Genomic DNA, 120,558 nt, shown 5'->3' with positions numbered 1-120,558 from the left:
TAGATCTCTAATCACTGTAATGCTTGCCTAGAAAACAAGCAATGTTGTTTTCAATCACAATTGAAAAGAAAAACAAGACTCACAACCATTCTTTAAAAGACTCATGAGATACAAAATATTTTTTTAAGTATGTGGATTGTTTTAAAAAATAAATGTATCTGGGCTGGGCGCAGTGGCTCATGCCTGTAATCCCAGCACTTTGGGAGGCCGTGGAGGGCAGATCACCTGAGGTCGGGAGTTTGTGACCAGCCTGGCCAACATGGTGAAACCCTGTCTCTATTAAACATACAAAAATTAGCCAGGTGAGGTGGCGGGCGCCTGTAATCCCAGCTACTCGGGAGGCTAAGGTGGGAGAATCACTTGAACCTGGGAGGCAGAGGTTGCAGTGAGCCGAGATCGTACCACTGCACTCTACTCCATCTCAGAATAAATAAATAAATAAATATGTCTGCTGCTAAGCCAGCATAGTACTCTAGCAACTTCTGACACTGCCTCTTACAAGGAAGTGACTTTGGGAGTGTCATTCAGCTTTCCTGTGCCCGAGATTGCCTCACCTGTCAAATGGGAACAATAAAGCACTTCAGAGAATTGTTGTAACAGTTATACATAAAACACTGTTATAACACTCTTATGCTAGGAATGTGTATCTATATATACATATATATATATAAATATATATATATATATATATTTTTTTTTTTTGAGACGGAGTCTCGCTCTGTCGCCCAGGCTAGAGTGCAGTGGCCGGATCTCAGCTCACTGCAAGCTCCGCCTCCTGGGTTTACACCATTCTCCTGCCTCAGCCTCCTGAGCAGCTGGGACTACAGGCGCCCGTGACCTCGCCCGGCTAGTTTTTTGTATTTTTTAGTAGAGATGGGGTTTCACTGTGGTAGCCAGGATGGTCTCGATCTCCTGACCTCGTGATCCGCCCGTCTCGGCCTCCCAAAGTGCTGGGATTACAGGCTTGAGCCACCACGCCCGGCCTACATATATATTTTTATAGCAAAACTCTCAGAAAAAGGGAAATTGATGGTTTGAAAACTATGGTCCACAAGAGTGGATTTCAGTTGCCATGGTACAACAGGCCTCCTGTTTTCACACAGGATCCTCTCACTCTGAATAGGATGATAAGTCATTGAAAAATGGCAAATGGCCACCAGGGATGTGACAATAGGAGTGATCTTATTATCTCAAGCCACAGTAGGATTCCTGGGCAATTGCTTTCTTCTTTATCATTATAGTTTCCTTTATTTCACCAGATGCATGTTAAAGTCCACAGATCTGATTCTCCAGCACCTGACTGTAGCCAACTCGTTGGTCATTCTCTCTAAAGGAGTCCCACAAGCAACGGCCACTTTGGGGCTGAAACATTTCCTCAGTGACATTGGGTGCAAATTTGTTTTGTTTTCACAGAGTGGGCGGGGTGTGTGCATGGGCACCACCTGCCTCCTGAGTATCTTCCAGGCCATCACGATCGGCCCCACAAAGTCCAGGTGGGCAGAGCTGAAACTACAAGCTCCCAGATACACTGGGGCCTTCACCCTCCTGTGCTGGGCACTGAACATGCTGGTAAATATCGTTTTTCTTAGGAGTATGACTGACAAGTGGAGTAACAAAAATAACACATGGAAAAGAGATTTGGGATATTGTTGTGCAGTAGGTAATAACAGAATTACAGGATTAGTACATATAATGTTGTCATGATCCTACGATGTTTTGTGTTTGGGCCTCACCACCTGGGCCAGCAGCTCCATGGTCTTTATTCTGCACAGGCACAGGCAGTGGGTTCAACACCTTCACAGGACTAACCTCCCCCCCAGGTCCTCCCCTGAGTTCAGAGTGACCCAAAGCATTCTTGTTCTAGTGAGCACTTTTGCATCATTCTGTACCCTCTCCTCTGCCTTCACACCATTATTGGCTAAGTACCCTAACCCCAGCTGGTAGCTGATGAACACGTCTGCACTGACCACTGCCTGTTTCCCCACAGTCAGCCCCTTTGTCCTCATGGGCAATGCCCAGGGCATTCAGGTTCAGCTCTGCCTGCTGTGGAAGGACTAGACAATCTCCTAAGCTAGTCGGATAGCTCTAGTTTATGTGGGCTGTCTTGATTGTTTCTATACTGTGCAGTCATTTACTCTCCCTGTGCCAAGGTTGAAGCACCACTGTGAGCAGTCACATGACAGAGAGTGTGATCTGGAAACAGAGCCTCTGCCTTCGTAGGATTGTCATGGGGTGAGAATGGCAGGTGTAGACTAAATGTTTTGAAAATGATTTTATTAATTTTTTTTTATGAGATTGTTTCACTCTTGTCACCCAGGCTGGAGTTCAGTGGTGCCATCTCAATTCACTGCAACCTCCACCTCCCAGGTTCAAGCGATTCTGCTACCTCAGCCTCCCAAGTAGCTGGGATTACAAGCACCTGCCGCCACGCCCGGCTAATTTTTTGTATTTTTAGTACAGATGGGGTTTCACCATGTTGGCCAGGCTGGTCACAAACTCCTGACCTCAGGTGATCCACCTGCCTCAGTTTCCCAAAGTGCTGATATAACTTTCATTTATTAAACATTTTAGTGAAGAAGTTTAGAGGTTAAAAACTATTTTCTCTTTTTTAAATGGGCCTCTAATAACTTGGAGACAATGGAAAGCTTATGTGAGTATGTAATGTAAAACCGATTAATTAAAAATATCCTGAAATTAACTGGACACAGAAATATAAGAAGAGTTTAATAAGATGGAAAAGACTGAGTAATTACTTATCAAGAAAGTGAAAAGGAAGAGCAGGAACACCACAGCAAGTGACCTGGAATGAAACATGAGGGAAAACAGTGTATCAGATACTGCGAGACATCAAAGACCAGTTTTGTCATTTTACCTTAAATCCTGAAAAGAAAGTTAATCATTTGAGATATGTGATTTTTTTGTGGGAAGAGAGTAGCATATTTTTCAAATATTTTCAGGTAAAAGTAAACAGAATGGCCTGGGTGGGGCAAAGTGAGCACAAGAATCTTTTTTTTTTTTTTTTTTTTGAGATGGAGTCTCACTTTGTTTCCCAGGCTGGAGTGCAATGGCGTGATCTCAGCTCACTACAACTTCTGCCTCCTGGGTTCAAGCGATTCTCCTGCCTCAGCCTCCCGACTAGCTGGGATTACAGGCGCCCACCACCAAACTCAGCTAATTTTCATATGTTTTAGTAAAGACAGGGTTTCACCATGTTGGCCAGGCGGGTCTCAAACTCCTGACCTCAGGTGATCCGCCTACCTCAGCCTCCCAAAAAGCTGAGATTACAGGCCTGAGTCACCGCGCCCAGTCAAGAATCTTATCAAGAAGTTTTAATTAGAATTTGATTCACAGTTAATAAATATGAGAATTGTGGCTGGGCATGGTGGCTCATGTCTGTAAGCCCAGTACTTTGGGAGGCCAAGATAGGTGGATCACCTGAGGTCAGGAGTTGGAGACCAGCCTGACCAACATGGTGAAACCCCGTCTGTACTAAAAATTACAAAAATTAGCCAGGTGTGGTGGTGCATGCCTGTAATCCCAGCTACTTGGGAGGCTGAGGTGGGAGGATCGGTTGAACCAGGAGTCAAGGGGCTGCAGTGAGCCGAGATTGTGCCATTGCACTCCAGCATGGGTGACAGAACGAGACTCGATCTCAAAAAAAAAAAAAAAAAAAAAAAAGAGGGAGAGTATCATAGAGAAAACCAACTGGTTTTTGGAACACTTTGAAGGTAGAATATTCTGTATGCTTATCTCTCAAGCGATAATCTCAATTAGCCTGCTCTAAAAAAGAAGTGGGATGAACCACACATTCTGAACTTTGGGAAGGAATCTATGGTGGAACCGTCCACCGTCCATGGAGGAACTGAAGACAAGGTATATGGGAAAAATGCCCATGGCTTCATTTTTTAGGGAAGATAATTGCTGGTTTGAAATAATAAGGAGGAACTTTTGACAGAATCATAAGATAAAATGTACAATTCTTTGACCACAGTGAAAAATTTCAACAGACCCTTTGTGATTATATTGGTGCTAACACAGATAACATTTATTGATGATTCAAAAATTTCAACAATACGACACACACGCTTGTCCTAATTGACATATGTTGAACCTGAGCTTTATATCACATTTTTCAGCACAACGAAACCATTGAAATATTTTGCTCTCAAAGAAAGTTTTTTTTTTTGTTTTATTTTTGTTTTTGAGACAGAGTCTCCCACTGTCGCCCAGGCTGGAGTGCAGTGGCACGATCTCTGCTCACAGCAAGCTCCACCTCCCGGATTAACACCATTCTCCTGCCTCAACCTCCTGAGTAGCTGAGTAACTACAGGCTCCCGCCACCATGCCCAGCTAATTTTTTTGTATTTTTAGTAGAGACAAAGTGTCATTGTAGCCAGGATGGTCTCGATCTCCTGACCTCGTGATCCACCCACCTCGGCCTCCCAAAGTGCTGGGATTACAGGTGTGAGCCACTGTGCCTGGCCTCAAAGAAAGTTTTAACAAACATAAAATATTTTAATCAAAGATATTAGCTTTGTTACCCATAATGCAATAATATTTTTAAATAATATATTAAAGAATTTTAAATTTTAAAGATTAAAACTAGGCAATATTCCTAATAAATATTATTTTTTGGACTGAAAGACAATATAACTCCTCCAAATCCAAGTTGTGCACTCTATTTGATTGAAGAGTTTTAGGCAAAATAAGATAACTGCAAATTCAGTTAATAGAATAGAGGATGCCGACAATATGTGTGCTAGATGTCAGTCTCTGGAACTTATATATAGAAGCATATATAAGGCTAAATGCCATAATGTGTAACAATAAATCATAAGGTAGATAATAAAATATGGAACAATTATTACATAGAATATAACAAAAATGAATAAAATTATGATAAAATACACAGACCTAGTGCAATGTTGAGGAAAAGATGAAGAGACTAACTTAAATATTAATAAACACAATTGAAACAATTGGTAGTTTTTAAACCCCTAGAGACTAATATAAACAACCTTATGGTAATAAATTAGAAAACAGAGAAAAATGATTTCTATATAATATATTCTCCATTCTATGGCTGCACTGATCACTGCCTATTTTCCCACAGTCAGCCCCTTTGTCCTCATGGGCCATTCCCAGGGCATCCAGGCTTAAGTCTGCCTGCTGTGAAAGGACTAGACAATCTCCTAAGCTAGTCAGATAGCTCTAGCTTATGTGGGCTGCCTTGACTGCTTCTATGCGGTGCAGTTATTTACTCTCCCCACGCCGAGGTTGAAGCACCACTGTGAGCAGTCACATGACAGAGAGCCTCTGCCCTCCTAGGAGGTGTCAACTCAACTCAACTGGGAATAATTAGAAACTAAAACAAAATTTTTTTTTTTTAATATTTGGAAGCATTCACCAAAAATGGTCATTGTTTTCAATGACACTTTTTCCCATATTTTTCAAGTTTAGGTATTCATCTTTCAAATTTATTTCATTAATCATGAAAAAAAAGAAAATCCATGGAAACATTGTGTGTGCTATTAAATCCACTATACCCAAACTTTTAAAATAGGCCAGGAAGAATTATGGATTTTGACATAAAATTACTAGCTAAGTATACAAAATGATGACAGATGGTTTATTTCAGAAATAGAGTATGCTAATAAGAAAATCAAATCTATCATCCAGTACATTGCAAATAAATGAGACAACTCCATTCACTGAGGAAATCATTTTATACCCTTGTAAATGTCTTTTATATGTAAATTAACTTATGACAAATATTCTGAGGACATTTCAATTATTAGTGATGACACATCAGGATAAAGAAAGAAATGATACAAGAGGGCAATGAGCACAGAAGACATTCTTAACACCAACTTCACCCCTGTTAGCATGGGTATAGTTTAGAAGACAGATAAGTGTGGGTGAAAACATGGGGAAACTAGAACCCCATGCAATGCTGGGGGGTGGTGAAATGAGGTAGCCATCTTGGAAAACATTCTGGAAGTTTCTCCCAAGGTTAACATAGGGCTATCATATGGCCCGGCAATTCCACTCCTGAAGATATACCCAACAGAAATGAAAACATATGCCCACACAAAGACTTCATATGCTTTTCATATGAGGGTTATTAATTATAGCCAAATAGTGGAAACCACCCAAATATCCATCAATGGAAGACTAGATACACAGCTGAGGCATATTCATACAATGGATATGTACTCAGCCGTACAAAGGAAAGAAACACTGATATGTGCCTCTACATATCAGTGACGGTTATTGAAAACAACACGATCAATGACAAAAATGCCCAGAACAGGCAAATCCACAGGAACAGAAAGTGGGTTAGTGGTTGCCAGGGCCTTAGGGAGTGAGGAGGAGCAAAGGAAGTGAGCGCTTAATGGGTGTGGGGTTCCTTTTGGGGGTGTCATACTGTTCTGGAACTATGTAGTGATGATTGTAAAAATCTTGTGAACACAACAAAAAGCACTGAGTTGTAAATTCTTTTTTTTTTTTTTGAGACGGAGTCTTGCTCTGTCGCCCAGGCTGGAGTACAGTGGCTCGATCTCAGCTCACTGTAAGCTCCACCTCCCGGGTTCACGACATTCTCCCACCTCAGCCTCCCAAGTAGCTGGGACTACAGGCGCCCGCCACCTCGCCCGGCTAATTTTTTGTATTTTTTTAGTAGATGGGGTTTCACCGTGTTAGCCAGAACGGTCTCGATCTCCTGACCTCGTGATCTGCCCGTCTCGGCCTCCCAAAGTGCTGGGATTACACTGAGTTGTAAATTCTAACATGATTAATATATTAAATGTTATATAAATTTTATCTTAATAAAAAGAATTAAATAAACTCCAAACCATTGCGTCAAAAGTGGAAATAGCTTTTCATCTATAAATGTGGCAAAAAACTCATCAACATGAAATTAACAGAATGGAAAATTGAAATGAGAAAAGTAGAGTCAACAAATTCCCATTGATGTTTTGCAGTCACTCAGGAGAGCCAAGAAAAGACACACCCAGGCTTTAGTTATGCATTTGATGCAATTTTCTGTCATAGAAATTTATCTAGTCCTAGTAGTTGAATCGATTGGGCATATTGATGTGACCTTAAAAATGCTTACAATATATCTTTTTTTAAAAATTAAGTCTGGCATTCATAAAGATGTTATAACACATGTTAAAATATTTTATTTAACTTATAAGAGATTAGCAGATACGATAACCAGTAGAAAAAAAGAATCCAACAAACAGCTAGAGGAATATTAACCAGGAGTATTTAAATGAGTATGTAAATGGGAAGAAAGCTCATTTCCTTACTATGTGAGAGGAGAGAAAATTGACCCTGGACTGGACAAGGCATTGTGCGTGTCTATCAGTGACCTATAACTTACAAAGGGTTGCAAAAATACTCACATAGAGTGCAGGCTAGAGTCAGATAACCTGGTGTGGTATCTTCTAAACAGGGTAAAGTTTTCCACTGAAGAACACATTTTTTTCTTTTTTCTTTTTTTTTTTTTTTTTTTTTTTTTGAGATAGAGTCTCACTCTGTCACCCAGGCTAGAGGGCAATGGTGCAATCTCAGCTCACTGCAACCTCTACCTGCTGGGCTCAAGCAATCCTCCCACCTCAGCCTCCCAAGTAACTGTGACCATAAGCGATGCCACCGCACCCAGCTAATTTTTTGTATTTTTGCTAGAGATGGGTTTTTGTCATGTTCCCCAGGCTGGTCTCAAACTCCTGAGCTCAAGTGATCCACCTGCCTCAGCCTCCCGAAGCGTTGGGATTACAGGCATGAGCCACCACCACCAGCCAGAGCGCATTTCTTTCTATAATAAATAGTCAAATGAAAAGTTAGGTTTGGTCACTAGGGCAACAAGGTCCTAACACGGGCACTTCTAGGCCAAGTGTACACCAATGGCATCCCAGTGAGGGGCTGGCCCACAGGAACACAGCAGTGGAACTGAGCACTGGCATCTTGAATGGCCCAGGCCAGGGGCAGGATCAAGCTGGGCCAATCGGAGCAAAGCTCCCTGTCTTCATCCTTTTTGTGTTGCTGTCACACAACCTAAGAATGGATAATCTATAAAGAAAAGAGGTTTATTTAGCTCAGGGTTCTGCAGGCTGTGAACTGTAAGAGGCATGGGGCTGGCATCTGCTCCGCTTCTAGAGAGGGCCTCATGCTGCCTCCACTCATGGTGGAGAGTGGGAGGGGAGTGGGTGTGTGCAAAGAGATCACATGGCAAGAGGGGAATCAAGAGAGAAACCAAGAGAGCCAGACTCTTTCTAACAACGTGCCCTTGCAGAAAATAATGAGAGTGAGAACTCACCCCCGGAAGAGGGCATTCTTTATAAGGGTCCACACCCATGACCTAAAATCCCCCACTAAGCTCCATCTCCCAACCCTGCCACATTGGCATCAAATTTCACATGAGATTTTTGATTTTTGTTTTTCTGACAGGGAGTCTCGCTCTGTCGCCCAGGCTGGAATGCAGTGGCGCGATCTTGGCTCACTGCAACCTCCACCTCGCGGGTTCAAGCGATTCTCCTGCCTCACCCTCCCAAGTAGCTGGGACTACAGGTGTGCAACACAACCCCGGGCTAATTTTTTATTTTTAGTAGAGACGGGGTTTTGCCATGTTGTCCAGGGTGGTGTCACACTCCTGACCTCAAGTGATCCCCCCACCTCAGTCTCCGAAAGTGCTGCGATTATAGGTGTGAGCCACTGCACCCAGCTCAACATGAATTTTGTTGGGGACAAATCACATCCAAGCTACACCATTCACTAAACCTCGTGTCTAGAAAAAGGAGACTTTTAGAGCTCCTATAGGCTTAGGAAGCTGCCTGGCACCCTCAGCAGGAGCAGAGCTGCCATTCCCCCGAACCCTGTGGACCCCTCCTGTGGGAGATCCACTGTGGCCAGTGGCTTGCCCCATGAGCACCTGATTTCCTCACTGCCACTGTTGAGGATCTGATGGCTGATACCCTGGTGGGTAATGAAGCCCACAACAGCCACAAAAGGTGCAACTATATTGTAAGATAATATAAAGTGTATATATAAAAATTATACATAATAGGCATTATAGAGTGTAGGCACATATATATATAAATATTCTGGCCAAAGACATGTATTCAAGTGGTTACTAGTTATTAAATATTCATGATCAGACTTATTTATAAATACATTTTATTACAAACACAATTACCCATCTCAGATGAAACACCTAATCTGTCTAATGATTACACACTTTACAGAGCTTCATAGAGTTATCAGTGGCTGAATAAATGCTTTTCGAGGTAAAATATATTCCACATAAAGTCTTATCCAAGAGATAGACTCAAAACCCTTGTCTTTTTTCTTTTTTTTTTCTTTTTTTTTTTTTTTTTTTTTTTGAGATGGAGTTTCAATCTTTCGCCCAGGCGGAAGTGAAGTGGTACAATCTCCGCTCACTGAAACCTCCAGCCCCCAGGTTCAAATGATTCTCCTGCCTCAGCCGCCCGAGTAACTGGGATTACAGGCACCCACCACCACATCTGGCTAATTTTTGTATTTTTAGTAGAGACAGGGTTTCACCACGTTGGCCAGGCTGGTCTCGAACTCCTGATCTCAGGTGATCCACCTGCCTCGGCCTCCCAAAGTGCTGGAATTACAGGTGTGAGCCACCATGCCCGGCCTGAACCCATGTAAGCCTTGCAAGCACTTTCATGGACTGCATTAAGATAAAAATGGGTGTCTCCCTCCTTCCCAGTGAAGTAAAAAAAAAAGTTAAAAATGGGTGTCCCATCAAATGCAACAATCTTAACCTCATTCTCATGAGTAGCAACATTTGAGGTTTTTCTCCTGTTCATCAAAAGCTCAAACGACACGCTCTGCTACCTGTGGCCTTTTCATAAAGAGCTGGCAAGTCACTTGGAGCCTGTAACCTGCTGTTAGCACAGGGCTTGGCACAGTGTGCCTTGAGTAAACAGTGCATCTGTCTGCTGTATACTCCAGATACTCACGTGTGCCTCCCAAAGATGCACCTGGGCTGGGTCCTCATGTAATTCCTGGATTATTGCGTCCCAGGCTACGAAACCACACCCTACTGAGCTTTGTAGAGCACCAATCAGAGCAGGAGGACGGAGCTGGGAGAGTGAAGTGCAATCCACGCTGGTTTCCTCTCTTCCCCACTGCCTGGTGACCCATACACTCCACCTCTTCCCACCATCAGTCAAGGCAGCAGGACCTGGCTTGGTTTTGCCTGCTTTGCAAAGACAACCTAAGAATGAGATAAATACTACTGGGATTGTGCTTAGAATTCATTGAATTTGTGCTTCTATAATACAAAAGCCTTCATTGTCACATAATGTTCATTAATACCCATACTTAGAGAACTTTCACTGGTCATATGTCACCCAAACAAATTTTGGATTTACTATAGAAAGCCATGAAGCACCCTAAGCATTAGCTCAGTAAGCACAGACCATGGTGATTCACACCTGTCTGAGTCAGGGGCTGACATAAGATTGCACCATCCCCTGTGCAGGGATGTGGGGGCACAAGGGGCCAGAAGGGGCTGGGGTGGGGAGAGGGTTTCAGTGGTGGGATTTTTCTCTAAGGGTTGTGCTGCCTTCTCCCCTGTGGGCATCCCAGCTTTTGGAGAGCACCCAGGATCTGGAACTTACTCCTTTCTGCCTGTTTGCCACCACTCTAGACCCTACAGTCCTCTGCATTTCCACCTACCCTGCACCTAGAGCTCCCCGCGCACCCCAGGGGACCACAAAGGATGGTTAACTGGGCACCTGTCTCCAAAGAGTTACTCTCCTCTCTCAAATACCCGTTCATACTTGGCTTAATCTTTCAAGATACATTTTATGACCTATAGCAGCAGTATATTCACTTTATTGTAAGTAGGAATTAGGAATATAAATGCAAAAAAAAAAAAGTCACATTTTCTCTTCCCATTCTACAGAATAGAATTTTTTTGCTCCATTACATAGGAGCTCGCACTTCCCTGCCTCCCTGTGAGATGCCATGCACCTGTTGCAGCTGCCAGCAGTTGTTGCCCCATGACCATTCCCCTGCTCTACCCCTTACCCCAACACACTCCCTCTTCCCTTCCCAAAGGAACCCAGTCTTGTGCAGGGGGTTGCCTTCCTCCACACAGCCACAGGCTCGGACACTTCCCTGTCCCTGCTGGTCTTGGGACAAGCAAGGCGCTTCTAGCGGATGGGACAGGAGGGGAGGCTGCTGAGAGGCTTCTGGGAAGCATTTCCTGTTGAAGGGGATTATGGCACACCCTTCGTGGGAGGAGAGGGGATGCCTGATGTCCAGCACCTGGGCCAGCAGCAGCTGCCTCCACTAGCTGACAGCAAGCTCGGGCTGGGTCTTGCCTCCTGCGGGACTTAGAGAAGCTCCCCTGTAGGCCAGCTGACTCCAGAGTTCCTTCCTTACAGCTCAAGACACCCAAGTTGATGTAACCCACAGTTTGAGAAACACTTCTAGAAAATTCACCTGGAGAGGCCCAGCTCAGCTTTCCCTGCTGAACTTTGGGATGACACAGCTGGGACCATCCACAGTGACTCACTGCAAGAAAAGGGTGGCAGGAGGAGGAATAATGACTGTCCCCACACAGCCTCATGAACATTTCATGGGCACCCCGGACACATGCTCATCTTACCAGCACTTAAATATTTATTTTAAAAATCCACATCACTTTGCTTTAAAAATGTTTATTTAGCGCCTGCAATGTACAAGGCACTGTGTTTGGCGCCATGAGGAATACAGAAACCAACAAGGCATGATTCTTGCCTTAGGAAGCTCACAGTCTAGCGTGGGAAATTAGAAATTGCACATGCACACAGGTAACTGTCACACCAGGCAGGAAGCACTAAATGCTGAGATTGATACCAACATTACAAGAACCCAGAGGAAGAAAACACTATTTGGGGATGAGAATGAGATTAGAGAAGGTCCCTTAGAAGTAGGGGGTTTAAACATGACAGATCAAATGTAGATAGGAAAAAATTCAGAGGAAAATGTAATCAGGGAAGGCTCTAATTGAAACCAGAAGCAGGAGGTACTTCTGTGATATGATGGAGGCAGAAGAAGCCCGCTGGGTTGGATTCAGAGGGGAGGGGAGGGGAGGGGCAGGAGGGAGTAGAGTGGGAGGGGAGGCTGGAAAGATGCATGGGGATCAAGACGGGAAGGTGAGTATGTGAGTATGTGTGCCAGGCAATGGCGTTTCCGTTTCAATGGAGGTTTCTCAAAGAGAGGTGATTTGGCTGGAGAAAGCTTAATCTGGTGGCAGTGGCTTTAAGAATGGGGGAACAAGGGAAGGAGGCCGGTTTGAAAATGATAACAAGGGTCTGGACTCGAGTGATGCGGCAGTGACCATGAGAACAGAGCAGTTGCAGGTGGAAGATGGAGACAGAACTGGGGAGATCCAGTGGAGGTGAGGCAGGCAGAAAGATGATGGCAGGTTTGTACCTAGAGACGCATGATCCATTCACAAAGCCAGGGAAACCTAAACAGGAAACACTCTGAATTTGAGGACAGGAGGGTAGGGCTGAGTCTGAGACATGGCTGGCCTCCAGGTGGAGGGCTCAAGCAGGCAGGTACAAGCTGGATGAGAATTCAGGGCAAAGGGCAGAGCTGGAAACAGACCAAAAGCTGCCATGCAGTGGCGAGGCTGGAAGCAGTGGCACAGGCCGAGGGCTGTCTTGCCGGAGAAGGGTGGGTACAGCACAACCCTGTGGCCACGTTTTCCTCACATAGGAAATTCCCACAGAACACTGAGAACGGTGACGATGCCTCCCATGAACAGTGCCGTGTGTCTCTGCGTCCCCGATTTCACACCTAAGAAACAATGTCTTCAGCTGTGTGATAACAAGTAGGAACACTGCCTCCATTATGGAGGGTCATCTCTCCAATGAGAGTTTTTAAATTTTTCATTATTATTTATTTTGAAGAGTTTTCTGTAATGAAACTGTTTCTTCTGAAGATTTCAGAAAAGCTTTCGATGTCTGTCACCTCACCATGTCTAAGAGGTGGAAGGGAACTGAAAGTCATCTTCCCGCTCATTTCACAAGTGAGGAAGCCAAGGCCCAGGCGGGCCAAGGGTCTTGCCCAGCATCTCACCCAGCAGGGATGGCTCAGCTGGACCCATGAGCAAGGACAGTGCCTGCCCTCCCCAAGTCACTCCCCTGGGCAGTGGCTGCCATCCAGATGCACAGAGAGATGGGGAGGAAGGAAGATGACAGACAGACAGACAGATACATAGGCAAGAGGGAATGGGAATAACACATAGATATTTTAACTTTTCAAGAGAGGAAAAGGAAAAAATGGCTTGTGATAGACATTTTTTGGACCCACCAAAGCCTTGCATATCTGAAAAGAAAATTACTTTGGCTTTCTGGAAACACTACACTGCATTTAATCAAAAAATAGACTAAATTATGACACATCACATCCAGTAAGCTTCATAGCAGCCGCAGTAGGAGTGACGGCATTTCATGTTGGTGTCCGCATAAGCGTGGAAAGGAAGTTTGCAGGGAAATAAGGTCAGCAAGAACCAGACCTCAGATTGTTTCACCCAACACAGAAGAAAAACACCCATGGCAATTCCCTTTTGGAAAGTTAAAGCTGATCTCCTTGGAATGAAGTTCCAAATACATCCATTTCCACAGAAGATGGAGGAAAAAAGACAATTACATTTCAAATCTGTAAGTCACAAATAGACAGGCAGAGTTCTGGCGAGCCGTGTCACAGTTAACCAGTTTGAGGACATCAGCGTCTTCCCCCAGAGTCTGTAAACACACAGCTAGTCAATTTCCTAATGAATGCTTCCCTTTAACGAAAGCCGCTTCAGTCCACCCTGCAGGCCTGCTAGAGTCTTCCAGCAGCACATCTCAGTGGCAACCATCAGATTTTCCAAAAAATCTTCTTTCTATAGAGGATGTAGGCAATGAGCACCCAGAGGGCAGTGGCAATGAGGTTCTGAGTCAGGTGCTCCTTGTGGGACTGGTTGTCTTTCAGCTTCCACTGAAAGGGGAAGTAGTTCTCAAACACCTCGTGGCCGACGTACACCAGAATAGAATTCATTCCTTAAGGAGAGAGACATACAGAAGATCATGTTTCTCACAGATGAGTCATATCTGACCGTCTATTTAATTCTTGAAACCAGTTCAATGAAAAAACAAAAAGTGTGCACTTCCATTGCTGGCTACTGCCAAAAATAAGTAATGCATATCTTAGGTATTTAAGTATAAACCATATAAAAAATTATTGAAAGGCCTGGTGCAGTGGCTCACGCCTATAATCCCAGCACTTTGGGAGGCCAAAGTGGGTAGATCGCTTAAGGCCAGGAGTTCGAGACCAGCCTGGCCAACATGGTGAAACCCCGTCTCTACTAAAAATACAAAATTGGCTGGGTGTGGTGGGGTGCGCCTGTAATCCCAGCTTCTTGGGAGGCTGAGGCACAAGAATCACTTGAACCTGGGAGGCGGAGGTTGCAGTGAGCCTAAATCACACCACTGCACTCCAGCCTGGGCAACAGAGCAAGACTCTGTCTCAAAAAAATAAAAAGGATATTAGAAAATATTCATTTTATAACAGCGTAATTCTTGAATACTAAATCTCAAAGGAAAGCTAAAATTGTTATAACTTATATTTTCTAGGCAGAAAATCTGCCTAGAAATGTAACTATTCCTCGAATCAAACAGCTGAAATGAGGCACTGAAATGATCTGGTGTGTTTCTAAGTCCTTGGGTGGAACTGCATCCAAATCATTCCATTTATCCCTTGATATCACCTCTTGGTATTTCTTCTAATGCACAATCTCTACGGTAGTGGATTTATATTAAGAAAGCAAGCATAGTCCCATTATTAAGAACCAGAAACTGGATAATGTGCCCCGAATCATTTCTGCTCCTCCACAATTTGGTATAGCCTGAAGAAACGGGTGGAGTCACAAACTGTCATACAAGGACTCCACAACCTACATGGGTGAAAATGGGGTGGACTGCTTCAGAGCAGGCCAGTGACACCTGGTGTGACCTGGGACAATGTGGCCCCTGCTGCTTCCTCCCTCAGCCTGGCTTTTGGACACCTGCCACTAGGGCAGTGGCTCAAGACCCCAGCACCGAGGATGCTCCAGCGGTCCCTGGGCCCGCCCCCCTGGTCACCACCCCAGCTATGTTTGGGGTTGGAGGTGACTTACCTGGATAAAAGAATGGGGTTCCTGTCCACAGCCCCTTCACATCCACAACCGGGTACAGGACCAACAGGATGAAGAAGGCAAAAGAACTGAGCGTGGTGACATACGAAAGGGACCTGGGAGGGGTGGAGGAGGCGTTTCAGTGCTTGTGCAGAACGAATCCAATTTCAACATGAACAATCATCCATAAAATCATGCTTTTTCCATACATACCAGAGGTTTTTGTTTACTGGAATAAAGCCTTCATTTTCAGAAACTTTCGTCAGAACAACAGAAATGAGCCCCTATAATGGGGAAGAGAAGGATGTTAACATTTTATATTATTATCTCAGAAAACATTTGCTTTCAACATCAATATATATTAGTTATTTAATCACGTAGAAAAGGCTGAAATTTTTCTCTTTTAACTGGAAACACATTTTTTAAATGTATGAACTAAAAAATATTCTCCCAAAATCTCATCACCATTCTACTGAGTTGAAGAGGGTAAGCTTACTGATTAAATGACAGTGACTCCAGAGAAGAGGCATGACTGCAGTCAGGATGAAATACACAGACAGTCAACCTTGCAACTCTCTTTCTGTAATCTGGAAGTTGATGTCTGCAACCTGGTCTGATTTGCCCAGTCTCTCTGATACACCACTCCACATAGAGCCCATGCTTCACATTTCTTCAGGCATTCCTGGCTGTCTGATGGCAAACACTGTCTTATTGATAAAGACATTTTCCTAAGAAAATAAATCTGTACATTTAGGTGGAAAGATTTGTTCCTCTCTGCTATTCAAGTGAAGAAAATGGTACCTGCTGCCATGTGGTGACAATGGCTATCTCAGTGTTGCTGAACATTTTATTCCTTTTAAATATACATGTGAAGGAAAGGAATTTCAGTGAGGAACGCTGCTTACTTACAAGAATACAACACCAAGCAGTGAATCGAATCAGGATGTCTTTGGTCTGAGCCTTGTAATACAATAGTATTTTTCCTGCCTGGAGGAGATAACACAGTGTGACCAAAAGAATCGCCAAAGGGATATTTTTATTTCATATTCATCCACTGTCTTAACTACGCGACAAAGAGATTCACTTGCTGGGCATGCTACTAGGTGCTGGAATTACAGGGAGGGGGGAAACATCACCCCTGCCTTTGACTAGTGGAGGCTGAAGGAGGACCAGAGATGAACACCCTCTCTGGGAAGGAGGAGACATCAGAGAGGAGGAGGCATCAGAGAGGAGCCACAGAGGTGAGGCCAGAGCACCAGAGGGTCCCGGTAGGAAGAGGCTCCTGGGCAGAATGGGGCAGCAGGCACAGAGCTCGGGGGAAGCGTGAGAGCCACACCACATCTCCAGTGCTGCAGGGAATGCAGAAGCCCAGGGTGTAGGGAAAGGAGGAGAAGAGGCGCCTGGGCAGGCTCCGTGGCTCTCACTTCCAGGCAGGGCCCAAGGAGAATTCTCCACAAAAGTGACAAGGGTCCCCTTAGACAGGCCTGTTCGGTGACCCAGTCTGAGCAGCACTAGGAAGAGGGACCGGAACAGGGTGGAACCAGAGGCAGGGTGGGGGAGGCAGGGAAACATTTAAAAACAGTGAAATATGGACTTTACATACAATCCTTCTGAAATTAGGAATTCATTTTTGAAAATATCAAAGGTTAAGAAGCTTTAAAAATAATTTATAGTAATAGCTAATATTAATCAATGTTTTTATGTGCCAGTTCTTGGAACTTTACATGAATTAACTTATTCAATCCTTGCAACACCTTTCTGAAGTAGGTGCTGTTGAAGCACAGAGTGGGTCAGCCACACGCCCAAGGTCACCCAGCTGGGAAGTGGCAGAGCTGGACACAAACCCAGGTAGTGTGGCTCCAGGTCTGCACTCCTAGCCCCCCCAGTGGACTGACCACTCCAGGGACACAGATCTACCTAGAAAGCATATGTAGGGATTACATGGATGTATGGAAAAGCACAATATCAACCAGAAAGTGCTACAGAGATAAAGGCAGTATTTCTAAATACAAAATTATTTCATCACCAAAATGTACAGCTGGCCCTTGGACAACACAGGTTTGAACTGTGTAGGTCTGCTTATACGTGGATTCTCTTCCACCTCTGCTACCCCTGAGACAGCAAGACTGACCCCTCCTCCTCCACCCCTCCTCCTCCTCCACCCCTCCTCTTCCTCCTCCTCCACCCCTCCTCTTCCTCCTCCTCCACTCCCTCCTCTTCCTCCTCCTCCACCCCCTCCTCTTCCTCCACCCCTCCTCCTCCTCTTCCTCCACTCCCTCCTCCTCCTCTTCCTACACCCCCTCATCCTCCTCCACACCCTCCTCCTCTTCCTCCTCCTCCACACCCTCCTCCTCTTCATCCACACCCTCCTCTTCCTCCTCTTCCTATACCCCCTTATCCTCCTCCTCCACACCCTCCTCCTCTTCCTCCTCATCCACACCCTCATCCTCCTCCTCCTCCTCCACTCCCTCCTCCTCCTTCTCTTCCTCCTTCTCCTACTTAACATGATGATGAAGATGCAGACCTTCATGATGATCCACTCCCACTTAGTGAATAGGACATAGATTTTCTCTTCCTTATGGCTTTAATAACATTTTCTTTTCTTGAGCTTACTTTATTATAAAAATATAGTACACAATATTTTTATAAAATATGTGTGAATCAACTGTTGATGTTATTGGTAAGGCTTTGGGTCAATAGCAGGCTATTAGTGTTTAAGTTTTGGGGGAGTCAAAAGTCCTCTGTGGATTTTCCACTGCATGGGGGGACAGTGTCCCCATGCCCCGAGGTGTTCCAGGGTCACCTGTGTAGGCTTCAGATCTGCACTACCCAACAGCCAAACCACTAGCCACAAGTGACCATCTAAATTTAAAATTACATCAAGTAAAATTTAAAATTCAGTTCTTCAGTCACACTCACCACATCTCAAATGCTCAACAGCAACCCTGGCTAGGGACTGCCCCACTAGATAGCAAGGAGAAGAAATATTTTTATCCCCACAGAAAGTTCTGCCGGCAATGCTTTCCAAAAGTCTTTTCCCCTCCCGGTTAGCTCCCCTCAAACAGTAGTTTCAAACACCAACAAGGAGAACTTTGGGGACTTGAAATCTAGACTGCTCAGAACTTTAACAAAAGGCAAGTGAGACAAACCAAGAATAATCTGTATTGACTTTGGTATAAATTCTCATGCTCTGAAGCCATGACAGTGTGCTGTGGTTTGAATGTCTGTCCCTCCAAATTTCCTATGTTGAAACCTAATCACCAAGGTGACAGTATGAGAAGGTGTGGCCTCGGGAGGTAACTGCAGCGTGAGGGCTCCACCCTCATGAATGGCCTAGAAAAGGGCTTGAGGCAGTAAGTCCCGTCTCCGCCCTTTTACCAGCAGGTGGGGACACCCTGTGAGGACATGGTATTTGTCCCCTCTGAACGACATGCCCCAATCAAGTTGCCACCTTGGGAGGAGAGACCAGACCCTCACCAGACAAATGAACCTGCAATGTTACTGTTCTTTATGAATTACCCAGTCTCGGGTATTTTGTTAGGTCAGGACACACAGACTAATACAAGGGTACATGAAAGAATTGTGACAAATGACACAGTGACTTCCCAATGTTACCAACACCCACATATTCTGCATACTCCATCAGGAAAACCCTTTTTTATTTTTTGAGACAGGGTCTCACTCTGTTGCCCTGGCAGGAGTGCAGTGGTGCAATCAAGGCTCGCTGCAGTCTCAACCTCCTGGGCTCAAGCCATACTCCTACCTCAGCTCCCAAGTAGCTGGGACTACAGGCGTGTGCCGTCATGCCTGGCTAATATTTTTAATTTTTTGTAGAGACAGGGTCTCACTACGTTGCCCAGGCTGGTCTCAAACTCCTGGACTCAAGTGATCCTCCTGCCTTGGCTTCCCAAAGTGTTGGAGTTATAGGCATGAGCCACTGCAGTTTGGCAAGAGAAACATTTTATCCAGAAACTGCCATGCTAAGATAAGTCACATAAATAAGATTTTTGGGGGGAATATAAGAATCATATCTAATTACTTGAATGTGCTGAATTTCAGTAACTTTTGTTTCTGCACAATCTGTCAAAGATAACAAAATATATTAGACCCATAGCACAGGACAGAATATGCTTCCAATTATTTTAATGAAATGGTTTTTAAATGAGTGAATAAAACATCATAAACTGTCAGAAAAAGTAACCTAATGAAATGAACAAATACCTGAACTCCTAAAAAGGCCATCACGATGGAGTTGATGGTGCCCAGGATGCCCTCAGGGTCATAGGCCACCTCGGTGTGGTAAAGCACCTTAACAAACAGAAGCAGAAGGCAGCACTCATTCACTGACCCAAAAACACACACAAATAGCTCCTAGACCAAATACAAACCTGAATACACTCCAGTACACCATGGTTTTCTGTTTTTACTGCAGAAATTCATTGCTAACTTATAGGTATAACAGGCACAATGCTTCTGGCTAAGAAAGTGTGCGGTGTGGACACTCAGCAGGGAACAGAGATGCCCAGGGACAAGCCATGGTCCAGCAGCCACCGTGATTGCAGCAGGGGCAGCAAACAGCACTGGCCCCAGGCCTTGTGACATGACGCCTCCCTGACCAGCTTCAAATGCAATGCACGTACCTTCCTAATTTCCAGATTTATTCTTTTTAGTCAACCCTACTGTAGCATCAACAGCTTCCTATCTTCTTTTAAGGCAAATAACATTTTTAAATATGTTTCTTTCTTATTATAAAATAAATGTTACTGCAGAAATTGTAGAAATCTGGAAATGAACAGTGTAATAGGTGCTGTCATGCACCCCCAGAGCCCTCCAACCCTTTCAGCACGGAAGCCTTCATTCCTCCAGCTGCTGGAAGTATTCATGACCACAGCTCTCAGCCAGGGGCCTCTTCTGGATCTGCCCTTGACTGAAGACAGCTGCCTCTCCAGGGATCAGCCTTTTGCAGGGGGCCTTCCGCACCATCCGGGGGTAGGAAGGGCCCAATCCCTTGCCTCAATTCAGAACAACTCTGCAGCTCCTCCCTGGTGCCCCTGGGTCCTTTGTTGGGGCTGCAGTGCAAGTCAACTTCTCCCTCTGCGCAGTCCTGCCTCCTTCATTCCCCTGCAAGGACTGCCTGATCAACTTCCTGCATGTGACCCTCTGTCTCAGGGTCTGCTGCCAGGAAATCTGACCTGAGACGTACAGAAAAGCACTGTGCTATGATCATTTACACAATGCATTCTCACTTTTTTTTTCCCTTAGAGAGACGGGGTCTCACTATTGCACAGGCTGGTCTCGGACTCCTGGGCTCAAGCAATCCTCTCTCCTCGGCCTCCCGAGTAGCTGGGAATGCAGGTGTGAGCCACTGTGCCCAGCTCCACATTCTCACTTTAAAATCCAAAATAATTGTACACACTGCCATACAGTGAACCCTAAAGTCATTAAGTTATCAGACTTTTCAAATAAACATCAGTTCTCAGTGCATTTTCTTAAATGGGCATGGTTTAAAGTTGGCTGGCTTGTTCTACTTTCCTTCACTTCTGAAAGCCTGAGCTCCCAGTTCTAAGCGAACTCACAGTAGAAGATGGGTGCTGGTAAAGGTGATCGTCTCCCAGCAACAGGCGGTCGATGTAGCCCGCAGCTCCTCCAGTGCAATTGGGATACTTGCCAAAATCTCCAATGCCCCCAGGACCAAGATAACCACTAGGAAGGCAAAACCATGTAAATGACAAGACCTCAGAAGGGCAAACAGAGGGATGAGAATGAAAAAAACCTCAGGCTGGGCATAGTGGCTCACGCCTGTAATCCCATCACTTTGGGAGGCCAAGGCGGGTGGATCACCTGAGGTTAGGAGTTCAAGATCAGCCTGGCCAACATGGTGAAACCCTGTCTCTACTAAAATACAAAAATTAGCCGGGCATGGTGGTGTGCACCTGCAATCCCAGCTACTTGGGAGGCTAATGCAGAATTGCTTGAAGCTGGGAGGTGGGGGTTGCAGTGAGCCGAGTTCATGCCACTGCGCTCCAGCCTGGGCAACAGAGCGAGACTCCATCTCCCAAAAAAAAAAAAAAACCCGACCATGGTGTATATTGGCTATGTATGCAGCCCAATTCAGAGAGCCCCAACATGCGCCAGCTAAAACGTCCCTCTGGCTCATGCACACTCACTAATAAACTGCTCCCACACTGTGAAGGTGGGAGGCCCGATTTCTATTCAAGCTGACCCTCACACCACCCACAGGGAAATCACTCCGGACACGTGCCAATCTCCTCTCCCCATGCAAAGCAGGCCTCAAAGGAGAAGGAAGAGGGAAAGAGAATTCCTCTGACTTGAGACTTGTGAAAGCCCAGAACCTCTGACTGGGCAGAACAGGACATGCACAAGGGATGACTCCCAGGGGTTCGCTTACGTAGGGCACCCAGGGACTGGCAGGAGGAATGTCAAGCCCAGCCACAGGCCTTCCAGTGCCAGGATGAGCAGCCACTGAGGCCAGCTGGATGTGATGTCTCGAAGAGAAAGGCAGCTCCTCTCCTGAGTGGGGGCAGAAAAATAAAACATGCATGTAGTAAATGCAAATAGAAGGGGACTAAGCATGTCTTTGGGAAATTCCCAGTGACTCTTTTCTTGGCCATTTTGGCAGTAATACAAAAACTTACTGATTATGCGTTACGTTCTCCAGATGTTCCCTCTCCATGAAATCTCACAGCAAAATACCCATTCAAAAGAAATCAGCAGGCAATTCTATTCCTACACCCAAGAGAACTGAAAACATGTTCACACAAAAACTTGTACACATACACACAGGAACATTGTTCACAACAGCAAAAAAGGGGAAACAAGTCAAATGTCCACCAACTGATAAATGGGTGAGCAAAATGTGGTGTATCCCTAAAGCAGAATCTAATTCAGCAATTTTGGAAAGAAGTGCTGACACATGCAACATGGATGAACCTCAAAAAACATGCAAAATGGAAGCAGTCAGACACAAAAGGCCACATGTTATATGACTTTGTGTATAGGGACTGTCTTAGAGCAGGTACATGTGTAGAGACAGAAAGTAGGTTGGGGTTGCCTGGGGCCGGGTGAGTTGTGACGTGGGGAGTGACTGGCGGTGAGTGCAGGGTTCTTCATGGGGTAAAGAAAACCTTCCAGAATTACAGACTGGTGACAGCTGCACAACTCTGAATAGAGCAAATATCATCATATTGTACACTTTCAACATGGGATTTTTATGGTACATGAATTATACATCAATATATCTGTGATTTAAAAATTAAAAATAAAATTTTTAAGAAAGAAAATGAAATTCAAACTTTTGGATCTGTGTGGTTGAAAGAAGAAAGGGTGCAGCCCACCTGTTCTTAGTGTCCCACTGAACCCCTCACCCTATGGTGATGTCCTGGGATGTGCCTCTGTGGACCCTCAGGTCCCACAGAAGGGCGGAAAATGGCAGCTTTGATATCCATGGCAGACCAAGCTCCGTGCCCACTCATGCATATCTCGCCTCTCCTTCACCTTAAGGACACAGCCAGAGGACACATTAATGACAAGGGCAGAGGGGGAAAGAGCAACAATGACTAAAACGCCCCGCAAAGTAGATAATGAACATTACAGGAAGCACCCAGAGAACATGGGATTCAGTGATGAACTTGCTAGTTACATATCCTGAAAGAAGCTAGAAGACAACACAGTTTTATTAACTGATTGTTGAATAGGACCCCAAATGGAAGATTTCAAACATTTCCATCAGAATTTTTGTCACTAATGGTGGGTGGGGGAAAGAAGTAACTGTCACCTGGGTAAACTCCACCTAGCAATTTATAGTAAGAGAGGAAGTAATCACAAATGAGATGGGACTCTGACACACTTCTGATAAAGAAGCAATGCAAATAGCCAAGCACACAATACCATCACTCTCCCATGCCCTACCTGGGGATCATCCTCAAAATTGAATTTTACAGCATTTGAATAGATACCAAAACGTTACATGAATTTTACATATATATATGTTATGCTACAATGAAATTGAAAAAATCACAGGAATGTCCCATGAGACTGAACCAGCAAACTGGATGCCAGTGGTATTACTTAATACCATCAACAATGGGGACAGGTGGCCAGGCACGGTGGCTCACGCCTGTAATCCCAGCACTTTGGGAGGCTGAGGCAGGCAGATCACGAGGTCAGGAGATCGAGACCATCCTGGCTAACACGGTGAAATCCCATCTCTACTAAAAAATACAAGAAATTAGCCAGGCGTGGTGGCGGGCGCATGTAGACCCAGCTACTCGGGAGGCTGAGGCAGGAGAATGGCGTGAATCTGGGAGGTGCTTGCAGTGAGCCGAGATTGTGCCACTGCTCTCCAGCCTAGGGGACAGAGTGAGATTCTGTCTCAAAAAAAAAAAAAAAAGAATGGGGCCAGGCATGGTGACTCACACCTGTAGTCCCAGCATTTTGGGAGGCTGAAGCAGGTAAATCGCTTGAGCCCAAGAGTTCAAGACTAGCCTGGGCAACACGTTGAAACGTCGTTTCTACAATAAATACAATCATTAGCTGGGCATGGTAGTGCATGCCTATAGTCCCAGCTACTCAGGAGGCTGAGGCAGGAGAATCGCTTGAGCCTGGGAGGTCGAGGCAACAGTGAGTTGAGATCATGCCCCTGCACTCCAGCCTGGGTGACAGAGTGAGACCCTGTTTCCAAGAAGTAAATAAAAAATAATGCATTTGAAACTAGCAGAAAGGACTGTGCATGTTCCTGACCCAAAGAAATGATAACTGAGGTGAAGAATTTGATCATTATACATTGTATGATACACAGGTATCAAAATATTACTCTGAGCCTCATAAATCTGTACAATTATTATGTATCAACTAAAAATAAGAGGAAAAAAGAATGCATGTGATTACTGTCTGCTGACAAATTTGTTAAGAGGCTAGATCTCATGTCATGTGTATTTTACAATTAAAAAATTGATATATTAAATAAAATAATGAAAGTGAAAATCAGAATGTATTTGATTAGCAGATGTACAGTATTGCACGCAGAAATTTTAGAAGTTCTAAAAACCATATCCCCCTTTGTTCTCCCTTTTTTAAAAAAAACACTGTTTTAGCTGGGCATGGTGGCTCACACCTGTAATCCCAGCAATTTGGGAGGCCGAGGCAGGAAGATCACCTGAGTCCAGGAGTTTGAAGCCAGTCTGGGCAACATGGTGAGACCTTGTCTCTACAAAAAAAAAGACTAAATTAGCCAGGCATGGTGGTGCGCTCCTGTAGTCCCAGCTAATTAGGAGACTGAGGAGGGAGGATCGCTTGAGCCTGGGATGCTGAGGCTTCAGTGAGCCAAGATCACACCACTGCACTCCAGGCTGGGCAACACAGCAAGACCCTGTATCAACAACAAGAACACAGTTTCTGGCCAGGCATGGTGGCTCACACCTGTAATCCTCGTGCTTTGGGTGGCCAAGGCAGGAGGATCACTTCAAGCCAGGAGTTAGAGACCAGTCTGGACAACATAGTGTGACCGTATCACTACACAATACATTTATTTAATTTTTAAAAAGTTTTTCTTAATTAAAACATGGTTTCTCACCGAGGCACAATGTTCAGGCACAGGTTTAGCAAAGAGGAGCTCCAACACAGCAACCACAAAGTATGTCACTCCCAAGCGCTGCAGCACACCAGGAATGCGCACCTTGTCCCAAGACACTGTGGAAGACACAAGTTAGGTCGAGTGTTAGCCAAGACTTCTTGTCTCATCCCAGAACAACATTATTTGTTTCCTAAAAGGGAAGACATACCTATATTGCATCTAAGTAAGTCTTTTTTAAGCTCTTGGACATGGAAATACATATGGTCAAGAGACATGGGCTCAGCCCAGCTTCCAAAAACAGGCCAATCTCTCTTAATACAGGGAGGGTCAGTCAGGGACATGGCTCAAACTCAAAACAGGAAGCTGCCCTGGTGGCAGACTAGGATAAGAACCAAAGCGTCTTACTCAGGTGTGGTGGTAAAGCCAGGCTTGCGCCTGACCCTGGTTCTTTCCTATTAGGAATTTGCAATCAACCTGCACGTCCGCCAGGACCTTGCAGGCCCAACACAAGCCACTCTCCTTGCCCTACCTGCTACCCAGCTGTATCACCACAAGAACGCCACTGACTAACACTCCCTGCCCTACCTGCTACCCGACCATATGACCAGAAGAACAGACCTGATAACAAACCCTAAAATGAATCCTACTGGACACAGTGGTTCCCTTTTTGGAGTTCCACCAAGTCCACATTCATATGAAACACCATCTGGAAGTGACCTCCACCTCTTGCCAGTGCCTATAAAAGTATGTATTGCCTGAGGGCTCCATTTGGCCATTGTCTAGACGCTTGTGTCCTCTTCTGCTAATGACAGTGCAAGGCCCTTGAGGACAGTGACTAGTGCCCTCCCGACTCTGATACTTGTTGAAAGCAGAGGGTTCACATGCCTTCCCTCAGCTCTGCTGTCCCTGCGCACCACTAAACTAATGACAAAGATATCACTCCTTCCAGAAACCCAGCTGCCATACAAGTGCCAGTGAAGGTGGATTCGTGAACTGCCGCACACTATTGAAAGCTGATGAAATCACATTAGCAGGGGGCAAAGTTGGAGACCAAGGCAGCCTGGTCTGGTCCCTGCTAGCCTCTCACTACACTCAGATGATCCAGAGAAAACCTTCAATCGCTCTTGGCCTCAGACTTTTCCTTTGTACAAGAGAAGAGTGTGAGTAGTCTCAGAGGCTCCTCCCAAGTCTAAAATTCAAAAATAATAATAATAACGCTCACAGTTAGACAACCATCGTATATACTTTCCTAATAATTACCCTATTTGCAGGCACCTGAGATGGAGGAATTGCATTTCTCTCAAATTACAACATATAGTTTCCATATTTCAACCTGAATATATATAACAGAGGGAAAAAGTACTTACATGGACCAAGGCAATAATTGGGATTCACAATGATAATTCCTATGCAGATTAACAGGAAACTCCTCCATGCAATCTTCCCCAGCAATCTGAATTTTGAACATCCCCGTTGCAGTACAGAAGTCATTGATAGAAAAATGGAAGATCCCATAATAAATACAAACCTAAAAAGAATCCAGTTATTAATAGGTGGCCATTTCCAATTTTTTTTGTCTATATATCAGTAACATTTTATAATATGCTACAAAAGAGAAGCAACCATAATTTGTTTAAAGTAGATAATTACTGAAATAATACTGAGCTAACAGTAGAGGAAGAGCTCAGAATATAGCCCCATGGGGCTGGAAGGTTTTTGACAGTGCACTTTCAAGTCCTGTCTTAGGAGAACATTTCTTTAATAGTAAATGGAATTTCCAAGGACAACCCTCCCATTTCGTTATCAAAAAGAAATGATGATTCGATGCCACAATAATGTCTCCAAGTAACTAGACATTCACTAGCACACCCTGAAAGCCCTTGAAAAACAAACAGACATTTCAATCATTTCTATACACACTTCTGCGCCTGAAAGAAAAATGAAAGCTTACTTTTTTCTCTCCATTTAGTCTGAGTCATACACATTTTTCCTTTCTTTTCTTTGACCAAACTAAATTATATTTTTAAAAAAAAAAAAGTTAGAATACTGATTTTTCTAATTGCTTGGCAACAGATCACAGAGATGAAAATTTGTTCTTGCTGCATTCCTTGGTGTCTCTGGGAAAAACTGAAAGCCTTTCCTCCAAGATCTGGAATATGACAAAGATGCCTGCTTTTCACCACTGTTATTCAACATGGCACTGGAAGTCCTAGCTAGAACAATCAGACAAAAGAAACAAAGGGCATCCAAGTTGGAAAGGAGGAAGTCAAAGTATCCTTGTTTGCAGATAACATGATCTTATATTTGGAAAAACCTAGATTCCACCAGAAAACTATTAGAACTGATCAACAAATTCAGTAAAGTTGCAGGATACAAAATCAACATATAAAACTCAGTAGTATTTCTATATGCCAACAGAAAACAACCTGAAAAAGAAATCAAGAAAGTAATTCCATTTCCAATAGCCACAAATAAAATAAAGTGCCTCAAAATTAACTTAACCAAAGAAGAGAAGGATTTCTACAATGAAAACTATAAACCACTGATGAAAGAAATTGAAGAGGGCACCAAAAAATGGAAAGAAATTCCATGTTCATAAATTAGAAAAATTAATATTGTTAAAATGTTCACACTACCTAAAGCAATCTACAGATTCAATGCGATCCCTATCAAAATATCAGTAACATTCTTCACTGAAATAGAAAAAAATAATGCTGAAATTTATATGGAACCACAAAAGACCCAGTGTAGTCAAAGTTATCCTGAGCAAGAAGAACAAAACTGGAGGAATCACATTACCTGACTTTAAATTATACCACAGAGCTATAGAAACAGAAACAGCATGGTAGTGGCATAAAATTAGACACATAGATAGTGGGACAGAACAGATAACTCAGAGCTAAATCCATATATCTAGTGAACTCATTTTCGACAAAAGTGCCAAGAATACACATTGGAGAAAGGACAGTCTCTTCAAAAAAATGATGCTGGAAAACTGGATATTCATATGCAGAAGAATGAACCTAGACCCCTATTGCTCAGCATATTAAAAAAAAAAATCATATCAAAATGGATTAAAGACTTAAACTTGAGACCTCAAACTATGAAACTAAGAGAAAACATTTGGGAAACACTCCAGGACACTGGACTAAGCAAAGACTTCTTGATTAACACTCCACACAAGCACAAGTAACCAAAGCAAAAATGGACAAATGGGATCGTATCAAGTAAAAAGCTTCCGCACAGAAAAGAAGACAATCAACAAAGTGAAGAGACAACCCATGGAATGGGAGAAAATATTTGCAAACAAGCGATTAACAGCCAGAACATATAAGGAGCTCAAACACCTCTACAGGAAAAAAAGTATAATAATCCAATTAAAAATGGATTAAAAGGCCGGGCTCGGTGGCTTACACTTGTAATCTTAGCACTTTGGGAGGCCAAGGTGGGCAGATTACCTGAGGTCAGGAGTTCAAGACCAGCCTGACCAACATGGTGAAACTTTGTCTCTATTAAAAGTACACAAAAAAAGCCAGGTGTGGTGGTGCGCACCTGTAATCCCAGCTACTCGGGAGGCTAGGGCAGGAGAATCTCTGGAACCCAGGAGGCGGAGGTTGCGATGAGCCAACATCACGCCACTGCACTCCTACCTGGGCTACAGAGCAAGACTTAGTCTCAAAAAAAAAAAAAAAAAAAAAGACAAAAGATCTGAACAGACATTTCTCAAAAGAAGACATACAAATGGCAAACAGGAATATGAAATGGTGCTCAACATCATTGATCATCAGAGAAATGCAAGTCAAAGTTACAATGAGATATCATCTTACCCCACTTAAAATGGCTTTTATCCAAAAGACAGCAATAACCAATGCTAGTGAGGATATGGGGAAAAGGGAACCCTTGTACACTGTTGGTGGGAATGTAAGTTAGTACAATCACCATGGACAATAGGTTAGAGGTTCCTCAAAAACTAAAAATAGAGGTACCGTATGATCCAGCAATCCCACTGCTGGGAATATATGGAAAAGAAACGAAATCAGTATACTGAAGAGATACTCCCATCGTTATTCCAGCACTATTCACAATAGCCAAGATCTGGAAGCAAACTAAGCATCCATCAACAGACACTTAGAAAAAAAATGTGGTGCATATACACAATGGAGTACTATTCAGCCATAAAAAAGAATGAGATCCTGTCATTTGCAACAGCATGTATGGAACTGGAGGACACTATGTTAAGTGAAATAAGCCATGTGAAGACAAACTTCACATGTTCCACTTATTTTTGGAGCTAAAAATTAAAAACACTGAACTCAGGGTGATAGACAGTAGAAGGATGGATACCAGAAGGGAAGGGTAGTGGGGAGGGAAGGAGGGGGGATGGTTAATGAGTACAAAAATACAGCTGGATGGAATGAATAAGATCAAGTATTTCATAGCACAACAGGGTGACTACAGTCAACAATAATTTACTGTACATTTTAAAATACCTAAAAAATTATAATTGGATTGTTTATAACACAAAATGGTAAATGCCTGAGGAGGTGGATACCCCATTTACCCTGATGTGATTATTATGTATTGTATGCCTGCATCAAAATATCTCATGTATACCATAGTATATACTTTGTATACCCACAAAAATTTAAAATTTGAAATAAAAAATAACAATAATAAGGCTGATACTACCTGCTAATGAGGGAGCAATGTCACTCAATACATCATAGCAAAGATACAAATTCCACATTGCATAGGCAACGTCCCTTCACAAGAGTAAGAAGCCATGAATGATCAGAGACAGAATTGAATTACTCAGCTGTTATTTTAAATTTTAGTTTATGACTATCATTGCCCACCTACAAATGTATTAGCATTCACTGAAATCAATATGCTGTAATTCTTTAGGAAATAGGATTTTATAATTATTTTCGGGATTAATGGAACTGAACTATATGTTCAGAATTTATAATTTCCTACAAGATTTCAGGATCTGGTATATCATATCTACACTAACAAAATATTCCCTACAAAATCACTTTTTTTTTTGAGATGAAGTCTCACTCTGTCACCCAGGCTGGAGTGCAGTGGTGCAATCTCTGCTCACCACAACCTCCGCCTCCTGGGTTCAAGCGATTCTCCTGCCTCAGCCTCCCGAGGAGCTGGGATTACAGGCGCGTGCCACTGCACCCAGCTAATTTTTTGTATTTTTAGTAGAGACAGAGTTTTACCATGTTGGCCAGGCTGGTCTTGAACTCCTGACCTCAGGTAATCCGCTCGCCTCGGCCTCCCAAAGTGCTAGGATTACAGGCGTGAGCCACTGCGCCTGGCCCAAAATCACTCTTTTATACACACATGTGTAGGCACTGTGTCAAGTATAAGAACTATCCAGTAACAGGACTTTTGGAAGGATTCCTAACCACATAACACATGCCCGCCTCAGAGAAAGGCTCCAGCATCATCTGTAAAACAGGAGATTGGAGTCAATCTGTGGAAGAGAAGAGGGCAGACTGCCAACTCACCACGGGAACACGAGGTCAGCCACCGTCAGCCCTGCAGAACAAGTACAAAGCATAAGCAAAAGGACTCTAGAATACAAATACCTCCTAAATCTAGTGTGGACTTCATTACACACTGGTATAGAAAACAAACTCAGGGCCAGGCGCGGTGGCTCATGCCTGTAATCCCAACACTTTGCGGGGCCAAGGCGGGCATATCACCTGAGGTCAGGAGTTCAAGACTAGCCTGGCCAACATGGTCAAACCCCATCTCTACTAAAAATACAAAAATTAGCCGAGCGTGGTGGCAGGTGCCTGTAATTCCAGCTACTTGGGAGGCTGAGACAGGAGAATCGCTTGAACATGGGAGGAAGAGGTTGCAATAAGCCAAGATCATGCCATTGCACTCCAGCCTGGGTGACAAGAGTAAAACTCCATCTCAAACAAAAAAGAAAAGAGAAAGAAAGAAAGTAAACTCATAGGTCAGGTGTGGTGTGGCTCACACCTGTAATCCCAGCACTTTGCGAGGCTGAGGTGGGAGGATCACTTGAGCCCAGGAGTCTGAGAGCAGCCTGGGCGACAGAAAGACACACCATCTCTACTAAAAATTGTTTTAAAAAACTAGCCACGTATGGTGGCACACAGCTGTAGTCCCAGCTACTCAGGAGGCTGAGGTGGTAGGATTGCTTGAGCCCAGGAGGTTGAGGCTGTGGTCAGCTGTTATCACACCACTGCAAACTAGCCTGGGCTACAAAGCAAGACTCTGCCTTAAAAAAAAGAAACTAAACTCACAAACTCTTCCTTGAGACTCTGCAACCAAGCACTGGGCCTGGCTAGGACACTTCCTATGAACATAACTAGAAGCATTAATCCATTCTTTTTTTTTTTTTTTTTTTTTTGAGACGGAGTCTTGCTCTGCGGCCCAGGCTGGAGTGCAGTGGTGCGATCTCAGCTCACTGCAAGCTCCGCCTCCTGGGTTCACGCCATTCTCCTGCCTCAGCCTCCTGAGTAGCTGGGACTACAGGCGCCTGCCACCGCACTGGGCTAATTTTTTTGTATTTTTAGTAGAGACGGGGTTTCACCGTGTTAGCCAGGATGGTCTCGATCTCCTGACCTTGTGATCCGCCCTCCTCGGCCTTCCAAAGTGCTGGGATTACAGGTGTGAGCCACTGCACCCAGCTGCACTAAACCATTCTTAAAGCAACTACCAAGCCAGACTTACAGCTATTATTCACCACCACTCAGACCAATCCTAGTTCAACACCATCTCAAAAAGGACCATAAGTCCTAGAAGACAGAGCCCCCAAGAGCATTGTGGCTGTAATAAAAGGCATATCTAGAATATGACCATGATCATTTACAACCAAATCCATAACATATTCTGCAGAGTCCCTCAGTCCCACAGCAGAAACTTCTAGAATCTGTTATTACAGTGAAGCTTTACAGATCCACAGCACACAAAAGGAAGAACAAAACTAAAGGGCTCACAGAATCATCATCTACAGGTCACCCTAGAGAGCAGGAGTTCAGTGGCTCAGAAGAGGCTGCTGGGGCTCATTTCTGGAGTTTCTGGGGAGAATGCTGAGTGATTCTCCTGCCCTGAAGCTCTGTGAAGGATGTATGTAAGCAACATTACTTTTAGGAAATATCTTACCATTCCAGCTTGCGTGTTTGAAGTACCAATATTTTCCTCCTCCATAATTGACAAAGACCATGAGTATGAGAGCAATCCTAGAAGAAGCCAACAAAGAGAAGCCTTTCAGGGTTTGCTATGTGAAAAGGAAGGGCTGAACTGAAGACACATTTATACTCACAAGGTGCAATCATGCAACAATGCAATTCTACTGAGCATTTTGTTACACAAGATGACACATCAAGGCCAAAAAGCGATTATTTTCTAATCATTGCAATTAGGACCATGCACTACAGTTCTTCATTGCCAACATTGCCAACATGATGTCTCAACCAGTTTATACTGCTGTCTTAAACTATGTAACCTGAAAACATAGCAAAATATTTCCAATAACTCAATTTTGAGCTAATTATTTAGATGTCTCAGGTTAAAGAACTCTAGTAGGAGGCACACAGCCAGCTGAGTCAGCGAGCTCAGAATTCCAATCTTGGATCCTTTTCTGTCATTAGCCATAAGACCCTGGGCAACGTTCTCATCAGTAAACTGAGTGTGCTCATCTGTAAAAGAAAGTGCCCTAACCACATGTTAATTTTAAGGAGAATGACTTATTTTACAGCAGCTAACCAGTGCCCAGCATATTTTAGACACTTAATAAATGTTAGTTCCTGTCTATCTGTGACCATCTTATCTCCAAAAGTAGCAATGGAAATCTGAAAGACAGAGTAATAGATCCCGGATGTGCTACTGTTTGAGGCTAACTGTGCAGAATGCTGAGGGTGCTGACCTTAGGTGTCAACAGGCTAATTTGGGAGACTCTGTAACCCAAGCGCCCGCAATCAAACCCTGGCTTTCCTATTTGATACCTGAGTGACCGTGGGCAAGTTGCTTCACTCGGCAGCACAATTTCTTTTCCTTTTAATGTGAATTGGGCATATTAAAAGTATATATCTCATAGGATTACTAAGATATTAAATAAATTAAGGCGACTTAGAACAGTGACTGGAACATTATGAGAACTCCAAAATTGTTAGCAAGTTTCATTATGATCATATTGTTCTTACTACCTGCTTCCAATCTACCTGCCAGGGCACTCAGGGCTCTGGTGCGACTGGGGCAAAGTTATAGGGTTGTCACTAGAGTTCAGAAGGCTTCAGTATGTAGAAATAAAAGAGCTGATACCTGTATATTTATTCTTAGCTATATAGTTTTTAAACTTTATTTTCAGATTTCAGTCCTGGCCTTTGTTCTTCTCCCAGGGCTATGGGTTTGCTAGCATGAGGGCCTGATACTCGAGTCGCTCTGCTAGCAGCACAGGATCAGCCCTCCCTCTGCCACATGCTGGTGTTTCCTCACTAGACTAGTGCATCTTCTGAGCCATCAAGCTACTGACTGGACATGGGGTACAGTCTGTAGCCCCAAGTAACAGCCACTTGCCCAAATAAAAATGCGCTTCACTCAGCAGACCGCATATCCAAGTGGACACTGGCTCTAGCCTCATCTACTACTCCTCTGTCAACACAGACACTGAGGATCATGATGGTCTTCCAGACTAGAGAGGCTACAGACTTTACTTTTACATCCAAGAAATCCTTCCTAGCCTAGAAAGTAAAAGATATGTAAAAGTCCTTAAAAGCTAAAAGTGTGTATAGGTGTAATTATGTAGTCCTGTGACTACCTGCACCCACTGTGCTATAGGGATGCCCACATACCCTCTGAAGGTGTCCACGCTGCGGAGGCGGGGCGGCGGGACAGACAGATGCCACACTGCTGGCTGGACATCACCATCTAGAGGGTCTGTCCTGCTGGGAGATCCCAGCTCCTTCAGAAAAAAAGAGAGAAAGATGACAATTCATAATGCTAAGGAGTAAATTTCGTCATTTTTTTATTTATTTTTTGTTTTGTTTTGTTTTGTTTTGTTTTTTTGAGACAGAGTCTCACTTTGTCGCCCAGCCTGGAGTGCAATGGCATGATCTTGGCTTACTGCAACCTCCACCTCCCGGGGTCAAGCGATTCTCCTGCCTCAGCCTCCTGCGTGGCTGGAATTACAGGCATGCACCACCACGTGCAGCTAATTTTTGTATTTTTAGTAGAGATGGGGTTTCATCATGTTGGTCAGGCTGGTCTCAAACTCCTGACCTCATGATCTGCCCACCTCAGCATCCCAAAGTGCTGGGATTACAGGCATGAGCCACCACAACCGGCATCATTTTTTTATTTCTTTAGGAAAGAATGTGATATAGTAGAAATCTAAAAATAGTGTAGAAAGCTAAAAAATAGTTTTTCTGCAGGCGCAGTGGCTCATACCTGTGATTTCAGCACTTTGGGAGGCAGAGGAGGGCAAATCCCTTGAGCCCAAGAGTTTGAGACCAGCCTGGGCAACATGGTGAAACCCTGTCTCTACAAAAAAATACAAAAATTAGCCAGGTGTGGTGGCACGCACCTGTAGTCCCAGCTACTTGGGAGGCTGAGGTGGGAAGAGCCCAGGAGGTTGAGGCTGCAGTGAGCTGAGACCGTGGCACTGCACTCCAGCCTGGGCAATAGAGTAAAATCTGGTCTCAAAAAATAAAAAAGTTTTCTAAACAATACTTGGATTTCCTTTTGTAAAGATCCCATCTAGAGGTCTGGTTTTCTACTTTATCAGCTTTTCCTGCCTTTTACTGAGTTTGCCAGTGGCCACGTTGATAAATGGTACCAAAAAAACTAGTCCATAAGTGCATCTAGCACAAGCACAGAAGCCAACATCTCCATATATGAGCCTGAATTTATTAACAAAAATTTAATGACATTTTTAAATCATCAGAGGAGGCCATTGATTCATAGATTTAATATTGTTGTCTCTTATTTCTTTGTTTTAACCTTGACACTCTCTACTTAACTAGATTGATTCAAAAATGCTGCCTGCAGAGTGAAAAATGTCTCTACCTTGGGTATCCAGATAGAGCAGAATGTTCCAGCGTCACTGAAGCAAGAGAAGGGATGGAGCCCTTCCCAGCAGCTGAAGAGAGGGCTGCTCTCTATTAGGAATACAGGACCTATAACCTGGCCTTCCTCAATGTAAATATAAAACTGGACAATAATGATTAAATAGGAAACTATAAATTCCAAGTTCAGAAAACCACCTGGGCAACACACTATGCATCTCATAACTCACAGAATTGATGAGGCGATCAGTTTCTCGAGAACTTATGGCTTTAGAAATCCAACTGTTAAAGTCATCCAAACTGAAAATAAATTAAAGGGTCAATTATTTTATTTTCATTGGCAGAATTTTTTAAATGATCAGATATTATATTGAAATAAAATTAAAGTTCATATTCTATATTACTAATTAAACATTCTAAACATTTTTTAACAATATAAAAATAGAAATCACAGTTTTCAGCAGCTCTACTTATAAATGCTCAACCCTGACAGCATAGTTTCCTCATCAATAAAACAGGAATGACGACAGAGCTTTCATTAAAGACTTGAGAAGGTAAATGAGGTAACTGTTTCCCATGGCTGGGATTCTCACTAATAATACTATTAAAATTAAAATAGCAAAAAGTTGGAAACAATCAAATTTACTCAAAACAAGGATGACTAAACACAGACTATGACAGCTGTGTGATAGGATGTGATAGAGCCATGAAAGTAAAAGAATGTGGGCTCTGCTCACACAAAGAAACATGAAGATGAAGATATAAACTATTAGGCCAGGCATGGTGGCTCATGCCTATAATCCCAGCATTTTGAGGGGCCGAGGTGGGTGGATCACTTGAGGTCAGGAGTTCGGGACCAGCCTGGCCAACATGGTGAAACCGTGTCTCTACTAAAAATACGAAAATTAGCCAGGCGTGGTGGTACACGCCTGGATTCCCAGCTACTCAGGAGGCTGAGGCAGGAGAATCGCTTGAATCCAGGAGGTGGAGGGAGGTTGAAGTGAGCCAAGATCACATCACTGGACTCCAGCCAGTGAGACTCTGTCTCAAAAAAAAAAAAAAAGATAAACTATTAAATACAAAAAGCAAAAACCTATTCAAATAGTTAATGTACTGGGTTCTTTTTTAATATGGTTGCTTTAATTCAAAAAGAAATCCAGGCCGGGCGCGGTGGCTCATGCCTATAATCCCAGCACTTTGGGAGGCCGAGATGGGCAGATCACGAGGTCAGGAGATGAAGACCATCCTGGCTAACAGGGTGAAACCCCATCTCTACTAAAAATACAAAAAAATTAGCCAGGCGTGGTGGCAGGCACATGTAGTCCCAGCTACTTGGGAGGCTGAGTTAGGAGAATGGCAGGAACCCGGGAGGCAGAGCGTGGAGTGAGCCAAGATGGCACCACTGCACTCCAGCCTGGGCGACACAGAGAGACTCTGTCTCCACAAAAAAAAAAAAAAAAAGAAAGAAATCCAGATGACATTAAATTTTTTCACATGACTAACAAAAGATAAATATATTAACTGGTTTTTCTTAAAAATGAGATTTCTACCTGCAAAAAAATCGTTTGAAAAGTATACCCTATCCTGGCATAAACAAATTATTCAGGGCATAGGATTTTTTCCCCTTTTATTTTTTGGTCATGAACAGTTCAGCATATACAGAAGCAGAGAAACCAGTATAGGCATAGCTCGAGACACTGCAGGCTTGGTCCCAGACCACCACAATAAGCCCAATATCACAATACAGTGATTCACACAAATTTTCTGTGACCCAGTGTACATAAAAGCTATATATTACACTATATTCTAGTCTATTAAGTGTGCAATACCATTATGCACAAAAAGACAGTTTACACACCTTAATTTAAAAATATATTTCTAATAAAAAGTTAATGATTATTTGAGCCTTCAGCAAGTCCTAATCTTTTTGCTGGTAGAGGATCTGGCCTCCATGTTGATGGCTGCTGAGTGGTCAGGGTGGTGGCTGCCAAAGGTTGAGGTGGCTGTGGCAATTTCCGCAATCAAGACAATACAGTTTGCCACATTAACTTTTCCTTTCACAGATTTCTCTGTAGCATGCAATGCTGTTTGATAGAATTTTACCCACAGTTAGACCTTCTTTCAAAATTAGAGTCAATTCTCTCAAACTCTGCCTCTGCTCTATCAACTACATTTACGTGATATTCTAAATCCTTTCTTGTTATCTCAACAATGTTCACAACATGGTTACCAGGAATAGATCCCATCTTGAGAAACCACTTCCTCTGCTCATCTGTAAGAAGCAACTCCTCATCTGTCAAGTATTGTCATAAGATTGCAGCAATTCAGTCACATCTTCAGGCTTCACTTCTAATTCTAGTTTTCTTTATTTCTACCACAGCTGCAGTTATTTCCTCCACTGAAGTCTTAAACCCCCGAGTCATCCATGAAGGCTGGAATCAACTTCCTCCAAACTCCTGCTAATGTTGATAATTTTACTTCCTCCCATGAATCACAAATTTCTTAATGGCATCTACAATGGTGAATCCTTTCCAGAAGGTTTTCAATGGACTTTGCCCAGATTCATTGGAGGAATCACTATCTATGGCAGCTATATAGCTTTATAAAACCTATTTTTTAAATAGTAAGACTTGAAAATCAAAATTACTCCTTGATCCATGGGCTGCAGAATGGATATTGTGTTAGCAGGCATGAAAACAACATTCATCTGCCTGTACATTTCCATTGGACTTGCTGCATTGTCAATGACCAATAATATTTTGAAAGAAATATTTTTTTCTGATAAGTAGGTCTCGACAGTGGGCTTAAAATAGTCAGTAAGCCATGCTGTAAACAGACGTGCTGTCATCCAGGCTTTGCTGTTCCATTTATTAAGCACAGGCAGAGGAGACTTAGCATAATTCTTGTGCCCTAGGATTTCCAGAAGGGGTAAATGAGCATTGGCTTCAACTTAAAGTCACCAGTTGCATTAGCTCCTAAACAAGAGAGTCAGCCTATCTTGTGAAGCTCTGAATTCTCCCTCCTGGCTTTTAAAAGTCCTAGATGGCATCCTCTTCCAATAGAAGGCTGTTTGATCTGCATTGAAACTGTGTTGTTAGTGTAGCCACTTTCATCAATGATCTCAGCTGGATCTTCTGGATAACTTCCTGCAGCTTCTCCATCAGCACTTGCTGCTTCACCTTGCATTTTTATGTTATGAAGACGGCTTCCTTCCTTAAACCTCCTGCACCAACCTCTGCTAGTTTACAACTTTTCTTCGGCAGATTCCTCACTTCTCTTAGTCTCCACAGAACTGAAAAGAGCGAGAGCCTTGCTCTCGATCAGGCTTTGGCTTAAGGGAATAGTTTGATCCTCTATCGAGACCACTCAAACTTTCTCCGTATCAGCAGTAAGGCTGTTTCATTTTCCTTTTTTTTCTATTTATTTATTTATTTGATACAGAGTCTAGCTCCTTTGCCCAGGCTAGAGTACAGTGGAGCAATCTCAGCTCACTGCAACCTCCAACTCCCAGGTTGAAGCGATTCTCTGGCCTCAGCCTCCAGAGAAGCTGGGACTACAGGCGCACACCATCATGCCCAGCTAACTTTTGTCTTTTTAGTAGAGATGGGATTTTGCCATGTTGGCCAGGCTGATCTCAAACTCCTGACTTCAAGCAATCGTCTGGTCTCAGCCTCCCAATATGCTGGGATTACAGGTCTGAGCCACTAAGCCCAGCCTGTTTCACTTTCTTATCATTTGTGTGTTCCCTGGAGTAGCACATTTAATTTTCTTCAATAACTCTCACAACTTGGCTAACTGTTTGGTACAAGAGGCCCAGCTTTCAGCCTGTCATGGCCCTCCATATGCCTTCCTCACTAAGCTTAATCATTTCTAGCTTTTGATTTAAAATAAGAGACACGCAACTCTTTCTTTTACTCAAACACTTAGAAGCCATTGTAGGGTAACTAATTCGCCTAATTTCAATACTGTTGTATCTGAAAGAATAGAGAAGCCCAAAGAAAGGGAGAGAAATGGGGGAACAGTCAGTGCGTGGAGCAGTCAGAATACACACAACACTTACCAATTAAGTTCACCATCTTATATAGGTGGGGTTGATGGCATCCCAAAACTATTACAGTAGGAACATCAAAGATCATTGATCACAGATTACCATAACAGATATAATATTAATGAAAAAGTTTGAAATATTATAATGATTACCAAAATGTAATGCAAAGACAAGAAGTGAGCACATGCTGTTGGAAAAATGGTGCCAACAGAGTTACTCAACGCAAGCCTGGGCAACACAGTGAGAACCTCATTTCTACTAAAAAGAAAAAAAAAAATTATAGTGGTGGTACATGCCTCTAGTCCCAGCTACTTGGGAGGCTGAGGTGGGAGGATTGCTTGCACCTGGGAGGTCAATAAGGTCAATAAGTGTTGAGTATGTTCTGACTGTTTCCCCATCTCCCTCCCTCTCTTTGGGCCTCTCTATTCGTTCAGATACAACAATATTGAAATTAGGCCAATTAATTACCCTACAATGGCTTCTAAGTGAGTAAAAGAAAGAGTTGCACGTCTCTCACTTTTTTATTTTTTGACATGGAGTCTCACTCTGTCACCCAGGCTGGAGCACAGTGGCGCAATCTCAGCTCACTGCAAACCTCCACTTCCTGGGTTCAAGCAATTCTCGTGCCTCAGCCTCCCGAGTACCTGGGATTACAGGCGTGCGCCACCACACCCAGCTAATTTTTCTATTTTTAGTAGAAATGGGATTTCACCGTGTTGGCCAGGCTGGTCTCGAACTCCTGAGCTCAAGCGATCCGACAGCCTTGGCCACTCAAAGTGCTGGGATTACAGGAATGAGAAACCATGCCCGGCTGCATGTCTCTCACTTTAAATCAAAAGGGCTGCAGTGTGGGAGGTCAAGGCTGCAGTGAGCTGTGATGGCACCACTGCCCTCCAACTTGGGAGACAGAATGAGACCATGTCTCAGAAAAAAAAAAAAGGAATTGCTGGATGCAGGGTTGCCACGAACCTTTAATTTGTAAAACATGCAACATCTGTGAAGTGCAATAAAGCAAAGCACAGTAACAAAGGGTTTGCCTGAATAATGGACCTCCATCATCCAGCTTCCACAAGTACCTACACATGGCCAGTCTTACTTCATCTGTCCTCTCACCCACTGTCCCTCATTCCTGCCTTAGATTGTTTTTCAGAAAATCCTAGACATCATATAATTTCAGGCATAAACACTTTAGTATGTATCTCTAATAGATATGGACTATTTTTATTTCTAAACATAACCACAATACCCTTATCACATTTTTAAATGTTAGCAGTAATTCCTTAATATCATCAGTTCAGTTTCCCTGTCTCATACATGTTTTTACAGTTCAGTGGTTCGATTCAGTATCCAAACATAATCCATACATCCAAGGCATACATTTGCAATTACTCTTTTTCCCTCACAACTCAACTCTCATTTCTAGTTTATTCAACATGGATAACATCACCATCACATGCAAAATGTTAAAACAGACACATCTAAAGAAGTGTGGCCAGGCATGGTGGCTCATTAACTATAATCCCAGCACTTCAGGAGGCCGAGACAGGTGGATCAGGAGGTCAGGAGTTCAAGACCAGCTTGGCCAAGATGCTGAAAACTCATCTCTACTAAAAATACAAACAAAAAGATTAGCTGGGCGTGGTGGCACACGCCTGTAATCCCAGCTATTCGGGAGGCTAAGGCAGAGAATTTCTTGAAACACAGAGGCAGAGGTTGCAGTGAGCAGAGATCGCGCCACTGCACTCCAGCCTGGGCAACAGTGAGACTCCATCTCAAAAAATAATAATAATAAAAAAATAAAGAAGGGTGAAAGGGAAAAGTTAACAGTTTTAAAAATAAAACAAAAAAACATAATTTTCTTGTTCATGCCTGTTGCCTAAGTGAAAAGGAGGGAGGCTCTTTATTCTCTTGACTTTTTCTGGTTGTTTTTTGGCTCACAGTCATCTGAACCTCCCTGGTTGTGTTGGAAAACCAGGGGGTGAGGAATAAGGGACTCCTGCTTTATCAAGAAGAGTATTCTGCCCGCAGGCTGGAAGGGCAGCATCATGTGCTGAGTAGTTTCAGTTCCACATGGGGCAAGGTGGAATTTCTTCCCTTTGAAAATGCTTGATCTCAGCTATCAATTACTTTTTTTTCTTGAGACTCCCCAGCTGGAGTGCAGTGGCGCAATCTCAGATCACTGCAACCTCCGCCTCCCAGGTTCGAGCAATTTTTGTACCTCAGCCTCCCGAGTAGCTGGGACTACAGGCACCCGTCACCACACTTAGCTACTTTTTATATTTTTAGTAGAGATGGGGTTTTATCATGTTGACCAGGCTGGTCTCAAACTCCTGGCCTCAAGTGATCCACCTTCCTTGGCCTCTCAAAAGTGCTAGGATTACAGGCATGAGCCACCGCTCCCGGCCTAGCTATCAATTACTTCAAAAAGTCATGTAACATGACCAGGTGTGGTGACTCATGCCTATAATCCCTGTACTCTGGGGGTCAGAGACAGATGTAACACTTGAGTCCAGGAGTTCAGGACCAGCCTGGGCAACATAGCAAGACCCCATCTCCACTAAAAATACAAAAAAAAAAAACAAAAACAAAAACCATTATCTGGGCATAGTGATGCATGCCTGTAGTCCCCATTACTTAGGAGGCTAAGGTGGGAGAAGCACCTGAGCCCAGGGAGTCGAGGCTGCAGTGAGCCATAATGGCACCACTGCACTCCAGCCTGGATGACAAGAGTGAGGCTGTCTCAAAAAAAAAAAAATCCATAATAGATCCATTCATGTGAAAAGCATCCTGATACACTGAAATAGCATTCGCATTTTATCAAAAGGTTGATGAGATAATACCTTAACTCAAAGAAATGAAACTCCACTGCTAGAATCTTCCTCTATCCCTAAAAAACAGTTAGGTTACACACTGGCTTCTGGGCAACAAGTGGTTCTTTTACCCTATACACAGTCGGGGTCCTCATACATAGAATTATACTATTTCTAAGATGTACAAAGCTACAGTATCACAGTACAGAAATTCCCCAAAGCTTCAGGGTTTCCCACGAGTCAACTTAGAGGTTAGGTTTTCATTCTTCTAATTCTAAAATCTTGTGGTTCTTCTTGACACCGTAACAAGATAAGCATGAGAAAATTCACTCATATTCTTTTTAAAACATGAAAAAAACTTTCCCTTGGAAGTTAACTAAAATCCATTTTACTTTCTTTTTCTAGTCTACTAATTCACTCTTACCAGAATCACTGTTCACCATGCGGAGCAGGACCAGTCCCTTCTCCATGTTGGCTAACAAACTAACCAAGGGACAGGGAGTCCATGCGAGGTCCAGAGGAACAGCCACCAGGCACACGTCTGTGCCACCAGATGCCTGGGCTGGCAGAGGTTGGGCAACTGGACTAGAAGGCGCCTCAGCGCCAGAGAAGGGGAGGGGAGTCCAGTGCAGCAACCTCCTCCTAAAATTGTCACGAGCCACTTCTGCTCGCTAAAAAGCCAGATGCTTTAGGAAATAATGATTTCTCAAGCATTTTCTTCCTCTTCACCCATGTGGGAGGACAGAAGGCAAAAATCCATAATCACCTTTATTATCACTTCCCTAAAGTCAGAGACTACGTCTTAGTCTACATGAGTCCCTGAAGCCTAGCACTGGTTGAACATAGGGGACACAGAAATGTTCATATCATCAAAGAATGATGGGCGCTTGAAGGTGACAGCTGCGCCTTCTGAATGTGTTATTTCTATGCTCTGCCTTTCCAGTGGCATCCTCCCCAAATATCTTACCTCAACAAGAGCCTCAGAAAGGATATCACAATGATGACAGCAAGACCAATAAGGAATGCAATGCTCACAGCTAGAAAAGAGAAGAAAACACATTAGCCCCCAAAAAGGTCATCATGAACATCAAAGACATCACATCATTATATTTAATCTATAAAGAAAAACCAATGAGGGAAGCCTATATTCTCATGCTGAATTTCCTATAAATAATTGAGAATGCTCACCGTGAAGGGAGTGATAACTGTCATTACAAAAAGTATCCAACATAAACAAAAGCACAAAGAATGGTACCATCAACCTATATATAATCCATCACCCAGATCCTAGAATTGTCAAGATATTGTCCCTGTTGCTTCATCTATAACTACCCACCCACCCCCTTGTCCTGCTTTTTCTGGCTAAAGTATTTCTTTAAGAATCCAAGATATCATGTTATTTCATCCCTACATACTTCAGAATGTGTCTCTAAAGCCCTTGTAAAGACAGCCTGACACTGTACGCCTTCTGACACAAGGCACTGAGAAGGACCCAGGCTCGCTTTTGCCGTATTCCACTAAAAAATGCAAAACCTCCACTTATTCATGAGAAAACACCAAACATCAAGCAAATCCAAATCAAGGACAATTGACAAAATAACCAGACATTACCCTTCAAACCATCAAGGTCATGAAAGACAAAGAAAGACTGAGGAACTGTCCTAGACTAGAGGAGACGAAGGAGATCTGAAAGCTAAATGCAGTGTGGGATCCTACATCAAATTCAGCACTGGAGAAGGATATTGAAAAGAACATTTAGAGAAATTAAAATAATCCCGATCAGTACTGTATCAATATTAAGTTCAATGTTAAGAACAATGTTAAGTTCCTGGTTTCGGTAATTGTATGTGGGATAATTATGCTGTGATTTTACAGTTCAGGGGAAGCTAGGTGAGGGATATTTGGGAACACTTTTTGCAACACTTCTACAAATCTAAAACTATTTCAAAACTAAAAATATCTTTGAAAGGGGCCTTTTGTTATATAACCACAATGTCATATGAAATTAACAATAACTTCCTGGCCAACACTGAAAGTGCACCTGCTGCAGTTGCCCCATAACTGGTGGATGTGCTTAGCTGGTAAAAATTCCTCTTCACCTTGTGGTTTCATCCACTCATATGGTATATGCCTGAATCACTTACTTCATTAGGGGTTGCAATATATCCTGCCCTTTTGCTGTATTTATTACCTGGAATTCTTCTCCACAGAATTTTCCCTCAACAGGGACTATTTTGTTACCCTGAACTACAGTTAAAAATGGGCAAAATAGGCCGGGCGCGGTGGCTCAAGCCTGTAATCCCAGCACTTTGGGAGGCCGAGACGGGCGGATCACGAGGTCAGGAGATCGAGACCATCCTGGCTAACACGGTGAAACCCCGTCTCTACTAAAAAAATACAAAAAACTAGCCGGGCGAGGTGGCGGGCGCCTGTAGTCCCAGCTACTCGGGAGGCTGAGGCAGGAGAATGGCGTAAACCCGGGAGGCGGAGCTTGCAGTGAGCTGAGATCCGGCCACTGCACTCCAGCCTGGGCGGCAGAGCGAGACTCCGTCTCAAAAAAAAAAAAAAAAAAAAAAAATGGGCAAAATAAATGCTTAAATCTCTCCTTTCAACTGAGTTTTAAATCACCCTAGTTAACATCAGATGCTCTGGTTACCTACAAAGACAAAGCATTGTTTTTGTTTTGTTTGGGAAGGCAGGCCTTGCTCATTTTAGTTTCATATGACCTCATGGTTTTTATACATTATTTTTCTTCAATTACATATATTACTCTTCTTAATGCTTAAATTGTCCTACATTGGCCCTTTCATATTGGTCCCTGCATTCTTTTGATATAACCTCACAGTCTTTAATAGCTTCCCTGTGAACAGTACTTGTTCATGCCACAGGGATTTGTCACTGCCTTTTGAAAGGCAGCACATACATTGTTACCTAATGGGGAGCGCCGAATGGCAGATTTTCTTCATCGGGGTTATTAGACAATGAACGGTCCCTCCTTAACCTAAGAGGACCTCTGGACTGTCAGCGGAAGACATACAGGAAACACTATACCCTTGCTCCTAAAACAAGGAGAGATATTTGATAGTCGATTACCCTATTTCTAGTTTCTTTCCACTGCATTAACTTTTTTGGCTTATTAATGCTTCATAATTAAACTAAAAACTATGAGAATATATTGATATATTATATAATTTTTTTTTGAGACAAGGTCTGGCTCTATCACCCAGGCTGGAGTGCAGTGGTACAATCTTCACTCATTGAAACCTCCACCTCCCAGGATCAAGTCATCCTCCCACCTCAGCCTCCCAAATAGCTGGAACTACAGGCATGCACCACCAGGCCCAGCTAATTTTTGTATTTTTTATAGAGATGGGGTTTCACCACGTCACCCAGGCTTGTCTCAAACTTGTGAGCTTGAGTGAGCTGCCTGCCTTGGCCCCCAAAGTGCTGGGATTACAAGCATGAGCCACCATGCCAGGCCAATAAATAATTTTTAATGTCACATAATTTTATTATTATATACAAATAATACAATAAACATATTATAAATATACCATATCTAAGTGGGATAAATAACCTATAATTTACATGGATTTTTTGCGGGGGAGAGATGCTCATCAATGATCTAAGATTTAGGTTTTCAATTACAGAAAGTGTCACGGACTGCTTTGCTTTACAAACAGTACTCAAAAACTGAAACCTCTGAAAATGCAAATGTGAAAATCAGCAGAGAACATATACGTACGAAGGTTACTATCAACTGGATCCTCATTCACAGCCAGGTCACAGGCAATTTCACTAACTCCATTATGGATATTCTTTACCAAGAGAGAATAGTTTCCAAATTCTCCAAATCTGTATTCCAGTCTACAAAGATTAGGTAAAATTAACACAAGTGGTTAAATTAGAAAATAAGAAGTTGGATTTTGCTAATGTCATGAAGGCAGAATAATACATGTTCCTGGGTAGAGACCAGAAAAGATAAAGAAAAATATTGTAAAGAGAAAAAAAGCTAAATCCAAAATAGAAAAAGAAAAAATTCAGACTTCACTTAGATCACAACAAAGTAGGCACAAACCTACAAACTTCTTTCTCTTCCAAGGTGTCGTTCAGCTGCAGGATAGCTCCGTGCTGGGTGCTGACAGAGGCGGCTGCAACGCTAGGCTTCCCGGCTTTTGGGCTCTGAGGAACGTTTACCAGCACCTGAAACAAGCACTGTAAATAAAAGCACAACAGGTCAACTGCCAGGGGTTTTTCAACATCTGTTGATTGTTGGAGGACACAAATATCCAACTGGAGATCCTGGCATGACTTTTCCTTCATACATGTAAAACAAACCTCTAAATTTCAATACTTTAAATTTATCTATTATTTTGTATTAAAACAATGACTGGGCTGGGTGCCGTGGCTCATGTCTGTAACCCCAGCACTTTGGGGAGGCCGAAGCAGGTGGATCAGGAGGTCAAGGAAATCAAGACCACCCTGGCCAACATAGTGAAACTCCGTCTCTACTAAAAAATACAAAAATTAGCTGGACGTGGTGGCACATGCCTGTAATCCCAGCTACTCGGGAGGCTGAGGCAGGAGAATTGCTTGAACCAGGGAGGTGGAGGTTGCAGTGAGCCGAGATCGTACTACTGCACTCCAGCGTGGCAACAGAGCAAGACTCTGTCTCAAAAAAAAAAAAAAATCACTGTGTCACTATGGAATTGTACAATCTTCACAGGTAAACTTCACAAATGAATAAGTAGAGCATACATTAAGTCTTGCATTCTGTTGTTTTATTTAATATTAAGTTTCCATGATTTTATCTAATTTGCATATTTGTAACTTAATATATGTATTATAGTCCATCAAATACTTTTGAGTATTTAGGCTGGCTTCAAAGCCTTTTAAATCTATTTATTGTTTTTGCTATATAAATTATGTGTTTTAAAAGACCTACATATCAGGTTCTTTTTACTTTTTTGTTTTGTTTTGTTTTTGTTTTGAGATGGGGTCTCACTCTGTCACCCAGGTTGGAGTGCAGTGGCATGATCTCAGCTCACTGCAACCTTCACCTCCCAGGCTCAAGCAATTCTCCCACCTCAGCCTCCCAAGAAGCTGGGACCACAGGCATGCATCACTACGCCCAGCTAATTTTTTGTACTTTTTGGTGGAGATGGGGGTTTTGCCATGTTGCCCAGGCTCATCTCAAACTCCTGAACTCAGGCAATGCACCTGCCTCAGCCTCCCAAAGTGCTGGGATTACAGGCATGAGCCACGACGCCTGGCCAAAGTTCTTATTCTTTTCAATTATTTCTCTAAGGTAAATTTCTAAGGGTAAGATTACTGGATAAAAAATAGTCATTTTAGGCCGGGTACAGTGGCTCACGCCTGTAATCCCAGCACTTTGGGAGGCCAATGCGGGTGGATCACAAGGTGAGGAGATCGAGACCACAGTGAAACCCCGTCTCTACTAAAAATACAAAAAAATTAGCCGGGCGTGGTGGCGGGTGCCTGTAGTCCCAGCTACTCAGGAGGCTGAGGCAGGAGAATGGCGCAATCCTGGGAGGCAGAGCTTGCAGTGAGCTAAGATTGCGCCACTGCACTCCAGCCTGGGCGACAGAGCGAGACTCCGTACTCCGTCTCAAAAAAAAAAAAAAAATTGTCATTTTAATAGGTTCCTTACAAATGACCAAATATTAGTTAAATAAATCTAATTAAAGCAATATATTTATTTCTCACCAGCATTACTAGGATTTTAGAATCATTTTTTGTTCAGTTACTATTTATATCACAGCATTAAGATTATATTTTAAAATGATCATAAATTAAATAATTCAATAATTTTGTTATTTTGTTTCCTATGGTGTGAACCAGTTTACATACTAAGTTCCCTTGACATAATCTTAGAAAATGTCCTCATATACTATAATATTAACTTTTAAACCTCTCAAATATTTCTCCATTCTAGTGCTTTCTGTCTCATCCTGCTATGTTTTCAATTATAAATTTTAAATTTTTAATATAGCCATACTAATCTGGCTTGTTATTTCTTCCATTGCTTCATTAATTCAAAAATGTATTCTGCTGACATAGAATAGCTGAATGGATTTAAAAAAAAAAAAAAAAAGACCCAACCATATGCTGCCTACAAGAGACTCCCTTCAATTGTAAGAACACACAGACTCAAAGAAAAGGGGTGGAAAAAGGTATTCTATGCAAACGGAAACAAAAAAAGGGCAAGAGTAGCTGTACTAATACGAAAGACATAGACTTTAAGCCAAAAACTGTAAAAAGAGAAAAAGGAGGCCATTAAATAAAAGGCCATATTATAAAATGATCGATACAGCAGGAAGATGTAACGGTTATAAATATATATGCACCCAACATTGGAACAACTAAATATATAAAGCAATTATTAATAGACCTAAAGGGAGCAGACAAGTCTAAACAAATTTTAAAAATCAAAATCATATCAATTATCTTTCTGACCACAATGGAATAAAACTAAAAATCAGTAAGAGGAGGAACTTTGGAAACTGTACAAATCCATGAAAATTAAACAACATATTCCTGAATAACCAAGGGGTCAACGAAAAAAATTTTTAAATTAGCTGGGCATGGTGGTGGGCACCTATAATCCCAGTTGCTCGGGAGGCTGAGGCAGGAGAATCACTTGAATCCAGGGAGTGGAGGTTGCAGTGAGTTGAGATGACGCCACCTTTCTCCAGCCTGGGTGAAAGAGCAAGACTCCGTCTCAGAAAAGAAAAAATTTAAAAAGAAATTTAAAATTTTCTTGAGAAAATGTAAAAAGAAATTTAAAACTAAAAATGTTGCTTCCATATGAAAATGGAAACACAACATTCCAAAACCTATGAAATACAGCAAAACCAGTTCTAAGTGGGAAGTTTATGGCAATAAATGCCTACATCAAAAAAGTAGATGGCCAGGCACAGTGGCTCACGCCTGTAACCCCAGCACTTTAGGAGGCCAAGGCTGGCAAATCACCTGAGGTCAGGAATTCGAGACCAGCCTGGCCAATGTGGTAAAACCTCATCTCTACTAAAAATACAAAAGTAGCCAGGCATGGCGGTGGGTGTCTGTGATCCCAGCTACTCAGGAGGCTGAGGCAGGAGAATCACTTGAACCCAGAAGGCGGAGGCTGCAGTAAGCAGTAAGCGGAGATTACGCCATTGCACTCCAGCCTGGGCAAAAAGAGCAAAACTCCATCTCCAAAAAAAAAAACAAAAGGGTACACATTGAGGAAAGCACAGTCTCTTCAATAAATGGTACTGGGAAACTGGATATTTACATGTAGAAGAAAGAAACTAGACCCCTATCTCTCATATCTTTCACAAACCAACTCAAAATGGATTAAAAGCTTAAATGTAAGACCTGCAACTATGAAACTACTATAAGTAAACATAGGGGAAACACTGCATGACATTGGTGCATAGGTAACAAAAGCAAATCTAGACAAATGGGATTAAAGTAAAAAAGCCTCTGCACAGTGAAAGAAGCAATCCACAGAATGAAGAAACAAGCTATAGAATGGGAGAAAATACTCACATACTACTCACCTGACAGAATATATAAGGAACTCAAATACCTCAATAGCAAAAAAAATCTCATTTTTTAAATGGACAATAAATCAAAGTAGGTATTTCTCAAAAGACATATATAACTATATATATATATATCAGGGGAAAAAAGGAAGATACAAAAATCCCAACAGGTACATGAAAAATGCACATCACTGATAATCAGGGAAATGTAAATCAAAACCACAATAAGATAGCACCTCAACTCAGTTATTTAGATTGGGTACAATCAAAAAGACAAAAAATAACACATGCTGGCAAGGATGTGGAGAAAGGGGTACTCTTACACACTGTTGCTGGGAATGTAAATTAGTACAGCCATTATGGGAAACAATATGAAGGTTCCTAAAAATTAAAATAAAACTACCACATCATCCAACAATCTCACTACTGGGTATAGATCCAAAAGAAAGAAAATCAGTTTGTCAAAGGGATACTTGTACTCCCATGTTTACTACAGCACTATTCATAATAGCTAAGAAATGGAATCAACCTAACTATCCATCAACTGATGAATGGACAAAGAAATGTGCTATATATTCACAGAGGAATACTATTCAGCTATAAAAAAGAATAAAATCCTCTCATTTGCAGCAACATGGATAAGCCTAATGGACATTATGTTAAGTGAAATAAGCCAGACACAGAAAGACAAATACCACATGATCTCATTCGCATGTAAAAGCTAAAAATGTGACCTCACAGAAGTAGAAAGTAAATAGAGGTTAGTAGGGAAGAGGAGATGGGGAGGTTAGTCAACAGGTGTAAAGTCACAGTTAGAATGGGATCAGTTCTGGTGACATATGGCACAGTAGGGTGACTACAGTTAACAATAATGTAATGTATATTACAAAATAGATGAAGAGATGATTTTGAACCATCTCACCACAAAGAAATGACAAGTGTTTTGGTGATGGAAATGTTAACTACCCTAACTTGATATTACCCAACATGTACATTGGCTGGGCATGGTGGCTCACACCTGTAATCCTAGCACTCTGGGAGGATTGTAATCCTAGCACTCTGGGAGACAGGGGGATCACTTGAGCTCAGCAGTTCGAGATACTGTACCCCATAAATATGTACAATTATTGTGTCAATTAAAAAAATAAAACTTTTTAAAAATCTATTCTGCCTTTTAAAATTTTTTTCAGTTTGTGCATTTATGTTTTAACTTGAATCCTCTTGGAGTACTTGATACATGGTATACAGTAATTTTAAATACCTTTCCCCATGGTCTTAGTTATAATACTCTAGGTTCTTACACGAATTAGATTCTGCTTCTCACACTTACATTGGTCTGTTAGTCTTCATTTCTCTTTTTTGGCTACATAAACAATTATGGCCTCACAATATATCTTACCTAATACAGCAAGTCTCCACATTGCCCAATCTCCTTTTGGGCCATTTTTTTTTTTCTTTTAAGCTAGTCAAGCATGGTTGTTGGGGGAGACAATGTCAAATCAGCTTAACAATAGCCCACAATACTTGGACCAATTTGGGCCATCTTTTGATCCTCTGACTCATTTACTTTTCCATATGAATTTTGAAATTATTTATATAGACTACATAACGGATTCTATTTACAAATTAACAACAATTGTGTTAAGTATATGAATTAACTTGGGAAACACTGTCATTTTTCCTGTTTAGTCTTGATATCAATGCTTATTGGCTATCTCTCCATTTAACCTGTATTTTTCTCATTAAAATGTATCATTTTCAGCCAGATCTGTGGTTCATGCCTGTAATTCTAGCACTTTGGGAGGCCAAGGCAGGAGAATCACTTGAGGCCAGGAGTTCCAAATCAGTTTGAGCAACACAGCAAGACCCTGTCTCCACAAAAGATTTTTAAATAAAAAATTAGCTAAGTGTCATGGTCCATGCCTATAGTCCTAGCTACTTGGGAGGCTGAAGCAGAAGGATTTCTTGAGCCCAGGAGTTTGAGAGTGCAGTGAGTCATGATCACACACCACTGCACTCCAACCTGGGCTACAGAGCAAGACTCTGCCTCAAAAACAAAAAAATCATTTCTCAGCTTGTTCTTACTTCGATTCAGCTCTCAATTTCTAGCTTATGTATTTATTAATATTATTGCTTCTTTTCCTTTTTGTTTCGAAGATTACACTGTTTGCTTTCAAAAACCTTGAGATCCCTACTGAATAGCTTTGCATTTCCCTTTTTCTTTCTTGACATAGACTCTCACTCTGTCACCCAGGCTGGAGTGCAGTGGCGTGCTCTCAGCTCACTACAACCTCCGCTTCCCAGGTTCAAGTGATTCTCCTGCCTCAGCCTCCGAGTAACTGGGACTACAAGCGCCCACCACCATGCCCAGCTAATTTCTGTATTTTTAGTAGAGACGGGGTTTCACCATGTTAGTCAGGCTGGTCTCAAACTCCTAACCTTCAAGTGATCTGCCCACCTGGGCCTCCCAAAGTGCTGGGATTACAGGTATGAACTACTGCGTCTAGCCTCCCCTTTTCTTTCCAATTAACATAAAGACCAACCTCCAAAGCTACAAGGAGGGGTGAATTGTAGCTCTGCCACCTAACAGCTAGGTAACCCAAAAAAAGTCACTTTATTTTTCTTAATTTCAGTATCTCCAGCAAATCCTCTCTCCTGCATAGAATCTCTCTATTGGAGTGTTGTAAGTTAAATGAGACAGACCTAAAACACTGAACAAGTCCTCAGGAAAACAGTAGCTGTGATTTCTATTACCATCATCTTTATTATTATGAACATTTACATGCGTTTTTTCATAGGAATTGCTTTGGCCTGATTTAAAGATTTTCTAAGAAATGCTCGTATTTATATTATAACCCTTATTAGTTTGTTTCTTTGTTGTGCAGAGGTATGAGGTAGAATATATATATAATCCCTGCTTTTTAAAATTTATTCAGTCTCTTTTGACTTAACATAGGATGAGTGTTTTGTGAAACAAATACATACAGGAATTTTTGAATTTGAATTTATCTACTTTTTTCATTTAATTTCTGCCACATATGTTACTTATGTCTATTGCCAGTAATACTGACACATGGAGAGGTCTCGCTCTGCTTCAGCTTATAGGTACTCAGTCACGAAACGCTCCCAGGGAGCTCAGGGGCAGGTTCCATTATTTTTCCAGCTTCACAGGGGAAGAGAAGCAGAGAGAAGGTAAGAACTCCCATACCCAAAGTAACACAAGTGACAGAGGTGGGATTTAAACCAGACACTCGGACTGCAGAATCCAAGCTCTTAACCACCTCACTCCCTGACATTGTTCAGCTCAGTTCACCAGCTCTATGATGAAACCTTCAAATGTTTGCCCTGATAAGAGTATCTTATCATTTGTCTCTACTATGACTTTGCTTTGTATTATTAGCTGCTACCATTATTTCTGATGTACTTTGGGGACCCACATAAATTTATTTTTATTTAGGGTGTTCATATTTTAGTATTAGTATTTACTATTTATGCAAATGCTTAACTAGCCCCTTTTATTCTAACATCTACTTCGTCAAAAAGTACAAGTTTTCATTGTATTCTTTATGAGTGCAATAATATATTTTAGTTTTTAATACTTTATTTACCAATGTATGTATGTATAGCTCTTCTCTTTTCAAAAGTAATTTTAAATATTCACAATATCTTCTTTTTACGTATTTTCCACATTGTACAGTCTTGTTTCTTTTTTCTTTTTTCTTTTTTTTTTTTTAAAGAGATGAGATCTTACTTTGTTGCCCAAGCTGGTCTCAAACTCCTACCTCAAGTGATCATCTCGCCTTGGCTTCCCAAAGTGCTGAGATTACAAGTGTGAACTACCTCACATGGCTCAGTCTTCTTTTTTTAGTAATATTTTAAAGATACAGAAACATTAACTGTTTACCATACTGAGAACATCTTACTTATAAAAACTAAATGCTGGCCAGGCACGGTGGCTCACATCGGTAATCCCAGCACTTTGGGAGGCCAAAGCAGGCGGATCACAAGGTCAGGAGTTCAGGACCAGCCTGTCCAAAACGGTGAAACCCTGTCTCTACTAAAAATACAAAATTATCAGGCGTGGTGACGGGTGCCTGTAATCCCAGCTACTCGGGGGGCTGAGGCAGGAGAATCACTTGAACCCAGGAGGTGGAGGTTGCCATGAGCCGAGATCGTTCCACTGCCCTCCAGCCTGGGTGACAAAGCAAGACTCCGTCTTAAAATAAATAAATAAATAAAATAAATTGTCTTTCTACTTTAAGGAAGTAAGATAAAGAAGGAAACAGAACAGGAAATTCTTCAACTCAGCTAGTAACTGACCTCTTGGGCATATCTTCACCTTAAATATCTTAAAGATATCCTTCCATCAGCCCCAGATTTTTATTATCTGGTATACTGAATATACAAAGTTATTATCATTTGCATTTTTTACATGCTTGTGTTTCCTAAAACCTACATCTGCTTAAAATTTTTAAAATTATCATTAAAGTTCAAAATTTATGTTCAAAGTTTCTATCTAGACAAATTTTATCAGTCTCTGGTTAATCTTAAAAGGGTCATAAGTGTCTTTCCAGTTTCCAGGCTAAAATCTTTTTTACTATAATGGGATATTTTCTGCTACTATGATTAAATACAAACCCTGTGTCACTTCTTTATACATTTTCCTGACATAATTATCTCCATTCTTTTAAATAAATTGGCAATTTTTTTCTTAAAACAGTCTCATGCAGTTAATTCTTCTGTTTGTTTGTTTGTTTGTTTATTTATTTTAAGACAGAGTCTCACCCTGACACCCAGGCTGGAGTGCAGTGGCTCAATCTCAGCTCACTGCCACCTCTGCTTCCCGGGGTTAAACGATTCTCCTGCCTCAGCCTCCCAAGTAGCTGGGATTACAGGCACACACCACTGTGCCCAGCTAATGTTTGTATTTTTAGTAGAGATGGGGTTTCACCATGCTGGCCAGGCTGGTCTCAAACTCCTCACCTCATGATCTGCCCACCTAGGCCTCCCAAAGTGCTAGGATTATAAGAGTGAGCCACCGTGCATGGTCTGTTTTCCTGTTTTTTAATTCTTTCTTTTTTTTTTTTTTCTTGAGATGGAGTTTCACTCTTGTTGCCTAGGTTAGAGTGGGCACGATCTCGGCTCACTGCAACCTCCGCCCCCACCAGGTTCAAGTGATTCTCCAGCCTCAGCCTCCCAAGTAGCTGGGATTACAGGCACCTGTTACCATGCCCAGTTAATTTTTTGTATTTTTTAGTAGAGATGGGGTTTCATCATGTTGGCCAGGCTGGTCTTGAACTCCAGACCTCAGGTGATCCACCCTCCTTGGCCTCCCAAAGTGCTGGGATTACGGTGGTGCCCGGCCTCTTTTTTAATTCTTTAATTTGTCCATAGCATCATTGTTGTACTCCAGTGACCCTATTTGTTTTATTCTAATAATGGTCTTACTTGCCCTACACCTAACACCTTGACAACAGTCTTTTCCCTGCTCAACTTGTTTTTCTGTGGATTTTAGACCCTTATTGTCTTTAGAAGACATTTTGCCCATTCACTGAAGTATCTGATTCCTGTCACTTTTTAATTTCAGCTATTGTTGATTATTTTCAAGATTCTTTTAGGTTCTTCTTGTGGGCCAATAAATTTTTTCTTTGTCTTAAGCTACTTTTTCTTAATAGACTTTTGCTTGTTTCATATTACTTTACAGAGCTTTCAGTAGGTTTATTCAAATAGAGAAGGTATCACCTATTGCTCCATCATCTTTTCAGCTGGTGCCCACACTGGAGATTTTAAGTTTGTTTTTTAAAGCATTTACAGTAAACAGTCACCCAATATAAATTAAAATTCATCCTCTGATGGTAGGTATAATAAAGCTCTCAATTTGGCAATAAAATTTTTTTTTTTGAGACAGAGTTTTGCTTTTGTTGCCCAGGTTAGAGTGCAACGGTGCAATCTCAGCTCACTGCAACCTCCACCTCCCGGGTTCAAGTGATTCTCCTGCCTCAGCCTCCCACGTAGCTGGTATTAGACCTCAGGTGATCCACCCGCCTCGGTCTCCCAAAGTGCTGGAATTACAGGCGTGAGCCACTGTGCCCAGTAAAAACATTTTATCATTTCAATTTTTATTTTAGATTTAGGGGCACATGTGCAGGTTTGTTACATGGGTATATTGCATGATACTAAAGTTTGGGACCTGAATGATCCTGTCTCCCAGGCGGTGAGCACAGTACCCAGTAGGTAGTTTTTCAGCCATATAGGTACTGCTCGGCTGTAGTACCCAAGTTTTTCAGTACTGCTTGGGTACTGCAGCTCAAATAGTCCCTAGTATCTCCTGTTCCCACCTTTATGTTCATGAGTACCCAATGCTTAGCTCCTCTTAGAAGTGAGAACATACAGTATTTAGCTTTCTGTTCCTGTGTTAATTCACTTAGGATATTGGCCTCCAACTGTATCCATGTTGCTACAAAGGACATGATTTCGTTCTTTTTTTATGGTTACATAGTAGAGTATTTTATTTTACATAAAAGAATAGCCCTGTCCTTAAAAGCAACAAGGTCTAGAATAGGAGTAAAACCTTCAGAGAAAACGCATTTGTTATCATCAGGGAGGCAGGGCCTCGGAATAACTGCCACTCCCTCAACTTGCACCTTCTTGCTGGCTGCCCACTCTGCTGGCCCCTGGAGAATACCCTGGTGTCCCACTCCTTCCTTCTCTGGTCCAGCAAGAGGGTTTTGCACTAGAGGGGAGGAAAATAAAACATAGTCTATCAAGGTTGTTCATCCCTGAGAACTGCTTTTTTAAAGGATGGGTAGATGAAAAGATAAAAATGGATGCTGTGCATTCCTAGGCATCCTCCTCTGATTGTATTTCTTCTGATTCTTTATATAGCTTCTTTGTTTCCTTAGGTGCAAAACTGAAATTAACTTGTGAGGGGCTTTAGATATGAAAGCATTAAGGATCATATCAAACAAGCCCCAAAGCAAACAGAACTGAGTGTGAACTGATACATACGTGATAACAGCATTCAGATTTCCAGTAGACAGTCAAGTTGGCCCCAAGAAGTTCATTATGGATGAGTAGCAAAGCCTGATCCATCTTCAGCTCTACATGTCTTTTTTTGTCTAAGTCTGGTAAAAATTAGGAAAAGTTAAAAAAAAAAAAAAAAAGAAGGTAACCGAAAGATGTGTTAGAGACAAAGTACATTCATGTGAACAGTTGCTTCCAGTAGTGCTTCTCAAAACCCTACACTCTGGGATTTCTGTGGTCTCCCACACATTACTTTGTGTATGTGCAGATATATGTGCGTGCATGCATGTGCACACACACGCAGGTCTCCTTTTGCACAGATGTCTCTACTACAAAAGAGGATTCAGTCAACACCACTCACATCTAGTGCATCAAAGGATCGTGTGAGGAACTTATATTCATCAAGTGCTAAGATGTGACATGTACTGAATTTAGTAGTTTCCCTACAGTAATGACAATCTCATGAGCTAGGTATTTCCCCCCCCCTTTACAGATGAATAAATTAAGCCTCTCAAGAATTACCTAACTGTCTGTGGTCACGGTTTTTCAATGAAATCACTGATATGAACCCAATTTGTATGACTCTAAAGTTCAAGCTTTCTCCCCTACCATGTTACTCAGCTGCGACTGTAGCCAGGCAGCTTGTTAGAAATGCAGAACTCACTTGAGTCAGACAGGTTAGCAAGGCCCAGGGGTGTGGTGCACGTGCCTCGAAAGTTTAAGAAGTGCTGCTTTCTATCACTTTGTTTCGGAGTTTGGAATCTCCTAATTTTCATGGCAGATCGGAGAGGGGTAAGGAGATAGTTTTTTTTTTTGTTTTTTTTTTTTTTTTTGAGACGGAGTCTCACGCTGTTGCCCAGGCTGGAGTGCAGTGGCGCGATCTCGGCTCACTGCAAGCTCCGCCTCCTGGGTTCACGCCATTCTCCTGCCTCAGCCTCCTGAGTAGCTAGGACTACAGGCGCCCGCCACCGCGCCCGGCTAATTTTTTGTATTTTTAGTAGAGACGGGGTTTCACTGTGGTCTCGATCTCCTGACCTTGTGATCCGCCCGCCTCGGCCTCCCAAAGTGCTGGGATTACAGGCTTGAGCCACCGCGCCCGGCCAGGAGATAGTTTTAAGACAAGCCTCAGTCTGAAGGGCAGAGAAACTCACTGCTTCCTGGATTCACTCATCACACAGCTCACCAGTTCACTAGATGATGTTCTGAGGATGACAGAAAGATGACACACGTTCTAAAATCATGTGTGCCAATTTGGTAGGAAAAATAGAGTGAACTGCTCTTGTCAAAAGTCAAAGCAAAGTGGTTCATTTCAACCAACTGGCCGTTTATATGATATTATATAAAAGAGAAGTTAATTTATCCTCTAAGTAAATTTACCCAAAAGAAAAAAATGGGGAACTACTTAATAACACAATGAGGAAGGTAAGAACTCGGTTCTCTATTTTGTAATGGGAAAGCTTCCTCTGGGCTCCCTAGTCACTCATTTGAATGGCAGAATCGGGAATTCTTCACATAGCCAGCTCAATCCCTCTTGCTCTGTCACCCAGGCTGGAGTGCAGTGGCGCGATCTCGGCTCACTGCAACCTCTACCACCTGGGTTCAAGCCATTCTTCTGCCTCAGCCTCCCGAGTAGCTGGGACTACAGACACGTACCACCAAACCCAGCTAATTTTTGTATTTTTAGTAGAGACGGGGTTTCACCATATTGGCCAAGATGGTCTCGATCTCTTGACCTCGTGATCTGCCCACCTCAGCCTCCCAAAGTGCTGGGATTATAGGTGTGAGCCACTGTGTTGGGCCTCAATCCCTCATTTTTAAGTTTATCTTAATTTACCCTTATTTAGCTCTCAGTGAAGACAAGCCCTGCAGTATAAAACTCTTAATAATCCACTACAGTTTTTTGTTCTCTAGGCCAAAGAAAGCTTTCACAATCATTTTTTCTGTTCTTTGGTCTCCTGGAAAGCTTTCAATGGAAGCAAGGTTTGGGACCTGGAGTATGACATAGTGGGATAAATTCAATTTAAACTTGAATCTGAACCACAACCTGCCTCAGGTTCCTCACCAATAAATTAAGGGTCATAAGAGTATGTGCTTCATGAGACCGTTGGGAAAGCTAAACTTGACCACCTACGAAACGGTTGGCACAGAAATAAAACAAGTGCTCAACACATGGACGTTATAGTGATCCAGGCCACATCCAACCAATGCAGAGGTCAACAGAGCCTCTTCAGGATCGGAACATCCAGTTAATTTTTTTTTTTTTTTTTTTTTTTTTTTTGAGACAGAGTCTTGCTCTGTCTCCCAGACTGGAGTGCAGTGGCCCACTGCAGCCTCAACCTCCTGGGCTCAAGCAATCTTCCCACGTCAGCCTCCCAAGTAGTTGGGACTACAGGAACATGCTAGCACATCCAGCTATTTTTTTTTTTTTTTTTTTTTTTTGTATTTTTTTGTAGACACAGGGTTTCACCATGTTACCTAGGCTGGTCTCAATCTCCTGGGCTCAAGTGATTCACCCACCTCGACCTCCCAAAAGTGTTAGAACTACAGGCATGAGCCACCACACTGGGCCCAAGAGTAAAATCTTTAACCAAAAACAGGCTTTTGAATAGCTTCTGATATGCTTTACAACATTTCTCTCCAATTTAGGCGTGCTGATTTCTAACGACAACTGTGATGGTTGAGATCTCCCAGATAATACAAAGAACCACACTTACCAAAGAATCACCAGGCCCCAACAGCTCTGTGAAATAGCTCCTGGTGAGTCGGGCGTGGTGGCTCACGCCTGTAATCCCAGCACTTTGAGAGGCCCAGGCGGGCGGATCATGAGGTCAGGAGATCGAGACCATCCTGGCTAACACGGTGAAATGCCCTCTCTACTAAAAAAATACAAAAAAAAAAAAATTAGCCAGGCGTGGTGGCAGGCGCCTGTAGTCCCAGCTACTCGGGAGGCTGAGGCAGGAGAATGGCATGAACCCGGGAGGCAGAGTTTGCAGAGTGAGCTGAGTTCACCCCACTGCACTCCAGCCTGGGGGACAGAGCGAGACTCTGTCTCAAAAAAAAAAAAAAAAGAAAGAAAAAAGAAAAAGAAATAGCTCCTGGTGTCTCCATTCTGGGATGAGGCATCTGAAGGTCACCTACTATCAGCCAGGATTTAAGCTGAGGTCAGTCTAACTGTGCACCTAACCGCTAACCAGTCTCCTGAGCCTCAACAGATCCCTCCCTATCAGCCCAGCCTGATTAGCCTTTTCCATGTTTTCCTCATTTGTTAGCCTGGTGGATAGAAAATGGCACGTCCTAATTATTTTAGTTTTGAACTTGTGATTAACTAGTTTGAACATGTTTTCCAAATGTTTACCATCAGTATGTGCCTTTCATATGAATTCTTGAATTATTTATTTAACCACTTTTATTTAATCCCTGACACCTTCTGAGGTATTTGCATAACTTCTCTACATTACAGACAAAAATATTAAATCTTTTGTCAATTTGTCATCATTGTTTTAAAAGTTTTCATTTCCCTTCTTCAGTTTTAATGGCTTCCATTTTCAAATTTCTAGTCACTCTCTGTAGACTTTTTCCTACACTTGATCATGGCCAATAGACGATGAAGCCATGAGCTTTTCCTTCGTAATTTCTCCACATACCATCATCCCGTCGTAGATGGAATAAGTACTGTGTGTACTCATGTTTCTCTAAGCCTCTGGTGGTGAGCGGAATAAGGTACTTGTTTTATATACTTAGATTATCCACATGAATTTTAGGCTGAAAGCTCTTCATTGTCATTGTTACTAACTATGCTATTTGGGAATGTGCAGAGGGGCTCAGTTTTCAGTGAATGTCAGAATTACCTCAGGAAGCTCTAAAAAAACAACAAAAGTTAACAATGCCCTGGCCCCATTCCAGACTAATTAAATCAGAATCTCTACCCAATCAGCATGATTTTTTAAATTTCCCACAAAAAACAACGAACCTCCCAAAGGGATTCGACTGTGCAGCGGAGGGTGAGGAACACAGCTAGGGAACCACAGCTAGAGACTGTCAGAGTAAAGCCAGCGGATTTTGACACCTTTTTTGTTTTACTTTGCATTATTTGAATGTGGTTATTTTAAAATAATAATAACAGTCTGTATCACTTACAGACACGACCAAAGGACCCAATTACTAAGCCATCAAATATGACCTCGAAACTGAGCTTGATGTTCAGCTTCAAGAAAAAGCTGTCACCTTCCCACACAGCAGCTGACCTAAGAAATTCCAGGGCAATACCCACAGAGCGTTACCGACAAAAGAACAATTAATTCCTTCTCTCTCCTCTGGTCTACATCGTCTTGGTGGGCAAATAACCAAATAAAGCCACCTTCCAATAGAGGGGGGATAAATGTGCTGCTTGTGTATTACACTTTTATTTCCTTTCCAAGTATTTAATTTCTGGTCTAGCTCTCTTCTCGTGAGTTATCTTAGCTGGGCATATTTTTAAAGACATAGTCTACTTTTTTTTTTTTTTTTCAAGTAAATGCTGAATTTTCAAAAAGGAAGATGATGGATGACGTTTTTAGTAGGAAAGCTGTGCAGCCCAAACATGGGCTCCACGCGGCAGGAAAAGCCTTGCGGTCTCAACGCGGCTTCCCTTCACTACCAGTGATTACTATTTACAAATCACCTCTACCTAAAGTAAGTGCCCTTTGATAAGCTAATACTGATGCTAAAATGCAAAGAGCGTTCAGCGGGATCAGTCCCTGACAATTGTGATCAGGCAGATTACATAACCTCCCCGGGGTCCTTGCAATTTTAAAGGAGGGGAGGGCAGGAGATCCAGGTTGGGTGAATCAAGGAGCACACAAAATGTAATCCGCTGAGCCGCTTTTCCAAAATTCACGACGCATTTCTCCTCCAGCTTCTGCCTGGGGAGGAGGGGTCGTTTGAACTCCATACACAGACACTAAAACTTCGTATTATGACCAAGATAAGGGCGCGAAAGGGGAAAGAAAAGCAGGTGATTCCCACCGTCCCAGGTGTGGACCCTTCTACCCAAAGGGGTTTGCGGTGCTTGCCCGACCCCTCTGGGAGGGGCGTGTGCGAAGGACCTCCTAAGGCCTGGGGCTCCCCGGTCCAGGGGTCTAGATGGAGGCCTGGAATCTGTATTTGTCATCGTAGCCAGTTGTGCAATCACAGGCTGAGCTGAGCGCCTCTTAAGCCAGAGCACTGGACAGGAGCCCGGGGCCCGGGGCCGGGGCCCCGGCAAAAGTGCCCAGCCCAGCCCCTCCCAGGCCGCGACCCCGACTCGGAGGCGGCGGCTTCCCAGTCACCCTGGAGGGAAAACGCGCCGAGGGGAGACGCGCGAAGGGCTCGCCCGGGACCAGGCTGCATGCAGGCCGCGCCCCCACCGCCTTCTCCGCGGTTCCTCACCCGCCGCACATCTACGCGGGTTCAACCCCAGCGCGGGGTAAAAGCGCGTCCCGGCCCCGGGCTTCCCACCCGCTGAAGCCAATGGGTCGCACGGCTCCGGCGCCACGTCCTCGGGGGCTAGGCCCTCGGGGAAGTGACCCTGCTCTAAGTCCCTGCGAACAGTGGACTGGGTGCAGGGGGAGTCCGAGCCCCCCCCGCCCCGGTCCTTGGCTGGCCCGCCTCCTGGCTGCCAGTGTGGGGAGTTCCCAGCGTCCCGATCCGAGGCCTCTGTTTAGACCGAAGGCGCCGGGACGCAGGTTCTGCAGGGGTGGGCGCCGCCTGGGCGCCCAGGTGCCACTCCGCCGCGGCCCGAACCGCCCCCTCCCCCGCCTCCGCTGGGCCCGGCCGCAGCAGCCCGAAGTCCGGCCTCCGGTCTGGGGCGTGGGACCGCGAAGTCGCAAAAACAGCCTGGGCCGTGGGGGCGGTTCCGGCCCGGCCTAGCCCTCGGCGCCGCGCACGGAGGTAGGGGCGGCGCCGCGGGGAGGAGACGCCGCGCTCGGAGCCGGCCGGGCGGCGGTAGGAGGCGTGCACTCACCTCGAGGCGGCGCGGCCTGGGCATCGCGCTCCGAAGAGCCGCCGGGGGCCAGCAGCGCGGCGCTCAGCACTGACGCGGCCAGCAGCAGCACGACCAGCGCCCTGCCCGCACCGCTCATGCCCGCCGACCGCTCGGCCGCCCCTGCCTGCCCGCCGCGCCCCGCCCTGCGCTGCTCCGCCGCGGACGCCCGCGCGCCCGTCATGCCCCCTCCGCTGCCGTCACCGCCGCCTGAGTCACCGCGGGAGGCGGAGGCGCCCGGGAGCCGCGGGCGGGGGAACCCAGGGGCCGGGCCGGGCCGGGCCATGATAGGCCCTGCCCTGGGGGAGCTGGCCAAGAAAGAAGCCAACGCTCTGCGCCCCTGCATTGGGAGTGTTTGTCCTCGGGAGGAGAAACGGCCGGAAGAGAGGCCCCTGCAGGCTAGGAGCCTTCCTCCCCCGCCCCACCTTCCCCAGCCGCATTCTGCCAAACTCCCGCGCCAGCCAGTCACTCTCCGCACGGGTGTCAGAGCCTCGGTCCCTGTTTTGGAAAACGCCTCAGTAAGCAAGACTGCAGAGTCCCTGCCCCCAAGGCGTTTATTACCCAGAGGGAGAGGCACGACTTAGAAGCCACCAAGCGGCCCCATCTCTTGGAAGAGCCCCAGGCCAGGCTGACAAAGTGGAAGGGAGCAGGCCGAGGAGTCTGCACACCCGTTCCAGGCTGTATTCCGGGAGACGCTATCGCAGGTATAAGGGACGAGTACAGTAATACCTATAGCAGACGTGTTTGTAATTGCAAAACCTTGTCAAGCTGAATGTTCACCAGCGAGAAAACAAACTGCCCCACAGCAGGCGAAGTGCTCTACAGCTTCCCGCATCCACATGGATGAATCTCAAAACACAAGGCTGGGGAAAATGCAAATTGCAGAATGCCTTTGTAATAACTTATATAAAGCAAAACAATAATGTATGTTGTTTAGGGATATCCATATGTGTAAGGAAAATACAAAGGCACACATGAAAATGATGCGGGACGGTGGGGGTCCTTGTCACACGCCAGGAAAGATTAGGCTCTCAGACCATTTGAAGGGTAAGGCAGGGTTTTATTGGGTGTAAAGGAAGAAAAAGGGGAACAGGGACTCAGCAGAGCCAGAGTTCTAGTTGTAGGCTCCCCACCTCACAGATTAAATCCCAGATTCCACGGAGGAAGAGGGCCAGGCTCCTCCCAGCTGTAAACTGAGGAGCGAACTTCTGTGGCTCCGCCCCAGTGCAGTGCATAGACCAGTGGGAATTTTATCAGGGAACCCTTCCCATCTGGCTGTCTCATTCCCCCTTCTAAAGAAGTCCATCTAACTGCCATTAGAACAAGGATAGGGACAAAGAAGGATCTTAGCTGTTTCCTGCTGACAGGAGGCACTGTTTTGGGAAAATGGCAATCAGATCTCCCTCATAGGCCTATCTAAGGATCCCCGGCAGAAGGGTCCATGGTCCAAGGCTCCAGTTGCATGACCGTTTGATGTCCTGAAAGCAGGAAGAGACAAACTGGGTTATTAAAACACATATGGCCGGGCACGGTGGTTCACGCCTGTAATCCCAGCACTTTGGGAGGCCAAGGCAGGTGGATCACAAGGTCAAGAGATCGAGAGCATCCTGGCCAACATGGTGAAACCCTGTCACTATTAAAATACAAAAAATCAGCTGGGTGTGGTGGCGGGTGCCTGTAGTCCCAGCTACTTAGGAGGCTGAGGCAGGAGAATCACTTGAACCCGGGAGGCAGAGGTTGCAGTAAGCCGACATTACACCACTGTACTCCAGCCTGGCAGGTCAGGAGTTCGAGACCAGCCTGGCCAACATGGTGAAACTCTGTCTCTACTAAAAATACAAAAATTAGCCAGCCCTGGTGGTACCTACCTGTTCTCCCAGCTACTCAGAAGGTTGAGGCAGGAGAATCGTTTGAACCCGGGAGGCGGAGGTTGCAGTGAGCCAAGACCACATCACTGCACTCCAGCTTGGGTGACAGAGTGAGACCCTGTCTCAGGGAGGGGAGGGGAGGGGAGGGACAAGGGGAGGGGAGGGACAAAGGGAGGGGAGGGGAGGGGAGAAACAAGGGGAGGGATAAGGACAGCTCAAAAATCCTGAGGCCTTTTACCAATTTGTACAGGGGGGCCAAAAGTCCGAATGGTAAACAGCTTTACTCTTTTGCTGGCATGTTGCATGTTGGGCTTCTGGGTTCCCTTCCCCTAAAACCAATCCTAAGCCAGCCAGTTTAAGGTTTGGGAAATTAACTCTTTCCAGTTTGAAAAATGCATCTGAGGAGAGCGTCCCATAGTATGGAGACACAATTACCATTGTAATTGTGAACCAAGGAGAAAGGAAAAAAGAAGGCATTTTTTCAAAGGAATCCGAAGGGTTCAAGATGCATTTGAAAGTGGTGCAGACTGAAGATAAATGGCTACCCATATAGAAAGAGGGGAGCAGGCATCCCTGGTTCCCTTCTCTTCCTGGCAGATACCTGGGGTACGTGAGGGACAGAAGGAATAGCGTCCTATTCCATTCTTGCATCCCCAAGTCCTGGCAACCTTGGCAAGTGCTACCATGAGTGCCAAAGCGGCTTGCATCAGAAATCTTGGAATTCCTTAGACCTCACTTATACTCAGGGGTTGGGGGGTTGCATGGACTCCTTCTCATAAGCCAAACGCTAAAGAAAAACTGTGGAACTGAGTCCTCCAACAAGGGAGAGAAAAGCATGTCTTGTGACACACCCAGATAACTGGTGGCTATAGTTATGCTTGCTAGGATTTGGGTGCATGGTGCTTGGCTTTGGTTAGCTCCCTTGGTCTTACTTTCCCAAAAGGAAACCTCTGGATGATGGGCACCCTATTTATTATCATCGCCTGGCAGAATTTGCAGGATAATTGCTTATAACTAGAATACTAATCCAGATTTTTTTACATTACGCATCCCTCTTGTTCTTTCTGAGCTGTAGCTGGAGATTGCTGGTTGGTTCACAAGCAGGGTTACCCTAAAAATGTAGGCAAAAACTTAAAAACAACTGAGTTTAGAATTGAATGATAAATGTATAAGTTTTGGAACATAATTTCTCTCCAGTCCTCATTGTTTAAAAAAAAAAAAAAGAAATTATGATAGGACTCAGTTATTTGCAAAATAGACTTCAGTCTTACACTTGGCCTGATTATTTACATAAAGTGCAGCAAGAATAATTATTTCTACAAAGGCCTTTTGAACTGGCTTTGATGGAACTCTGTTCCACAAGGAATCTCAGGTAAGATAAAGCCAAGCCCAGCCATGAGCTGGGCTAATCCTCTCCTCTTAAGGTCCCACAATACACCCTGGGTTGGGTGATCCTCTCCTCTTAAGGTCCCAAGATAAACTTGGAGCTCCGGGACCCATTAGAAAGTGACATTCTTTACTGACCACAGGTCAGGAACCCTATACAGGGACTGTGTAGACAAGAGTATTAGGCCAGTTTCCCCACTGGGCTTTTATTGGCTCTGCAAGTCGAGACTGACTCTTTAAACAGAAGCATAGCCTTCCAGTCAAAGCCTTGGGAAAATAACCAGTTTTTCCAATTGTGTCTTGTTACAAAAGATAAACGGATTCTTATCGCACCAATCCAAACAACTATATTGCCATAAGTTAAGAATACTCACAGATAGTTTCCAGGTTCTAGAGGAACCAGGCCGGGCACGGTGGCTCACGGCTAATCCCAACACTTTGGGAGGCCAAGGCGGGCAGATCACTTGAGGTCAGGAGTTCGAGACCAGGCTGGACAACATAGTGAGACACCATCTCTACTAAAAATACAAAAAGTACCTGGGCATGGTGGCCCCCACCTGTAGTCCCAGCTACTCAGGAGGCTGCTGCAGGAGAATCGCTTGAGCTGGAGAGGCGGAGGTTGTAGTGAGCCAAGATCCCTTCACCGTAGTCCAGCCTGGGCAAAAGAGCAAGACTGTCCACAAAAAAAAAAGGAACCAGGCAAAGAGAAACAAGCATGCTCCAAATCTTGTTCACAGGAGTATACCTCACTCAATTATTAAAGACCATAAATAGTTTAAAATAAGTTTCCCTGACTCTGAAAAAAAAACAAGGATCAGCAATATTGCCAGCAAGTCAAAAAGGTTGCTTCAGCTTTGAGTTCAGTCCATTTAGTTCTTGTTTTGCTTGATATTCGTGAACACTTCAGCTCTTTATGAGTCCTGTACATTTTCCTTTATTCCAACATGACAATCTCCAAAGTTATCAGAAACCTGTATTTGAGAGTACCTGCCAGAGTCCTATTGTTTATTATAAACCATCTTTTGAAAATGATTAAAACCAGACAACAATTGTCTGTGAATAGCAAAATGTCCAGGTTAGTTGCAGTTAGAAACACAATTGACAAAGAAGTTTGGCTATCTCTGTAGTTTACAATAACTTAACATAACAACCTTAATTATGGTTGATAGCATATACTTAATTAGAATTTTAGAAATCCCATACAATTTTGGAACATACATTAGCATTATTCACAAAAATATAACCTAAAGAAAACTAAACATCATTTTGGCAATCCCATGTACCTAAACATGTCAAATGATCCTATTTACCTATTTTTTTGATATTTCAGGAGCACTCCAAACCATCCAAAAAGCCAAACATCAGAAAAGACAATTTTGAAACTGAAGTTTGATTTTGGGAAGGCTGTTAAATATGTTCGAGGTTTAAAGCACTTGATGTTATGAAACACAATTCCAGATTACCCTAAATTATTTATTTTGCCAAAATGATGACTCAGAAATTTTAAAGAAGCAAAAACCTTTATAACTCTTTACAAAATTTGCCAAAGAGCAGATTAGTGCCTTAAGAATACCTTGTTGTGCTTTTATTTCAATGCTCAATTTACAGAAAAATCATATAATACCCTTTTGAAATTTAGTCAATATGTTCACATAGAGAACCCCTTTGCAAGATAAATTTCCACAATGCTTCCACCACTTGTTTGAACCTGCTACTTCATCCTATCTAATTTAAAACAATCCTTTAACCCTAGGCAAAAATTTACATTTCCATGCCTTCTTATAACCTTTTACAAAAAAACACATTTGGCTGGGCATGGTGGCTCACGCCTGTAATCCCAAGCACTTTGGGAGGCTGAGGCGGGTGGATCACAAGGTCAGGAGTTAGGGACCAGCCTGGCCAACATAGTGAAACCCCATCTCTACTAAAAATACAAAAATTAGCCAGACATGGTGGCGCATGCCTGTAATCCCAGCTACTTGGGAGGCTGAGGCAGGAAAACAGCTTGAACTCAGGAGGCAGAGGATTCAGTGAGCCGAGATCATGCCACTGCACTCTAGCCTGGGCGACAGAGCAAGACTCTGTCTCAAAAAAAAAAAAAAAAAAAATTTTTTACTGTTCTTAACACACCTCACATATAAATCTATTTCCAGTAGTCTCAATTACATGTTAAAACAGTAACTCCTAGCAGTTTTTAATTTAAATGTAAAACTTGGTAAGTTGTTTTGTGTGCTAGATGCAGCCAAGGTTTGACTCCTAGCATAATTAAGGGCATGGTTAGTTCCATATGTTCCCAGGCCTTAATAATTATGAAGCCAGCAAGTCAAATAGTTCTCAAAACCCAAAAAGCAGTTTATAACCTTAAACACTTAGCAAATCTTGCATCTGACCTGCATAATTTAGTCCGCCTATTTACATTTTGATGGCATCTGCTTTTTACCAATAATCTTTAAAGAAGCTGTTTTTATTTCTCAAAGACTAAAGTCACATAAACTGAAGGTACCACAGCTTTTATTTTCTCTTTAAAAAAAATACGCGCGGCCGGGCGCGGTGGCTCAAGCCTGTAATCCCAGCACTTTGGGAGGCCGAGGCGGGTGGATCACGAGGTCAGGAGATCGAGACTATCCTGGCTAACATGGTGAAACCCCGTCTCTACTAAAAATACAAAAAACTAGCCGGGTGTGGTGGCGGGCGCCTGTAGTCTCAGCTACTTGGGAGGCTGAGGCGGGAGAATGGCGTGAACCCGGGAGGCGGAGCTTGCAGTGAGCCGAGATCATGCCACTGCACTCCAGCCTGGGAGACACAGCGAGACTCCGTCTCAAAAAAAAAAAAAAAAAAAAAAAAAAAAAAAGCGCTTGTCTTTCTTTAGGCCAGATTAATTAGAGCTCTTTTTACAGACATCATACACAACATATATATATTTGGTTACACAGACAGGCAGAAGAAACCCTAGTCACTGGGTGGGATCCTTTAAGAGACAGGGCTAGGAAAACATGCAGCTATCAAACCAGAAAGGAACTCATTCCCTAAGGCAGGATTGCTAAACAAAGCCTTACCAGGGAGTTATAGGCCATGCCCCCACATTGTAAAACAAGATAGAGGCCTGCAGTGAAGTTCCCTCCAAACCACACAGACATGCAAAGCACACCAGTGTGCAGGCCAGTTGGAGTTTCTCTGGGGACCCCTTCCCACCTGGCTGTCTCAAAAAGATAAACACTATGGGCGGATCATGAGGTCAGGAGATCAAGACCTTCATAGCTAACCCGGTGAAACCCCATCTCTACTAAAAAATACGAAAAATTAGCCAGGCGAGGTGGGCGCCTGCAGTCCCAGCTACTCCGGAGGCTGAGGCAGGAGAATGGCGTAAACCCGGGAGGTGGAGCTTGCAGTGAGCTGAGATCAGGCCACTGCACTCCAGCCTGGGCAACCCAGCAAGACTTCGTCTCAATAAAAAAAACAAAAAAAGGTAAACACTAAATTCCAGTAAGGGTTGAGAGCAGAAAGGGAGGAGAAGCTAAAGGGCTTCACTGACAGTGTTTCATTGCTTAAGTTGGGTGATAGGGTGCATCCTGTATTATTTTTTATACTACTTTGGGTGTCTGAATTATTTGATAATTTTTTTTTAATATTTTTTAATTTATTTATTATTATTATACTTTAAGTTGTAGGGTACATGTGCATAACGTGCAGGTTTGTTACATATGTATACTTGTGCCATGTTGCTGTGCTGCACCCATCAACTCGTCATTTACATCAGGTATAACTCCCAATGCAATACCTCCCCCCTCCCCCCTCCCCATGATAGGCCCCGGTGTGTGATGTTCCCCTTCCTGAGTCCAAGTGATCTCATTGTTCAGTTCCCACCTATGAGTGAGAACATGCGGTGTTTGGTTTTCTGTTCTTGTGATAGTTTGCTAAGAATGATGGATTCCAGCTGCATCCAAGTCCCTACAAAGGACTCAAACTCATCCTTTTTTATGGCTGCATAGTATTCCATGGTGTATACGTGCCACATTTTCTTAATCCAATCTGTCACTGATGGACATTTGGGTTGATTCCAAGTCTTTGCTATTGTGAATAGTGCTGCAATAAACATACGTGTGCATGTGTCTTTATAGCAGCATAATTTATAATCCTTTGGGTATATACCCAGTAATGGGATGGCTGGGTCATATGGTACATCTAGTTCTAGATCCTTGAGGAATCGCCATACTGTTTTCCATAATGGTTGAACTAGTTTACAATCCCACCAACAGTGTAAAAGTGTTCCTATTTCTCCACATCCTCTCCAGCACCTGTTGTTTCCTGACTTTTTAATGATTGCCATTCTAACTGGTGTGAGATGGTATCTCATTGTGGTTTTGATTTGCATTTCTCTGATGGCCAGTGATGATGAGCATTTTTTCATGTGTCTGTTGGCTGTATGAATGTCTTCTTTTGAGAAATGTCTGTTCATATCCTTTGCCCACTTTTTGATGGGGTTGTTTGTTTTTTTCTTGTAAATTTGTTTGAGTTCTTTGTAGGTTCTGGATATTAGCCCTTTGTCAGATGAGTAGATTGCCAAAATTTTCTCCCATTCTGTAGGTTGCCTGTTCACTCTGATGGCAGTTTCTTTTGCTGTGCAGAAGCTCTTTAGTTTAATGAGATCCCATTTGTCAGTTTTGGCTTTTGCTGCCGTTGCTTTTGGTGTTTTAGACATGAAGTCTTTGCCCATGCCTATGTCCTGAATGGTACTACCTAGGTTTTCCTCTAGGATTTTTATGGTATTAGGTCTAACATTTAAGTCTCTAATCCATCTTGAATTAATTTTCGTATAAGGAGTAAGGAAAGGATCCAGTTTCAGCTTTCTACTTATGGCTAGCCAATTTTCCCAGCACCATTTATTAAATAGGGAGTCCTTTCCCCATTTCTTGTTTCTCTCAGGTTTGTCAAAGATCAGATGGCTGTAGATGTGTGGTATTATTTCTGAGGACTCTGTTCTGTTCCATTGGTCTATATCTCTGTTTTGGTACCAGTACCATGCTGTTTTGGTTACTGTAGCCTTGTAGTATAGTTTGAAGTCAGGTAGCGTGATGCCTCCAGCTTTGTTCTTTTGACTTAGGATTGTCTTGGAGATGCGGGCTCTTTTTTGGTTCCATATGAACTTTAAAGCAGTTTTTTCCAATTCTGTGAAGAAACTCATTGGTAGCTTGATGGGGATGGCATTGAATCTATAAATTACCTTGGGCAGTATGGCCATTTTCACGATATTGATTCTTCCTATCCATGAGCATGGTATGTTCTTCCATTTGTTTGTGTCCTCTTTTATTTCACTGAGCAGTGGTTTGTAGTTCTCCTTGAAGAGGTCCTTTACATCCCTTGTAAGTTGGATTCCTAGGTATTTGATTCTCTTTGAAGCAATTGTGAATGGAAGTTCATTCCTGATTTGGCTGTTTGTCTGTTACTGGTGTATAAGAATGCTTGTGATTTTTGCACATTAATTTTGTATCCTGAGACTTTGCTGAAGTTGCTTATCAGCTTAAGGAGATTTTGGGCTGAGACAATGGGGTTTTCTAAATATACAATCATGTCATCTGCAAACAGGGACAATTTGACTTCTTCTTTTCCTAACTGAATACCCTTGATTTCTTTCTCTTGCCTGATTGCCCTAGCCAGAACTTCCAACACTATGTTGAATAGGAGTGGTGAGAGAGGGCATCCCTGTCTTGTGCCAGTTTTCAAAGGGAATTTTTCCAGTTTTTGCCCATTCAGTATGATATTGGCTGTGGGTTTGTCATAAATAGCTCATTATTTTGAGGTACGTTCCATCAATACCGAATTTATTGAGCGTTTTTAGCATGAAGGGCTGTTGAATTTTGTCAAAAGCCTTTTCTGCATCTATTGAGATAATCATGTGGTTCTTGTCTTTGGTTCTGTTTATATGCTGGATTATGTTTATTGATTTGCGAATGTTGAACCAGCCTTGCATCCCAGGGATGAAGCCCACTTGATCATGGTGGATAAGCTTTTTGATGTGTTGCTGAATCCGGTTTGCCAGTATTTTATTGAGGATTTTTGCATCGATGTTCATCAGGGATATTGGTCTAAAATTCTCTTTTTTTGTTGTGTCTCTGCCAGGCTTTGGTATCAGGATGATGTTGGCCTCATAAAATGAGTTAGGGAGGATTCCCTCTTTTTCTATTGATTGGAATAGTTTCAGAAGGAATGGTACCAACTCCTCCTTGTACCTCTGGTAGAATTCAGCTGTGAATCCATCTGGTCCTGGACTTTTTTTGGTTGGTAGGCTATTAATTGTTGCCTCAATTTCAGAGCCTGCTATTGGTCTATTCAGGGATTCAACTTCTTCCTGGTTTAGTCTTAGAAGAGTGTAAGTGTCCAGGAAATTATCCATTTCTTCTAGATGTTCCAGTTTATTTGCATAGAGGTGTTTATAGTATTCTCTGATGGTAGTTTGTATTTCTGTGGGGTCGGTGGTGATATCCCCTTTATCATTTTTAATTGTGTCAATTTGATTCTTCTCTCTTTTCTTCTTTATTAGTCTGGCTAGTGGTCTGTCAATTTTGTTGATCTTTTCAAAAAACCAACTCCTGGATTCATTGATTTTTTGGAGGGTTTTTTGTGTCTCTATCTCCTTCAGTTCTGCTCTGATCTTAGTTATTTCTTGCCTTCTGCTAGCTTTCGAATGTGTTTGCTCTTGCTTCTCTAGTTCTTTTAATTCCGATGTTAGAGTGTCAATTTTAGATCTTTCCTGCTTTCCCTTGTGGGCATTTAGTGCTATAAATTTCCCTCTACACACTGCTTTAAATGTGTCCCAGAGATTCTGGTATGTTGTATCTTTGTTCTCATTGGTTTCAAAGAACATCTTTATTTCTGCCTTCATTTCGTTATGTACCCAGTAGTCATTCAGGAGCAGGTTGTTCCGTTTCCATGTAGTTGAGCGGTTTTGAGTGAGTTTCTTAGTCCTGAGTTCTAGTTTGATTGCACTGTGGTCTGAGAGACAGTTTGTTATAATTTCTGTTCTTGTACATTTGCTGAGGAGTGCTTTACTTCCAATTACGTGGTCAATTTTGGAGTAAGTATGATGTGGTGCTGAGAAGAATGTATATTCTGTTGATTTGGGGTGGAGAGTTCTATAGATGTCTATTAGGTCTGCTTGCTGCAGAGATGAGTTCAATTCCTGGATATCCTTGTTAACTTTCTGTCTCGTTGATCTGTCTAATGTTGACAGTGGAGTGTTGAAGTCTCCCATTATTATTGTATGGGAGTCTAAGTCTCTTTGTAAGTCTCTAAGGACTTGCTTTATGAATCTGGGTGCTCCTGTATTGGGTGCATATATATTTAGGATAGTTAGCTCTTCCTGTTGAATTGATCCCTTTACCATTATGTAATGGCCTTCTTTGTCTCTTTTGATCTTTGATGGTTTAAAGTCTGTTTTATCAGAGACTAGTATTGCAACCCCTGCTTTTTTTTGTTCTCCATTTGCTTGGTAAATCTTCCTCCATCCCTTTATTTTGAGCCTATGTATGTCTCTGCGTGTGAGATGGGTCTCCTGAATACAGCAGACTGATGAGTCTTGACTCTTTATCCAGTTTGCCAGTCTGTGTCTTTTAATTGGAGCATTTAGTCCATTTACATTTAAGGTTAATATTGTTATGTGTGAACTTGATTCTGCCATTATGATATTAACTGGTTATTTTGCTCGTTAGTTTATGCAGTTTCTTCCTAGCCTCAATGGTCTTTACATTTCGGCATATTTTTGCAATGGCTGGTACCAGTTGTTCCTTTCCATGTTTAGTGCTTCCTTCAGGGTCTCTTGTAAGGCAAGCCTAGTGGTGACAAAATCTCTAAGCATTTGCTTATCTGTAAAGGATTTTATTTCTCCTTCACTTATGAAACTTAGTTTGGCTGGATATGAAATTCTGGGTTTAAAATTCGTTTCTTTAAGAATGTTGAATATTGGCCCCCACTCTCTTCTGGCTTGTAGAGTTTCTGCTGAGAGATCTGCTGTTAGTCTGATGGGCTTCCCTTTGTGGGTAACCTGACCTTTCTCTCTGGCTGCCCTTAAGATTTTTTCCTTCATTTCAACTTTGGTGAATCTGGCAATTATGTGTCTTGGAGTTGCTCTTCTCAAGGAGTATCTTTGTGGCGTTCTCTGTATTTCCTGGATTTGAATGTTGGCCTGCCCTACTAGGTTGGGGAAGTTCTCCTGGATGATATCCTGAAGAGTGTTTTCCAACTTGGTTCCATTTTCCCCCTCACTTTCAGGCACCCCAATCAGACGTAGATTTGGTCTTTTTACATAATTCCATACTTCTTGCAGGCTTTGTTCATTTCTTTTTCTTCTTTTTTCTTTTGGTTTCTCTTCTCGCTTCATTTCATTCATTTGATCCTCAATTGCTGATACTCTTTCTTCCAGTTGATCGAGTCGGTTACTGAAGCTTGTGCATTTGTCACGTATTTCTCGTGTCATGGTTTTCATCTCTTTCATTTCGTTTAGGACCTTCTCTGCATTAATTACTCTAGCCATCAATTCTTCCACTTTTTTTTCAAGATTTTTAGTTTGTTTGCGCTGGGTACGTAATTCCTCCTTTAGCTCTGAGAAATTTGATGGACTGAAGCCTTCTTCTCTCATCTCGTCAAAGTCATTCTCCGTCCAGCTTTGATCCGTTGCTGGCGATGAGCTGCGCTCCTTTGCTGGGGGAGATGCGCTCTTATTTTTTGAATTTCCAGCTTTTCTGCCCTGCTTTTTCCCCATCTTTGTGGTTTTATCTGCCTCTGGTCTTTGATGATGGTGATGTACTGATGGGGTTTTGGTGTAGGTGTCCTTCCTGTTTGATAGTTTTCCTTCTAACAGTCAGGACCCTCAGCTGTAGGTCTGTTGGAGATTGCTTGAGGTCCACTCCAGACCCTGTTTGCCTGGGTATCAGCAGCAGAGGCTGCAGAAGATAGAGTATTTCTGAACAGCGAGTGTACCTGTCTGATTCTTGCTTTGGAAGCTTCCTCTCAGGGGTGTACTCCTCCCTGTGAGGTGTGGGGTGTCAGACTGCCCCTAGTGGGGGATGTCTCCCAGTTAGGCTACTCAGGGGTCAGGGACCCACTTGAGCAGGGAGTCTGTCCCTTCTCAGATCTCAACCTCCGTGTTGGGAGATCCACTGCTCTCTTCAAAGCTGTCAGACAGAGTCGTTTGCGTCTGCAGAGGTGTCTGCTGCGTTTGTTTAGTTTACTGTGCCCTGTCCCCAGAGGTGGAGTCTACAGAGACAGGCAGGTTTCCTTGAGCTGCTGTGAGCTCCACCCAGTTCGAGCTTCCCAGCAGCTTTGTTTACCTACTTAAGCCTCAGCAATGGCGGGCGCCCCTCCCTCAGCCTCGCTGCTGCCTTGCCGGTAGATCACAGACTGCTGCGCTAGCAATGAGGGAGGCTCCGTGGGTGTAGGACCCTCCCGGCCAGGTGTGGGATATGATCTCCTGGTGTGCCTGTTTGCTTAAAGCGCAGTATTGGGGTGGGAGTTACCCGATTTTCCAGGTGTTGTGTGTCTCAGTTCCCCTGGCTAGGAAAAGGGACTCCCTTCCCCCTTGCGCTTCCCAGGTGAGGCAATGCCTCGCCCTGCTTCAGCTCTCGCTGGTCGGGCTGCAGCAGCTGACCAGCACCGATCGTCCGGCACTCCCCAGTGAGATGAACCCAGTACCTCAGTTGAAAATGCAGAAATCACCGGTCTTCTGTGTCGCTCGCGCTGGGAGTTGGAGACTGGAGCTGCTCCTATTCGGCCATCTTGCTCCGCCCCTCTATTTGATAATTTTTTAAAGCTACAAGACAGTGTGATTAGTGCTATTAGGAGGACAGTGCTAAGGTGGCATTTGACAGAAGCACCCAGGCTTTTGTCTGGGAAGGCTTCCAGGAGGACTGTCATTTAAGTTGAGCCCTGAGAGCTGTTCGCCAGGAGAAAGCAGGAAGAGTGTTCTCAGGAGAAGGAACAGCCTTTCCAACAGCCCAGAGAAAGTGTCACTTTGTGAAGGAACTGAAAGAAATCTGGGGTGACTAGAGCAGGGCTCTATAAGGGGAGAGGGGAGACAGGAGGTGAACTAGACAGCAGAGTTGAGTATAGGCTTCTTCCTCAGTAGAAGCTGTTGGTGAGTTTGAAGGTGAATAACTCAGGAAAGTAATGGTCATGAGCTATCTCACAAACTCAAGTTCAGTCAAATTATTTTTCTCAAAGAAAGCCCCTATGCCAGAATGTCAGGACATTCAGGTACTCCCTCTTTCCTCTTTGCCCCCTGCCCCATGGCTCGAAATCCCAGGAGCTGAAGAATGCTGGCATTGGAGCGGTCTGGCCAGGCCATGGCCAACTAGTCGTCATCTGCCTAACACACAGCAGCGGCCCTCTCTGGCCTAGCCCTGGCTTAAACCACAGGAGTCACTGGGTGAATGTGCCCTTCTCTTTTTGCTTGGAGGACACCTTTTTGACACCCTCCCTGTCCAGGGGAGTCTGGAGTTCCTGTCTTAGGGCTGTGCATAGCTGTTCCTGTACCTGGAAGACCCTTCCTTACCCAGACACCTCATGGCTCCTCCCTCACTTCATTCAGCTCTCAGGCCAATTGCTGCCTCATTTAAGGAGGCCTTCCACAAAAACTCTATCTAAAGCTAAAACGTGCTGGAGCCTCAGATCTTGCTCTTCTTCATTACACTAATCTCTACCTGACATTACGTGCATTTGTCTGCCCCACTTGCACGACAATGTAAGCTCCATGAAGGCAAGGAGTTTGTCCTACAGGCAAGAACCTTCTCCTTTGACTGTAATACATTAACAAACAGCTCCAGAACCTCATGGCTTACCCCAACAACAATCCCTTTCTTGTTCGTACTGATGCCCAATGCTTCATCACAGCAGAAGCGGCAGTGGGAGGACAACGTAGCAAATCCTACACTGGCTCTTCAAGCACCTACCTAGAAGAGATGTCTATGACTTCCTTCACATTTCTCTGGCCAGATCAAGTCATATGGCCCCATGTGATCAACAGATTCATCACCTATTCAACTCTCAGCAACTAGAAAAAGAGGGAACTTCCTCAGTATGATAAAGGCATTTCCAAAAAACAGCTAACCTGACACTTGCAAAGACCGAATGCTTCCCCCTGTGGATCAAGAACAAGGCAAGGATACACAGTAAGGCAAGGAAATAAAAAGCAAACAAACTGGCTCTATTCAAAGATGGCCTGATTGTACATGTGGAATATCTCAAGTAATCTACCCCTCAAAAAGCTACTGGAAATCATGAGTTTGGCAAGATCACAGAATTGAAAGTCAGTATACAAAAATCAATTGTATTTTTATTTTCTGGACATAAACAACTGGATGTTGACACTGAAAAAACTGGAATTTACAATTGAATTTTTTTTCTTTTACAATGGAATGGTTGTTTTTTTTTTGTTTGTTTGTTTGTTTGTTTGTTTTTTGAGACAGAGTTTTCCTCTTGTTGCCCAGGTTGGAGTGCAATGGGACAATCTCAGCTCACTGCAACCTCTGCCTCCTGGGTTCAAACGATTCTCCTGCCTCAGACTCCCGAGTACCTGGGACTACAGGTGTGTGCCACTACACCCGGCTAATTTTTTTGTATTTTTAGTAGAGATGGGGTTTCACTATTTTGGCCAGCCTAGTCTCGAACTCCTGACCTCATGATCTGCCTGCCTCAGCCTCCCAAAGTGAGAATTTTTTTAATTTAACAAAACAAGTACAAGACCAGAACACCGAAAACTACAACAAGTTAAACAAGACCTAAAAAGTTGGAGAGATATACTGTGTTCATAGATTGGAAGAATCATTACTGTTAAGATGCCAGTTCTCCCCAAATTGATCTATAAGTTCAATACAATCCCAGTCAAAATTCCAGGAGTTTTGTTGTTGTTGTTGTTGTTAAAATTGACAAGTTGATTCTAAAAATGTGTGTGGAAATACAAAGGACCTAAAATAGCCAAAACAGTTGTGAAAAATAACAAAGTTGCAGGTCTTACAACTACCTGATGTTAAGATTTACTAAAAAGGGATAGGTGCCGGGAGCGGTGGCTCACGCCTCTAATCTCAGCACTTTGGGAGGCTGAGGCAGGCAGATCACTAGGTCAGGAATTCGAGACCAGCCTGACCAACATGGTAAAACCCCATCTCTACTAAAAAATACAAAAATTAGCCGGGCGTGGTGGCACATGCCTGTAATCCCAGCTACTCAGGAGGCTGAGGCAGGAGAATCACTTGAACCCAGGAGGCAGAGATTGCAGTGAGCCGAGATCACGCCACTACACTCCAGCCTAGGCGACACAGCAAGACTCCATCTCAAAAAAAAAAAGAAAGACAGGATAGAGAGCCTAGAAATAAACACACACACTGGTTTTTCACCAAGCTGACAAAGGAATTTAATGAAGGAAAGGATAATCTTGTCAATAAATAATGCTGGAAAAATTGGATATCCACATGGAAAGAAACCTTGATTCTAACCACTACTTGGGAGGCAGAGGTGGAAAGATCGCTTGAGCCTAGGAAGTTGAGGCTGCTGTGAGCTACTACACTCAATTGTGCCACTACACTCAAGCCTGGGCAATAGAGAGAGGCCCTCAAAAAAAAAAAAAAAAAAAAACCCTACATGGAGACACTAATCACACCCTAAAACAGCTAAAATTAAATGGGCTGAAATAAATAACAAGTGTTGGCAAAGATATGGATCAAATACAACTCATACATCACTAGTGGGAAAATAAAATGGTACAACTACTTTGGTAAACAGTTGGAAGTATATGATATTAAACATATACTGACATATGACCATCTGACCAATCAGGTATTTGCTCAAGACAAATGAAAACATGTCTACACAAAGACTTATATTTTAAGGTTAACAGCAGTTTTATTCATAATATCCCAAAACTGGAAACAATGCAACATCCATCAGCAGATAAATGAAGAGTGTGGTACAGACATACAATGGAATAACTATGCACCAATAGATATAACCTACTGATACATGCAACAACATAGATGAACCTCAAGAACATACACTGAACAAAAGCAGACAGACACAAAAAATATATACTACACTACACTACTATATTCTACAGTTTGAGTATTTGTGTCCCTCCAAAATTTATGTTGAAACTTAATCTCCAATGCAATAGTATTAAGAGATGGGGCCTTTGGAGGTGATTAAGTCATGAGAGCTCTTCCCTGGTGAATGAGCTTAAGCCCTTTATGAGAGGGGCTGCACACAGCATTTGCTCTCTTTTTTTTTTTTTTTTTTTTTTTGCCTATCTGCCCCTTCTAGCATGTGAGGACAGTGTTCAAAGCACCATCTTCAAAGAAGAAACTGGGCCCTCAGACACCAAACCTGCTAGTACCTTGATCATAAACTTTTCAGCATCCAGAACTGTGAGAAATAAATTCCTGTAATTTATATAAATTACCCAGTCTCAGGTATTTTGTTATAGCACCACAAATAGACTTAGACACTGTATGATTCCATTACTGGAAATCTAGAAAAGAAATTCTAATCTTTCCAAAAAGATAGGAAAGAGTCATTGCTTGGAGCCAGCAGAGAAGAAAGGATTGATTGGGATGGGACACATAGGAAATTGCCGGTGTGATAGAAATGCTTTGTCTCTTTATCTATGGGGATAGTGACACAAGTACATAAATGTATCAAAACTCATTGAAATATACACTTAAAACTGTTGCATTTTATTATATAAAATAATGAATCAATAAGTTGAGTTTTTAAAAACTCAGTATTTCTTCCTGGAGTCAAGAATGACTCTGAGGTTTCTGGCTTGGGAAATCAGATGCATGCTGTGCCACCTACAGATAAGGAAACACAGAAGCAGATTTTGAAGAGAGAAAAGTTATCTGGGAAATCTTGAGCTTGAGTTGTTCTTTAGAAAAATGTTCATTTGAATCTCTTCTCCATTTATTAATTGGACTGTTTGGTTTTTGTGTTGAATTACAGGAGTTCTACATGTACACTGGATATCAATTCCTTATTAGATATATGACCTGCAAATAAAATAAATGTAAAAGTCAGGATAAATAGGAATTTGGGAAAAATGAGCACATATATGGCAAGTGAAGTCATGGCAGAGAATGAGATCATCCAGGTAATGTGTGTAAGGCTGAGAACAGAACCTTCAGGAGCACCAGGGATGGAGAGAGACTGAGAAGAAGCCAGTGACAGGAGGAAAACTAGGAGAGTATGATGTCACAGAAGCCACGGCTTGTATATTACAAGGAGGAAACAACAAAAGATTATCCACTCAACTAAGCTACCCAGTCCTTTGTAACCCAGTGATAGCAGTTTCAGGGCAGTGGTAGTAGCAAAGGTCCAACCAACTGCCTTGGTTAGAGGGGTCAAGGGAATATAAAGAAGTTTAGGCATTTCAACAAATACTGCTGGGATACTTGGACAGCCAAATGCAAAAGAATGATGTTTGACAGTGACTTTACATCATATACAAAAATTAAGTCAAGGATCTTAATGGCTCAAAGACCTTAATGTAATAGCAAAACCTATAAAATTCTTAGAAGAAAACATAGGGGTAAATCTTCACGACCTTGGATTTGGCAGTAGATTCTTAGATGCAACACCAAAAGCATGAGCAACCAAAGAAAAATGTAGATACATCTGACTTCATAAAAATTAAAAACTTTGTGTATTAAAAGACACTACCAAGAAAGTGAAGACAACCCACCTGGGAGAAAATATCTGCAAATCATATATCTGATAAGGGACTAGTATAAGGAATACAAAAAGAACTCCTACAACTCAACAACAAAAAAAAACCCTGATTTTTTAAATGGACAAATTTAAAAATTGGCAAATAATCTAAATAGACATTTCTCCCAGGAAGATTATACAAATAGCCAATAAGCATATGAAAAGGTACAACATCATTAGTCATCAGGAAAGTGCACATCAAAACCACAGTGAGTCCTGTGGTCATGTACTGGAAGACTTAATAGTGGTAAGACGTCAATATTACCCAAAGCACTCTACAGATTCAATGTCGTATTTATCGGACTCCTAATGGCAGAATTCCAGAAATAGAAAAATCCATCTAAAATGCATATGGAATCACAAGGGACTCAACAGCCAAAATAATCTTGAAAAAGAAAAAGTTGGAGGTCTCACACTTCTGAATTTCAAAAAATACTATAAAACTATAGTAATCAAAAAACCGTGAGCCTGGCACTCAACTCCTCCACAACAAAGGACCAAAAAAGCAAGTAGGTAACCACCTGTCAGGTAGAACACCAAAGACAGAACACTATTCAACAGGGAAGTGACAGGGAACCTCTGAGGCACAAAAGGAGCAGTAAATAAAGCAGCCAGTGTGTCTTGGATTGGCTCAGAGACAGGAGAGACATCCCATTTCTGGGAAAAGAAAAGTCATTTACATCAGGTATAACTCCCAATGCAATCCCTCCCCCCTCCCCCCTCCCCATGATAGGCCCCGGTGTGTGATGTTCCCCTTCCTGAGTCCAAGTGATCTCATTGTTCAGTTCCCACCTATGAGTGAGAACATGCGGTGTTTGGTTTTCTGTTCTTGTGATAGTTTGCTAAGAATGATGGTTTCCAGCTGCATCCATGTCCCTACAAAGGACACAAACTCATCCTTTTTGATGGCTGCATAGTATTCCATGGTGTATATGTGCCACATTTTCTTAATCCAATCTGTCACTGATGGACATTTGGGTTGATTCCAAGTCTTTGCTATTGTGAATAGTGCTGCAATAAACATACGTGTGCATGTGTCTTTATAGCAGCATAATTTATAATCCTTTGGGTATATACCCAGTAATGGGATGGCTGGGACAAGTTGATGGGTGCAGCACACCAACATGGCACAAGTATACATATGTAACAAACCTGCACGTTATGCACATGTACCCTACAACTTAAAGTATAATAATAATAAATAAATTTAAAAAAAAAGAAAAAAAAAACAAAGAAAAAAAAAAAAAGAAAGAAAAGTCAAAGAACCGCAGTGGTCCACATTCCCAGCACAGATGCTGGCACCCACAGGGGATGCTGTCAGCCTTCACAGGCCCTGAGCCCAGTATACGGAGCTGCCTGGAATCCATGCAAATACATTGTTCCAGAAAGGCAATTCCATTGGATCCTACTCACACCCCAAGAAACATGCTGCTGTGGCACAGCACCATTTTAACAGCCTAGCCCCCACCAGATTATATCCTGCCTTGGGGTCCAATAAGCCCCTGCAGTCTACATCCCTGCGGCCCCCAAGAACATCTTCCCACATCCATCCAGAAGGTTGCAGTATCACAATCACCCAGCAGTGCAGCCAGGTCCCCAGTACTCTGACCCATGAAGTGTCTTATATCCCAGGGAACAGGCAGTGTAGCGCACACCAGGGAGGCTGTCGCCGGGAAAAAGGGAGCTGAAGCTCCCAGAACCTGGGAGCCATCTTCCCAACACCAATGCCACCAACAGAACCTTGCCCCTCTCAGCAGGGCAACAGCACGCCTGTGTGTACCTTCAGGAGGCCTGAGGACCAGTGTGTCCATATGTGCCATCCAAGAACCTAAAGACAGGCCTGCTCCACCCACCGTCACCAGTGTTCTCAGGTGCCATCTTTCCCTCATGCCGCTACTGGTGCCTATATGCTCTCTACGGGGGCCTGAGCACTGGCCCACCCCATCCAACACCACTGGTGCCCATGCACACAATCCCAAGGCCTGAACAGGCCCGCCCCACCTACTACCACCAGTGCCTACCAAAGTGCATTACCTAAGGGGCTAGAAACTGGCCTATTCATCCTGCCACAGCTACTGCCAACAGCTGTGATTGCCACCTGAGGGTCCAGTGTTTAGCCCACTGCTGCTACTGCCACTGCCAGCACCAAAAATACTGCCTCGGGGCTTGAGGACCAGCCCACCTGGGCCCCCCAACTACCAGCACTTATGCCAGCTGGGGTCCTGAGGTCTAGCAGGCCCAGCCCATCGCCAACACAGCTAAAGCCTGCCCAGGCCACCAAAAGGCCCAGGGACTGGCCCCTCTGGCATCCCTGTCCCCAGAAAAGCCTCACAACAGCCTCAACTAACAATGGCAGCTTAAGCCACTGAGGACTCACAGACACCAGTGACATTGGTTACAGCTGAAGAAATCATTGAGCCTATACAACTGTGCTCACCAAAATCAAAGCCAAAACATCCTAATCACAACCAAAACTACAGATACACCTACAAAAAAGTCTTTCCTTATGAAAGCCAATCCATAAAATTGGAAGAAGCAACTATTCCACCAGCTCAATAGATATCAACGTAAGGACACAAGAAACATGAAAAAGCAAGGAAACTTGATGCTGCCAAAGAGACACAATAATTCTCTAGTAACAGATTCAAAAGAAAAGGAAATATATAAAAATGCCAGAAAAGGAATTCAAAATAATGATCTTAGGGAAACTCAGCAAGTTGCAAGAAAACACAGATAATACAAAGAAATTAGGAAAACAATTCATGATCTGAATCAGACATTCAACAGAGACAGATAAAGAAAAATAACCAAACAAATCCTGGAACTGAAAAATTCAATGAATAAAATTTAAAAATGCAACTGAGAGCTCCAAAAATACACTAGATGAAGCAAAACAAAGATTTTCTGAACTTGAAGACAGGTCTTTTGAAATAACCCAGTCAGACCAAACAAATATTTAAATTCTGAGTGTTTCAGGAAAGAGAAGGGAAAAGGCATAGAAAACCTATTTAGCAAAATAATAGTCAAACATTTCTTAAGTCTTGCAAGAGATACAGACATCCAGATACAGGATGTTCAGTAATCCCAAAAAAGATTCAAACCAAAAAGGTCTTCTGCAAGGCACACTACAATCAAATTGTCAAGTCAAAGACAGAATTCTAAAAACAGCAAAAGGGAAGCATCAAGTCACTTATAAGACTTTCCTATTAAAAAAAAAACAAAAAAAAACAAAAAAACAAAACCTTACAGGTCAGGGAAGAATGGAATAATATATATTACAGTGCTGAAATAAATTTTAAAAACTGCCAGCCAAGAATATTAAACTAAGTAAAGCTATCCTTCAAAATTGAAGGACAGATAAAGTCCTTCCCAGACAAGTAAAAACTGAGGGAAGGAGGACCCCAGGCCCTCAGAGGAGCCTCATAGTGCGGCATTATACAGAGCCTCTGAGGGAGCACCATCAAGTCACCTCTGGCATCCCAGGACAACTAGCAATTGCACCCAATGCAGGAGGAGCAACAGGAGGGCTGCCAAAGTCCAGTTGGAGGCTCAGGTCATGGCCACCCAGGAAATGGAACATGGAGAAAAGGATCCAGAAACTAATGAGCACAGGGAAAGAAAACCTTTTGCAGAAACAGATGAGGAAGACATGGGGGTTGATGTAGAGAAGCTACAACTAATTGCAGCTGCCATTAAACAGGGTCTTGCTGCAAAAAGAAAAAGGCTTCAAAAGTATACAAAAGCTTGCATCAAAACCAAGAACATAACTAAATGATATTTTGAGAACATAAAAGGCAGAAACGTAATTATAGATATTCTATGCAGTTGCTGACTTTGCTTCAAGAATACAACACAGACATGTAGAAGACTGAGGAGAGAAGAAAAACTAAAATATTTCAAGAGCAACAAAAGAGGTGGCAACAAGTTAGCATTGTTAGGAGAGAGCAAATGAAAGAGATTAAGCTGCTATATGAGCAACTCATGAAGAGTATCATGAAAGAACTCTCAGTGAAGAAAGTCAAATTGCCAAGTTCCAAGATAAAATTGTGTCGGAGACACTGCAGCAAGAGTTGGCACTTATTCATAACTTGAGCTACACTAAACCACATGACAGTGTTTTGATATTCCTGTATAAATCAGTATATTTCTTCTATCATTAGTCTGTTAAATGCCAGACCTCATTTCTGTGATCTGTTGAATGAATCCTAGTTTGGTGAGAAAGCAGCAATTGCACAGTTATATACACAGTCAGTTAAATTTTAACATTAATGATAATTTAGTTTAAAAAAAAAAAACTAGCCAGGTGTGGTGGCTCACACCTGTAATCCCAGCACTTTGGGAGGCTGAGGTGGGCAGATCACGAGGTCCGAGGTGGGTGGATCATGAGATCAGGAGCTCGAGACCATCCTGGTGAACACAGTGAAACCCCGTCTATACTAAAGATACAAAAAATTAGCCATCCGAGCTGCATAGCAAGGGTCATATGTAATCCTGGGTCATGAACCTGTCACAGTTTGATTAGCTGCTTTTGTTCTGCCTCTGTATCTTTGCTTCGTGCCACTGTAAGCTTGTTTCAAGCTAGCCCAACCCCTTTTAGAAGTGGGTATAAAAGTCAAGTGCTGTCTTTGTTCTGGGCCCAGTTTTTGCATGTTAATCAGCTGGGTCTGAGTGCACTCGATAAAAATCCTCCTGTCTCACCCCCATGGTCTCTCTAGTCCTCCTTCATTCCCACAATAATACCACCCTGAACGTGCCCAATCTCATCTGATCTTCAAATAGACTGGATGGTATCTACCATCATGAAAACACACAAAGTCTTAAAACTCACTAGTAGAGCAGAAACACAAATGAGAAAAAGGAATCAAACATTATGAGTATTAAAAAAAAAACCCACCAAATTGTAAACAATACAAAAGATAGGTGAAATGCCGTCTCTACTAAAAATACAAAAATTAGCTGGGTGTGGTGGTGGGCACCTGTAATCCCAGCTACTTGGGAGGCTCAGGCAGGAGAATCGCTTGAACTTGGGAGGTGGAGGCTGCAGTGAGCCGAGATCCTGCTACTGCACTCCAGCCTGAAGACAGAGCAAGACTCTGTCTCAAAATAAAAAAAGAAAAAAAAAAAAGATAGGAAAAATATATATACAAGACAATCAGAAAACAATTAAAAGCACAGGATTAAGTCCTCACCTATCAATAAAAACCTTGAATGTAAATAATTTAAATTCTCCAATTAAAATACATAGACTGGCTGAATGGATTTAAAAAAAACAAGATTCAACTATATGTTACCCATAACAAACTCATTTCACATTTAAAAACACATAGACTGAAAGTGAACAGACGGAAAAAAATATTCCATGCAAATTGAAAACAAAAATGTGCAGGAATAGCAATACTTATACAAAATAGACTAAGTCAGAAAACATAAAAAGGGACAAAGAAGATCATTACATAATGATAAAGGGATCAATTCAGCAAAAGGATGCGACAATTTTAAATGTATATGCACCCAATACCAAAGCACTCACATATATAAACAAACACTATTAGAGCTAAAGAGAGAGGCAGATCCTAATACAAAAAAAAGCTGGGGATTTTAATGCCTCACTTTCAGTACTGGGCAGATCATCTAGACAGAAACATCAGACTTAATCTGCATTATAGGCCAAATGGACCTAACAGACATTTACAGAACCTTTCTTCCAACAGCTGAATATACATTCTTCTCATCAGCACATGGACCATTCTCCAGCATAGACCATGTTAGACCACAAAACAAGTCTCAATACATTTTTAAAAATCTAAATCATATCAAGTACCTTCTCAGACCACAATGGAAGAAAAGTAGAAATCAATAACAAGAAACTTTGGAAACTACAAATCCATGGAAATCTAACAACTGGCCAGGTATAGTGGCTCACACCTGTAATCCCAACACTTTGGGAGGCCAAGGAAGTCAGGAGTTCGGGACCAGCCTGGCCAACATGGCAAAACCGTGTCTCTACTAAAAATACAAAAATTAGCCAGGCGTGGTGGTGTGCCTATAATCCCAGCTACTCAGGAAGCTGAAGTGGGAGAACTGCTTGAACCTGGGAGGCAGAGGCAGCAGTGAGCCGAGATCACACCACTGCATGCCAGCCTCAGCAACAGAGTGAGACCCCATCTCAAAAAAAAAAAAAAAAAAAAAAAATCTAACAACCAATGTGGAACACATGCAAATGTACATGTGGATGTGGACAAAGAACCACATGGCTAAGCCATAAAAAATAAAAAATAAAAAAATAAAACACGAAACTCAGGCAAAAAACTCCACCATCAGAGCAGAATGCTATAACTTCCATTCAGCCCTTCAATCCCACCTTCATTGGCTGGACTGGTTTTCACAGCATCTCTCTTGCCTGAGACATCACAGCATCTCTAAGTGTATCCAAGACCTTCTGGTAGGTCTCCAGAACGTCCTGGGCAGTGGGTCTTTCTGAGGGAGTCTGGCTCTTGCATGCTTTGTGAATATCAAACAAATGGAATCGGACCATATCACTCCCTTCAATGTGCCCCAGAAGGAAACTGGAGATGTCTGGGATCTTCCAAATGTCAATTTTCTCGTCATATGAGGGCATGAGATTATCACGGAAAGGCATGTCCTCTCCGTAGGGCCACAGTTGCTCTGGAGCCACAAAATCCCCATGCAGCTCCCTGTGGCCGCACTTCACCAGTGTCCCAGAGCTGTGGTTCACCAGGGGTAAGGCATCCAAGTCATTTGCCAAAATGCTGAAGTTGCTTGTCAGCAGATACTGAGACAGTGTCTTGGGCAGGTCATTGGAGTCACACATGACCCGTGTGCCCATGGGGCTGTGGTGCAGGTAATTAATGATGCTGACATAGTCCATGGCCAGCTGCAGCCTGTGCTGCCACGTGTTCACATTTTGGTACTTTGAAAGGTTTAGTGTTTCTTCCAGGTTACTCAAGGAACCTAGAGGGTGATATTCAGTAAGAATAGTGTTGTCATCCTCACAATAGCCAAGCAGCGTGACAACATGTGCGCCTTGTAGAGATTTCAGCATCTGCAGTCCATGGAGGAAATCATCTTTCATCTCCAGGCTGGTAAGCCGTGAGAGAGCAACTTTGTGCTCCTTCCACTCAGACAGAAAGACCTGCAACAAAGCCACAGAGAACATCAGGCCTGAACTCTCACCTAATTTAGTGACCAAAGAACAACGAATATCTTTTAAGTGGCAGGTGTTCTGCAGAAGATACAGAAATTAACAAGGTGCAGACCCCATCGCAGAGTTGCTCTCCGTCTAGTGATGAAGACAGACTGAAGAGCAAACACAGCATTCAGCAAGGCAAGTGCCACATTAGTGTGTGGAACCTCAGGGCAGGAAGCGATTGCCTCTGGGCAGGACACTGACAGCTGCTGCAGAGGGTGCTGGAAGGCTTCTGGAAGGCCTGGTGCTGGAAGGTCTCATAGAAGGAAGGGGACTTCCAGATTCTATGTGGGGCAGGGGAGTGTTGGCTCAGGAGGAAAGACTCCATATAATTTCATCACAGGGAGGAGTGGCAAAGTAGACTGCCAGTTCCAATGGACCACCGCACAGTGGGTGGGGAAGAAGAGGAGGCAGGGGAGTGGACTGGAAAAGTGGGTAAGTGTGGAGACCCTGAAAAGCCTACATGAGGGCGTGAAGCCCTGCCCATCACATGTAACAATGTTACTCATTAATTTTAAAAGGTGGCACAATAAATCATAAATATGAATATTTATATGTAAGGAAAACATTTTTACATGTTCTGTGGTTTGGTGTTACTTCAGCTGTAAAGGCAGGAGCTGAAATGCTACACAAACACGAGACCTTCTCATAGAGTCCACAGCAAACAGAAGAGCAAGTGCACATTTCTGCCTTGGATTTCCACCTTTCATTTGCTTGCAGGAAACACTGTAATTAAAGAAAGAACCTCTGATCTTTTGCTTAAATCCCAAGAGAAGGCAGAAGATTACAAAAGAGAAAGCAGGTTCAGGACTCAGGAGATTCCTGCCCCAGGCTCGTTCTGCAAGCAGTGTGTCATGTCATCATTCAAATAAAGGTTATGGTTTCCAAAGCAGTTTTGTTGCATTATTTATCAAGAGACTCTAACATCTAAATCTAAAATCTAAGGCAATAATCAGAAATAGGTAAGAAGTTCCAGGAATAAAAATCTGGCATTATTTATAAAAGCATAAACTGAAACTTATCAAAAGATGGGAGCAGTATGATCAACATAGTAAGAACCCATCTCTACAAAACATTTTTTAGAAACTAGCAGGGCGTGGTGGCTCACACTTGTAATCCCAACACTTTGGGAGGTCAAGGCAGGTGGATCGCCTGAGGTCAGGAGTTCAAGACCAGCCTGACCAACATGGAGAAACCCCATCTCTACTAAAAATACACAATTAGCCAGGCGTAGTGGTGCATGCCTGTAATCCCAGCGACCTGGGAGGCTGAAGCAGGAGAATCACTTGAACGCAGGAGGCAGAGGTTGCCGTGAGCCAAGATCATGCCACTGTGCTCCAGCTTGGGCAACAAGAATGAAACTCTGTCTCAAAAAAAAAAAAAAAAGAAGAAATTAAGAAACTAGCAGGGTGTAATGGAGCATACGCATAGCCCCGGCTACTCAGGGGAGGCGGAGGTAGGAGGATCATTCGAGTCAAGGTGTTTGATCACATCACTGCACAGCTGGGTGACATAGTGAAAACTTATCTCAAAAAAAAAAAAAAAAAAAAAAACTATATATATATATATAAAAAATGTGGTCACCAAAATGTATATATTTATAGAGTTATAACAGATAAAAGTAATGGTACGGCTGGGTGTGGTGGCTCACACCTATAATCCCAGCACTTTGGGAGGCCAAGGCAGGCAGATCACCTGAGGTCAAGAATTGGAGACCAGCCTAGCCAACATGGCGAAACTCCACCTCTACTAAAAATACAAAATTAGCCGGGCATGGTGCTGCACGCCTGTAATCCCAGCTACTCAGGAGGCTGAGGCAGAAGAGTAGCTTGGACCCAGGAGGTGGAGGTTGTGGAGAGCCAAGATCGCACCATTGCACTCCAGCCTGGGCAAACAACAGTGAAACTCCACCGTCTCAAAAAAAAAAAAAAAGCAATGTTACAAATGAGAAATATATAAAACCGTTTGTATAATACGTTTGTATAATATTGTTCCAACTGCATAAAATGAGACAAATTTAAATTACAGCACATGGAAATCAAAGGAAATATGCTAATGCCTTAGCTGTCTTTATGTGGTAAGATTCTGGGTGATTTTTTTTTTCCTTCATATCTTTTGGTATTTTCCAAGATGAATATACATTACTTTTACAACTTAAATTTTTTAACTCAAAAATATATAAAATTTCAGAAAAATTGGCGTTGGGAATTTAAAAAAAAAAAAAGAAAAAGAAATATTATATAAAATGGAGGTGGACCCAAGGACCATGAAGATCTTTTCTGGATCTAAGAAGGGAGGTTCATTACGGAAAAACGCAGATAACTTTGATTGGCTCATAACATTCAAACGAGAACTCTTTCAAGACTCTCTAATCCTCAAATTTGAGAAATTTCACTAACGATAATAATTTCTATTAAAAAGTCATTTTTTGGCCAGACGTGGTGGCTCACACCTGTAATCCCAGCACTTTGGGAGGCCAAGGCAAGTGGATCACAAGGTCAGGAGATCGAGACCAGCCTGGCCACATGGTGAAACCCCATCTCTACTAAAAACACAAAAAAATCAGCTGGGCATGGTGGCACGCACCTGCAGTCCCAGCTACTCGGGAGGCTGAGGCAGGAGAATTGCTTGCACCCAGGAGGCAGAGGCTGCAGTGAGCCAAGATTGCGCCACTGCACTCCAGTCTGGTGACAGAGTGAGACTTCATCTCAAAAAAAAAAAAAAAAAAAAAAAAAGCTATTTTTCACTCTGGCTGCTACATGCACTAAAAATTTTCTAAATTTTAAGGACTGGATAAGGCCACATTCTAAAAGTTCACGGTTTTTTAATTTTCATATTGAACACATGCTCTCCAAAGATTTGCATCCCACTGAATCTGATAATTGGCTCTAATACAAACAACTGAGGTTTTGTTCAGATCCATGGCTTCCTTACACCCACCAACACTGGCAATGGCTTTGGTTTTCTAGGTCCATTTTTCACCTAAAAACAATGCTGGCTTTTGGGAAGCTGCTGCTACACATTCAACAGTAAGTGGGGGGCCGGGTGCGGTGGCTCACGCTTGTAATTCCAGCACTTTGGGAGGCCAAGATGTGTGGATCACGAGGTCAGGAGATCGAGACCATCCTGACTAACACGGTGAAACCCTGTCTCCACTAAAAATACAAAAATTAGCCGGGCGTGGTGGCGGGCACCTGTAGTCCCAGCCACTCGGGAGGCTGAGGCAGGAGAATGGCGTGAACCCGGGAAGAGGAGCTTGCAGTGAGCTGAGATTGCACCACTGCACTCCAGCCTGGGCAACAGAGCAAGACTCTGTCTCAAAAAAAAAAAAAGCAGTAAGGGGGGGAGGCTCAGCCACAGGCCCCAGGACTCCAGAGCCCTCATTTATGTCTAATTCATTTTTGTTTCAGATACATGAAGATTATTAAATATTATTATGAAATACCATTAGTCTTTGAGATCACACACAAATATTTGAATCCTCCAATATAAAAAATTTGCTAGTCATGGACTGTTTAAGAATCATTTCTCACAACCTCTAATTTAGTTGCTTTTAATCATTTTCTCAAAGACTTTTATTTGGAAAGAATAGTTAATATACTTTACCTTTTTTATTATAAAATTAATCATGAACACTTTTCTTGGTAAAAACTCAAATACAGAGGATAGGGAGGATGTCTCCCTACCCCCAGTTTTACTTCCCAACCCAAAGGAAACCTGGTAACTGGCTGTTATCCTCCCGTAAGTTTTTCTATACCTTTATATGTATTAGTGTACACCTGTAAAACAGCATTTGCGTTTGCTGTTATACTAATGGTGTTATAATATACATACATTGCAGCTTAATTTTTTCATTTAACTGAGCCTCAGAAATCCTTTCCATATATACATGTAGATCTAGGCCATTCTTTTTAAAGCTGAGTAATGTTTCATAGTATAGGCATAATACCTATGCTAGTGTATTTCCAGTAAGGTTTTACAGATAATATTTCCTTTTTTCTTTAAAACTAAAGTATAATATAATAAAAATACAAAGAATTTGCAATAGATGCTGTCAAAATGGATTGGATTCCTTCTTAGATTATTATGTAGCTATAATTTTGCAGACCTTTAATAAGATCTTATATGATCTATTTCTAAAGACCTGGACATTTAAGTTAGTCCCTTTTCTAATGACAATGCTAATGACAATGCTACAGCCTTATATTTACATGTCTATGCATATGTGCAAATATTTTATAAGCTAGGTAAGTAGACAGATTACCGAATGAGAATATCTATTGCTATCATTACCCTCCAAAGCCTGTGCTAGCATGTACTTTCACCAGCAGTGCATGAGAGAATCTTAGGAATACACCCTTAGTCATACCAGATATTACCACTGTGTAATTTGTGCCAATCAATGGATGAAAAATACCTTACTGTTCTAATTTGTATTTCCCTGATTACTAAGGAGGCTAGGCATCTGTCATGTTTTTAGGCATTTCTGTTTTTCTGCTGTCAAAAGTCTGTTTACTGTCCTTTATCCAATTTTCTATAGGTTGTCTGCCTTGTGCTTATTAATATTACTGGGAGCTCTTTATATACACTTGACCCTTGAACAACAGGGGTTTGAAATGTGCAGTTCCACTTACATACAAATTTTCTTCTGCCTTTACCACCCCTTGGATACCAAGACCAACCTCTCCCTTTCCTCCTCTTCCTCCTCGGCCTACTCACTGTGAAAAACGCAAGGATAAAGACCTTCGTGATGGATGATGGATCCACTTCCACTTAATGAACAGTAAATGTATTTAATGAACAGTAAATGCATTTTTTCTTATGATTTTTCTTAATAACATTTCTCTTACTTTAAGAATACAGTATATAATATATAAAGTACAGTTAACCAACTATTTATGGTAGGCTTTTAGTTAAGTTTTTAAGGAATCAAACAGTATAAGTAGATTTCTTATTCTGTGAAGGGTCAGTGCCCCTAATCTCCACATTGTTCAAGGGTCAAGATCCTTTATTATAAATGTAAAAGACAAGATCCAGAAAATAATTAGGCCAGACACAGTGGCTCACACCTGTAATCCTAGCACTTTGGGAGGCCGAGGCAGGAGGACTACTTGAGCCCAAAGTTCGAGACCAGCCTGGGCAACATAACAAGACCTCAACTCTTTAAAAAAATTTGTTTTAATTAGCCAGGCATGGTGGCACATGCCTGTGGTCCCAGTTACTCAAGAGGCTGAGGTGGGAGGATCGCTTGAGTTTAGGTTGCAATAAGCTATGATCACACCACTGCACTCCAGAGTGGGCAAAAGAGAGAGAGACGGTCTCTAAAAAAGAAAAAGAAAATAATTAACTTAGTTAATGTGGTCTTACAATAATTTAACTGCTATGTAGTCAAATGCGTCTTCATTGTGTCAATAAACAAATCCCTACCACCATGAAATTTACATACTAGTGCAGGAAGCAAACAATGAATAAAATAAATAGGAAATGTATAAAGTATATTGGAAAGAGAATGCACTTTAGAGAAAAATTAAGCAGGGATGGTTTGCAATTTTAAACAGGGTTGAAGAGTTCTCACTGGGGTGGCCTTTGAGAAAGACCGTGAAGAAGGTAAGGGAAGGAGTCATGTGTTATTTGTGGAACTACAGCCCAGAGAGAAAACAGCAAGGGTGAAGGGCCCTGGGGTGGAAGCATGCCCACAGGCTTCCAGAACAGCATGCTCTGACGCTGGAGTAGACCAGACAGGGACCATGGAGCAGGAGAGAGCTGGAGGGAGGGTGTAAGTCTCACAGGGCCTTGTCGTTGCAAGGGCTCTTTTACTCAGAATGAGACAGAGAGCACCAAAGGATTTTGAGCAGAGGAGTGACACTATTTGACTAATAATTTAGTAGTAGAGGCATTCTGAGTGCTGTGCTGAGAATAGACTGAAGAGGTAGGGAGCAAGTGTGGAGCAGAAAGACCATTTTTGGAGGCTAGTGAAACAATGTAAGTCCAGGCTCAGGGTGGCTTTGGGGGCTGGCTGGGTCCTGGTGCAAGCCTGAGGAGTGGTCAAATTCCAGGTCTCTTCTGAAAGTAGCAACAATGTAACTTGCTGATTAACTGAATGTGGATGAGAGAGAGGTCAGGATATTGCCCAGATAAGTGGCCTGAACAGCAGGACTGATGGAGTTAGGAAATTTATAAAAGGTGTGTAGGCTCTGAGGGAGATCTGGGACACGGTGAGTTTGAGAAGCCTCTGAGAAACCCCAGGTACATGTCGGGTAGGCAGCTGGATAGAAAAGTGCAGGGAAGCGGTCTCTGCACAGATAAAGCCAGAAGGCTGGATGAGGTCACCCGGGGGCAAGCACGGAAGACGAGAGGTCCAGGGTTAGAAGGGATGGAAGGGATGAAGAGGCAGAGCTGACAAGAGGCCGAGGAGTGGACACTATTCCTCCATGCTTTAATGGACTGTTCATGTAACATCTTTCCAGATGGTAAGCATTAAATATAGCCTCAAACATTAAGACATCACGAGGGATCCTCCCGAAGGTTACACAAAATGAGAGTTACAAAATAATGTAAGAGAAAGAATCAAATCCACTCTTCTACTGTATGAATTTTTAATGTACTATACAACAGGTCCTTCAATAAGTCATTTCATTATAACAATGAGAAAAAAAAAATTGACTCCTGGCTCTGCTATAACCTTTCTTCTTACTTTTCCTGTTGCCCCAAATCTACATTCTAGACTTCAAGCAGCTCCCCTGACACAGGAGTGCTGTGTCCTTGAGATGACTGAGAGAGTGCATAACTGTTTCTTTTAATGTAATCTTGGGTTTAAAAATCTCAAAGGGATCAATCTCCAACTGTATTCTCAGGGAATAAATTGGGGAGAGAGAAAGCAGCAAGAGGAGAAGCGAATTTCTGCTTTGTACTTCACCTCCTACTGAATATTTGAATTGAATGTACTGCTTTTATAATTTTTTTAAAAAGAATAAAGAAAAAGGAAGCAATCAGTCTGTCTTTCACAAACCAATTAGCGTAGCCATGGGGCAAACCTACCCATTGCTCTCAGTAGAAGACACAACGCTCCTGACAATTCCAAGCACAAACCAGATATTCACAGTCGAGGAACAGATTTCATTTCATCATTTCATTTCGTTTCACCACTTCATTTCATCATTTTATCGTTTCATTTCATCATTTAATTTCATTTCATCATTTCTTTCATTTCATTTCATTTCGAGACAGGGTCTGCTCTGTCACCCAGGCTGGAGTACAAAGGGGCAAATCTTGGCTCACTTCAGCGTCCACCTCCCAGGCTCAAGCAATCTTCCCACCTCAGTCTCCCAAGTAGCTGGGTCTACAGGTGTGCACCACCACACTCATCTAATTTTTATTTTATTTATTTGCTTATTTATTTTAGAAAGGAGATCTCACTATATTGTCCAAGCTGGTCTCAAACTCCTGGCCTCAAGAAATCCTCCTGCCTCAGCCTCTCAGAGTGCTGGTATGACAGGCATGAGCCACCGAGCTGGCCTCCCAAGATTTTATGAGGATTTAACTTATGAGCCTTTGTGTTCAGGCCCTTAAAATATAAACTGGGTACAACCACATAATTTGGCTAGATTCCAAGGACACACCTTCTATGTCCTCAGTGGACTTACATACTTATAAAACAGATTAACAGAAAACAAGATAAAGGGAGCTGGAGGGAGGATGGGATGGAAGTCAGGAACATCAGGGAAAGTTTCTCAAAGAGAGAGAACCTGAGCTGAGACCTGAATGATGAGGTCTTGGCCAAGGCAAGAGGAAGAGAATCTCAGGCAGAGAAAGGCACTACAAAGGCCCTAGGGTGAGAAAGGGCTTGGTTTGATCTGGGAACAAAAGAAACAGCAGGTGACCATAGGGCAGAAAGTGGGGCCTGGGGTTAAGGAGTACAGTGGCACGACCTGGTTTGGGGAGAGAGAAAGCAGCAAGAGGAGAAGGGAATTTCTGCTTTGTACTTCACCTCCTACTGAATATTTGAATTGAATGTACTGCTTTTATAATTTAAAAAAAAAAAAGAAAAAAAAAAAGAAAAAGCAAGGAGTCAATCTGTCTTTCACAAACCAATTAGTGCAGCCATGGGGCAAAGCTACCCATTGCTCTCGGTAGAGGATACAATGCTCCTGACAATTCCAAAGATGACAGTGCATTTAAAAGATGACTGTGCATGGGCCAGGCGCAGTGGCTCACACCTGTAATCCCAGCACTTTGTGAGGCACAGGAGGGCGAATCACGAGGTCAGGAGATCGAGACCATCCTGTCCAACATGGTGAAACCCCGTCTCTACTAAAAATACAAAAATTAGCTGGGCATGGTGGCGCAGGTGCCTGTAATCCCAGCTACTCGGGAGGCTGAAGGAGGAGAATCACTTGAACTAGGGAGTCGGAGGTTGCAGTAAGCCGAGATCACGCCACTACATTCCAGCCTGGCGACAGACCGAGGCTCCATCTCAAGGAAAGAAAAGAAAAAAAAAAAAAAAGATAACTGTGCATGGTGAACAGCAAAAGAAGCCGAGAGACCTGTGAAAGGTAAGAGATGAGGACTTACTGAAAATGGGCCAGTGGGCAGAGATTATCAAACACATGTGGGACACATTGTGAAAAAAGAATGGATGGAAATGCTCTTGACTTAACTAAAGGGGGAGTGGGGGACTCAAGGTGACTCCCACATTTCTGGCTTGAGCAACTGGGTGGAAAGTGATGCCATTTGCTGAGCCAGAGAAGGCTGGGAGAACAGGTTTCAGAGGGGAAAATATCACAAGTTCCACGCTGGACATGCAGAGACACTGAAGATACCTCCAAGTAGAGATGCCCACTAAGTAGTGGGATATACAAATCTGTGGCTTAGGGTAGAGGTACAGGCTGGGGATAGAAACTTGGGAGTCACCAATATATGAAATGTATTTACAATAACGGCACTAGATTCCATCACCTAGGAGCAGATCTAAAGAAGACTCAAGAAGAGGGTCCAGGAAGGAGCCTCGAGGAAGGTTTCTTGCATCAGCACTGTTGACATTCAGTCCAGATAACGGCTGAGGGGCCAGGGCCATCCTGTGGGTTACAGGATGTGTAGCAGCATCCCTGGCCTCTACCCACTGGATGCCAGTAGCAACCCCCACTCCCCAGTTGTGACAGCCACAGATGTCTCCACACATTGCTAAATGGCCCCCCGAGGAGCAAGATTGCTTCTGGTTGAGACCCAGTGATCTATAGTAAGATGAGGGACAGAAGTCAGCAAAGGAGAGTAATTAGGAACTGCCAGGGAGGCAGAAAGAAAACAAAAAGCACATGGTTCCCCAGAGAGCCAGGGCAGGGAGAGGAATCAACTGGATCAAGAGCTGCTGAAAAGATCAAAGAGGAGAGGGACTGAGAAATGTCCAACCAGGAGTGCTGATGGCCTTGATGAGGCTGATTCACTGGAGGGGTGATGTCCGGAAGCCACACTGAGACAGGATAAAGGTGCAGCTGGGGGAGATGAGGTAGAGACAGAGTCAGAGCAGCTCTACTACAAAGGAGGCAGAGGAAGGGCCTTGCTACAGTGGACAAGGCAAGCCAGGGAACAGGATTTTCTTTTTTAAAGAGTATTTGTAACAGCAACAGGGATAGGTATTGAGAGGAAAAGACTGATGATGAGAGAGAGAAGGAATGAGCTGAATGTGTGAAGTTGTGAGAAATCAGGGATTAGTCAGGCGTGGAGCATACACCTGTACTCCCAGCTACACAGAAGGCTGAGGTGGGAGGATCCCTTGAGCCCAGGAGTTCAAGACTGCAGTGAGCTATGACAGCACCACTGCACTCCAGCCTGGGCAACAGAGTGAGACCTTGTCTATTTAAGAAAAAAAAAAAAAAAAAAAAAGAGAGACATGAAAAAGAAGTCAAGGATGACACCTGAGTTGGCAGGTTTGTAGACCTGGTGGTAGGAAGGTGAGGATGTTTCCTTTGGGTGGCTTCTGTTTTCCTAACTTATGAAACAAGATCATGAGCTAAGACAAGGCAGCATGGGGGTATTTGAGGAAATATCTGTCTCAGAGAAGAGGAATAAAAACTCACTAAGAGAACACAGTGAGACTACTGGGTGTGTGGGGTGCACATCTGAGGTCTGTACTGTGCATTCAAAGCATGTGGCTGTGGGATTTCTCTCCTGCTCCCGTGTAGTGGCTCCAGTGCAGATGCAGAGTCAGGTTCAACCAGGCTTGGGGCTGCTTTGGCCAGGAATGATGGAGACAGGTGCAAGGAAGTTGTTCCAGGTTTTTGCAAACGAGTGATGAGATCAAAAGCCTGTGGAATCTCCGCTGGGTGAATGTGGGAGTGATGACAAGAGGGACTGTCAGAGATGGGATTGAGACGCTGGAAGTCGCCATGAGATTGAGCAATTGTTGGAGCAAGAGCGCTAGGAGAGGAGGTGGAGATCAGAGTGGGGTGTCGTGAACTTTGGATATAGAAATTCCAGCCAGGCGCGGTGGCTCATGCCTGTAATCCCAGCACTCTGGGAGGCCAAGGCTCCAGGTGGATCACGAGGTCAGGAGATCAACAGCATCCTGGCTAATATGGTGAAACCCCATCACTACTAAAAATTTTAAAAAAAAATTAACTGGGCATGGTGGCAGGTACCTGTAGTCCCAGCTACTGGGGAGGCCAAGGCAGGAGAATGGCGTGAACCCGGGAGGCGGAGCTTCAGTGAGCCAAGATCGCGCCACTGCACTCCAGCTTGGGGTACAGAGCAAGACTCCGTCTCAAAAAAAAAAAAAAAAGAAAACAAAATAAGAAAAAAAGAGATTCCTATTGAAAAACCTATGCCTTTCAGCTTGCCAGAGTGAGGAGGGTGCCCCGATCAGAAATGGGTCACTTACAGGTCGGTTGTTCAAATGAGTGACTACATTCAGGATAATGGTCTCCTCTGTGCCAGAACCTGCACATGGGGACAAGGCTTCTAACCAACCAACGGTCTCCACTTAAGCGCTAAAAATATTTTGTCCCAATGGTTAAGTTTCAGCCAAATAAAAAATAAAAAATCAACATAACAGCATTTTAGTCACATTTCACTTTAATAAAACTACATTAATCTAATTTATTATAAACATTATTAAATCCCACAGTTGGATGGGCATGATTTGTCAAGGCTCCCTAAAATTAAATCTATCCTCAAGCTACCGTGATCTGCAACCGCCAAAGCTATTCAGGAACATATCCTTCAAGGTGAAAAGCAATCCTGACAAATTCCAAACACCTTCTGGGTGACTGCAGCAACCTGGATGCAAGGGAGTGGCCCTCAAGGTGATGTCTTTGAAGGAGACAGAAATTAACTGCAAGTCCTCCTCTTGACTCACATCCCTTCCTTGGTGACTTCTTTCACATACTCATGCTTTCTACAGCATCTAAACGATAACAAGCCCCAAAGTTCTCTTCTCCTTCCAGACCTTGTGCAAATGCAGACATGCACATTCAACGAACGGCCCAGGATCCACACGTGCAACTATGTGTGCACCTTGGACACAGAATCTGCTCCTCTCTATCTTCCTCATCTCAGGTAGCGAGAATGTGGTTTTTCCTGGTGCCAGGCCAAGAACCTGTAGTCATCCTCTCTTTCTCTTACATTCCACATCCAATCTGTTAGGATATTGTACTGGAAATACCTTTTTTTTTTTCTTTTTTGAGACAGTCTCACTCTGTCACCCAGGCTGGAGTGCAGTGGTACGATCTTGGCTCACTGCAACCTCCGCCTCCTGGGTTCAAGCAAATCTCCTGCCTCAGCCTCCCGAGTAGCTGGGATTACAAGCACATGCCACCACATCCAGCTCATTTTTTTTTTTTTTTCCAGTAGGGACAGGGTTTCATCTTGTTGGCCAGGCTGGTCTCAAACTCCTAGCCTCAAATGATGCACCCACCTCAGCCTCCCAAAGTGCGGGGATTACAGGCATGAACCACCGCACCCGGCCTGCAAATACCTTAAAAGATATCCAAGATCCATTGACCTCTCACTGCCTCCACTGCTACCACCTGGTTCAGCCGTAACCAACCTTCCAGCCTTCACCCTACTTTTCAGCCTGCAGATAAGCAGCCAAGATAATCCCTTTAAAATGCAAATTCCTCTACTACAATTGTTCCAGTGGTTCTCTAAGGCCTTCGAGGCCCAGCATGATCTGGCTCCGACTTGAACCTTCTCTGATCTCATGTCATGACCTCTCTTTTTCTTGTCATGATCTCTGGTGACACTGGCTTCCTTCCTGGCCCACCAGGCACATTCCATCTTGGGGCCTCCATCGTCCTCCTCCTGCTTACTGGAACATATTCCGAAGTACACTCTCATTATGAGCTCACATCATCCTGGCCAGAGGCCTTCTCTGTCCACCTAAAGAGACAAACCCACCACTCACTGCCCTTGCCCTGCTTTGTCTTATCAGCACATGTCACTAACATATTGTATCACATATTTGTTTCTTATTTTCCTTTGTGTTTGACTGCCTGAGTAAAAAGCACCTTTCATGAAGACAGCAGGGTCTCTGTTTCACAACTCCTGCCTCCACAGCACCTACAATGAGTGAAGAAAACTTTAAAAGAAACAGTACCTTGTTTTATGGTTTTACTTTCCATAAACTCTCTCCCTTCTCCTAAAGGGCTTCTTCCTTTAAGATGTCTCCTTTCCAGCCGGGCGTGGTGGCTCACACCTATAAACCCAGCACTTTGGGAGGCCGAGGCGGGTGGATCATGAGGTCAGGAGTTCGAGACTAGCCTGACCAACATGGTGAAAGTGAGTCTCTACTAAAAATACAAAAAATTAGCCAGACGTGGTGGTGACCACCTGTAATCCCAGCTACTTAGGAGGTTGAGGCAGGAGAACTGTTTGAACCCAGGAGGCAGAGGTTGCAGTGAGCCAAGATCGCACCACTGCACTCCAGCCTGGATGACACAGCAAGACTCTGTCTCAAAAAAAAAAGAAAAAGAAAAAAAAGATTATCTCCCTTCCATATTCATGGAGGAGGTAGCCATGGTGTCCTAGTCTCCGAAAATACAAGCCAGCAATTTATCAAGCTGCAGCCTCATGGACATATTTTCCATTTCCCATGTACGTATCTCCCCACCTTTTGCCAATGTCCGATGCATCCTCATAAGGAACTGTCTCTGTTCAACAATTCATAAGGGGTTCCTAGAGTCACCCTTTGTTATGTCAGTAAGCCTCAGTTACCATAAAACAGCGACCACACAAAATATAGCACATGCTGGTTGCCAATGAGACAAAGGCTCCTCGAGCTTCTATTTGAGAACTGAACTCACTCCTCTGGTGCTTTATCTTTTTCAAATAAAAACATTTTTAAAAATCAAACTTTTAAAAAAGGAGTCATCATGTAACTGACACCACAGAAATACAAAGGATCATTAGAGACTTATGAACAACTATACATCAACAAACTCAAAAACTCAGAGGAAATGGATAAATTCCTGGACACATACACACTACCCAGAAGAAACAGAAGGCCTGAAAAGACCAATAATGAGTAATGAGATTGAATCAGTAATAAAAGTCTCCCAACAAACAAAAGTGCAGGACTAGATGGCTTCACAGGTGAATTCCATTGAACTTTTAAGGAAGAATTGATACCAATTATTATCAAACTATTCCAAAATACTAAAGGAGAGAGAATTCTAAATTCATTCTACAAGGCCAGCACAACTCTGATACCAAAACAAGAAAAAGACACCAGAAAAAAAGAAACAACAGACTAATATTCCTCATGAATATATATGCAAAAATCCTCGGCAAAATACTAGTGAACTGAATCCAACAGCACATCAAAAAGAACATACACCATAATCAAGTAGGACTCACCTCAGGGATGCAAGGATGACTCAATGCACACAAATCAGTAATGTAACACATCAAGAGAATGAAGGACAAAAACCATACCAACATCTCAGTAGATGAAGAAAAAAGCATTTGATAAAATTCAACATCCCTTCATGATAAAAGACCCCAAACAAATTAGGTACAGAAGGAACGTACCTTAACCCAATAAAGGCCACATATGACAAACCCACAGCTAACATCATACTGAATGGGGAAAAGCTCCAGTTTTTCCTCTAACAAATGAACAAGGATGACAACTCTCACCACTCATATTCAACATAGCATTGGAAGTTCTAGCCAGAGCAATTAGGCAAGAGAAAGAAATAAAGGGCACCCAAATTGGTAAGGAGGAAGTCAAACTGTTCCTGTTTGCAGATGATACGATCTGATACAGAAAAAAAAAAAAAAAGACTCTACCAAAAAACTCTTAGAATTGAAAAAAGTAAATTCAGTAAGTTGCAGGATACAAAAATCAACATACAAGCTTTAAGGTCATAAACAGATTCTTTGACTTTTGAAAATTGTTCTATTTACCTACCTTGAAACCACCAGATTCTAGATAAGGCCTGGGGACATGTGAATTAGCCATGGTCCCTAGCAAAAACAAAGGTTATAAAGACTTTTTTTTTTAGACAGAGGCTCACTCTTGTCCCCTAGGCTGGAGTGCAACAGCGCGATCTCGACTCACTACAACCTCCACCTCCTGGCTTCAAGCAATTCTCCTGCCTCAGCCTCCCGAGTAGCTGGGACTATAGTATAGGCACGCACCACCACGCCAAGCTAATGTTTGTATTTCTAGTAGAGACGGGGTTTTACCATGTTGGCTGGTGTCTAACTCCTGACCTCAGGTGATCCATCTGCCTCGGCCTGCCAAAGTGCTGGGATAACAGGCATGAGCCACCATGCCCAGCCAAGAAATTTTATGTAAGAAAAGATCTTATATCGTAAAATCTGGTCCTAAAGTAAAACTATTGTTTAAAAAAAGGGATGTTTAGGAAAGTCAGAAAGTCCAAGCATGGGCCGGGGGCCCACACCTGTAATCCCAGCACTTTGGGAGGCCAAGGCTGGTGGATCACGAGGTCAGGAGACCGAGACCATCTTAGTTAACACAGTGAAACCCCGTCTCTACTAAAAATACAAAAAATTAGCTGGGTGTGGTGGCGGGCGCCTGTAGTGCTAGCTACTCAGGAGGCTGAGGCAGGAGAATGGCATGAAACTGGGAGGTGGAGCTTGCAGTAAGCCAAGATCGCACCACTGTACTCCAGCCTAGGTGACAGAGCAAGACTCCATCTCAAAAAGAGGAAGCAGAGAGGAAGGGAGGGGAGGAGAGGGGAGGGGAGGGGAGGGGAGGGGAGGGGAGGGGAGGGGAGGGGAGAAGTCCAAGCATGTTGTACATGGTCTCTGTAAGTCATGAACGTATTCATGAAAAGGCAATTTATGCAAGAAATGTTGTACAATTCAAAGGTTGTTAGGCCTCTTAAAGGCTTCATAAAATGCCACTATGACTCTTACTGTACAACTTGCCTGCTTTATAGCTAGGTAAGAACTGAGACATGTGGAGTTAGCCACACCCCCTAGCTACACTGGAAAAAGTCAGACCTTATGGTGTCCTAGGCTCCACTCCTGGTACATAATTGAAATTGCTTACTCACCAGGCTTTTCACCAAAAGTAAAAGTTGCTGAGTTAACAGTGTAACATGTATTTGAGATTACTGAAGAAACAGTTCTACACGCAAGGCGTGTAAGGGAAGTAAAATGTACTTTTGGTAAAAGACTACGAGAAGGCATGGGAATGTGGATTTCTTGCCTAAGTTTAGAAGGTTAAAGGACTGTTTTAAATGAGATAGGAAAAATCTAAAGGTTTGAACAAGTTGTGAAAAGATTATAAAAACGTAATTGTAAGAGATTCTGTGTGTGAACATATTGGCTAAAGTTTAAGTCACATTATTCAGTTTTTCCATAAATTGGACATTGGAATACAAGCACAACAGAGTTTTCTTAAAACAGTTTTGTTCTAAGAAAAAAACAAAATTGTAAAGGGTTATAAAAGGTTTATAAAAATCTTACCTTATGGCAAGCCAGGTGTGGTGGCTCATGCCTGTAATACCAACACTTTGGGAGGCCAAGGCAGGCAGATCAAGAGGTCAAGAGTTCGAGACCAGCCTGGCCAACGTAGTGAAACCCCGTCTCTACTAAAAATACAAAAATTTGCCAGGTGTGTTGGCACATGCCTGTAGCCCCAGCTACTTGGGAGGCTGAGGTAGGAGAATCACTTGAACCCAGGAGGCAGAGGTTGCAGTGAGCCAAGACTGTGTCATTGCACTCCAGCCCGGGCAACAGAGATAGACTCCGTCTCGGAAAAAAAAAAAGAAAAAAAATCTTACCTTATGGTAAAACTAATTAAAACTAGACAGATTTATAAAATGTAACTAAAACTGGCTTTAACATTAAAAATACACTAATGGAAACATAAAATTTGGTTTTCTCTTTTAAAAAGGATTTTTATGTAATATTAAAAGATAATGAAAGGTTATTTACCTTTTAAGTAAACTACAAAAGAAAAAACAGGGAGGGGAGAGAGAGGAGGCAATCAGCATCATGCTATCTTCATTGGGTCTTGTTTGGAAAGCTGAGTCTCCTCTCTTTCAGAATAATGGCTTTTCGTTTGTAAAGTTTTTGAGTTACTTTGGCTAAATGAATGACTTATGGTAACCTAAGACTCCATTTTGTAATATCCAATGTTTTAAAAGTTTGGTATTTAACAAACCTTTCAAAATCAAGCTCTAAGTTAAAATTTTTTTAAAATTAAGTCCCCTAAAGGACAAAAGACATATTCAGCTTATTTATTAAAATCATGCAGGAAACACTGTCAAATAGAAAATGGTGTTTAATTTTCTTTGGGTTATATTAATATAAATTTGTGATATAAAGTTATATGCTGCAAAATCGTATAAAATTCCTATAATTCTGATATGCCTCAGTATATGTCATCAGTAATAATTATAATTGTTGTGTTGAATTATTGTGCGTCACAGAGTTAACAAATTTCCTTGTCAATTGTGTCTTGGTGGCTCCCCTAAAATGTTTTTCTCATCCACAGACAACTGCTGTTTTAATTTGGTCCTCTATAGAAGATGGTTTTATGATCAGCTGTTAAAACTCTGGTATGTGCTCTTGAATGCAAGTTACTGATAACTTTGGAGATTATGACATTAGAATAAAGGAAAAAAACTTTTAGAACTCTCATGGAAAGCTGAAGTGTTCATAAATATCAAACAGAAGTTAAATGCATGGACTAAACTAATAAAAGTCTGAAGTAACCTTTTTGTTTAAAATGCTGCTGATTAACTTCTTTTAAGCTATTTACAGCTTGTAGCAACTAAGTACACTCCTGTGAATAAAATTTGGAGCATATTTGTTTCTACCTGATTTCTCCAGAATTTAAAAACTATTTGTGAGTATTCTTAATTTATGGCAATATAGCTATTTGCATAAATACAATAAGAATCTGTTTTCCTTTGTAACAGGACACAACTGAAAAAACTGGTTATTTTACCAAGGGTTTGACTGGAATGGCATGCTTTCCTTTACGGAATCAAACTTGACTTGTAAAGCCAGTAAAAGCCCTTGGGAAAACTGGCCTCATACTTTGTCTATGCAGTCCCTGTACAGGGTTCCTGACCCATGGTAAGTATAGAATGTCACTTTCTGACAGGCCCAGGAGCCCCAAGTTATCTAGGGACATCAAGACGAGAGGAACTTACCCAACTCGTAAGTATTTGAAAGTACAAACCTATGGCTAGACTCAGCTTTAAAAAGTCTTATCTGAGATTCCTTATGGAACAGAGTTCCATCAAAGCCAATTTAAAAAGCCAATGTAAAAAATAATTATTCTAGCCAGGTGCGGAGGCTCATGCCTGTAATCCTGGCACTTTGAGAGGCCAAGGCAGGCGGACAGCCTGAGCTCAGGAGTTCAAGACCAGCCTCGGCAACACGGTGAAACCCCATCTTTACTAAAATACAAAACAAATCAGCTGAGCATGGCGACGTGCGCCTGTAGTCCCAGCTACTCAGGAGGCTGAGGCAGGAGAATTGCTTGAACCCGGGAGGCAGAGGTTGCAGTGAGCTACAATCACACCACTGCAATCCAGCCTGGGTGACAGAGCAAGACTCCCTCTCTACCAAAAAAAAAAAAAAGGTATTCTTGCCACGTGCAATAGTTCATGCTTGTAATCCCAGCACTTTGGGAGACCAAGGCGGGCAGATCATGAGGTCAAGAGTTCAAGACCAGCCAGACCAACATGGTGAAACCCCATCTCTACTAAAAACACAAAAATTAGCCAGGTGTGGTGGCACACGCCTGTAATCCCAGCTACTCAGGAGGCTGAGGCAGGAAAACTGCTTGAACCCGGGAGGCAGAGGTTGCAGTGAGCCGAGATCACACCATTGCACTCCAGCCTGGGCGACAGAGTAAGGCTCCATCTCAAAAAAAAAAAATTATTCTTGATGCGCTTTATGAAGTCCCCAAACTAATGCTTTCAAATCTTTACTTTTAAAACTGGAAATTGCACTCCTTATCCTAAAACTTGTTACTTACCTTATAGTAGACTGTCTGTTCAAATGCTCTACTAAAACTATAAAGATACTACTGCCTTTGTCATGAAAGTGTTGGAACCACAGCCCGGCCTGCATGAATATACTCAGACAGCTGCAAAGCAGTTCTACTCCTCTCACCTTACGGTCAACTCCGACCCCAACTATGCCTCCTGTCAGCATGAAGAAGCCAGAGCGATCGATGGCCTCTTCCCATCTTCACAGCGCACACCTTAAGAGTAAGATGCTATGAAACCCCAAAGGGAGGGATTGAAACCGCCTTTGTAAAATTATAACTGAGGGCCGGGCCCAGTGGCTCAAGCCTGTAACCCCAGCATTTCAGGAGGCCGAGGAGGGCAGATCACCTAAAGTCAAGAGTTTAACACCAGCCTGACCAACATGATGAAACTCCATCTTTACTAAAAATACAGGCATGGTGGCGGGCGCCTGTAATCCCAGCTACTCAGGAGGCTGAGGCACAAGAATCTCTTGAACCTGGGAGGTGGAGGTTGCAGTCAGTCAAGATCGTGCCACTGCACTCCAGCCTGGGTGACAGAGCAAGACTCAGTTAAAAAAAAAAAATGCAAAAATAAACTACTGGGATTATAACAAACCAAAAACCTTCCCAGCAAAGGAAACAAATAGAGTTAAGAGACAAACTACAGAATGGGAGAAAATATTTGTAAGCTATTCATCTGACAAGGGATCAATATCCAAGGAACTCAAACATCTCAACAGAAAAAAATAACAGTATGATCAAAAAATGGCAAATGATTTAAACAGACATTCTCAAAACAAGACATACAAATGGCCAATAAATTGCTGAAAAAATGATCAATGTTACTAATCATCAGGAAAATGCAAACCAAAACCACAATGAGATACCATCTCACCCCAGTTAGGATGGCCATTATCAGAAAGACAAAAAATAACAAATGCTGGTGAGGATGCAGGGAAACGGAAACTCTTATACACTGCTGGTGGGAATGTAAATTAGGACAGCCATATGGAAAACAGCATGGAGGTTCCTCAAAAAATTATAAACAGAACTACCATATGATCCAGCAATTTCACTACTGGGTACATACCCAAAGGAAAGGAAATCAATATATCAAAGAGATATGTGCAGCCAGGCGAAGTGGCTCACGCCTATAATCCCAGCACTTTGGGAGGCCAAGGTGGGCAGATCACAAGGTCAGGAGTTCAAGACCAACCTGGCCAACATGGAGAAACCCTGTTTCTACTAAAAATACAAAATTAGCCAGGCATGGTGGCACATGCCTATAACTCCAGCTACTCAGGAGGCTGAGGCAGGAGATCTGCTTGAACCCAGAAGTAGAGGTTGCAGTGAGTCCAGATTGCGTCATTGCACTCCAGCCTGGGCAACAAGCATATGCAGAAGTTTTAAAAAGCTTACTCAAAGAAGTAAAAAGCAGAACAGGTTTCTAGAGGCTGGGAAAGGTAGAGCAAAGGTAAGGATAGGGAGAAATTTGTTAAAGGATACAAAATTACAGCTAGATAGGAGAAGCAAGTTATAGTGTTTCATAGCACCATAGGATGACTATAATTAACAATACACTTTCAAATAGCCAGAAAAGAAGATATTGAATGTTCCCAACCAAAAGAAGTGATACATGTTTGAGATGGCAGATATGCCCTGATCCAATCACTACACATTGTAAGTAGGTATGGAAACATCATTATGTACCCCATAAATATGGATAATTATTATGTGCCAATTAAAAATAAATTGTTACAAATCAGTGTAATACCATCATAGAGTTTGAAAAACAGGAAAAGAAATTGTCCATAATCCCCCTTTCACCCTAGCACAATTTCTATCATTTTCAATTTTTCTTTTTTTCCTTTGGAGACAGGGTCTTGCTCTGTCACCCAGGCTGGAATGCAGTGGCAAGATCATGGCTCACTGTAGCCTCAAACTCCTCGGGCTCAAGAGATTCTCCCACTTCAGCTTCCCAAGTAGCGCACGGCACTGTGCCAGGCTAATTTTTTTATTTTTGTAGAAACAAGGTTTTGCCATGTTGCCCAGGCTGGTCTGGAACTCCTGTGCTCAAGTGATCCGCCCACCTCCGCCTCCCAAAGTGCGGGGATTACATGTATGAGCCACCGCGCCTGGCCATTTTTTTATTTATCTACATATATACGTAATTTCACAGTTGAAAAGTCAATTACACAATTTTGTATATTTTTTTCTTCACTTATCATCATAAGGTTTTCTTCTTGTTGCCTCTTGGGGTTCCTAACTACACAACAGCTGCAGAATATTCTGTCAAGTGGATGGACCATCATTTAATGAACTATTCTACAAGTATTGTTTCTAGTTTTCTATGCATTTGCCTTTTTTCCTGCCTTGGATTATAAAGTCCAATTGGAGGCCGAGGCAGGCAGATCACTTAAGGTCAGGAGTACAAGACCAGCCTGGCCAACATGATGAAACCCCATCTCTACTAAAAATAAAAAAATTAGCCAGGCATGGTGGCATACACCCATAGTCCCAGCTACTCGGGAGGCTGAGTCACGAGAATCGCTTGAACCCAGGAGGTGGAGGTTGCAGTGAGCTGAGATGGCGCCACGGCACTCCAGCCTGGGTGACAGAGTGAGACTCTCAAAAATAAAAAAAATAATAATAATAAAGTGCCAGATATAAGATTATTGAGCTTAACAATAAAAACGTAGAGCCAGCAGGGTTCCTAACACTGTATGCTACACTGCTTCCCGAAGGGCTGAAACCTATGCCTACTGTACACTATTCACAGTTGCCAAAGTACAGAATCAACCAAAGCAAATGCGGTGCACATACACAATGGAATACACTTTAGCAGTAACAAAGGATGAAATTCCGCAATTCGTGCCAGCATGGATGGAGCTGGAGGACACTGTGTTAAGCAAAATAACATGATGACAGCAATCAGAAATGAACCCGGACTCACTCTCTTCACGGCTCCTTCCCCGACACGCTTTAGCTGTCTCACTTCTGTTCTCAGCTCCTCACAGGACAGCCAAGGTGAGCAGTTTTTCATCTGTCCTATCCTGAAGTGACCATAGGGACAGTGTCTGGGGTCCACAATGGATTGTCGAGGAGCAATGAAGAAGTGGTCAAGGCAGAGGTAGAGCAGAGTATTCATCAGGGCCATGATCAGCAGCAGCCCAACGGCTGGTGGCACCTCTCGGGGAGCGAGGCCTCTCCTCTTGTTCTGGGGCTGCTTTTCCATGTTGACGGCCTCTGCAATTTCCTAAAATACACAATGAAACAAGAAGTCATGACAGTCAGCTTTCATTTCCAAGAATGCGTCCAGATTCCTCTTCTACTCAAGGGTCCTGTAAGTTACAGCGTTACCGTGGGGATTAAAGCAGGTATCGAACACCAGGCTTATCCCAAATGCCCAATGTTAGCTGTTCCCATAATCATTACTTTTTATTACAAACTAAAATACGGGTTCCTCTAGATTAGGTTAGGTGGGAGGTGTTTGTGTCTAACTCTGTACGACTCACAGTAGCAGGCATTGAATAGATGCTCATGAATATTCAGTAAAATGAAAGCAAAATGTATTAGTCAACTGGTGGGATGGGGACAGAGGGTACCAAAGGACAGCAGAAGGAGGCTGCTTAGGGTAGCAGGTGGAGGCTGGGAGGCTGACGGCCTCTCTCGAACCCAGCTAAGCAGCTGTCCTGTTCCCTGGGAGGTACTCAGAATCCCCTGAACAGTTTTAAGAAATAAAAGCTACTCTTCAGCAGTTATGAAAGGTAGATTTGGGGTGAAAGAGACTGAGGCTGGGGAGACCAGTTAAGAAGCCCTGGTTATGACTACGGACAGGAGCTGACAAGTACACGAGCTAGAATAACAGTGATGAGATTGGAGAGATGACCACTCAGAAGTCACACCAGTGATGAGGAACCACTGATAACATGTGGGCTCTACCGCTGGAGCTGTGCAAGGCCATGGTGGAGGGGCCTGGGTGCAGAGAGGCCTGAAGTAGGACTATGGGTGGCAGAGGTGATTTACAGAAGCAGAATGGAGCAGAATGGAAGCATATGGAGAGTTTAACAGTGGATGTGGCCATGCCATTGGGAGCCAGCTGAACAGCACTGGAATGCTGAAACACTGAGACAGAACTGAGTCAGAGACAGCTGCGACATGCAGGGTTACCTACCAAGCGCATCTCCTTCTCCAGCTCAGGTCTCCATCCAGGTACCTGGTCAGTCCATACTCTAGTTGGCGCCCAGGGACTGGTCTGGAAACACCCTGCTGCAAAGTACAAAACAGGAAGTATGTAAACAGAAACTGCAGCTATGTACCCAGACAAATCGCCATAGTCCAAACGGTCCAACTTTCCCAGGGCCCTCCTCCTGCTTCAAGTCCGGGTTTCCTCAAGTTCTCAAGTCCCAGGACAGAGCAGCGCCATGGGGAAGCCCATCAGAGTCTCTCTGTACCAGTCTGCTCTCTTCGCCTCCATCACTGACTTGTGGTTGCTCATTCCCGTAACACGTCCTGAGCAGCTTCTATGTGCTCAGCCCTGCAGTGGGTGCTGGAGACACACACACAGTGAATTACACCAGCAAGGTTCCTATCCTGCTGGAGCTTAGGGGAAAGTCTAGTGGGGAAGACAGACAATAAACAAGTAAACAAATAGGTCTATCATCATCCTGTGATGGGGGTTCAAGGATAGAGAGTAACTGTGTAGGAACTCCCTGGAGGAAGCATCCCAGGAGACCTCTCTGAGGAGGTGACCTTCGCACTGCGACAAGAGGCCTGAGAGGAGCCAGCCATGAAAAATCCAGGATACTACCTCCTCCTTGAGAAAACAAAATCCACTCCCATTTCCAGAGCTGGGACAAGACACCAATGAAACCATTAACAGAAAACAGCATTTCTCCTAAGAACACACTAAGAACACACTGCAGCCATAAAGTGTCAAAAACCCCCTTTGGATGAAAACTCCTTTTTTACTATTTAGAAATTATGTTCTCTACAATCACAGACTACCAGAAATTTTGCAGTTTGAAGTACTTATCAATTGGAATAAAACATCCCACTCTTTCCTGGAGGATCAAAGTCACCCTGACACAGAGAAGCAACCTCAGTTTCCGAACAGGGCAGAGCTTCAGATAAGGAGTTTCTGGAGATAATCCTGTACATCTATGTTAATCTGGTAGTTTCTAAGGAAAGGGGACCACTTTGCAGTCCAGACTAGATCTTGGCCCCTTTACACTCAGTTCTACATGGCTTTGAGCCCATCAAAATACCACTTCATTTAAATTTGCCTAAACTTCACTCATCTCCAAAATTCTACGATTTTCTTCCTTTTTTTTTTTTCTTTTAGAGATAGGGTCTGACTATGTCACTCAGGCTGGAATGCAGTGGTGCAATCATAGCTCAATGCAGCCTCAAACTCAAGCAATCCTCTCACCTCTGCCTCCTGAGTAGCTGGGACTACAGGTGTGCATCACCACATCCAGCTAATTTTTATATATTTTTTTTTTGTAGAGACTGGGTCTCATGATGTTGCCCAGGCTGGCCTTGAACTCCTGGCCTCAAGCAATCCTCCTGCATCAGTCTCCCAAACTGCTGGGATTACAGACATGAACCACTGCACCTGGCCTTTTAAATTTATTTTTATCCCCTCCACGGCTCTACTCACCCCCTGCATCAGTATTCCCTGGAACCTCAACACATTCCAGTACCCCACAGACGCAAGCACACAAGCTCACACTGTTCTGGCGCTCCTGAGCGTACTCCAGACCTCACACTGCTGACTCTCCCAGCAATGGCACACGTTTCAGTGCCTCTATGGCTCTAAACCCACAGTAGCTGCCTCTAGGACACCATAAATCATCTGGCTGCCCTTTCCTAGAGTATCCTCATGCTCAGGGACACAAGTACACCTCACACCACCTTGACCCTCAGTGCACTGGGCCTCTGACGGTACCAAGACCCTTCCTATACCACCACCCCCTGCCCCACAGAGATTCACAATCCTCATCCCCGCCAGCACAGGCCGAGGTCTCCCACCGTCCTCCCTCCATCAGATCCCTCCATGAGGTCCCTCCAGCTCTGCTCCATTAGCATGCACTGGGCTCCAACTACCCAGACATGCACATGCACACACCCACCACAGACGACCCCCACAAGTGCACACACAGCACTAGAATCCTTCAACCACCTCCCCTCCATAAGCACCCCATTCTCTCCTACCCTGCAGGCCCCCACAGACACACACACAACGCTAACATCACACACACCCTCATCACCACACACGAGGCTTCAGAAGCCTATTAGCACACATCCTGGTACCTCTACCACCCTATCCCCCAAAAGCCCACACTGGACCTCTCTCCAGCCATAACCCCTATTAGCTTGCTTTGGAACTTCCTCAACACCCTACCCCTGTGACATACCCATGGGTCCCTCACCTGCTCTGCTGCCCACTTCCCTAAGCACACACTGGGCCATGAGCCTCCCCTGCCATAAGGCTCATCACACATGCTCCAAGTCCTGCTCAGCCCAGGCCCCCAATGGCAAAGCTCCAGTCTCTCCCCACTCCACCACCCATTCCCACATCCTCTGTACCTCTGACCCCCTATTAGCACTCATGCCACTTCCATCCCGAGCTCTCTGCACCGGGCCAGGTCAGAGAGGCCCCAAAGGACTCCTGCCCCATGCCCTCTCAGATGATTCTCTGTCCCTCTGATGGAGATATGCAAGTCCTGCCAGTGTGCAGCCTTGGTTATCGCAGTGAGTCAAAAAACATGACAGATGTGTCCCAAGTGGCCTTAGGCTAGCTGGAAGCTCACACTCTCCTTCTCCAAACATGTACCACCTCTTCCCCCACCTTCACTCTCAGCTGATCATCTAACGAGATCATCCTATTTTACCAGAAAAACAGAAGCAATCAGAGAGCATTTCCACCAGTTCCCAAGCCCCACCCCAGGTTCCTGCACTCTCCTATTACTACAAACTGTCTGTTACCATGAAACTGACCCTGAGCCCAGCTCAGGCAAACCCCACCCCCAGCTCTGTCCTCTCATTCTCTCCAACTCACTGCCACTTCACCCAAACTGACCATATCACAGTCAGCACAGGTGACCTCCACATAACTAAACACAACAGTCAAAGCACAGCCCCAGTCTTCCTTGACCTATCAATAACATTACCGTGATTGATAACTCCCTCCTTAAACGCCTTTTATAATTGGTTTCCAGGAAACTACACTGGCAGCTCCTCATCTCTGGCCTCTGCCACACTCCCTGAGAGAGCTCACCCAGACTCAGGACTTTTCATCACTGCCTGCTGATGACTTCCAAAGGTAAAACTCCATTCCCAGCCTCTCCTCAGAACTCAAGGCTTGCTTCCTTGACATCTCCATGTGGATGTCTGATGAACAACTCAAAAGATTCAAAAAACAACTCAATTTAAAAAATGGGCAAAGGGTCAGGCATTGGTGGCTCACACTTGTAATCCCAGCACTTTGGGGAGGCCGAGGCGGGAGGATCACTTGATCCTAGGAGTTCCAGACCAGCCAGGGCAACATAGTAAGACCTGCTGTCTACAAAATCTAAATTTAAAAATTAGCCAGGCATGTTGGCATGCGCCTGTAGGCCCAACTACTCAGGAGGCTGAGGTGGGAGGATCATTTGAGTCCAGGAGACCAAGGCTGCAGTGAGTGATCGTGCCACAGCACTCCAGCCTGGGTGACAGTGAGACCTTGTCTCAAAAAAATAAATAAATAAAATTTTTTAAATGGGCAAAGGACTTGAATAGACATTTCTCCAAAGAAGATACACTGATGGCCAACAGGCACATGAAAGATGCTCAGCTTCACCAATCATCAAGGTAAACGCAGATCAGAAGTGTGACAAGATGGCATTTTACACCCATGAGGATGGCTATAATACAAAAATCAGTAAAAACACAAGTGTATGGGGATGGGGAAAAACTGGAATCCTCAAAAATCACTGGTGAGAAAGTAAAATGCAGCCACTGTGGAAAGCAGTCTGGCCGCTCCTCAAAAGGTTAAGCACAGTCACCACATGACCCAGCAACTCCACTGCCCGGTGTGTACCCATGAAAACATGCACACTCACACACACACTTATACATGAATGTTCACGGAAGCATTATCCACAACAGCCAAACAGTGGGAACAAGCCAAGTGTCCACTGGCAGATGAATGGATACACAAAATGTGGTACATTCATAAATGGAGTATTATTCAGCCATAAAAAATAAAGCACTAATTCATGCTGCAACATGGGTGAACTTTGGAAACATCATGCTCAGTGAAATAAGCCTGACAAAAAGGCCACATACCATATGATTCCATTTACATGAAATGTCCAGAAACAGCAAATTCAGACACAGAACGTAGATTTGTGGCTCCCAGAGGCTGGGGGGGCGGGGGGTGGAATAGCTGCTGATGGGGATCGGGTCTCTTTTTAGCTAAAATGCTCTCGAATTAGACAGTGATGATGGTTGTACAAGCTTGTGAATATACTAAATATCACTGAATTGTACACTTTAAAATGTCAAATGTTATGGCTTGTGAATTATATTTTCGTTGAAGTCTCCCCTTAACATTTAAAAAGATAAAAGCATTCCCAGCTCTCAGGCTATGCAAAAACAAGCAGAAGCTGTGGTTGGCCAAGCCCTGCCTTAGGTGAAGGCATTCCTCCAGGTCTGCCAAAGGCCCAGGTAACCTCACCCATACCTGGGACACTAGCAGCCATCTGAACTCTGATGCTTTCTAAGTCTGCACTGCAGACTAGATCTCTCCTACGCTTCGCTCACTGGCCTATCAAGGTATGGGATGTCCACTGCAGAACTCCCCCGTCCCTACATGACCCCCCCCCAGGGTTCCCTCTGTGATGGGCTCATGACCCAACCACCCGCTCAAGTTACAGACCAGGCGTGTGTGACTTGATTCCTCCCTCCCCTAACCTCCAAACCAACCAATTACCACATGCATTCAATGCTCCCACCAAAACCTCTCTCACAGCTGCTAGCATCTCTCCTTCCTTGTTGCCCTTACCCTCCACTCCCCTCCGTGAGCCAGCAGCACCTCTCACCTGGGTTTCCGCAAGAGATTCCCAAGCAGACACCCAGTTTTTCCTCTCTTGCAGCCCATTCTCACGATTACACAGCAAACAGTATCGTTTTTCTGTTTCACACACAGAGAAAAATAAAAAAAAATCATAAGCATTCATCCAGCTTTGCCAAGTTACATTGCATCATCTTTTCAGATCTTTTTTTAAAGAAATTAAATATTAAAAATAGAGTCGAAGCCCCTCTGGACTCCTCCCCATCCAATTCTACCCCCTCCCAAGAAGTGATCTCTATCTTCAAGTCGGTGGACATCAGAGATTCTCAAACTGTGGTCGCCAGACCTGTGGCATCATCGTCCAGGAACCTGGGAGAAATGCAAATTCTTGGGTCCACACTCCAAACCTACTAAATCAGAAATGAAAATCTGTGTTTTAATAAATCCTTTAGGTGATTTGGATGCATGCTAAAGTCTGAAAACCACTGGTGTATATAATTCCTATACATGCTATCTATGTATCTATCTATCTGTCTGTCTATCTAATCGATCATATCTATTTACCTACCTACTTACCTATCTACTTAAGACATGGAGTCTCACTATGTAGCCCAGGCTAGACTCAAGTGATCCTCCTGCCTCCACCTCCCAAGCAGCTGGGACTGACTACAGGGATGGGCTACCAAACTCCGCTTCCCATACATGCTTTTTATTTTCACAAGTATGTGCCCATAAATCATACATATGTTTTCAAGCTTTATACAAACAGTGATGGGCTGGTATTATCCTGTTGCAACTAGCTTTTTTAAAAGCTCAACATTACATTTCTGAGATTTATCCAGGCAGAGGTACAAAACTCCAGTTCACTATTTTCAACTGGTTTGACTTTTCCACAATTAGTGAGACAAGCTGTGTACACATCTCCCCAGGCATACATGAAAGTTTCTCTGATACATGCAGGGAGCTATTTTTTTTTTTTTTTTTTTGAGACGGAGCCTCACTGTATCGCCAGGCTGGAGTGCTATGGCATTATCTCGGCTCACTGCAACCTCCAACTCCCTTGTTAAAAGGATTCTCCTGCCTCAGCCTCCTGAGTAGCTGGGATTACAGGCACCTCACCACGCCCAGCTACTAAAAATAGAGACGGAGTTTCACTATGTTGGCCAGATGGTCTTAATCTCCTGACCTCGTGACCCGCCCACCTCAGCTTCCCAAAGTGCTGGGATTATAGGCATGAGCCACCGTGTCCGTGTCCGGCCCATGCAGGGAGAGCTTCCTAAGTACTGATGTGATCCCACTTGGCTTAACATTCAACAGCCCCTGACTCGGCCCACAGGATCAAGTCCTAACTCTTAGGTGGCCTCCTGAAATCTAGCCCCTATCTGCTTCCCTAAACCCTCCCTGCACCCCACTCTCTGGCGCCTGAGCTTTCCTCAGTCCTCAAAGGCTCCCTTTCTGGGATACCCAGGCCCCAGCCTCCTCTAAATTCTAAGCACCAAGAGGCCTGCCTGTCTGTCCTGTTCACCAGTGCACCCCCGTGCCTGGCACACAGTGGGTACTCAGCAAAGACACACGACTGCCTGGTCACTCTGCGCCTCTCCCTCTTCATGGCCTCAGCCATGAAGGCTGCTTTCCCTCTCCTGTGTTCACCCCACCGCATCCGCTCTTCCTCTCCTCACAGCTCCCATTCTCTGAGGCCCCTCATCTGCCACCTCCTTCTTCAATCCAAGTTTCCCAGCTCAAACCCTGTGGTAAATCCTTTCAACCCTCCAACCCTCCTTACCCCTAACCTCCCACCAATCCTTCCTTGCCACTAGGGGTGGATTCAGATTTTATGGGGCCTGAAGCTTATATAAGTTGGGACGACGAGTGGTAATTCTTTAAGAATACACAGTTATGAATGTAAAAGTGCTGAGCCCCTTGCCAGAGTTTTGGAAGGTATTTGAGCAAGTGAAGAGACTAGAAGCTTCATCATAAACCCAGATCTGCTTATCATTCACCAGCCCCATGTAACTTGCCCTGTCCACTTTTTCATTTCCACTCAAAGGCTGCCAACATCAGCTACAAAACTCTGTGGGACTCTACAAATGCATATTTTCTAATCTGTGTTGGACCCTCCGCATTACTAAGAAAACCTTTAATGCATTTCTTGCTGAATACAAATTTTATATGCCCCATTAACCTTTTATGTATCCCTAAGTCCTCACATTCACTTCTGAATCCTCTCTCAGCAAAAAGAAAAAACACCAAAACAAAATAAAAAAAAAACTCAAAAATTCATTTGACTTTTATACAGTGTCAACTTCACACCAATTCTGTGAAGTGGATATAATTGTTGTTATTTCCATTTCACAGATAAGACAACTGAGTCAGAGGTGAAGTAATATGTCTAAGGTCACTATACACAGAGGAGCCAAGTTTTCTGGACTCAAGCCCATTTTTCCCCTAAATACCACAATGCTCAGGAGTTGAACTAAATCAAACCCAGTGTGGTCACCTAGGGACTGGTCTAGGGGACCCTGGGACTGCCTGTTTCTTAAAGAAGACTTCAGCCCACCTCAGCCCCGATTTGCTTTTTTGTTTCAGAGCATATTCTGGAGTAGGCCGCCCAGAGCATAGCATGAGGCTGTGTGGCTGAAGGAACTTTCGTGTCCAGAAATAAGCAAAAACCGCTGAAATTTACTGGTCCTGAAAACAGCCTGCACATTAAGGAATAAAGATGGTGGGGCAGGTTGGGCAGGAGAAATTCAGGCACGATTGATATACAAAGCATTTCTGACACTGATAGGCAGGCTTATTGATAGAGAAAAGCTTGGCTTAAAGAAAAAAGAAAAGGGACAAAACTAGTTTTTACCGACTTACAAGGTATTTTCTACAACTAGGGAAGACACAGAGTAGTGTCATCCAATGCAATTTACAGTAGAATTCCATTGTGCCAATAAAGCACAAGGTACATTAGAAGGATTATTTTAAATATTCTTAATGCTTATTTAGCCTTAGGGTCCTACAGTAAAGGCAAAGGGTGACAAAGACAAGATTATGCAACAAAAGAGTGAAATTTTGCTTTCTAAAAAAAGAGAAGAATATGATTACACTTAACACCTCCTGGCAACAATGATCTCGTGCAGAATAAACACCCAAAGGCAAAGAGCCGAGACAGAGTCCTAGGTCCTTTCTGGTTTTTTTGTTTTTCGTTTTTTGTTTCGGTTTGGTTTGGTTTTTGTTTTTTTTAAACAAAGACAGCCTCTGCCGGACCCAGTAGCTCACGCCTGTAATCCAAGCACTTTGGGAGGCCGAGGTGGGCGGATCACCTGAGGTCAGGCGTTCGAGACCAGCCTGACCAACATGGTGATACTCCGTCTATACTAAAAATACAAAAATTAGTTGGGCGTGGTGGCGGACGCCTTGTGATCCCAGGAGCCAAGACCGCGCCACCGCACTCCATTCTGGGCGACAGAGCGAGACTCCGTCTCAAATAATAATAATAATGATAATAAAGTAATAATAATAGAAACAGTCTCTCACTGTGTCCCCCCAGGCTGGAGTGCAGTAGCGCGATTTCGGCTCACTGAAACCTCCGCCCCCGCCGGGTTCAAGCGATTCTCCCGCCTCAGCCTCCCGAGTAGTTGAGACTACAGGCGGCGCCACCGCGCCCGGCTAAATTTTTTTTTACAGAGACAAGAGTTCCGCCATGTTGCTCAGGCTGCTCTCGCCTGAGCTCACGCGATCCTCCCGCCTCCGCCTCCCAAAGCGCTGGGGTTACAGACTGGAGCCACCTCGCCTGGCCCTTCTCGGGTCCTTTAACTTCCCGCTACCGCGCAGGGCTGGACGCGGAGGCGGGGGCTGGGCGCGGTGGACCCGGCCGCCCAGGCCAAGCGCAGCCTCCCAGGGAGCCTCCGCACAGGCGGCCGGCGCTGCGGGCCGGGCCACGTACAGGCCCCTCGAGAAACCCAGCTACACGCCCCCTCACCGCTTCGCCCTCTCGCCCCTCGCCCCTCGCCCCAGGACCTACCTGCAGCCCAAGCTTCTGCGCCCCCTGCTATACCCCAGGACAGCACGCACTGGGCCTACTGCGCTTGCGCGTTCAGAAGCGCGTCCTGGGCGGGCGGGCGTGACGCTGCTGCCCCCTGGCGTCCTCCTCAGGCCGCGCACTGAAGCCAGAGCTAACGCTTCGGCGGTACCAGCGCGCACCTACCCAGTCTCCCTCTCTGGCTTCTGCTTCCCGAACTTGAGAGAACGATTTTGCATTGACCCACTATTGCTTCAGCCTGGAGCCAGGCCCATGCAGAGCAGCTGTCAGATCTAGACGCACTGCCAGGCCTTCCAAAGCGTATTTCTCAGATCCGCGGCATCTGCAGGGACCTTGCTGGAAAGGCTGATTCCCCACTCCGGCCCATACCCACCACTCGCGGACCCAGATGCCTGAAGTTGGACAATCACTCTGTAAAAGAAACTGTGGGGCTTAGCCCAGACACAGTAAAGCTGAGCTGCACACATCAAGTGCAGCAGACAAGACCTTGGCAAGCCTCCGCGGAGGGGCACGACTGGGCAAAGGCGGGGAAGTCCGTCGGGGCCGGCCGGGAGCCCCGCCGGGAGCCCAACACGCACTCGGGCACTCGCCCCGGGGAACCTAGAGGGAGGCTTGCAGCGTCGAAGTCAGGCTGGGGTCATGAAAAGTCTGGGTTGTGTACATTGGAAGCGTTAGCTGCTTCTACACTGACACACTGAGAAAGTCCAGAATTAAGAAACTAACATGGTGTGGGTTAAAAAAAAAACTGAGTCTGTACTAGCGATCCAAACAGTATTAAAATAACTACCAGAGGCCGGGCGCGGTGGCTCAAGCCTGTAATCCCAGCACTTTGGGAGGCCGAGACGGGTGGATCACGAGGTCAGGAGATCGAGACCATCCTGGTGAACATGGTGAAACCCCGTCTCTACTAAAAAATACAAAAAACTAGCCAGGCGAGGTGGCGGCGCCTGTAGTCCCAGCTACTCGGGAGGCTGAGGCAGGAGAATGGCGTAAACCCGGGAGGCGGAGCTTGCAGTGAGCTGAGATCCGGCCACTGCACTCCAGCCTGGGCGACAGAGCCAGACTCAGTCTCTCAAAAAAAAAAAAAAAAAACAAAAAAAAAAAAAAAAAAAAAAAACCTACCAGAAACGTTTGCCTGTCACATGGACAAATAGCAAAAGAATGGTAACACCTCTTGTCGTTACAATAGAGTCTGAAAGTTTCCTCACACATACAAGTGAGTGTAAATTGGAATTCCTCCTACGGGACCTAGCAAATCCATTTCTAGGAATTTATCCTTCAGAAATAATATGTCTGCGGCAGGGGACCGTGGCTCACGCCTGTAATCCCAGTACTTTGGGAGGCCGAGATGGGCACATCACGAGGTCAGGAGATCGAGACCATCCTGGCTAACACGGTGAAACCCCGTCTCTACTAAAAATACAAAAAAGTAGCCGGGCGTGGTGGCGGGCGTGAGAATGGTGTGAACCCGGGAGGCGGAGCTTGCAGTGAGCCGAGATAGCGCCACTGCATTCCAGCCTGGGCGACGACTCAGTCTCAAGAAAAAC

General features: G+C 43.5%; 2 protein-coding genes, 1 long non-coding RNA gene and 2 pseudogenes across 18 annotated transcripts; 1 reads left to right on the top strand and 4 right to left on the bottom strand.

The window, feature by feature from the left end:
- Positions 1,150-2,083, top strand: MACMULV1R-PS1022 (vomeronasal 1 receptor macMulV1R-ps1022 pseudogene; annotated as a pseudogene).
- On the bottom strand, positions 11,690-62,371 carry HGSNAT (heparan-alpha-glucosaminide N-acetyltransferase). Of its 15 annotated transcripts, none has more exons than XM_077943581.1 (20): positions 62,243-62,371; positions 58,977-59,138; positions 56,248-56,363; positions 45,768-45,904; positions 45,435-45,556; positions 42,657-42,726; positions 35,062-35,131; positions 33,620-33,729; positions 31,932-32,008; positions 30,302-30,332; positions 26,150-26,310; positions 24,783-24,898; positions 24,324-24,416; positions 21,600-21,721; positions 20,767-20,893; positions 19,412-19,498; positions 16,100-16,177; positions 15,404-15,474; positions 15,194-15,306; positions 11,690-14,078 (listed from the first exon to the last, which is right to left on the bottom strand). In XM_077943581.1, the coding sequence occupies exons 3-20, from the start codon at positions 56,329-56,331 to the stop codon at positions 13,897-13,899; spliced, it is 1,851 nt and encodes a 616-aa protein (XP_077799707.1). In that variant the 5' UTR covers positions 56,332-56,363; positions 58,977-59,138; positions 62,243-62,371; the 3' UTR covers positions 11,690-13,896. The 15 variants fall into 15 exon arrangements, with proteins under 15 accessions (XP_077799707.1, XP_077799708.1, XP_028708479.1 ...); XM_077943582.1 differs by having other exon boundaries at positions 58,977-59,135; XM_028852646.2 differs by lacking the exon at positions 24,324-24,416.
- On the bottom strand, positions 12,100-13,044 carry LOC100425544 (uncharacterized; annotated as a pseudogene).
- Positions 62,372-63,299: 928 nt separating the features above from the next.
- On the bottom strand, positions 63,300-75,293 carry LOC144330786 (uncharacterized). The gene is made up of 3 exons (XR_013397267.1): positions 75,199-75,293; positions 66,052-66,169; positions 63,300-63,738 (listed from the first exon to the last, which is right to left on the bottom strand). It is a non-coding gene; the product is annotated as an uncharacterized LOC144330786 (long non-coding RNA).
- A 3,089-nt stretch (positions 75,294-78,382) lies between these two features.
- Positions 78,383-119,044, bottom strand: POMK (protein O-mannose kinase). 2 transcript variants are annotated; one of them, XM_015145260.3, is made up of 6 exons: positions 118,994-119,044; positions 115,010-115,101; positions 110,098-110,192; positions 108,877-109,179; positions 86,621-87,412; positions 78,383-79,541 (listed from the first exon to the last, which is right to left on the bottom strand). In XM_015145260.3, exons 3-5 carry the CDS (start codon positions 110,104-110,106, stop codon positions 86,642-86,644), a joined length of 1,083 nt encoding a protein of 360 aa, XP_015000746.2. In that variant the 5' UTR covers positions 110,107-110,192; positions 115,010-115,101; positions 118,994-119,044; the 3' UTR covers positions 78,383-79,541; positions 86,621-86,641. The 2 variants fall into 2 exon arrangements, with proteins under 2 accessions (XP_015000746.2, XP_015000748.2); XM_015145262.3 differs by lacking the exon at positions 115,010-115,101.
- Positions 119,045-120,558: the final 1,514 nt, after the last annotated feature.

This window comes from Macaca mulatta, chromosome 8, assembly GCF_049350105.2.
Source record: "Macaca mulatta isolate MMU2019108-1 chromosome 8, T2T-MMU8v2.0, whole genome shotgun sequence".
Classification (NCBI taxonomy): Eukaryota; Metazoa; Chordata; class Mammalia; order Primates; family Cercopithecidae; genus Macaca; species Macaca mulatta.
The sequence above is the reverse complement of the archived record's forward strand: the minus strand, read 5'-3'. Positions and strand labels throughout refer to the sequence as shown.

Excerpts from the sequence above, each read along its gene's own strand:
- POMK (XM_015145260.3), bottom strand. Across the intron at positions 87,413-108,876 it reads GGGAAGGAGCCGTGAAGAGA|GTCTTTCTGTCTGAGTGGAA; the intron begins GTGAGTCCGGGT and ends GCTTTGTTGCAG.
- HGSNAT (XM_077943578.1), bottom strand. The coding sequence starts at position 62,360 with ATGAGCGGTGCGGGCAGGGCGCTGGTCGTGCTGCTGCTGGCCGCGTCA. Across the intron at positions 35,132-42,656 it reads TTTCTGAGGCTCTTGTTGAG|TTTGGATGACTTTAACAGTT; the intron begins GTAAGATATTTG and ends ATTTATTTTCAG. Across the intron at positions 32,009-33,619 it reads AGCGTGGACACCTTCAGAGG|GATTGCTCTCATACTCATGG; the intron begins GTATGTGGGCAT and ends GGCTTCTTCTAG.